Source organism: Coturnix japonica, chromosome 6, assembly GCF_001577835.2.
Source record: "Coturnix japonica isolate 7356 chromosome 6, Coturnix japonica 2.1, whole genome shotgun sequence".
Classification (NCBI taxonomy): domain Eukaryota; kingdom Metazoa; phylum Chordata; class Aves; order Galliformes; family Phasianidae; genus Coturnix; species Coturnix japonica.
In genome coordinates this window covers 6485662-6629840 of record NC_029521.1, presented here as the reverse complement: position 1 = coordinate 6629840, position 144179 = coordinate 6485662, and the positions used below count along the sequence as shown (strand labels likewise).

The 144179-nt window shown below is 39.5% G+C and overlaps 2 protein-coding genes and 2 long non-coding RNA genes across 6 annotated transcripts in view; 2 read left to right on the top strand and 2 right to left on the bottom strand.

Annotated features, from left to right (window-relative positions):
* Nucleotides 1–32394, bottom strand: part of LOC107315659 — a 46377-nt gene extending 13983 nt beyond the window's left edge. The window contains exon 1 of the long non-coding RNA XR_001556006.2: nt 32341–32394. This is a non-coding gene — a long non-coding RNA (uncharacterized LOC107315659). The remainder of the gene's footprint in view (nt 1–32340) is intronic.
* A 30702-nt stretch (nt 32395–63096) lies between these two features.
* On the top strand, nt 63097–85263 carry RHOBTB1 (Rho related BTB domain containing 1). Its single transcript, XM_015866266.2, is given in 10 exon segments — nt 63097–63440; nt 63821–63924; nt 73651–73796; nt 73799–73835; nt 75508–76475; nt 76886–77004; nt 79441–79591; nt 81275–81363; nt 82409–82514; nt 82967–85263. Coding segments are annotated over 10 exon segments (2082 nt in total). The 5' UTR covers nt 63097–63248; the 3' UTR covers nt 83137–85263.
* A 2337-nt stretch (nt 85264–87600) lies between these two features.
* On the top strand, nt 87601–109040 carry LOC107315683. 2 transcript variants are annotated; one of them, XR_001556016.2, is made up of 8 exons: nt 87601–88057; nt 89142–89222; nt 92388–92495; nt 93140–95364; nt 97866–97990; nt 101799–101988; nt 102372–102619; nt 108954–109040. It is a non-coding gene; the product is annotated as an uncharacterized LOC107315683 (long non-coding RNA). The 2 variants fall into 2 exon arrangements; XR_004307739.1 differs by having other exon boundaries at nt 87601–89222.
* Nucleotides 105399–112328, bottom strand: CDK1 (cyclin dependent kinase 1). Of its 2 annotated transcripts, none has more exons than XM_015866267.2 (8): nt 112155–112328; nt 111654–111704; nt 110720–110876; nt 109585–109708; nt 109026–109196; nt 108338–108501; nt 108087–108228; nt 105399–105695 (listed from the first exon to the last, which is right to left on the bottom strand). In XM_015866267.2, exons 2-8 carry the CDS (start codon nt 111688–111690, stop codon nt 105579–105581), a joined length of 912 nt encoding a protein of 303 aa, XP_015721753.1. In that variant the 5' UTR covers nt 111691–111704; nt 112155–112328; the 3' UTR covers nt 105399–105578. The 2 variants fall into 2 exon arrangements, with proteins under 2 accessions (XP_015721753.1, XP_015721754.1); XM_015866268.2 differs by lacking the exon at nt 112155–112328 and adding an exon at nt 111860–111915.
* Between the last annotated feature and the right edge of the window lie 31851 nt (nt 112329–144179).

Below are 144179 nucleotides of genomic sequence, written 5' to 3'. Positions count from 1 at the left end.
GCTTCCTCTTACCTCACACAGATAATTCTTTTCTACACAATTTTCCCAGCTGGCTTAGTATTATTGAAATGAGAAGCACGTTCAAGTTTCCTAAGAAATTTTTATGAGTTGTTTACTGCTTTTTAAAATTCTAATTCAAAAAGTTAACACTGATGTTATGTAAAATGCCACATTTGCATTTAATAACAACATTCTGAATAAATATTTGGGAAGAAAAAGCAGTTTTAAATTAAACCTATTATAAATGAAACACCAGATAAATAACACATACATTAATAAACTTCCCTTAATCAATCCGCCTTTCTGGCAGTATATTTAGTTTGTAGTTTTATAAATATTTTAAAATGGGTAAGAGCTGAATGCGATCTTTCCTGCTTTTACAATTATTTGTTGACTCTGTATATGTACACACTGAGTTCATCAGATCAGCTGATTCCCCCATCTGTTCATTTCTGCTCAGAGAGGAAGACTTAATATTTTATTAATCACAAGTAAACCATAGCACAAATCCAGACTCAGAGACCTAGACTAGGAACTGTGTAAGCATTCTAATTTCAGAAGACCTAGAAAAAAGACTCCAATATTCCAAGACTTGGTAATCAAAATGCAATGCTCCAGATGGGTGACATCACTGAACTGACTATATCAAAAAACATACCTGACCACTTCTCTATAACAACACCATTATAAGCCATTTCTCTAAATCACTGGCTATATTAGCTAACAAATATATAAGCCATTTTTCAAACATAAGAGTTAGTCTGGTCTGCTATTAGGCACCCATTTTTTTTTCTTCACTTGCTGGTTAGAAGCTATAATCCCATATCATCTGATCCAGACTTGAATATACAAAATGAGTTTTCCCCAAGAAGTGAGCCATCTGTCCTGGGGCTGAAGTGTGAGCTATTGCAGAATTGCTCCCCTCCAGATCCACAGCCATTACTACTTTGCCATTAACATGTTTTCCAGAATAGTGCCTCGTGGATTAGAAAGCCATATAATCCAACTTTTATCTCTGTATTTCTGATCCCTCTTTGGAATAACCTTCTATCCTTCAGCATCTTGTCAGCGTCTTGCCTGAAGAACTAAATTGACAAGAGAAGGAGGCAGAAGACCAACAAAATGGAGTTCCTTGACATTTCCCTTAAGTACACCAAATAGTGACAGATGTACCAAGATCCCACTGGCTGTGGCTGTTACTGGCCAGTAGGGCAGACTGAGCTGCAGAAATAGCAACTGTAAGGAGCTCAAAGACAAAAAATACTCAGGTTATTGAATCATAGAATGGCATACATTGGAAGAGAGAATCTAGTTCCAATCCCCTGCCATGGGCAGGGTTGCCACTCACTACATCAGGCCATCCAGGGCTCCATCCAACCACACCTTGAACTTATCCAGGTGTTTGTGTAGGTGGAACAACAGCTTCTTTGGGCAGCCAGTGCCAGCGTCTCACCACCCCAAGTAAAAAATTTCCTCCTAACATCCAATCTGCATCTCTCCTCTTTTAGTTTAAAGCCATTCCTCTCTTGCCTTATCACTATCTGCCCATGGAAAAGGTCACCCACCATCTTTTTTTAAATAAGCTTCTGGTACGAACAAGAAGGCCGCAATAAGATCTACCCTAAGCCTTCTCTAAGCTAAACAAGCCCAGTTCCCTCAACCTTTCTTCCTAAGAGAGGTGCTCTAGCTCTTTAAACATCATCATGGCTCTCCTCTGGACCTTCTCCAACATTTGCCATGCACTGAGGGCCTCAGGCCTGGATGCAGTACTCCAGAAGGGACCTTGCAAGGTCAAAGTCCTGCTGGCCACACATCTTCTGTGGCAGCCCAGAATACTATTGGCTGTCAGGGCTGCAAGAGCTCACTGCTGGCTTGTGCCCAGCTTTTTGTCCACCAGGAACCCCAAGCCTTTCTCTGCAGTGCTGCTCTCAATGAGTTCTCCTCATACTCTGTACACATATCTAGGATTACCCCATCCAACTGCAACATCTTGCACTTGGTCTTGTTCAACCTCATTAGGTTCACGTGCGCCCACTTTCCAAGCCTGTCCAGGTCCCTCTGAATGGTGTCCCTTTGTTCTGATGTACATGCTGCATCAGTCAGCTTGGTGTTACTGCAGTGCCTCTTTAGCTCAGAGAGCAGTAACCGAACACAAAACACAGAATGCTCACTGCTGAATCAGAGATACAAACAAGCAGTACTCCCACCACACTCACAGCACAAAGCCAACTTCTCTGATTCAACTTTTCCTGCTTAATTTTCAACAGATTGCATAAGCAAGAAATGACAGAGAAGCTTCAGTCTGGGTAAAAACTGTGCAAGGCCACAGCAATTATATTGAAATACCTTACACGATGACTAAGTATATTCCCTGCAAACTAGAGGTCAGTTTATAGACACATACAGACAAAACATCCTCTGCACAGGAATAAACAAAATTCAACAGAATATGCTAACATTCATTCAACAAAACAAACATCAAGAAGAAACGATCCAGTTCTAAGGTAAGGATAGTCTACTTCCTCAACAGTGTTCTTTTTTTCCAGTATACTTTTCAATTTGCTTTATCAACTCTCGATAAGAAAGTGCAGAATATGCACTTTTTGTAGAATTTATACACTAACAGTTTTTCCTATCACTTAAAGCTGACTCTGTACTCAAACTGGTAATTTACAATGATACTCCAGAAATTTTCCTTCTAGGTGGCCAGGTAGAAGCCTCCACTCTGCCTGGCGTGTGCCATCATGCACTGAACTACACTAACACCAGCTTCATAGCCACACAAATGAGGCTTGTTATTATAGATAAATCTCTATGTGCTAAAGATGTTTAAAACTGTTTTTCCACAGTTCATATTTCTGTGGAAGCATTATTTCTCCTTTGCAATTTTCACATCTTCCTATAATTTCAATAGAACAATTTAAGTTTGCTGTCACATGGGGTGGGTTGTTAGAAATTAAAAATTAAGTCTTTACACTGCAGATGTAATCCTCTAAAATTAAAGTCTTCAGTAATGTGCTTTCAGTGATGGATACAAAAACAACTTCCAAAGCTTCGCTCAGATATATGTAAATCATGGTACAGCTGAAATCAGCTGCAAAACTTATATTTCAGTAAGACCTAAAGTTCCCTCTGATTATATAATCATTTCTCTTTGTAATGTAATTTTTCCCTTTCCTATTACAAATACTACAGCAATTTCTCTGCGCATCATTCCCTGTAGTTTTTCAGCTTGAATTTTCTGATTCAATTTAGCTCATAAACAGCTGCAATTTTGTTGTTCTTCATACATACCTTAAAAATGGAAGCATTTTCACAAATGTACCTTATTCTACTTTAATTCATTCTACCATTAGTAAAAGCATACAGATTTTCCTCAGGATACAATATATGTTTGCTTCCAAATTTGATTACAGCTAGTGTTTTCCTGCATACCATTATAAAGATCAAAGTAGCATCTTCAACAAAACTCAGAAAATTCATTCAGATTCTGAATCCACTCTTTTCTCTCCTAAAAACATTAATGCTCTTAGAAACGTGGGGCTTTTTCACTCCCAATTAATGTTCAAATTAACCCATTAATTCTGCTAAGAAAGCATTATTAATAAAGTGGAATTAGAGGAAATTCTCAGCCACTGCTGAATACTATAAGCTACAATGGTTTAGAAGATAGTATTTAGTCATTATGCTGCAGAACACTACATATAACTTCATCTAAAGAACTGAACTTGCTATTAGTGTTAAATTGTTTTGTAACATCTAGAAAGATAGCACACCATGGACTTGTTTGCTCATCAAGTCACTGGAGGGAGCTAAGTAAACACATCATTTATGGTGAAATAAATTCAGCAGCAAGAGCTTGCTATAACAGATTTCAAACTACTAGTTCCAAATAAGAGTGTAGTAAGACTATAATGCCTTGAAAGGTTTGACAAGAATGAAATAATATGCAGTTAGTTTAAATACTGAGAAAGAATACAGATGATACTGCTCCCTAGTGGGACATTCCTTAGGTGAACCTGCAGTCTGGAGCAAATTCAGCCTGGTACACATTCAAATGATGAAAAAAATCACTCATGCTCATGCAGCAACATTCTATTAAAAAAAAAAAAAATCAGCTGGTGTTTATAGTATGTACATCTAAAGGGTGCCTGCAAAAAAAGCCACCAAAATAAAAAACACTCCTGAAATTGTTGTCTGTTTATTTAACTTCTTTATATACTTTCTATAGTAATAATACCTGGATTTTTTATTTTTTATTTTTTTAAACTTGCATAATACCACAAAAATACATTAGCAACCAGAGTAAAGCTTCAATAACATGTGAGAAGTTACAACCCAGAGATCAGATCACCACAGAAAGGAGGAAGCTAATGATGCCCACTACAGCATCATGAACAGGGAGTTCATGTTGACAAACAGTCAAATTATCATACTGCCCAATACAGGTTAACGTAACAGAGGGAAGTGACAGAAAGTTGAAGTTAAAGGTGGTAAAAAAAAAAGACAAAGAAATCCAAGGTGGAAAATACATTGTTAGGGGAGAAGTATTTAACAGTTGGAATTAAAGCTGGATGTGAAGAAATTTCTTTATATCCTTAACTCATATAATACCACAGTAACTTGGATCCTGCAACAGTCTGAGATCACCCTGCTTGGTTTCTTTGCATCTTAGAAGACAGCATTAACTGCAAGTATCTATATCTTATTATATCTTATGTCCTGTGAGAAATAATTCCATAAAAATCAACATTTTCAGAAAAAGTTTAAGTGCCACAATTTCGTTTTTGTGCCCCCATGCCACGTTATTGAAGATGCACTGAGCCAAATGGACATAGAGGATGCTAGTATCACTGATTTATAGCAGTGACAAATCTGACCCATTGCTACACTAGATAAAACTGCTATTAAGAAAAACAGAGAGTAAAACATACTAGCAGAAGATTGAATGTACTATACAAATTCAAAGCATCCACAGCATGCAATAATCTAAAACAGCCATCCAATGGCAAAAACATCCTGTCACTGCTGATTTGACCTAAGCAAAACCCTCTCCTAATCACTACTAATTTCCTGAGTCAGCGAGTTCACATTAATGCCTGTCACTAATCACACAGATTTGCAACTTGGAACAATATTTGTGAACCAAGGAAAAACCCTCTGAGATTTAAAGATTAGTTAAGATTATCATCTCGAAACAGAATAAATAAACAGATAAATAGAAAGGTAGATGCAAACCTCAAGAAGACTGTAAACAATAGCAGGAATTTGAATTATTACATTAGTTCAATATAAAAAGCATCTAACCTGTAGGGAAAAGCAATTACTGAGGGATAGCTACGTGTATGGCAACATGTCCATTACCACTCTCCTAAATATCAAAGCTCTAGTAGTCCTTTCCTTACTATCCTTGTAAGTTCAAAATCAGCTTTGCCATTTATAACACATGGCATTTCACTGAGGCACCCAATTGGGAGATATTCTTAGACTGCAGAGGAGAGATTTGTTGGTTAATAACCCTGCAGCTCTCCTGCATTATATTGGTGGAAGAGTCATTGACAAATTGATGGTTCTAACATGGGCTTTCCATCAGACCCTTCTTCATTGGATTCATCACCTTCAACCAATAACTTCTAAACAGCTGAAAGTTCAGAAGACTAAACATAAAAAGCATGTTTGCAGTGTCTTGAATAAAATCCAGTCAAAGATCATAAATCTTAGGAACAAAAATTTCTACTGTGGAAAAAGACAACACCAAATTAAGCCAACAGATATGATTTGTTACATGTGTATATACTTAATCTTTGTTGTCTGCTGGTGCATACTTTTGTCTCGTATTATTGACATGCTTGTAGAAATATGTTACTACTCACTACAGTCAAGGGAGATTTTGCTTTAATAACATACGAGGCATTGGCTCCCATTATGCTGCCACATATGAACTGATCATATAACTGAACCTTTGTGGATAGGTTGGCAATAGGGGGCTCCCAGCTTCAGGAACATAAATTTACTTTGTTTTGTTCACTAATTGTGCTGACCTGGAGAACAGGAGATAATTAATAGGTACTTTCAACACCATTTCCCAGTAAAAATAGCTTGTCAAATCAGTAGCAGAAAGCAAGCACTGCAAAGCAGGTACAGTCTCCATATCTTCCCACTGAAGGAGAGTGAACACTACAGATTCAGCGTATTTCTAAAACTGGTTGTATTGTTCATGCAATTTAGCTTTTGCATTGTGCAGATTATCTCACACCTCTTTCATTAGCCAAAGCAATTAAAGTACAGTCAGACAAGATTTATATTTTCATATTCACTCTTTGTGTGATTCATTTTGAGATAATTAAAATAATTTTTCAGTGAAGCTGTCACGACATAATGAAAAATGTTATGGGAATATAAACAAGGCCTGCAAACATCTAATGAGACTTCTTTCACATGGAGGGGGGGGATCCACAATAGCTTAAAAAGATCAAAAGTATTGCCAAGGTAAAAAAAAAAAAAACAACCTATAACAGAGTCCTTAAAACTCAGCTTACAATTTCTTGAAAATAACTTCAACATAAAACTGGCAGATGAGGAAAATATCAGCAAATTAAAATAACCTTTTTCCCTCTCATTTTCATATATTACTTTACCTGTCTACATAGATGCAAAATAAACAATATGAAACAGCACACATTTCCTGTACTAGCTTCTTTAATCTGCTGTGATTATGAATGTATATCTGGACACAGTCCAGACAGGTTTCTGGCAATCAGAAGAGTCAAGAGACCTGATGTACCTTGTTAATTCTCTTAAGGCTAAATCCCACAGCCCTTGCTCAGGGAAGACTCTCACTGACAGTTTTATTCAGGTAAGATTTTGACCCATTAACCTTAACTTCTTGATTTCATCATTATTTCATTTATACCTCACCCTGTCTAAACAAAGTAGGTTGTTTACTTCATGTATAGATGTAAAAAGATAATACTTTGTACATCTAACATTACATGCCATTATGTCAGTGGGGAACAACACTGGAGAAAAACTACCTGCAAATTATTGCACAGTTAAACTGAGTAAACATACTCAAATATAAGATGGGCATTAGATGATTCACATCATTCATATTTGCAAGCTGATATATACAGTAAAACTACTGAATCCACATACAGCACCAATTACATGACTAACTGCAGGAAGAGTTAACCCCAGCACAAAATCCTTGAGTTCAGTTTAATTTCATCTACTACATTTTTCTCCAGAGACTGATCTAAATTTTACTAGTTTTCTCTACATCATCCTGAAATTCTTCAGCAGTCTGAAATTTAACTCTTTGTGAGTAAACCAAATTCAATGCAAGTACTTTGGGGGCAACAACCATTTAAAGAATGTACCTCAATAAAGATGTCTCCTGTTTCTTCACAATATTGTCTTTGTTACTGTTCCCCAAGCAACAAGCAAACAAGCAAAGATCTTGCTATGTCAGTCTGTTTTCCCAACATTCCTCATACTTCTAATTAAAAAGATAAATTAAAGAGAGTTCAAAAAACAAAAAAAACCAACAAAAAAAAACCCATGAAAACCAATTCTACAGGATAAGCAAAATGATTCTGCTCTCTCAGCTCACTAAAGTCAAATTCAAGGCTTGATTTCTCTTCTGTATATTCTACCCCTTGATGTTTCTGAAGTTCCTTCCTATATCTGCCTTCAAGTTCTTAAACTATCTGAAATACTACAATCTCTGTATTCCTTATCCTTTACAGCTAGCATTATCCTCTACTGTTTGGTGGAGTTTTTACCACAGGACCTGCTTCTGTTTTCACTGCACACTCTGCTAAACTGCAGTCCTTAAAAACATACTATATAATATAACAGAAGAGCTAAATGCTAATAGCTGTCTGCAACAGACACTGGATTTATTTCAAGGTTTGTCATGTGTCCCCTTCCTTGCTTTTATGTTTCCACTTACATATGTTCTGTTGCTGTAGGGAAACAAACTTTCAGTTTGGAAATGTATGCCACCAAAAACACAGCACAGATAAAACTACCTGCACAAGCTTTCAGCTGAATAGTTCAAAGAACATTATTAGGGACCCAGCAGCAGGAATTCCTACACACCAAGAACAAATGCATCACACTTCACTGTCATACCCTAAATGGTCACTTTTAATGACAGACATTGTTAAATCCAAGGCCCATTCCTTACAGAGCATACTAGGAAAGCCTGAGAGATTACAAGTAAGCTAAGACCAGAAGACTCTCTATCATTTATTCTTGTATGAAATTTGTTAGTTCCCTAATCATCTGTAACCAATAGAAATTCCCCTCTTCAGTATTGCCTACATGGAACTGTCTACTAAAAGTTTGACTTCTAAAAAGTGTTTCGTGTTCTGTAATTTTCTCTGAAAAAATGTCCATTACTTTTTCTTTTTTTAATTCTACACCAAAGCTACCTGTGGCTGTAAGGCTGTAAGACTGAAAGACTGAAACAACAGCAACGACACCAACAAAAAACCCACCACCACTAGCAAAAACCAAGTGTCTTTCTACATCAAAATACTCTGCAGTATGTACATGTTTGAAAGGAACCAGACCACACAGTTCACAGCACTGTTCTATTTGAAGTCTTTCTGACTTCATTTGGGCCAGTATCAGAGCTAGACAAACTGCTTGAAAAATATAAACCGATTTTTAAACAAAACACTAAACAAAATGAGAGACTGTATTACTAAAAATTTCTGCTGATACAACCACGCAACCATACTCAGGGAGCATGAAAAACATTTCATTAAACATTGGTCACTGAAGGGTTAAAGAAGCTCTGTTCCCTCTCAGAAAAGAGAGATAAGAACAGAAAAGTGAGACAAGCCTCCTGTTTTCACTATTCCAGCATGAGCATTTACATTCTCACCTTACCTGTAGATTCTTTCACACAGAGCCTAGCTTTCAACCTCACCTTTTCAGGTAAACATCCTTGTTGCTCACATAATAATTACAGATTTTTGCTTTCCAGTGAAGTACAAGAATGTGCAGAGTATCTACAGCTTCCTAGTACCCACAGGGAAAACACTTTTCTCAACACATTTCCTTAGAAACCCAGCTACTACTTGAAAGACATGCAATATGAGTTTGAGTGTCATCCACATTACCCCCTACTCTTTTATTCATCATCTACCACTGCACAAACAAGTGCGTTCTAACAACTTCACTTCTGTCACTTCCCCCCTCCTCAGAACCTCATTTCTCACTGGCCACCTGCAAGGGCCAGCTAACCAAATGCCTTCAGCAAATGCACTTTAGCAACAGAACTGGGGAACTAATAATGCTAGCAAGGAGGACATTGTTCTACACACATGACATCAGCATACCACAGCAGAATTAGAACTGCAGAAGCAAGAGTAATAAGAACAATTAAGAAATCAAAGTGACTTTGCAGGCTAGTTCAAATTTGTAGCATATTATGCTGTAAAAGGAAGTTAAAGCTGCCCCTTGTAACTTCCCTACAAGAAGGAAAGAGTTAAGTACAGAAAAACTGACTTTTCAGGACATAATTTAGACGCATGGTTATTTTTTTTATATTTCTTTTCCTCCTGAGTCTAATCTGACATTTTCTTGCAGCACACATAATTTAAGTCCTAAAAAAAGCCAGAAGCAAAATTTCTGGCTGGTAGAACCACACTCAAGTCAAGGGGAATTTATCCCACACGTCTAAAGATCTAAGGGCATAGAAGCTGTAGCTTAAAGAAAAGCAGAAAAGCTGAAGCACAGCACACAAAAGTGAAGTGAAAAAGTTTGCTTATATGGACAAATTAATTAGCTCTTAAAAAATAATCCAGATTTATTGCTCTGGATCCAACATTTGCCATATAGAATATCTGTACAGCCTTTCTCCTCTTATAGTTATCAATGTCATATAGTTATATATAGTTATCAACTTACCATCAACTCTTTTGAAAAAGAGAAATGAATCTACAAGAAGCAAATACATTTATTTGACAAATAAAAAACAAAGCGTACTGAAAGATAAAAGTGTAAGAGTCCAACATGAAAGATCTGCATGAATCCGACTACTGAGACATTTACTCAGTTTAAAATTAGTTGTTACATGAGTAGTATAACTAATGAACTGGTTTTCTTTTTGTCCCCTGCTGTTATGACCCAATTCCTGCAGCAAGTATTTTTGCAGCAAGATCCTGCAAAAGACAGCTAGAAAGCAGTTGGAGTTAATCTAACAATGCACAAGTGCTAATTGGATGGTCAAGCACAATTCAGCTGATTAGATACAACCGAATATTTCATATAATGCTGGAGTTATCTGAGGGAGATGGGGGGGGGAAGAAAGGGGGGAGAAAGATCATGGCTTGTTTGGTTGTCCTCCAATCACATGCCAGTTCTTCCAAACTTTGTAGCCATTTAAACATTTCTGTGAGCTCTATGTCCCTTCCACATATCACTGAAATTAACCCCTAGGTACAAAAGTAAATGGAGGTAGGGGCAGAACTGACAGGAAACCACTACAATTGCGCAAATGTTTTCTCTGGGTATCAGACTTACAAATAAAAATAATAACATCTGGAAATACCTCAGAGTCTCTATCAGTATAACAAAACACTTCAAAAGCAAACAATCTATTTCCTTAATCATAATTATACATGAGACAACAAACCTGGAATTTAGAAGAGGTTTCTGCTGTTATTGTCACCATATGTCCTCTGCCTATGGGTAAGCAGAAGTAACAGTATAACCTTGTGACGTCAGGAGTCAACCAGCTCTAACGTTTGAAGGTCTTCAATGAGGAATTGCATCCTTTGAAATGAGGATTGCAGTGGGATCAATTACATTTCAGAGTAGAGTTGGTGGAAAATACGGCAATTTTTTATTTATTTTATTTTTTTAAAGGGAAAAGCATAAAAGAGATGAAAGGCTGGGGAATAAATGACAACTGAGGGACCTTTGATGCAGCCAGGTGGTCTTATCCTTTTGCAGAATTTTATAATACTGAAGCCCAAAACCAGTTTCTCATCAGCAGCAAGGGAACTACACAGAGTTCTAACTGATGTTTATCTAAATAAACAGGATTTGGAGGTCCAGAATTCTTGCTTGTCGCTAAAAAGTATTCAGTAGAAGACTGTGCAGATCCTTCTTAAATGACCCTGGGAGAGGTGGGGATCTCAGAAATTTTTTAAAAATACTTGTCATCACGCAGTTTATATAGAGGAAATAGTCACTGCTTCCTTCAGGAAACAGAAGTGCTTTGCTTGCTGAAAACTTCCATTGCTCTGAAGTCCTCAGCTACATACTTTCCTAACACATAATACATATATCTTTTTCAATCCAGATAACCACAGTTTGAAGGAGGTATGATGTGCTTCTGGGGCAGAGGCTGCAGGGAAAGCATGTTAGTTTTTGTCTTGGATTAGAGAGGAAAAAGACATTTGTCTCCCATTTAAGTTAAGTCTCTATTTCATCCAGCTAGGAAACACAGTCCAAACTCAAGGCTGCAGCTGTCACCATAGACACAGAATAATGGTATAAATAATTTAATATATCCAAATATTGAGTGAGAGTTTTGAAGAGGCAGTGAAGAAGTTGTGCCACCCAGTGGAACTATTAAGAAGAAAATGCTACAAAGTTCTACAAGGCTCAAGCTACAGAATACCTTTTACAAAATCATTCCGACCGTGATTGTTAATTCAATCCTATTTTTTTTACTGTTCTTGTGTAGTTCAGAAAGACATGCTGTTACCTTTTAGCCAAAGCAGAGAAAATAGGCTTTTAAGCAGTGAGCAGAAAGCTCGTTAATGGGAGGTTGCTCCTTTGCCTTATTCTGTACCTGCCACAAGTACATGTAGACTTGCTTTCTGAGAAGTTCCCTTGTAATGAGTAAAAACGTTCTGCCTCAACCATGTAACTTCTCTCTTATTGCTTGGCAGTATAATTCATTTTTACAGAGTATTTCTACAAGAGATTAATTGGGTCTGCCACTGAGAGGTTAATGAATAAAGACTATAGGTGAGCTCTGGCCTCAGCAAATAGCTGTAATTTTATTATGCAAAGTGCAAAGCAACCATAGACCCAACAATCAAACTAGAATGGGAAGATTGCCTGAAGAGTAAATATTCATTAAGGATGCCCAGTGAGAGCAACTTACGGAGATGCATTCCAAACTGAAGTGTCTAACCTTGGGGCAAGAGCTGACATGAATAAGGTGTTCTTAATCTGTACTTTGTGGTGAAAAGTCTTTTCCTGTCTTACTACTTACTAACACACCATATATTCCACATATTTGAAAAAATAGTTTAACAGATTAAAAAAAATATATATCCTGAGAAGGGCACTCTAAGTCTCTTAAAATTTATTACAGGATTTTTTTATGTAAAAGCAAACTGTTTCTCCTTAGGACCCCCTTCTGTAATATTAAGGACAGGGATAAACTAAGCAAGACTTCAACACAGGAAAAATTTCTTTGTAGTTGCCTAGGGTATCTAAGTGGGAGACACCCAATACCTTGGCAAGAACCAAAAGGTAACATTTAGAATCCTCCAGTTGTGGAGAAGATAAAAAGCTCCAACTCCCTTATTTAGCATCAATTTCTGACATTATTTTTCAGGTTACCACCTGAGTCATCTTACTGATTAGCAACAGGACCAATCAGTCTTGCTTAATAGATACCAGGTTCTCATGTATTTTAAAAGACCTCCAAATACAGTGCCAGGTTACAAGGCATTCCCATATACAGAGGGACAACAGGCCTTTGTTCAGAAGCCTTGAGAAGCAAATTAAATTATCTTACTCTCAATACATAAAACAAGTTGCCATACTGCCACGTACCTTTCAGCTGCAACCCCTTTTTCAATAATACCTTTTCTTGCATCAGTTTTTCAGCAAGGTCTCAGAAAGCAGACATTTGCCTCTATCTCGTTCTAATTTGACAGTCTTCGCACATGTAGGACAAAGAGACTACATTCAGATCAAAAGTGGTGTGAATGCCTTGTATGTACCTAAAAATGTAGTGTAGGTAGAGACTACTACCTACCTTCATGAACTGTGTAAGCAAAGCCTCCAGCACAAAGCTTAAGTGCATGTAAGCCTCACATGTATTTGCATGTATGCATTCACCAACACAGATGGCAAAAAAAAAACCAAAACTAAACACATGCAAACTTTTTTTTTTTAATGAAAGAATCAACTAGATTTAAAGAGCACATTTAAAGAACGACAGCCTCCCCTCCTGTGTAGTGAGGATTCTGTCACAACAACAGACCCAGGCTTAGAAATGAAATCACCACCTGCCCTTCTCTGCCTCTTCATTGCCTATGCAAGACAACAAATAGCAGTAGGACCTACAGTGATACCCTGTCAGTGATCGTTGCCTTATTGTCAAAGTTTTATCCAGATGATGACTTCAAGGCTTCTGAGACCTTGTGTGACTTCTCAAACAGAGTACATGATGAAAGAAATATAAAGATTATTACAATTATGCAATTATAGGGCAGTATCATTTATTTTTACTTTACAGTTATGAGCTTGAACACAGGAAGTATATCCTTTCAGGGCAGAGGTCTACTTAGACTCACTGGAACTAATGAGGATTGCAAATGCAAGTGAATGACCATTTTAAAAAATGGTTTTAGCCATCTATATGCAGTTTACATAGGCAGCTACTGCACTTAAGGACCAGTTAGAAGTTTGTGTTTGTAAATAGTTATACTTCATACTTCTGAGAGAACAAACAAAAAATTGGCAAAAAAGATTTTCTGCTGATCCATCTTTGAAATATGCTAATTTAATTTCCAATGTTACCTCTATAGGTTTCAACTTAAGCCATGCATACTTTCATCTTCACATACAGTTTTACATTTGTTTCAGAAAAACCACAATTCAAAGCTGCATGTTACTAGCACATTTGTGGGTCTGTGTACTAACTGATTAACACTGACAACTCAGAAACCAACAGAAATGGATCTTTCTGTCATCATGATGCGGGCCAAACCAAGCTATTGGTCTAAATCAGACATTTTTAGCTGCTCCTTTATAAAAGAGCAACAAGCCCCAGTTCCAGGATCTGATATTCCAGACAGCAACTCTAAGCCAAGGTTTCAAATACGTGAGATGGGCTTTTGGAGGACAGGCTGACAAGAAACACAGGTAGCAATGACTATGCAAAAGAAAGAATATGTTACTAAATAGCAGGCCCACAGAACTTTCTCAGGCAACATCATCTTCATCTGCTTCATTAAGAGTTACTTGGAGTTACGCAATCCAATTTTACTCTAATGCTTTGTATCTGTGACGGGGATATTGGGGTCACTATTCAGTAACCTTCAATTTCTGTTCATCCAGCTCATAAAGTTCATGGTCTTAGTGAATTATTACAGCAGTACTAAGTGGTTCAAAGGAAGTCAGAGACTAGACTGGCTTTCTGAGATCAGCTGGTCTCCTCCTCCTGTATCTGCCACTCACTCTCCTCTTTAACTCAGCCTGAGGATCAAAGAGATGGCTGGATGAGCTTAACAACTTAAAGTGCGTTTACGCACTGGAGCATGCTTATGTCAATCTGACATAGCGAGCTGGTGGAAGAGTGCAGCTGGTTTAGCAATCACAACAAAACAATCTTTCAAGCCAATCATGCTGTTCCTCCAGGCTCATATTTCCAGTGGACCCTAAATACACAGCCTACAAGAAAAAAACGAAAGCAAGTGTGCACTACCAGAAAGCAAAGCGGAACACCGTTATGTGGGTACACCTACTACCTCAGGACAGAACTAGGGTTCTCACTGCTTGAAGACATGTAACCTACTACCTACCAAACAGCTACTGTGATTAGTTATTCTACCTTGTTGTGTTATTTTGATTTTCCTCCCATATCCAGTGACATTTCCACATTTTCAATTGAGCGGGTAAGAGAATGAAAGGGAAGAATAACCACTGTTAAAAGTAAAACTTAAAGTGAAACATGAAGAACTATTTTTCAGATCTTTCAGGTCAGATGAGTGGCAGGACAGCCACAGTTACTCCTGTGTAGCATCCTATTGCCAATCATTGGACTGGATAATTAAGGCAGCATTCCTGCACATACCTAAGTTGAGTTGTAATCCTAAACTGCACTTATTTGACTGTAAGTTTACAGTGAAATAAACATCTTTTGGACTTTATAGGCTGGGACAGAAACTTCAACTTTTTTTCCCCCCCATTTGTTAACAGTGCATTAGCCAGAAAGAATTCAGACTTTCAGATCTGAAGTTCCTTTGGTAATACTGGAAGCTTAAGACTAAACATGATTCTGCTTGAAAGCTGACTAGTTTTGTACTTCTTTGCTTTTACTTGTGTAAGGTACAAAGACATCTGTCCCAAGGCTCCATATACACTAAGAACAAAAATAGCCCCACACAGCAGCTGCGCTTTATCAGGGAAGGAAAAAATTACTCCTTTATTCCTGCAAATTATTTACACAATCATGGATTCCTTTGAGCCTTAACTTACACTGGACTTTCAAGCACTTTGAATATTCTCTTGAAAAGGCTGCTGGCATTTGCTGTGAAATACTGAGGTACAGAAAACACTAGGCAAGTACGTGGAAGTGTTGATGATAACTTAAAAGAAGCTTCCATTTTACTGTGTATAGAGAAGGTTCCTGAACTGGAGGAGAGCATGTTACTCTTTTAGACCAGGTATACTCACTACTTACATATTTTTCCCAGTGCTCTCAGCCCTCCACAGTATGTAGTGCTGCTTTGAGCAAGCAGCTGGGCCAAATCACTCTCAGAATTCCTTCCAACCACAATGTCTGTGACTTTGTCTCATCTCTATCATACTATTATTCTTTGCTCTCTCCATTTCACCAAACATTTATGGCAGATAATTAATTTTTAAGTTGCCCTAGAGCAATTTCCTATGTCTGTTTATAACTATTGTCAGCTATCTGACACATCCAGCTGTGCCAGTGTGCCATAAACTGACAGACGCAGGAGCAGAAATCTGTACTTGGGCTCAGTTTTTAAAAGAGAACCAGGAACACCAATAGGAAAAAAAAATCTTCTCTATCACAAAGTAAAAATAAATTAAGCTCAGCTCTAATTCAGGAAGAACCTTGTGTAGCCCTCCTGCCCCTCCTAGCAAGAGCCCAAGAAATAATAAGACAATAGCCAAAAAACATTAAGACACAAGGAAGTAACTAAGGTCAAGAAACATCTATGGTCACATCTGTTACCATGATAATCTAACCAACTGGAATAATCTTGCTTAGCTAAATGTGTCTGTGCCATAAAAACTGATGTGACATCAATCCCAGATACCGTCAAGAACCTCAACATTACCTGTGCAATAAAAACGATACCAGTCACTGTCCTCCCTGCAGCAGAGGTGGACAGTGTAAATCAAGAGCTTGCTATCTCACAGAGCTGAGTGACTTTAATGAGAAATATCATCTGTAAGGATTACTGTTCTGCCACATCTTGTCAGCAACTCTTCAGAAAACTATTCTATCATTCTTCATTGCAAAGAAACAGATGGCTAATGAATGAAATCTCTCTGACATGCAGACTCTTTGTAAAAAAAAGACAAATAAAAGGCCAATATTAATATTGTCTCCTATGGAAAAACCACTTTACTAAGCCACATTTGTTTTCAATTTAATAGTTATATAGGACAGTCATTGTCTGATCTGCATATTTGATTCTTGCAATAGCTATGTAAGCAGGGAACACTGCTTTCACAATGTTGAAGCCCAACAATAAAATTATCTACTATAAAGCATGGGAACAGCTTAAGTAATTTACTTGAATTTTTTTCTCTCTTTTTTTAAACTCTGAAAAGTAAGTTTGTAAATTCTGGGATGAAATATTTCATCACAGGTGATCTAGTATTCTAGGTTCTCCAGAACCTACAAAAACATATTGCACATTTATGCTGTATATGGGGGATGAGTTCCAATTTGTATCCAGATCTCAGCTTAAGCTTCCCTCTAATCTCTATAATTTCAGTGAGCTCCAAGTACCCTGTGTCCTGTTCTACCCTGAAGGACAGCCTGCAGAGTGAATGAAAAGGCAGACTGTGCCCAGTCTCACATCTACACTTGCTGCACTGCCCAGTGATCACTAGTAAGCATCTGAGACTACTAAGAACTCTCAAATGAAGAGCTGGTATGGTTCTGAATGCTTTCAGTGCTCTGGTGACTTTGATAATTTTATGGCCTTGAAACGCTAAGTCACAAGCACTTCACGTGTAGCAATATGGATAAAAATAGCCATGATGAGCTTTATCTTTCTCCTTGACCTGATGCATAGAGTGTTCGTAAATCATGACTGCAGGGGTCAAAGATCTCTTAACATGGTCTCTGAAATAAACATCATATTGTTTCCCATACTACCTCTACATCAGTGACAGCACTGCTTTTTGTCCAGATATTTTCCAAAAGGCATCCAGGCTTAAGAATTCAAAGAAGTAAACAAGTCATCATTAATTAGGTCTTTTTCTATAACTGGCTCACTTTCACTCTTACTGTTTGGCTTACCAAGTCATTAACTCTACCACCTTTACTCATTAGTATTCAACAAACATGATGGATAACAACAGCATTAGTGTCACTTATATTCTACTGTTAGTAAATCAGAGAAATACATTTTTTTTCCTCATCTTTCAGGAATAGGACCTTGTTGAAGACTTCCACGTTTTAACGGAAATATTTGTTACCAAGTAATTGCAATAAGAATTAATATGTTATTTTTGTCAACAGATATTTATGACATAAAAAGTATTAGTGGCCACTACATTTACATAACCCATAGCACATTTCAAGAATTTCAATAAGAACTTGTACATGTATATATGACTTAAAACATACATACATAAAAAGTTAGTTGCATGAAAAAAGTCAGATTCCAGTGAAACTTAAACTCACTGCTCAACATTACCATTTTTAAACAGGACCATGGATTAGAAGTGTGCAGTACATTAAGTACTTGTGCAGCTCATTCAGGGGCTACAAGCAAATTAGGATAATCTGGCCACTAGTCGAATTTATAACCTCCTCCCAAAGAAAGCAATCATTACTTAAATAATACATTACTCATGTCATTATTTCTGCAGATTTCACTGTTTTTCACCTAACTAAAGTCACTGGATAAGCAAAGGTTTATGCATATGCTTGTTCACTCATTCTGAGCAGATTTTCCAGGGTTATGCAATATATAAGCATACATGCACAAGCTTAGCTATATAGACATAATGCAACTGCAACTAGTCACACCAGCCTTCTGTCAGAACTTACAGGCTTTAAGATAAACTGTATGAGTGCAATCACTACTCAGTGGGAAATCTCTTGCTGTCACAGCAAGTCTGCACTACACTCTGCCCCGATGCATGCTACACAGAATTTTTTCTAAAGAGGCCTCTTAGAGTATGTAAATTCCCATGACTAGACCTAGTGTTTCTTGACGTCTTGAAGCACTCAAACTACATGCTGAAGGAGCAATTTAACTAGCAAGAGAAGATTCTTTGAAAATTCAATGAGAACATATGCCCTGGTCTCAGGAAGAATGGAAGTAATAACAAAACCAAGAAATATGCATCATGATTTTATCATTGAAAATATGTAATATTACTGCACCTGAAATGTTTCCATATAGTACTGTTTTTAATGGATTTCTAACACATTTCAGATGTAGAGCACTGATCTCACCTGAAAACATTGCATCCTCAAGATATATTGCTTTTCTTAACATTTTTCCACAGCAGAGTTTAGTCCTTAAGGGTTATATTTCAGCTGTGGCAACAAGCTCAATTCTATGGAAACAGCAATATAAATAAACAGAAACAGCAATACACATAAATCACAAATAACATTTTGTTTTAGGGTAAATTTTAGAGAAGTAACATTTTCCTTGCCATGCTATTTAACGTCTTCTCAACTGCATTATTCTACTGCCCTCAAAGTCCATTAGGCAATTTCATACTCTCCTTCTTTATAATGGAAATTATTACGGCTTTTAATACGTTTCAAAAAAATCTCTGAATTTCTCATTCACAGAACTGAAGCAATTTTATATTTGATCTCTTTTCTAAACATTAGCTAACTTTTCCAGAAGAAATGTTAACCTGAACCTCAGCCTTAACAGAATCAATCAGGCTTCTGCAACCTCCGTAAGTTCGCTTTTATGTGTAAAGCAGGTTTCCAGCTGCAGCAGTTGAATGTAGGAAGTGACAGGGAAAAAAAAAACTTCAAGTGAACTGAAGAAAAAAAAAAGTCAAGTGAAACTGAAAGAACTACAATACAAAACTAGAGCACAAAACAGAGCTCTAATTCAAGATTCCTGAAGCATAAGAACATTCTGAACCCCCAGAATATCACATTCCTCAGATAATTTGTACACACTTTTTTGTAATGTTACAATTTCCTGAAATATTAAAAGACTAGCTGAATAAGGCTAAGGTCATTTCATTCACTAACATTAAATACAATAGTCAGGTATCTCACAGAGTCACAGGGGTTGGAAGTGACCTTTGAGATCATTGAGTCCAATCCTCATGCTAAAGCACATTCCCTACAATAGGACACACAGGTAGGTGTCCACTCAGGTCTTAAATATCTTCATAGAAGGAGACTCCAACAGTATTTTCTGGCAGCCCGTTCCATCTGTATTACTAAGACATTTTGCTAAATAACAATGCAGAACAGCCTGCTGAAAGAGTGATTCTGTGCAGTCAACCAGTGTCTTTCACATATTTTTCTTGCCATGGCCCAGAAATGAAGTGAGTTTCAAGGGGTTCTAATGATCTTTTATTCCATTTTTTTCCAAGCCTTACAGTCTTTACAATAGATGATCCCTTCCCTAGTCTCATCACTATTACCCCCTAAAAACACTCAAAGTCTTCACATGAGACACTTGCAGCAGACTGTGCATCTCATCTGTTAATTACTTTTCACACCTTGACACCTTACTAATAAATCCTAGCAAATGTTGTCATAAGTCCATTTTAACAAAACAAATTCCATTTCCAGCCTTTCTGGAACAGATGTGTTTCGCCCTGTGGGCCGGAGATCACCAACAAATGAAATGCCTTCATAAAGTAGCAAATGAAAAGAACACAAAAGAAATCCAAAAAAAGATACTATACATATATACTCCTACACATGCAAGGAAGTGAGTAAAGAAACCCAAAGAAGAAACAAATAAGGTAAACATTCGTAATTCAGCACCTAGTGGTCATTCCACACAAGATTTTCCGGTACCAAGGGGACAATATTAAAATCTGCATATATTTAAAATACAAGCGTGTAAAAATACCAAGAATCTGCAAATCATTTTCAAGACCAAGCCCAATAGACAATTAATAAGCCACTTATAACCTAATTAAACCCCATTTTAAGGTCTAATACCCTGAAGATTACTTTGCATAGGCTATTCCACTGTTGTAGGATGATCACCAGGTAATGCCTTCAGTCTTTTCAGTCACAAAGCTGTCACTGGCAGTTCTAACCCAAAAAGCTGGTAATTTACTTTCTACTAAAAACAATAATGGGGTTCTAGGTTTTTAAATTCAAAGCTATGTAATTTTTTTTGTTGCAAAATTACAGAACTCCTGAAACTACTGTGAGGGACTCTTATTAATAATGATAACTAAATGATCAAAGGAGCTAAAGGTCACATAAAATTAAGCAAGGAGTTACATTTGTATAAATAGACAAGTTTCAATTTGAGATTTTATTATGCTATGCACTCCACCAGCCTCCACTTGAACTACAAGGCAAGTTCTCTGGCACAAGAGAGAGTTGTGTGCTCATCCTACATCCTGCATCAATCTGTAGGAATACACGGTAGGGACATCCCCTCTCCTTTCCTCCCAAGAGCTTTGTGCTGAATAACTCTGCCAGGCCTCAATAGCATGCCATACAGATTCAAATGGCACTGAAAATTGTGTGACACTGAGCTTCACTGTCATCTTTTTCACACTACATTAGAATGTCAAACTAATTTTACCATTTTAAGTCTAATTGAAGTGAGACGGGGACAACTCCACAGGTTATACTCTGTGTTCTGTTCGTAGTTATGACCTCCTTATCTCACTCCCACTATTAATAGATTTGCATTCCTTAAGTAATAAATGAGACTAGGCTTGTATGGGGAGTAATATCTTTAAATAGCTGCACTGAAATTATTGGAAGAACACAGAGAAGCTTGTCAAACCTAAAAGAGTGGATTGTGAGATGAATACTCATCTGCTTTCTCCTGCTAGCTCTAAGAAAACAGAGTATGCTATCTGAAAAATCATACTCAATTTGTAACCACCCTCCATCACATCTGCAACAAACCTACTTCAGATATGTGAGTTAACAAGATAGTTTGAAACTGAGAAAAATATCTTATTTCTAAAAGATACATGCATTTTTAGTAACATTCTAACATTCTTCTGGTTGATTTAACATTTTTAATAGATGGAATATAACCAAATAAAACCCTTTCTGTATTTACTTCATTACCAATTCATTCAAGTTTTCAGTTTTGACTTTAATTCAAATGAGTTCATGAGTTCACACGAATTCACATGATCAAATAGTTTCCAAACACATGGTCTGAGTTTTGGGTGGTCCCATGTTGAGCAAGGAGTTGGAGTTGATGATCCTTATGGGTCCCTTCCAACTCAGTTTATTCTGATTATATGATTTCCAGGCAGATTCATCCTCAGGACTTCCTACGATTCATCTATAAGTGATGATTTCAGCAACACTATTGAACTCTTTATACTAGAATTCCATAATTTCTCTATCACTTTTTCTTTTTTACAAGGGACAAGATTTATCCTAACTCCCACAATTCAAAAATAGGGGTCATAAACTTAACTTATCACTTAGACTATCTAGTAGAGCAAGAGATAGATTATTTGAGGAGATAATTGGCTTATTCAGGTATCTAAGGTGGGTATGCAGAGTCATCATCTGAAAGTCAGCCTCTCTTCTCTGACCACACAAGGTGCCAAGATAATTTGTTTAGGCTATAAACTAAATGCAAAGGTTTAATCTCATGCGAGATACCACAGGAGGACCATCGCTGCTCCAGAAAAACAAAGATTTCCTTTAAGTCCTGTATTACACTGTCATGCATCTCAAATGACATTGTAGAGTATCTGGAGCAGCACTGTGTGCTGCGTATTCCTGCTGTAGATGTCTAGGAGCAGGTAAAATTAAAAGGAGAAATCTCAGCCACAAGAAAAATAGCAAAGTTTGAAAAATTCAAAGATTTTCAGTATCACAGTAAAGATGAGATAGAGGAAAGGACAGAAAGCAACGTAGGTAACTCAACTCCTTTCCTGCTAAGGAAAAGGAAGATCTTTTCATTCTATCACTTCTATGCCACCCTTCTCCCCAGCATTCTATACTACAGGGGCTGAGGAAAGAGCTCACCTTTTTTTCAGACTGCATCAACCAGTGTCAAACATCCCTTGAAGCTGAAGAACTTGTTTGCTTCCACATGGTTATAAAATACTTCCAAACCATATTAAAAATTACTGATAATTTGTTGACTCAGTGTGAATGGATAGCACATGAGTTGTCATTCTTGCCTTTATATTTTTGATTGCACTCAGTATTTACTTTCAAAGCAAGGTTTTGCAAAACACTTCATTTGTCTATTGTTAGCATCTTAAATACCTCACCTCCCCTTTTTTCCACTAAGAAAAAGAAACCTATATTCTACAACCCTTATAGATTCTTAATATCTTCATGGATTTGTAGCTCTTGAATGCAGGAAGTTGTGTTCATAGCAGATTTAATTTCATACTTTGGAAATACATTCTTCATTAGGTTATCCTGCATCTAACTTGTTTTAAAAGAGGTTAATTGTCACTATCAGATTTTCAGATGTAGTTCACACTGTTCAGTGTGCTAAGAATTTATATTACCTCACACTCTACACCTTACTGCAAAACGCATGAATTTTGCGTTCACAACCTAAGTTCATTATTAAATACGTAATTCCATAATCAAAAGAGAGAATATCACTTGCTCTATTATCACTTTATATTGTAAGAGCCATGAGATAACAATTTCTTCCCTGCAAAATGAATCAGGAATATTTGCTTTAGTTCATTGAAATGCGAGTTTGAATGCCCTGGAATTATAATTGCATTTTAAAACCACATATTCTAAAGATATACTTTATTAGAAAAAGATAAAGTAAGAATATAGCAGTATATTAACCAGGTGTAAATTATGACCACTTGCTTAGAAAATATGGAGACTACCTGGAAAAGACACTATCCTCCAAGATTCATGATACTTGTTCTATTTCAAGAACAGCCATCTTAAAAACAAAATATTTACTCTAAACTAGCTGCTCCTCCCTGACTCTTTGAGACATTCAACTCCAATACAAGCCTCTTATAGGCCTCCATATGCTCATTTCAAGTCAGCTTTGTATGTGGTAAATGGTACAAAACTGTTCTATTCACATATCCAAAATTCCTTAAATGTGTAGACCCAAATTCAGAAGTAACAGGAAATGCAAACTACCTGTAAAGGAACATGATTGTCCTTTTTTGCCAAGAACAAAGGAAGTCTTATTTGAAAGAATGCAATGTGTTTAATGACATGGTCACAGGAAGGTACGCCACACAAGTTTAGCCAGGAAATGTTTTCTTCCCTCATTGAAATTGGAGCAGCTTTGTCCAAGCCATAACTGCACTCTAGAAGTAATAAAGAGCACAGACCAAATGGACACTGGGATTACAATGTGGGCTGTTCTTCTGGTGGCAAATATGTTCAAAGTCAGCACCAGCCTGTGAAATACCCCCAGGCTCCACTGCCCTTTCACCCAGCTGCTTTTTAGAGACAACAGAATTCATTCTACCTTGCTGACCATATTCAAATGTAGAAGGCTATATATGGCCTGCAGAGGAGAAAAACAGTGGCGTGCCATATTACTGTACTGACGTAAACTAATCACAGGCATCAACAGTGACACTTTGACTTTTGCACTTAGTGCCACATTTTAAGCATATTTCCAGAACATTATCAAGTACAGAGTTCAGCAACCAGCAGCTCATCAAAATATGCCACTGCCAGACAAAGGAGGCTGGAGCTCAAACAACAACCCCAAACATGCACTTACCAGTTCACCTCTGACTCAGCACTATCTAAGCTATCCGGGCAAACAACTGGTAGGTAAGTGTGTGCCAGCAAAGCAGATTTTTGTTCTGAATCTAGCTAGTTTGGTACCCCCAGCACAGAAAGGAACTGTGCTCAACTCTGCCAAATCAAGTGAGAACTGAGGTGGCATAGCCCACTCCCTTTACTTTTATCTGAACTAGAAACCAGAACTGCAAGCTCTCTAAAAGGCATTGCAAAGCAATGGAGGGCACATGTGGTCTAGTAAAAATTTACTGCTCAAATAGCAATTGCCAGCCTTATATAGAGAAACACATAATGAGGAATTTTTTCCACAGACTATTTGCACAAATTCCTACAGTCCTTATAGAGATAGAAAGAGAAGACTGGGAAGAGCTGATGTGCAAAGTAAAGGGTCATTCTCAAAAATTCACAGAAGAAATTCCCACCTGTAATCTTTACATCAAAGTATCATGAAGTACACAGACTAGAGAACTTGTTCCTTGCAAATATGAACTCCATAGCAGTAGGTTCACATTTTTGCCTATTTAGTGACTGAAAGATTGTACATCAGATACAACAAAAAGTATCATTACATTATAAACCCATTTCTTCTCTTAAAGGGTTATGCCAACTAAAGAAACACAGCATTTTCTTCAGCATAATTCTGTGCTAATTATGAATACAGCTTTATCATAGTCATGAGTATCATAGAAAATAGCGTATTGTCAATACATAGGATCTGTAGGCTTAAAAAAAAAAAAAGTTGCTTTGTTAATCCACTTTTTTTTTCCCCCCCCTCATTTCTTTCCCCACATCCAGCATGTCTTCTTGCTGTAAGAGACTGAAACAAAACGTCATAACACAAGGCCTGTTAAAATCCTGTCACTCTGGCCCTCTACCAAGCCTAGCATGGTGCCAAGCCTATCAGCATATCATGGTACACATGACAAACCTTGTTCCTCATCTGGCAAGAGCAGAGAACATGCACAGCCACTGTGCTTAAAGAGAGTATACACCAAACAACTCTTATGCAAGTACACCTGATCCTTCCCCAACCAGCATAACAAAAAGTACTTATATAGCCTTGGTGAAGCACAAATACACAAGCTTCACATTGGTACATGATGACCATTTCTACTCATTCCCCCAAATTCCTAATATAGTAATAAAACAAAAACTGAAGCCTTATTCATTTCCTATGAAAATGGCATCTCTAGTAGGACAACAAAGTTAAAAGAGCTGAAAAAATTATTTAATAAAGCGAAAGAAATGATAAACATTCCTTGGAATGAAATAGACTTTCCTTTAAGATTTATGCCACTAAACAACCTAAGCTAGGCTAAAAAGTAAAATTGCATGCTAGTTAGCATACCACGTGCAGAGAAGCCTAGTATTGCTTTATAGACTGGCTTATGGTCAATAACTATGGGAATAGGTACATTTCAGCTGACATGCACAACTTCAGCTTAAAATATTACTGTTTTCTTTCAGTCATCTATATAGAAAGTTCATGGAAGTAAAGCAAACAAAAAAAATGGAGGCTATATTTAAAGGCAAAAAAGCATCTCTTGTAATGAATGTTTAAGAACCTCTTAGCTCTTCTGGTTTTGATCAACATGAACGGTTTATAAACCACTCTTAAAACCGACATAGCAAACAAATCACATCAGACAATAATACAACACACCACTGAGCTGTAGCAAATGATTTCCCTTAGGGTTAGGATTTGTCATGTGTCCTGAAAAGAACAAATACATGTCTCTGCTAAAATAAACTAACTTTTCAAAATTCAGTTTCCTACGTGTACACAAAGCTTTCATTTTTGAAGCAAGGTTTTACTTTCTTCTTGGTTTACATGTAGATATGACTTTCAACAAGTATTAGTAAGAACTGAGCAATTTCAGACTCCACAGACGATGATCTGGCTGTGTAACAACCGTATAAGCTATTAGAAGCTGAGAAGTCCTAGATTTATGATTAACAATTAAATGTAAGTTACGTCACAGGAGAGGCACCTTATGCAATCTTCTTACATAATTTACCATACATGGTATCCATTCTAATGTGAGTTATAAGTCATCCATGAGTAAGTCCTGAAGAATTAGAGGAAGCTGTAAACAACACGCAGGGCAGTGTGACAGTGTGTGTTTGTGGTGTGAGTGAGTGACTTGGTATTAATCTTTGTTTCCAGCTGTTAAGTATAATAAACCTTCAGACTTTCAGATTGATATAAACTCTTACATTGCTGAAATGATCAACAGGTCTTCCAGCCAAATTCCTTGTAAACCACTGACCTTGTTAGTGCTTGCTGCAGAAAGCTACTATGAATACACTCATAGCTTATGATAGTAGAATGATGGATTTCTGACAAAGCTGGGGTCCAGCACAATCACAACCAGGTTTAATCATGTAAGTCACTTCCTACGTGTATGACCTCACTAGATGATTATCTTCCATGACTTCTCATTTTTTCCTCAAGTACAACTACTTTTATCTTACATACATAAGGTTTCTCACACATTCAAATGAGGACTGCATTCAAAGCAGTAGTTTTCATGATATTGTTACTGGTATTCTTAGGAAGTTACAATCTACACTTCCTGGAACTGAGCATTATGACAGAGTGCAATCAGAGGTAGACAAAAGAAAAAGTCTGCTAAACGCAACAGTTATGTCAGTGGTTTTCCAAGTGTCTTTTAAATAGAAGATTTGATGAAGAACAAATCATGCTTTGGGGACTAGGATAAGACAACAAATATTTGCCATCAGAAACAAACCCAGTAAATGCATGTTTCAGTAAATATGGGCATCACAAATAAAAGGGCAAAGCTTTGTTATTTGCTTCTCTTGAAACAGTTGAACAACTCCCAAATCCTATCCATTGGAGAGCACATTCCTACAGCCACCTTCCACTCACAAGTCTGTGCTCTTCAGTTTTGGGCACTTTTTGAATTACAAACACAATGGCAGTGAGAACATTTTATTTAACTCTGCATACAAAAGGTGATCTACATGTTACATTGTTATGTCTAGTATATAATACATATTAAACACCATACAGACAAACTAGATCTTACCAGTTAAAACTAGCAGGCAGGCTACCATAGCTCTACAATAGCTTTTTAATGGAAAGAAAAGCCAAAGCTGGTTCAAGTCACCTTGCTCTCTTCATCAATAACAGTATTAGTTCAGACATCTCTTTTCACATCAGACATATCAGAAACCAGGGTCTCCCTTGATACCAGGAGTTCTGGTTCAATAAAGCCATCAGATTAAATTGGTCACTGACCAATTTGCTCTCTGGGATGCTTCAAGCATCCTTAAGTTTTCTGAATCTGGCTATTAGTGATCCTTGTTGTACAGAGGAAATTTTCAAAAGGTGTGGATCTGCCACAGTAGCCTCTTTTGCCATCTCCTTCAATGGCCCTCTTCAATTGCAAATGGCAGCATGAACTCTTGGCTAGTACAGATCACAAGGACTAAAGCTGCTACCATGTGTGCTGGTGACCAGCCTGGTATGGGACAGCCACAGGTCAGCTGTCACAAAGTGGAACTTCCTACCAGCCTCAACCTGACCATCTTGTTACTCTACTGTAGCATTTGTGTTAAGATGACAATGACCAGATCTGCTTTATACTCAGCTAAATTTAATCAAGGTAGGTGGAATTAGCAGAATACAGTGATAGAAATCTGCACACAAAGTGTGCCATTGCTAGTGTTTTTTCCAGGAAGCAAATGAGCCTCTTTGCGTGGATCTAATTTTGCTTTACATAATTACTTCAAATGCAGTGTTGTGGCTGAAGTTGTCTGCTACAGCTACACACTGTATTTCACAAAACAAATTCTGATCTGATAGTACAGCTCAGTGTAACTCACTGACATGATTTTCTATATTGTTTCCCTTAAAGACTTATTGCAGTTGTGATCTTCTGGTGTGTCCACTTGCACAAGAGTATGTAGTCAAACTACAAATTAATACAGCAGGATATTCCAGGTTAACAGATATAGAACTGTGCTATTAAATACATACACACATGCATGTAAAGAATAACAGAGCCAGACAAATAGGATAAAACCTCAGAATCACAGCCAGAAGCTAACAACTCTATTAGTATAAGGAACACACTACCAGGTCCTGGGATGAAAGAAAGTAATGTGACCACATCCAACATTCTTGGATGAACTGCCTGTTCACTAGGGCAGAGAAAAATATTGTCATCTTAAGTCCTAAAAGGAATTAGACACAACATGTGAATCTCAGGAAAAGTATATGTTTTCTTCCTCTCAGTCTTACACTTCTGTTCCTCCTTGCATTCTAAAGGCAGCAGTTTATCTGAGTAAGACAGTATTCCACTCACTCTGTCAAAGTAATCACATTTTTCATATATAAATGGTCTTTGTGAATCTAACTGAAGGATTATGCTTTAGCATTAATAATTACACAAGTGAGTGTCTGGGTAAGGCTACTAAAGGTACAGGGCATAAGCGTGTTGCTATGCAAGTCCTGAACGTCTAAGATATTTACTTAGCTTTATCTAGACCAATAACACTGGGAAAAAAAATAAGGTTGATAAGAGATCCCAACAGCCACAAATGATTCCTGACCTATTACCGCAACACTTCTTTCTTCATCACTCTCAGGCAGGTTCTTTCTAGGTAAGATTTTTTTGCCCACGATCACAAAGTACAAGATGTGTAAGTAAGGCATAATCAAATTAGATGGTGTTTTATAGAGTAACATTTGCAGGAGAAAAAAAATAGAATTTCAAATATAACTTCAACCCTATGAAGTCAAATTGCCATGTTCAGTCTGGATTCTTCAGCACTGCCTTATGTATGTATTTTCATATGGGGTAGAGCAATAATAGCTCCACCAGAGAGATTTAAGGCTTAATGAGAAATTCATTATAAGAAAATTTCCCAACATAAAAAATGGGGTCACCTGAGCTGAGTGAAAGCAATAGCAGAATTTGAAAGAATGGTTATGAACTTACAGTGCCTTAATTTTGAGATACTAAATTTGAAACCTCTTGAAAGGACCGGATTTTAAAAGGACAGGTGTTCCACGCTCTTCAGAAAGACGGCTCCATGACTACCAGTAAAGGCAGTGAGTCTGTAAATCTTGGAAAAGGTGCATTACTCCCAGAATGAATATTATTTGCATTAAGGAAAAATGTCCAAAAAAGGACATTTTGCATGAGGCTTTTGAAACCCCTGCCAGCACATGCTGAACACGTTTGCTTTTAATGGTAGTACAGGAAGAGGCAGCTGATGACTATAAAATCCTAAATTAAATTTTATGTAAGATACCTTTATCAGATGCCAGAAGATTCTGTATATAGAGGAAACACTTTCATCAGATCTACCTTAGAATACAGCACAGCTATAGCAGACTAGACTTATACATAGGCAGATTATGTTATTTTCCTAGTCAGTTTATAGCTGATTTCCGCTATGCTGCACCCAATTATTATGTGCAATTAAATTTTAAAATGTGCAATTAGGGGCCTCTCTCTGTGATGTCAAAGTTGCTAAAAAGGCAGGCAGTTTATTGGAGGGTGGGGAGGGGCAGGGCAGGTTGAGAGGTGCAAACCACATTAATGTGTTTCTAAGATAAATTGCATTTACATTTACACAGTGTCTGGTGCACAGTGACCTTGGAGCCTCGCTATTCTCTCAGTGACTGTCTGTCATGAAAGCAGAAGTACTCAGGTAGCAGTGCTCTCTGCTGCAGCACACTAGAAAGCAATAATAGTCATCTTTTTATCATATGCAATGGCCTAGACATTCAGTGAATGTAAGAATGTAAAAAAGCTTCCCTGCCTCTCAGCTTATGGCTTCAACTCATTTCTTTTAGCTACTGTACAGTGATACCTGTACAGAAAGCAGTGGTGGGACTGACTATAAAGGGCCAATGAAAATACTTTCTGATCAGCTAAGCCCTAAGCACCATGTAGAAAAGAATTTTAAAAATCAGTTAATTATCATCTTTGAATTATCAAAACATTGGCTATATTACTTATAGGCACCTCAGTTCTGGACACATTTCAGCATTTTTCTGCAGGGAAAACAATGTTTTCCTTCCTGTTAAAGTCACTTGCTTTATTACCTCCATCATTCCAACTTAATGAAAAAGTCTTTACACCCCTCCTCTTGGGAGCACTGAAAGTTTAGCACTGAAAATTGTANNNATAGAATACAGCCAAGCTCCAGGCTTTCTCTATCCACCTGCTATCTTATGAAAAGTGTGGACAGAAGGGTTTTGGGTCCCAGCTCCCACCCCTTACCTTCCCAAACACTTGGGCAAACACTCAGCAGATCTGCAGGTCTGCCAGGGAACCAGCTGCAAACAAGAATCAGATCCAAGTTGTTTTGGTTTTGATTTTGGTGGCTATTTTTTTGGTTTCCCCCCCCCCCTCCACTGTAACAAAGACACTTAACAACTTCTCCTGCACCTTCCCCCTTTCTTTTTGGGTCCCCACAACTGACAGCTCTTTTGTCTGATTAGGATAACACTGGGACTGATTGCACAAGATTCACCTGTGTACCAGACAAAATGTTTAACCTTTCCTTCACCCACACACCCTGAGACACATGATCTTCTTCAGTCACTCTGTGATTCACAAATAGGGAAAAAGTAACTGGTAAGGCAGCAGAGTAGTGGATTTAAAATGTACTGAAGTGTTCCATTTGCAGGCATTGGTAAACAGTAAACACCTTATTTATAATACACTGTATTTTACCTTTAACCCACAGAGACTTTATCTCTTTTCTAAATTCTTAAAAAACTAATGTCTTCATTTATTTACACTAGCAAACGCTTTGTTAGGGATGCTGTCCTGCAAAGTCAGGTAGGGCTGAGAAAACACCTTAATTGTGTATCAGCATAAAGAAAGATACTTACAATAGGCCAGCTATTCCCACAGAACATGGTGAAGAAGTCTGTACCACACACACAAGCAGGAAACCCCCACACTGCCCCAGAACTGAAAGCAGGGTAACCACATCAGCCTAAGAAAACATTTAAGCCAATAAGTCCATGGAAATATTCTTGATGATAATCTAAACAGTCTAGGAGACAGACAAAAAACAGGCTTTAGTTTGGAAGACCCAATCTGTTACGCAGGGGAGATGAAAAAACATATTTTAACAGAAACCAGGCTAGTGAGAAAAGAATCCCTTGAAAACCAATTGGTCTTACAGCATGACCATTTCTTCATATGCACACAGCCAGTCTCATTCTAATGCCTAGCAAATCTCAGTCACTGAAGATCCCAACTGTAGGGAAAATGTTGGTCACATTGCAGATGCTGCTAGATCCCCAAGAAATGCTATTGCAAACTTGGATCTTTCTCAGTTCTACTACTCACAGAATACAACAGAAATGCAAACAGACAAGGTACCCCAACAGAGTCACAAAAGTGCTCTTACTCTCTTTCCTCATAGCCTTCTAATCACAAAAAAGCAGCCTTATTATCCAAAACTGTGATACAACAGTCTACCATAGTTCAGCCCTACTGAAAACAAAAAGTTCTCAAGAATACTCATCTCATACTAAACAAAAACAATGTACATCACAATTTCTCAGATTTATACTGATTCAAGTCACAGGCTTTTTTTGCATTGACTCATTCTGCTATTTAAAAGCAGATACGAATCTATACTATTTTCACTACACAGTCAGCAGTGCTCTTTGCTTTTACTTCTCAGCAGAATCAATTATCAATGAATAATTAAAGAGTGCTTAAAAGCCCAAAAATACAGACTAAAAACTGCAATACTTCCAGATGAATGTATGTGCTTTATTAATCATTTTTACCGTGGGCAAACACAAATTATTTCTTAGTTTTTTTCCTAATGACCCAGATTAATACCATACTTGGCCCTTACAAAATAATGCAGAAAGCTAATCACATCAATAAGGCTACAGAATTTTTTAGAGATTTTTCTATCCTCAAAGACCAACAGAGTAAAAAAGAAAGACATAACTCCTGCAAATTAAGTCTGAAATTTCAAGAGAACCTTGCTTCTAACTCTGGTTTTTGATACTTTTTTTAACCCACTATACTTTTTCTCCTTGCGTCTAGGAAACACAACATGTAACAGTACAAGTGTTACTTAACAGAACAGATGACAGGATGTATTGCTATATTATTTTCCAAAGAGCCAAAACAGATGCAGAAATGGAATGGGAGAAGAAGCTTCATACAACCAAAAGTACTGATACTGATTTCATACTTCTATTTACTCACCAGATTAATTCCTTGTAAATGCTTAGATCCCAGTAACGTAGTGCTTGACCTGCTGATGAGAAGAAAACTCTCAAAGGCCACACTCACAAAACAGCTTCTTCACCATAACTAGCAAGCACAGCTATAAACTTAAAAACATTTTCACAGCACAAAGTCTCTATACCCTACAGGCTCTACTTTAGTAACAGGGTTGCCAGATACAGTGTTGTGGCATGATGAAAAGCATTAAATCAACAGCAGGGTAGTAAGGGCTGCAGCAAGCACAGATAAGCTCAAGTGTACCAACTAACCATAGACAGAAAAAACAAGGAGAGAACCTACTTACCCTCAAAAGACCCCAGATAAGCAGGGATCACCAGTAAATTTCTCTTGCTTCCACTGCCAACCCTTAAATGAGGTCTGGGAAGGGGCAGATCCTGGTTCCACCCCTTCCAGTCACTCAGCTTCACTGCTTGCACCTGAGCTCCCCTGGGTTGGCCCTGTCTCCCCACCAGGTGCTCCATCACTGGTTTGAGCCATGACTTAGTATTTCTACTACACCAGACCTTCATCTCTGAGGTCTCGCTGCTTACTTTAAGACTCACTGACACCCTTATCTCACATCTCAGTATTTCTACTTAGAGAAAATTGGGAACAGGTGAGCTTTATGAAGATAATTTGAAACAGTTACTCTTAGCAGATCTAGACACTGCCATGCTCTCCTATGTTACTTTGCTCTTTAAAAATTCGTAGTCAGATTTAGTTTTACAATTTCCCTTCCCATTAAAAATACTTGTAAACTGTGTGTATTAATCAAAAGGAAACATTTGTGCTTGGAGGCTGAATGGGAAACTGGTAATCACAGCCTGAACCCGTGATTAATCAGCTGAGGCAACTGTCATTCAGCTGTGGGAGCACAGGTGAGGGTAATTCAGTTATGCTCCCAGAAGGGGTGGAGCTTGACTCCACCTCTTCTAGACTTCATTTAAGGGCTGACCACCACTAAGGCAGCATCTCTTGGAGTTTGCACTTCTGTGTTTTCTAGTGAGACTGAAAGCTTCTGTTCTGGTGAGTTTTTCCTATAGATAACCTTTTGTATGTTTATTGCTATTCTTCTTGCATTATTACTCCTTTTGTAGCACTTCTACCTTACAGAGGCCTACTAGACAAGGAACTAAGAAACAGAACGTTCACAACATGCTACAATGTAATGAGCAAAAATTTTTTAGAAATATGTCACTAAGTGTATTGAATACTTAAAAAAAACCATAACAAACTAGCTTATGCTTTCTGAACTGCACAAAAGTATAAAAATGATATTCAAAAGTTCAGTGAATAATGAGTGTACATTTTAAGCTTTGTATAGATAAAAAACAAAAGTACTGTCACTGATACTTATAATCATACAGGTTGAACCACATACTTCAGAGTAAACACAAACTCTTCATAAAGTGCCATAAATGTGCTTCAGTGCATGAAAAGAGCTAGCTGTCAAATTACAAGAGCACTGCTTATGCTAACTCTTCTGTGCTTTTTTTTTTGTTTCAGAAAGCCTGAATTTTCCATAAAAAACAAACAAACAAAAAAAAAAAAGCAGAAAACTTTCTTGAGTTCAGCATCAAAAGCCCTCAGTAATTATTTGCTAACAAAAAACAGGGTATTACAAAAACAAAGAATAATTATCAATATTGTCCTTTTAGGTATCTGTATCCATTTTCATGTGCTTATCATACTCTGAGATATTGGATGGTATTGCTTTTCCAGCACTCTAGTACAGAAAAAACTTGGCTTATTTTGGCCAAAGATCTTTGGAGCTGTGAGACATATTTGTCAGGACAGAAACCAAATCACATTTCACATCCATAGTTGCTTGTTTTAACTAGCAAACAGGATAAATGGGGGCACAAGGGAGCAAGCATGGCAGCTCCAATGTGTGCTCCAGAGCTCTTTTACAGCAAGCAGTACTTGAACTGACATGTGTAGTCACTAGAAAAATGATGCTTTTATTAGAGTGATACCTTTATGAGAGACTCCCATGCTTTCTACTGAACAGAGGTCTGGCCTTTGGCGATAGGGAATGGGGAAAATTCTCATCTTCCTCACTTCTTTCAGGTTAGGAGTGAAGGCATACAAAGCAATCGGACATTTGTATAGCAATAAACCTAGAAAGAAAGAGACAAAACTATATTTTTCTTTGAAACTGACTGGTCCCTGGAAGAATGTGCAGAGGCGAACAAGTAATTTGATTAATCTCAGTTTTCAGCTACCCAGCATTTAATTCACAAAGGGTCTACTTCCCACTAGTTGCAACTGATTGCTTATTCTTTGTTAAGCAGAATAAAACCATGCTGTTCTGGTTTGGTAGCATTTCACACTTCCTGCATGGTAAAAGGTTATGGTGAATTGTTGCTGAGAACCAAACCCAGATAGTCTTTCAGGCCTTGGTTAGTTGTATTGGGGATTTGCTAGGAACACAGCTACACTGGTACAAATCCTCTGTATTGGCAGTCAGCAGTCCACAGTGGTTTCAAGCAGAGGTTAAATTGTGCAACTCAGGCTAAGCAGGCTCTGTGAACATGGTGCTTTTACCAGATGTTGCAGGAGCACACCAACCCATACAAATGGGGAGACTTCTTTTCTATACTAAATCCATCCCTGAACTCTGTGTTTATAGTGTAGGAAAAAGGATGGGATAGGATACGATAGGATAGAAATTTTTTTTTTTATCAGTTATAGCTCTTGGTTTTACATCTGAACTCAAGGATGGATAATCTTCAGTTAATTTAACACCTTACATTATTTTATTATCTTTTCTTCCTGAATCAATTGGGTTTTCTAATGGGGTCATATTAGTTTTACTTGCTGAATTTTGTACTTTCCAGAAGACTAGTTAGGTGTGCCTAAATGTATTAATTGATCATGTTTTATTAAACCACAGAAATTAATGAAGGAAAGGGTTTCTCTCTGTTCTTCTTCTATAACACTATTGTTCCTTCTGGTGTTTTTTTGAGTGTATTCTTCATAGGTTTGTCCAATCAGGTTATAAGATTTTGTTACTGAACAAGAAAGAGCTGTAAGAAAACACCACTTTGAATGATGCTGGATAAACAGAAACCATCTGTCAAAGTACAGCTAGTAGGATTTTATTTCTAAGAACTACTAGACTTCAGGAATTCTGTTGTCACTTCAATCCTTCTACTTCTGCGACCTAAAGCAATGAGAGATTTAGGAAAACTTGCCAAAATTGTGGATGGATCCCTTCTGCTTGACTTTGTGTATTATAGATTTGGTACTTCTCCAACCTAACTATTTCTGCTTGGGCTAAAATATTTCACTGTTACTACAATTTGCCAGTGAATTTTTTCCTTCTCATGTGTTTTGCAAGTCAGTGTCTTTATCCAGCCAAATCTCTTCAAGGCTTACACATTTTTCTGGTGCAATCACTGAATGATTCACTGTGGTCATTGCTTCAGTGTTAGAATATTAGCTTATAAAGATGATCTAAACCTTCAGCAAAATTTTATAACGTGCCTTCTGAGGTTTCATTCAGCTGTTGGTCTGCTCACAATGCTGTGACACATGGACTTGCTGAAACCTTGTGAGGAAAAAATCACCTCTCACTTCTTTGGAATGATTTGTTAAATTACAGCTGCAAGATATCACAAGGCTTTCTAAGAAAGGCTTGAGTAGATGAATCACTGTGATTCTGATGTCTTTTGGGAGTTATGGCCAGTACAATCTTTGCCACACAGAGATGTGGAGAGCAGGAATTCTACTTACCCTAACATCAAATAACAGGGGATGGAAATAGAAGCCAGGTATGGGTGCAGCCTGTGGGATGTTATGGGCACAGTCAGAATACTTGACAATGAGATACCACTGTCTGATGCCTGTTACTGATTTGGTAGTAAAAGACTATGTTGACCACAGCCATCATTCTGAGAGTAACTTTGTGGCAATAGAGAGTAAAATATTAACAGTTTCTCAATGAATTGTAGCACAATGAGCCATTGTTTTCTAAGCCTAGCCAGAAAACACAGGGGCTTCACTTCCCTAACCAGCTCAACATTACCTCCTACATGACCTCCCCAGTTACCACAGCCCAGTTTTCAGAACTGAGTAGCTGAACACTCCCATTCCTCCTATTCCAGCACAGCACAAAGGCTTGTGCTTTGTTATCTGTGTGAAACATGCTTCTGGGCACTGTTTGAACACAGGTAGCTTAGGCAGTGTAGCTCCATCCTGTTTGCTTAGTGGGTGCTGAAGAGGAGGAAAAATGCACCAATCACACAGAACAGACTTTACATCCCTTTTCTACAGAACAAAAACCTCTTTCAAATCTATTATCTCAGATTCATAATGGAAAACATGACTCATCTGAAGCTACTATAGTCAGAATAACGTAAATGCAGTTCATCTGCCATGAAGCAGCAATGAAAAGACTCACAACCATAAATACTTTTGTCACCACGGTATCTGCTGTGAGCAGGGAGTGATGTAATCACAGTCCTGACATCATGACTGGTATCAGTTTGTCTTGTGTCTGAGTTCAAGATACTATCATAAAAGTTACACAACTGTTGACCAACTATTCTTGACAGCAAATTTAATAAAATACTTAGTAATTCATTCCTTGAAATGTAGGAATTTACATGGCTTCTGCTCATCTATTCCATGACTATTCTGAAGCAAAGGTGGGGAATTGAGTTCTTCCATGTGGGGAAAAAAGATGGCACCTACTGATGTTTGCTTTCTGAAGAGTGATGGAAATTAACTAGTGGATGTGAGCACAGCAAGGTGGTGCATGCTGCATGCAGGCACTGGAGGCACTGAGAGTGGGTCACCTTCTCTGATGAAGGTTTTTACAAGTGTTGCATGCCGCCTCTTGTTCCTTCCTGACAAAAAGCATAGCTAATGGCTGTGACTAGTTCTGTAGTTCTGAACTTGCTCTGTCAAATAGTGTTATTGTGTTCTTTGTATTTATTGTAGTTCTCATGGAAATATTTAGAAGGCATTACTTTTGGAGCAAGCTACATATTTACTTTATCATTATATCCTGTTGTATCACGCAATCCATGATTATTTACTTTATCATTATATCCTGTTGTATCACACAATCCACGATTAAGAAATCTTTTTTTTTTTAATCTTACAGTGTAGTTTTTAAGCCTTTTCTATGATTACTTAAATTATACTGTCATTTACTGGTGTAAATGAATGAACTACCCTCAACCTAGCAAAGTTTTCTTCCTGGTAGCACTGAGAAGCCTCCTTGCTTGTGCTGGACCTAATTTGGAGTTCAGTTTTGAGGACTGTCAGTGAAGCACCACTCATACAACCTAAACTCATTTTGAAGTGCTAAGGAAAGGCATGAGAGACAAGCTCTCAGCACTCACTAAAAGCAGCTGACTTAAAGCAAACTATGTCACCTGTTGCATGGGTTGACTTTTATCTTGCATGGGTTTTCTTAGCAGAGGTAGAAATATTAGCCAATACAAGGTTTGTGGCCATCTTCTGAACAGACAGAGATGATAACCTCGTGATCTCAGCTGTCTGCTCCTATTGCCTTACAAATGATACTATGTCTCCAGCAGGAGTTACAGGAATTTAGATAGAGTTTGTACTAATTGGAATTGCACAACTATGCACTTCTGCACTCAGATGACTGTGGAAGCACAGTGAGAGCTTCCTTAGTGGGTTTTTGAATATGGGGTACCAGAACTCTGAATAAACTCTTACCAAGCAAAAGAAGCTTCCCATCCTAGACAGAAACTCTGGCTCAACCAACAGACTTTTCTGTTGATACCACACATCCAACAAGGGCCGTTTGCTTTCAGGATTTATTCAAAACCTTAAACCATCGCCGACTTACTAACACCTTTTCTTTCTGTTCCTGTAGTGAGGGGCTCACAGAAGTGAGCGTCACTTATTTTCAAGATCCAGTTCCTAGAATCCTATGATTATCCTCCTACGTTTTTCTCACAGTTAAAGCACTGTGTATGCTGGTACTTGCCAGTACCCTAAGGCAATGATATGTGTGTTGCAAGCAGAGTAGCCAAGGCTGCCTGCAGTTCCATACAGGCCAACCTACCCTGCTGTACGGTGTAGCATATTGACACAGCATGCATGACACTTCTACAGCAGGTACAGCCCTCTGGGCCTTCATGACTCCACAGGAAAGCACATGAAACAGAAAGCATCAAAAGCAGAGTAAATTCAGCAACTCCACTTCAGCTCTCATTTACGTGGTTTGGGGGCTAGATTCCTTAGTTCTAAATGGAATCATGGCTAACTTCTGCCGTTCAAACGGAAGAGCAAGTTGACAGCAAATTTGGCATGCGTCTCCATCACACTGCTGGCTAGAGTTGTTTCTGGGCCTTGCATCAGGTTTTTCTCAGCCTGGCTGAGCTGTGCTGTCAGTTCCCCTCCACAACCAGCACTGGGATCACTGCAGCAGGTGAAGCTCCCTCAGGTGCATCAGGGCTCAGCGCTCTGCTCCTGCAAACTGCCCCTGATCCACACACAGATCCAGGGCTGACAAGGTAGACATCAAGCGAAGGGAGAGAAAGTTCCTTTTGTACCAGAACTCACCTAAGCTTTAAGCATGTCACCAATGTGAACTACAACCCTTTTAAATACTGTATGATGCTGCATTACCTATGGCTTGCCTGCACTGCGCTCCTTAACGAGTTTGGTCTGTCATAGATGAGGAATCAGAGGTAGGAAAGGAAGCACCGCGTGCTCGGCTCGGTGCATCCCGCCCCAGGCGCTGGTTGGTCGGGCCGCCCGCGTTGCCGGGCAGGGCGGCGCGCTGTGCCGGGCTGAGGGCGGGCCGTGCTGCACCGTACGGAGGTTGGCGGCTGTCACTGCCACTCGCGCTTCCCGTTCAGGTGAGACGTGCGGGCCCGGTTGCCGTCCTGCGGGGCTGGTGGGGAGGGATGTGCTGCTCTCAAAGCCGTGCGGTTCCTGCGGTGGGCACGGTGGGTTACGATGAGGTCGGGCGGTAGCGGCGCTGAGGCGTTTCGTGGTACGTCTGCTGTGACTTTCATTTGCTCGTGAGGAGGGCTCTGCTCTGGCTGCCTCGTTTTGAAAACTCGCTGGGCAAAGTTAAAGTCTGTTCGTGTTTTTCTTTGCGAAGATCGTTTATCTGGCACGTTTACCGCACAAACTGAAGTTTCTTCTCGCGTAGATCCTGTGGGTGCTTTGTGAATGGACATTGTTTGAAAAGCCATTTTCTGAATTAACGTAGCGTGCACGGAGATAAGTGGAGTTGACGTACCAGGGAAGGAGCATCTATCGCCTGAGCAAAACTGGAATGTTCCTGCCCACGGGTTCTTTTTGAATCTTAAATTATTAATGGATCTGTCCATTGCACAAACACAAATTGGGAATGGGTACAGAGTGCAAACGCGGGTGGGGAAGCAGACCTGCAATAAGAGGAGCTGGTTGTGCAGGTCGGCCCCAGGAGGGGGCTGCTGGGGGAGCAGCATGGGCTGCACCTTGCCCTGCAATTCTGAAGCTCTCAAAAGAGGAATGAGAAAAGGGCAATGCTTTCTCCAGGTGGGGAGTGTAGGAAATTAGAGCTTCAACACTTATGCTTATTGAGCGCTTGTTTGACCAAGTCACTGTGTTTGTGTTAGTGGTATTGCTGGTACCCCATTTTATTTTAGAACCTGACTGCCAAACTGAGTAAAAGTACTTCAGTCACATGAGGTCGGTTACTTCATCTCAAAGGAGACCTTGAGTAAAGGCATATTTGTGAAGGCTGATGTAGGAAAGGTGAAACGCTCACATTGTACCAGGGTCCTGGAGCGTTAAAGGCTTGAAGATGTGTTCAGAGGAGATGTTGACTTAAGTATCAATGGGAAGTAAGATTTCTAGTGTCTGCTCAACCATGTAATGTACAGTAAGTGAGGTGTGTCATAGCAAAGATTGTAACAGCAAACTGAGCTTCTGCTCTTTGTTGTATGTGAACTTCTTCTGTACTGGCAATCTTAAAGGCAAAAGTTTGAAGTGTATTAAAGCAGAAATATACATATACATTAGCATTTATTTCTGCAGCAGAAGAGGCACTGGCCCTGAGGATCCACCCAGGCAGCTCAGCATTCCACATGGCCTCATCTGTGTTCCTGCTGGGCCTGGCTTGTGCTGCATCTATATTGCCTGCCAGCCCCTCTGCAGCAGCCTCCTGCTCCTCTGCTTTGTGACAGTTTAACAAAAATTCAGCACCTTAGAGAATTGTAATATAAAAGTACATCCGTCACTGAATTACTGTTTGTTCCAGCTGGCTTTTTTTTTCCTCAATTTATGTTTGTACTGCATGTCCTGCAGACAGCAACATAGTGCTCCCGCAACACATTGTGTGCGAGCATCAGTCCAGGTGACAGCTTGTTTCCTGCCTGAGTGAGGAGCGCATCAGGGAGGGAAGGAGCTGTGCTGCCAGGGTTAGAATGGATGCTCTGTAGCACAGAAGTGCAGGGTAAGAAATGCTTCAAGCCAGGCCTCTTCAGCTGTGAGCTTCTAAAGACTCAGATAAGGGAAGTTACATGTGTGATTTAGCTGCTCTGTTTCTGTGATAGTGATCTGCCTCCACTACCTTTGCTAAGTTAGAGTTGTAATTTGGAAGCATAGTGCTAATTGAGAGAAGCTTTCTTTTATAACCTCAACTATCTTCAAAACCAGAAAGTAGAAGTAAGACTGAGGGGTGAGAAGAGGGAGGCCAGAATCTTTTTTTCCTTTTTTTAAGTGAACTGGAACTTTTAGCCTCTTCCTTAGTAATGATGAAAATCAGGTTTAACTACATGCTGCCTGATCATACACAATTAAAAAACCAACTCCCTGCCAGCTGGAGAGTCTCCCTGTGGCCTTTGACAGTGGTGTAAATAATTAATGACATCTGAAGAAGAATTATGAATGAGCTGGTGGAAAGGCTTTGCACGGCTGCCTGGAAGTGTGGAAGATCTTAATCTGTCAATGGAGTCAGTATCTCTGGATTTTAATGAGGGCAAAGCAGAGACGCGCTGGTTGAAACGTATGAGGTTTCAGTGAAATGAAAAGAGAGGGAGCTGTGAGTTTACCATCAGATGCATCAAATTCTTCATTTTTTATAGAGATGTTGTGTAAAAAGATGGAAATAACTTTGAATCTGACATCAGTACTGAGGAAACAGAACAGTTATGAATGTCTCAGTATCACATGAATAGGTGTTTAAACATGTTTGGTACTCCCATGTGTGCTAATGTCTCAACTTTGTTATTTGGGGTTTGTTCTGTTGTGAGATAAGGCTGTGATTGGTAGGGTTGATATGTGGAGGCTGTTTGGGCCTGCCTTCATGGAAGTCAGGGTGAAGACAGTAGATAACATGCTGAGAAGATTCTTAACAGTCATAGCTGCGTGAAACAGCAACTAATAAAGACTAATGTAGTCTTGGTAACTGAAATACTTAGGGCTGACTAGCAAAGATGCTCCTTCTATGGCAGTAGTACTTTTGGAAGGGTATGATATAAACATTGTGCCCTTGACTCTAGTGTAAGTGTGTTGCTTGTTCTACAGGGTGGAATCAGGTGATACCTCATTTTCTGCGCTCACTCACACTGTTGTCTTGTGCCTACTTGTCTGGGAAATCACAGCTTGAACCACTGATTAATTAGCTGAGGCAAGTGTTGGGTCAGCTGTGGGAGCACAGGTGAGAGTAATTTAGCTGTGCTCCCGGAAGGGGTGGACTTTGACTCCACCTCCTCTGAGAGCTCATTTAAGGGCTGACCACCACTGAGGCAGCATCTCTTGGAGATCACTCCCCAGTGGAGACTGCCTCAGCTATTGGGTCAAGGCATTGATATTGGTGAGTTTTCTTTACTAATAACCTTTGACTATTTATCACCATCTTGGTCAACATCTTTATATTAGCCATCTTTACACTACTGAAGGGAGGAATTTCTGTGGGTAGCCGATTTCATTTCTAAATTCAACTCTGATTATTTGCATAAGGAGGGAAATGCTTAGGAAAACTATGCAGGCCTCTTCAGCTGAAGAATCTCTGTTTTAGTTGTGCATTTCACGCTAGTGTGGAACCTCTAAATCTGCTTAGCCTGTTGAGCTTTGCTTTCAGAGCAGCATCAGTGCTTGGTTTTAATGCATAGAGTGCTTCTTATATCCACATCTGGGAAAAGCTACTCAAAAGAAGCTTTTGTTAAGCAGTTCCCAGGTATGCACAAAATCATATCTATGCCTATGATTTTTCCAATGCATTGGAGTGAAGTTTGTGCTCTAGTGCAGATACTCAGTTTACCTACATTTGAAACTTTGATAGACTGTTTTGTTGACTAAGCAGTGTTGCATTACAAAATAAAATATGATGTCTTTAATATTGGGTTTTTTTGTTTGAGAATTGTAATGTTTATGATGTTTTTTTTTCCTCTGTACTTTTCTCTTCAGGAGAGCCATGGTAAAAGACATGAAATATCTTTAATGGAATTTTGACCTTAATCAAGCAGCTAAAAATGGATTTGAAGATTACTTTCTCCAGTGAGGTAAGTAATCTTAAAGAGAAATTAAAGAAAAACTGATTTCCTTTACTTAGTATTACTCTTGCCACTGTTGTTCTGTCCAGATGCTTTTTTCATGTGTTTTCAAGTTATAGCACGTATATGTATATATATTTCTCACTGAAAGTAGTAGCTGGGAATCCTAGGGTTAATCCTTTCACTTACAGGATTACTCAACTTCATTGGCTATTCCACAAGATCAAAAAATAGTCTAAGGGATCTGTGCTGTTCCAGAATTGGTGTTATAGGCAGCTTCTACGCATAGTAGCCTACGTGGCCTAACATCCAGCTTTTGGACAAAGCATCAGAAGCTGCTAAGTCAAATTTTGAAGAATGAGTACTTAAGCAGGGCAGCTGTAGAAAGAGGAAATGAATGAAATCCTAGGCTGAAGGAAGTTTCTCACTTCTATTTTTTTTTTTTTAATTTTAATTTTTATTTTTTTTTAATCGATGCAATCAGGCATCCCTCCTTTCCAGCCTGTGCGGTCTGGATATAGGTTGGGCTGTTGGTAGGCTGAATTACAGGCACATATTAGTAATGCTTTTGCCAAATCACATACTCAGCTTCTCCTGTATTGAGAAAGATCTCTGCTGTTTCTTAAGGAAGAATATATAAGAAAAAAAAACTAACACATCCCCTTACTTTAGGATCACAGGAAAACTGAGGTGGTAAGGACCCTCAGGAAGTCATGTAGTCTGACTTCCTGCTCAAGTTTGCCAGTAGTCAATGAAATTCAGACTAAAAGGGCCAGTGCATTAATATGACTATTATATGTTTAAAACCAAGAAGAAAAAAATAACTTATATTTTGCTGTATGTATTAAATGTACATTATAATAATGCAGATAAGACCATAACATGCTTCTAAAATTTGTTGAAAGGAGAATATTTTAATTAAGATTGCAAAATGCAAATGTAATTTTTTTTCCTGAACAAAGGAAACAATAAATCTCTGATGTATTCATTTCCTGTAACCACATATGAAATGCTGTAGCTACTTTTGAGAATGGATTCCCTGCAAGAATGACCCATTCCCCCTCCCCCCCAGACATCTCTAGGGAATCTATTTTCTTTCTCATGTAACCAAATTGCTTTCTCATAGTAAAGAGAAAGGAAGTGAACGCTTTTCTTATCCTGATATGTTTCTGAAACATTTCCTCTCAAGTATAAATATTTGTTCATGGGAAAACATTAGTGACAATGTGAATAAAAATAAGCATATTATCAGGAAGCCTAGGAAGTAATCTATCCCCCGGTCTCTCAAAATAAACACAAACCCAGTGCTCTTCCTCATCTTCCCCTCCCGCACCCTCTCCATCCACCCCTGCAATTCCAAACTGCAAAACAGAACATTTAGTGAACCCCTGGAATAGCTGCTTAAGTGTATTGGCCAGTGAGGGTCATCCAAACAAGGGGTTAATACTGTCAGGAAGAACAGAGTTCAGCATTCAAAACCTGTTAGGAGAGTTACTGGAGGGAAGAAATGTCCTTGTTTACTTTGGATTTCTGCTTATCTTAATGTGCTTTGAATTGATCCCTCAAAATTGGTAATTTGATAGCTTTAATAGCTGCATTAGTAATTTGATGAGCCCCTTCCAGCGAACCATCGATAGCAAACATTTTCTGAACAAAAATAGAGCAATAGGCAGTTCCTGAAAGCCAGTGTATAATACTATGTGAACGCAGGTTGTGATGCTATTGATTATTTAATACACAGTAAGAGAGATTTCAGCATCATGGATATATGTATTAGTGCAAAATGGCACATCCAATATTGATACTGGGAATGAGGGTGGAGCAAGTTGCACTTCCCAGTTCTTGAAGATAACTTAATCTGCAAACATGTACAGGAATTAGCCTATCTATTACATATGTGATTCGGGAAATGCTATGTCTATAGAAAACATGTATGTGTAGGGTTACTTGCTCCTTAATATCCCAGTCATAACTTACGTGTTTGTGGGCTTCTGTGCTGCTTGAGGACTCAGGAGACCACTAGTAGTAAATTTAGCTCTCTGGTTAAAGAAGCTACCGCTGTCCCAAAGATGACTTTTCCTGGAGTCAGTAAAATATAAAGGGTATGTGTGCATTACTGCATACAGTACCAACTCTAGCATTTAGGTGCCAATTCAGGTTGATAAAAACCATGCTCTGGATTGTGCAAGACCAACAGAGAGGCATATGTGCGTGTGGAACAGTAACCTGCAGTATAACTTAATGTAGATTAGGTAGTTTTAAGTCCTAAAATTACTTGAACTAGTTCTTCCCAAACTAGTGATTGCTTGTGATTAGAGAATGTGAACAAGAGGGAACTGCTGTGTTGTTTTGGCTGGTGTGTAGAGGGAAGGGCCTCATAAACGGGCAAGCATTGCAATAATCATTCTGAGCAATAGTGTCATTTAGACCTGAGACAGATGTGTGTTATGGCTCTCTTGACTGTCTGTGTGTTTTAGTTCATTATTTGCACCTATTGCTTAATGCTTCCTAAGTGTGGCTTTCTTTCGGATGCATGTTTTTCACTATTCATGCATGCTTAAACTTAGATGTGGATTCTTGGTTGCTAAATAAGGAGGGATATTTCTACAGACTGTTTCCACTCAGAGGGAAATTGTGGCACAGGCTTGAGACCATGCAACCAGTTCTGTTAGAAATTCTTCAGGTTTTAATCTGATTCTTTTAATCTTCCTTTCCTTGTGAAGCACTTTGGACTTCGTTAGAGCTACCCATGCGTTGGATCAAGTTTAAAACAAAAACTGATCAGGATAGCCAGCGTTAATTTGTATACTATTAAATTCTGATACTGGCATATTTAAATACAGCAGTTATCTGTTCGCACACACATAACTGGAAAATGATGGCCTTCCCTTCGTATTTTGCAAATCACGCAGTTTATGTTGTAACTCCTCCAAGTTCTTCTTAACCCATTTTTCAGATGTGTGAGGATGACAGTTTGACAGCTCCCGGAGGTCGTGTATTCCACACACTCTGTAAAAATTGCAACTATGTATAACAAGGATGTGTTTCCTCTGGTGGTGGCTTTTATTCAGTAGAGAAGAGAGATTCTGATAAGCATTCCTGATAAAAACAGTTTGGGAAAGGCCCCTTAGACAGCCCACAGTGAAGCGTGCAAACCATCATTTACTGCTTTTGATGCTTTTTCCTCAGGATATGGAAGCAGATCTCTTCTGTACATTTCTCTGCACATTCTGGAGTTACTGCTATCCTTCAGCTACACAATTTCCTTAAAACTTATATAAAATGTTTCAAAGGGAGAAGAATGTCAGCCCAGAGCAACCCTGGTAAACTTTCTGTTCCTGATGTAAGGCCTTGATTACTGGGGAATCAAAAACTACAACAGTTACTTTTGTTTAGGTATAGTGGCGTAAACAACTAAAACAGTTGAGCGCTGTTTAGACAGCGTAAACCTTGTGTTGATATAATCCAGGTTTATCCATTGAGTTTAAGTTTGTTTTGCAGAAATAGTCTTTACATTGGACTCTGTGTCTAGTGTAATTAAATCATGTAATTAAAATTAATTAATAAACTGATGCAAACAGCTGTTAGAGACAAAAGGTTTTACATTCTTGGCAAGGTTTTCTCTTGAAAAATAACCTGTGTTTCAGAAGCAGAAGATGTAGGGAAAGTAACAATGAATTTGGATCTTGGATTATTAAAGTCATGTGCAGAATCACACTAGTTAAAATAAAGAATTTTGCTGTAATCTTTGGAAAAAGAAAAAAATGTGACCCAAAGCAATACGGTCCTTGAGCAGCCTAGTGACAAAACAGAGTGATAGGCATTTCATTCAGCACTGTTTTGTTTTGGCTATTTGATGTCTTCCCACTTTATTCTAGGACCCACATGTTGCAACTAATTCTACAGATACCATCCCAAACTGAGCCCTACAAGGGTCAAGTGGAAAGTTTTACTCATTGCTTTCAATAGGATAAATATAGCTACCTATAGAACAGGGATGCAAGGGTAAATCATGTTTAACAAAACTGTTTCGAAGATTTATGGTGGTGAAATTAAGCTGCCCTTGATTCCACTACTTAATCCAACTCTTGTTTTCCGGCCTGGAAAGAACAGACTATGGCTGTTGGATGATGCTGTTATACATAAGCAGTGATTCAGAGACCTATACTAGTCTTTGACTACTGCAAAGAGAAAATGCACTTCCATTCTCTTCCTCTCTACCTCTAACCTACACTTTCCCATTCTTGTAACTAGATATCATTGTTCAAGATTTGTCTGCGTGATCTCTTTATACTATAAACAACTTGGAGCAGCAATTGCATGTAGGTGCAGAGTTTTCTATTGTTCCTGTAGAAGTGGCAGTCTTCGAGCAATGTTTCAGCTTTTCAAATTTGATCTGTGTTTTGTATCCTTCTGCTTATAAAGCTACTAGGCTTTTAATACATTAGATGACTTTTACATGCCTCAAAAGACAGGCAGAACATTTATAATACTTTAGAGAGTGAGAGATCTATTTATGTCTGGCTTTTAAAGCTCAATAGCTCAGATCAAGAGGGAGAAGCAAAGGCAGTGTTTGCCATTGAGAGCCTCTTATTTTAGTTCCCAGATATCACTCACTGTTTAAAACTCAGTACTCAGAACTGCATTTTGACTGATGTTTATAGAGAAGGGACTGAAACCAACAGCCAGCCAGGTCAGACAGAAAATTTCCCCCAGCTGTCTGTTTGGTGTAACTCTCATTTTGTTTCCCAAAGAAGTTCTTGCTGTTCCGTTAACATCTGACCAGACAGCAGAAAAGTTACTAGAAATTTTTAACAGTTATGCAGATATTAGCTCTACAGATGAGATAAATGGATAATGTAGCACAGATGTGAAATAATTTCTTCAAGGTAAGGATTTTCTCCTTTCATATACATGTGAATGTTTTCCTATGAAGTGTCAGTAAGAAGTTTTCCTGGGCTGAAGATGTGTTTCTGGCATATTCCTGCTTTGTGAACAAAGGTGGCAGTTACAGACAAAGTTATCAAGATTTAAGATTTCTTGTATTAGCATTTGTTTTGCTAGTAAGGATTCAATTTTATAATGTTCCTGTAACATGGTGGAAAGCACAGCAATGACGGCAGAACAGCAATGTCTTATGATGTAGCAAGTGAGGACAGGTTCAAAGGCAATAGCCATAGTCACAGGGGAACAAAACCAAGACAACAAAAAACCCAGAAAGAATCTGCTTACCTTTAGAAGGCCTTGGGTATGTAGGGATCTCTAGCAAGACAGACTTGCTTCTACTGCCAACCCCTAAATGAGGTCTGGGAAGGGGTGGAGCCAGGATTCTGCCTGGCTGCTCAGGAATATTGCAAGCACCTTAGCTCCCCTGAGTTCCCCTGCCATCCCACAAGGTGCTCCATCACTAGTTCAGGCTGTGACTTAGCATTTCTGCCATGTGCTCCAGTACTGCCACAGAGAGCAAACCATTGATTTCAAAGATGAGCCTCCTCTACTTCAGAAAACCCCTTTAATACTGAAAATAGTTGATAAAGCTGGGTAGTTGGAAAAGTCTTATTATACCTATGTGTAACCATATTTCTAGTTTTTCTTCCCTTGTGGAGTAAATCTTCCTAATAGTCAGTTTTTCCTATCAAACCATAGTTTTGGTTTGGAACCATACATGAGCTGATTAAGTCTTTCTTTTTAATACTGTAATTCTGAGGATCTAAAAGCAGGGAATGTAACCAAAGCAAGCTGTTGCAAACATTTTACCTTTAAAATAATAAATCCCTATTTCATACAAAACTGAGCCATGCAACAAATTCTTAATGTTGCCTTGTCCTCTCTGGGTTGTGAATTCAGCGAGCCGTAACTCTTCCACTTCTTCCCTTGGGAGACTATTACATAAGCATTCAGCTGTTCCTCTTGTTGTCCTTCTTATTGAGATGAAATTTTATTTTGCTTAATTCTATCTTGGTAGGCTTAACTTTGCAAACTGAGGCAACTCACATGAATCCGCCCCTTTTAAAGACCAGACATTGCAGCCTGTGCAGAAGAAAAGGGCAGTATTAGAGGTAATAAATGAGTTTTGCAAGGTTTTATGGGGCTCTGACAGCAGAACTGACACCTACCTGAGTCAGCAGAGCACTCTTCCAGAAATTAAGACTTAGACACATTCTCGGCTGTGCTGGGAAGAGCATAGCAAAGAGGTCAATGAAGGAAGTGATTATTCACTTGATCTCAAGCACTTGTGAAACTGAAGATGAAGTTGCTAGGGGGTTTGAAAAGCAAGATGTACAGGGAGAGACTGAAGAAGCTATGTTTACATGGAGAAGACTAAGAAGTAATGTACTTAGTGCTTTCAGGTATCTAACAAAGGGCTATTGGGAAGCAAGCGGACTCTTCTCAAAGCTGCAACAGCAAAAGGACTATGTAAAATATATGCATGTATTAAGCATTTTATCTCTTTCCATTAGGGAAAAAGAGTGTAGAAACACTATTCATGCAGCAAACAATTGTTGCTATATCTCATTTGTAGAATGTCTCAGTAAATTCTCATGCATGACAGGCTTCTAAAGGAATAACATTCTTGCACTGTGTTTAGCATTCAGCGAATAACTGGGGGGAAAAAAAACAGTAAATGCATGATAGTCTAAATTAGGGTGTCTGTGCATGCAGTGAATATACCATTGTCCACATTTCCATCTCTGAGAACTGCGGCACAATTGGGTGAGTACTATGAAAAGGGATGCAGCCGACCTATTTGATTTGCTTTATATCACAATTGGCTGAGAACAGATATTGAGATCAGTTTGTAGAAACACCTTGTCTCAAACTCTTAAATTCTGTCCTCATTATACAAAAAAATTCTCACTGCTAAAGCAATATGTAGTAGTTTTGAAAAGAAGGACAGTTGTGAATGCATATGCATTTGGCATGGGAATAATATAGTTCTGAATGCAAACCCATTAATACAAAAAATAATAATAATGACAGGAAATGATTTGAATTTTAATTCAATTTTAATTTTATTTTAATACACAGTTATGTAGTTTTTCCAGTGTATTTTTTCTCTTTATGAATTTTTTATGGGTAAAATCTAATGGAGTATATACCAATCCATTACAAAAGCAGTTAGAAGTGATTTTGATATAGCCACATAATTAAAACCTCTAAGCCTAATTGTAGTGGAAGGAAAAGACTTCAGTGATGGTAGCTGGGTAATTCTGGTATTTTAATTCATATGCTGCCAGTTGGCTGAGACTACGTATCCCACATGCAGACTTTGCCATCTTCCCATTGTAACTCATGCACCATGTCTCCTTATTTTGGTTGTACGTTGTTCATTCATGTTCTTTTTTATTATTGAAGGCAGGTTTCTAAGATTGTACTTTTTGTCCTTGTGAGACTACCAGATGCAATGTACAGTCCGTATCGATACAGGGTAATTTAACCTACTTCATTTTACTGACTTCATTGTAAGATAAATATTTATTTTGGCTAACAGCTTTTTAATCTCAACATGCTCTTAAGAGCTTTTCTAATACTAAGAGCCCCTGCACTCAGGGGTAAATGATGGAGAATTCCAGTTTATCCTATGCTACTGATTTTGATTCTTGCATTGCCTCAGGCTGCCTGTTCAGTGTCAGATCTGCTTTAGAATTGTAGAATCATTCAGGTTGGAAAAGACCTTTAAGATCATCCAGTCCAACTGTCCGCCTACCAACAGTGTTGCCACTAAGCTGTGTCTCTTATGTGCCACATCTACCCTTTCCTTAAGTATTTCCAGAGACGATGACTTCACCACCTCTCTTGAGCAACCTATGCCAATGCTTGGTCACTCTTTCATATAAGAAATTTTTCCTAGTATCCATCTTGAACCTCCCCTGGCACAGTTTGAGGCCATTCTGTCTTATCTCATCGTGGTTACCTCAGAGCAGAGTCAAGTCCTGTAGCTGTCTATGCTGACTATTTGTAAGCATGCTTAACTTGTTTTAGGAAACTCTTGTTGTACTTGGATGCTACTGCCAAAAATAGGAGAAGTAATTTCAGTTGTTCTGGATGAAAAGCTTGACGAGCAGTTGTGAGTTGGTAGAAAGTTCTCTAAGGAGTTCTGCAAACACTACATGTAGGAGGAGCCTCTGAAGATAAAGTAAATTTCCAGAGTCAGGAGCAGAGAAGTTATTTCTAATTTCAGTTACAGTTTATGCACAGCTAATGTTCTCTCATGATGCTTTTAATCATCTGGGAAATACATTCTCAACAAACAAAAGGTCAATTTAGCCCCAGAGTAATGTATAAGATGTTGGAACATGCAGGAATGTGCCCTTACGCTTTCATTTCCAAATGTATTTTGTGATTTAGTAAAGCTAAAATAGTTCTAAGTAGAATTCTCTGTGGGTGTGGATGCAGTTCTTAATTTTTTCATTCTTTGTGCAGTTATTTTCTAAGTTTTGTGATGCTGTTAACAGCACATAATGGAGATGCAGTGATGGGACACACTTGGCAGCACATAATCACGTTTTGGAAAGCTGCATGGACTTGGCAGTCCGGACTCTAGTTAAATGCTAATCACAGTCCAGTGCCACGTCCTTTGGGATTGCATGTAGAAATGGAGTTTATTTCCTTCTCCCTCTTGCTATTATCCATCCTCTGAAAACAGTCAAAAAAGAAAAATCCAAGCTGGCTACTTGGAATGCTTACACATCTAATTGAGTAAAGCTTTAATGCTCGTGCATTTTTAATGCTTATGCTAACTCAGAGGGAACACTTACAGTTTATTACTATCCTTTCTTGTATCAAAGCCTAAAAACTGCCAGTTGCTGTACACCCTACTAGAGATGAATGCCAGCCACTTGTGAAGGTATATCGCTCAAGTTTATGGTCAGTACTCCAGTGTTCATTAAAATGTTTCAAAAAATGTAAATGCTGATGGTTATGTGATGTTAGGATCCTAAGACATGTCCTGGGTTTTTATTTTATGCTTTATTGGAGAAGATGCTGTCTGAATTCTGTAAGAAGTCATACACTTGTGGATGGGAAAGTACTGAATGGTAAATGTTGCTTTAGATGGTCGTTAAAGTGGAAAGTCCTTAGTAGCTTGCAGCTATTTCCACAGCTGCACAAACCTTCAGGCTTTGGATACCCTTTGATGAGAGTAAAATAATAGGGGAAAACTTCAGACCTTTCTTTGAGCCCATCAGAAGGAAAGCCCTATTTCTTCTCACCCCTTTAGAACTACTTAACTAATCATCATCATTGCTGGGTTCTGTTATTTTTACTGTTGTGCACTGAAACTAATACTTTCTCCCTCCTGCTGCCCTCTTCCTTTAAGCCTGTAGGACAGCTTTGTATGACGTCTGCAAGTGGAGATAATGTTATTTTTATTGCAGTCTGGATGCTTCTTGAGTCATTATCAGAACAAGTCTGGTTGCTCTGCAGCAATTTTCTCCCAGGTTTTGCTAATGTACCTTTTAGAACCACAATGAGATTCTCTCTGCAGTAGTAGTACAGCAGGTGTCTTTAATAGGGATGTAGAATCATGGAATTGCTCAGGTTGAAAAAGTCCTTGAAGAATTACTGAGTCCAACCACAACCTAACCATACTACCCTAACAACCCTCTGCTAAATCATGTCCCTGAGCACCACATCCAAAAGCATCCAGGGATGCTGACTCAACCGTCTCCCTGGGGAGCCTATTCCAGTGCTTAACAGCCCATTCCGTAAAGAAATTTTTCCTGATTTCCAACCTAAACTTCCCCTGGCGAAACTTGAGGCCATTTTCCCTAGTCCTGTCACCAGTGAGGAGAGACCAACCCAGCTCTTGCTGTAAGCACCTTTCAGAGATTGGAAGAGAGCAATAAGGTCTCCCTTCAGCCTTCTTTTCCCCAGACTAAACAGCCCCGGTTCCTTCAGTCTCCTCATAGGGCACATTCTCCAAGCCCTTCACCAGCCTTGTTGCCCTTTGGACCTACTCCAGCACCTCAGTATCCTTTCTGAATGCAGAGCATGAAACTTACAGGAAAAAAAAGAATTCATGCTTAATATTTGCAATGACAAGAATTGTTCTCCTGTACCTAATTGCCTCTGGTGAAGTGCAGAGTGTAATTTTTCTTGACATAGCTGTGCTCAACTGAAAAGTGTTGCGGTCTGACCTGGCTAATGTGAGTTTGGCTTCTGGGCGTTTAAAAGGTGGTTGACTGTAAGCAATGCAGTTGGATATTGTTAGTGTGTTCTTGGTACCAGTCACTGCTGTTTGAAGGAGATGCTCTTTAAACAACATTATAACATGTTTTCCAAAACATGACTGTGTTATTGCTGGAAGGCTGTGTGCTGTGAGCACAGCCTGCTGGAAGAGAACAATGTCTTTTCAAGCCATGGCTGTGTCAGAAGAGTTCCCTGTCCTGTGCTGAAGGGTTTTTTGTGTTATTGACATCAGGAGTCTGTGCGCAGTGTTTGTAGCAGGCAGCCTGCTCAGGAATTGAGCTCTTTTCTCAGGTGCAGGGCTTGGGCCGTTTCTATCAGATAGAAAACTCCCAGGGCAGAAGTGCCAGCTCAGGGCACTGGTTTAATTTTCCATCTGTCTCAAATACTAATGAAGAAGGACAGAAGTCATTTAAAAACGTAACACCTAGACAAGGCATGTACTCCCCATTTAGAGGATCGTTCAGTGAGGCCTTCAAGACCTTTGCACCGCCCTGTGCTGTTTGCAGCGTGCATGTACGTAGGTGTATGTGCGCATCCTTCCTCTCGCTGGTGCTGTAGGTGCTCTCGGAGGAGCTCGGCAGTGCAGGGCTCTGTGCACAGCTGGCTGCGGGCACGCCGGGCAATGGTGCAGGAGCGGCTCACGCCATCGCCGCCCCTTTACGAGCGGCCCCGGTTTCATGAATGAAATCCAATCTCCGCGCTATAAATAGACGGCGGGGCCGCAGACGTCACAGCGCGCGTGGCTCCCGCCGGCCCCATCGCCGCCTCCCGAGCGTCCGTGTCAGCGCCCCGGGCCGGGCGGGCGCAGCACCGCGGGCGGCATGCCGCATCCGTGCACAGTCGGGCCGGTTCCCGGCCTCGCCTTCTCGCTCTAAAGAGCGGCGGGAAGGGGCGCGGCGACTGCTGCTACCCCCCGTCCCATGTCCCGCCGGGGAGCCGGTCCCTCCGTGCGCACCCCGGCTGCTGGCTGCCGGGCATCCCGCTCTCCCGGGTAGGTCCCGCGTCGCCCGGGCGCGATCGTGCTGCGGGGTCGGGCTGGTCCGCGCGTCCCTGTCCCCGTCCCCGCAGGTGCGCTCTCCCCTCCCCCGAGGTGAGAGAGAGCCGAGTCCTTGATGGAGCTGATCTCTCTCGCTTCCTCTTCCAGCGAGGCCACAAGGTGCAAGACAAAAATAGATGATGCATATGAGAAGCAGAAACCTCCTGGTGCTTGGCGCTTCTGAGTGTCATTTCCAAACCTTCAGGTTTTTAGTAAAGATTTCTTTCTTCTCTCTTTATTTCTCCCTTCTTTTCTCCTGCTTTGTCTGTGGAGTCTGTTGTGGGTTGCTGTGACGACAGCAGCAGACTGCTGTGGGGGGCTTGCAGCACACAGGTTATCAGGTGTCTGTCAGCTGGGACCCATCTGAGGACCACGGAAAGGGGCTGCAAAGGAAAACGGAAGTAGGCACTGATTTGTTAAGTCAACCTTATGTGGATATTGTGGCATCCGATACCCAGGGGGAAAGGAAGTCAGTCGCTGACCGACTGAGCTGGACTAGTGAGAGAGCTCGGGGTTGCCTTCTGCTGGTCAAAGCACTATGCAGGCTACTAAAGGCATCAATATACTTGTTTAACAGTGGTAACAACAATTTTCAAAAGTCCTTGAAGCTCTACATATGGTCACAGTGAGAGCAAGGAAGTGATGCCAGAATATTCTCAATGACTTTGTTCATCCTCAGTTTATGTACTATTTCAGGACACACAGCTGACTCAAAGCCAAATGTTCAGTCTGAGCTGTAAGGGAAGCTGGGGTGGAAATTACTTTGTTCAGTGTGTTCAGTGGGAGTTCTTAAGCCAGCACTATTTCTAGGCAAAAATTAAGTGTGTAGGGGGGAAAACATGACCTACAGACATAGACTTGTGGTATGACTGTTTAGTGTAAGTAGCATTTGAATGGGATGTATCTGTACACAGCCTATACTTCAGGACTGGGCATTACGGTATATGGAAACAGAGCACCTTCATTTCTCTTTAATTTATTTAATTCATTTAATTTTCCAAGGCCCTCTCTCATTAAGTTATGTTTTTCTTTTATGCGCTTTGGATTTGTGTGCCTGATGCTATGTATCAGGTCCATGATGTATCCATTCACAGGAAAAATAACTAAATGAGCTGAATATTTATACAGGATTCTTTATCTTAGACACACTGTACTTACAGATCGTAAGATCTAGGACATGCTCAGATGCGTAGAAGTATTTTTATCCAAGAAGAAATAAACATCAGTTTTAACTCTGGACAGCTTTCTAAATCTCCTGCCCTTTTAAAACTCCCAAGCTTCACAAATACTGTGGAGTATTATACTGACAGGAAGAGCTGATTGTTTGACCAGTAAATCCCAATGTTTGATTCTTTGCTAATAGATTTTGTTCACTGGAAAAATCCTTAAGTCCTGCATCCAGATGTTGCTCTGTGCTGATGGAGCTGAATGGACAGAGAAGCCTTGAATTAGGAAAGCAAAGGAACAACAGGTGTTTGCCATGTCCTTCCCTTGCTCCCACCTGTGCTGCCAGAAGAGTACACAAATGCTGTAGAGAGTGTGTACTTTGGACTCGCTCCCAAGCAGAGCACTTTAGAGAAGGAAAAGTAGTGCTGAACAGTCCTTGCTGCATACAGCAGTTGCAGCACTCACAGCAAGACATCACTGAGACTAAAGCTAGTCAGATCAGTGTGAAAGCACCCTTGGGCTTACCTGACAATGCTCAAAACCTCATGCTAGGAGTGGATGGTGGTACAGCATGTGAGCTGGAATTGGTGCATCCTGGGGTACATGTGGTGATAACTGCACCCTTTTTTTTACAGGTCTGTAATATTTGTGTCTTTTGGAAGGAAAAAGTTACAGGAAGTGAGTTCTAGGACAGCTTCCTGTGCTAGAGAGTTACCAGCATCTCTAGAGTATTTTTCTTTATAGTTCCAGCAAAACATGATAAATGCTTCCCCTCAGAAACATACGGATGTTGGGAGCATGTCTTTCTTTTGGGTTGCTTGTTCTGTTGTTGTTTTTTCCCTGTTTTTCCCAGTTGGAAGTACTGCTCAGAGTAATGTACCAAAGAGAGCATGCGATATCAGCACCTGTCTTTTTAGTGGGTAAAATCAGTAATAACCTTACTACAGTATCTGTAGTTTAATGCTCTTAACTACATGAGAGTAAAATTAGGGATTTCATGGTGTTTACTACCATGAAAACCAGTAGTGCTGAATCAGGCTTGTTCAGTGCCGCTTCCCCCTTTAATCCCAAGTTTTATATTTTATCCCAGGTATTCTTGAGCATTGTAACCACTGTGTATTCAGCTGCAGCTTTGCCCCAAATACTGATCCAAACACCAAACAAGGAGCCGTGGCATCTGATGCTCTATCTGTTTTAATGGTGTGGTAGCAGGGGATCTGGAAATGAAAATGTTGGTGCTGAGGAGCTGGTGTCCATGCAGCACATGATTCAGGAACAACGGGGGTTGCTTCCGATTGCCTTTCACCTGGTGGGAACTGAATGCTTACTGGGTGGGTAACATACCTTCCACTTCAGTTTAATCTGAAATGAATTCAGTTTGTTTGCTCTGTGGATGGGCCTGATGTAAATCAAGGCACAGCAAGTAACAGTGCTGGGGATATTTGCTTCAAATATGTTTTCATGTCTGAACTAAAGTGCTGGTGGAATTGCACCCTTAATCTGCTACTGAAACAAAATCTTTTGCTGCACAAGGAAGAACAGTGTAGGGATTTAGTGCACAGCAATATTTTACATGTGGCTGCTCTATGGGGCAGCAGCTTTCTGGTGGTGATTACCTCCTGGCCCAGATGGGTATTATCTGCTCTTCAGTTATTCAGTTCTCATACACTTTTAATCACATCATCAGCTGACTTCAGTTTGTGTCAATATGCCATATTACACAGGATGCACAGCAATGCTTGCAGTTGCACACTGCCTAGTCCCCTACATCTGCTGTTGTAATCTCTGGTAAGGGGAAAGAGCAGACAGTTGGAGCCAGGTAGATCATGAATCCTTACAAAATGCATTTGCAAAACTGTATGAGAGCCATAAATCAATAATCTACCACCTCTTCACCTCTTTACAGGCTTGGGTCCAGTGTAGTTTCCCTTCCTCACATCTCTGCATGATAAAAAGGAAGAAAAAAAGGAGCAGTAAGGCAGTGTTCTGTGTCATGGGCTGTTCTTGAGGTAGACTGGGAAGAATTGGTGGAGGTAGCAGTATTGCACTCTCATCCACAGCACAGTATCATCCCAGATATCTGCCTTCTGAAATGGCTAAACGTCCTTCACCTGCTGTATGGATTAATTTCTAGAGAGATGATCTCTTCACAGAGGATATTGCAATGTATGTAACAGGTCAAAGTAAAACGTAATCTGCTCAGAGTAATCAGCTTGTTGACTTTGCACTTCAGGTCTTCCAGAACCTGTTAGAAGACTGACATAGTTCAGATCTGATGCTGAGCTTTGCATTTGGTTCCATGTTGTTTCTAAATGTCTGTGAGTGTAACAGAAAGATGGGTCCTTTGTGAACTGCACATTCTGGGGGTATCAAGAACGTGTTTTTCAGTGTTTTTAGGTTATCCAAGGAAGTGCTTTAAAGGTGTTGTGTTATCATAAAAGTAGGTTGGGTTTGATAAAGGGCCCTAATCTGCATTTGGGCCTGAATTTCTTACTCCAACATCAGTTTGTTCTTTTTCAGTCTTTTTTTAGTGCACATTCAGGGTAAGTTGACAGAACTTCATATAATGGAACAGGGCAATGCCTCATCATCCTGGATGAGAATTATGTCCCCTGGTGACCTAATTATCTGATCTCACCTGGAATCTTGTTACCCTTTGCCACCATTTGCTTCCCTGATGCTGAAGCGGTACAGGGTTTTCTTGTGTTTGGTTTAGCAGTTGTCCCTTTGGTCCACCTGCAATTTAGTCGTAATATTTATATCTTGTTAAGAATGTTTTGCGATAACCTTTCTATAGCTGGCATAGAGTATCTTGTACTTTGTACTACGTTGTGATTTCTTTTACTAATATACTTGACAAGACCCTAACCTCATTATTAAATTGAACCAAACCACAAACTATCTTTTTTTTTCCTGCTACTCTTTCCCCAAATCAGTGCTGTTAGTGAATAATATGCCCTTGCAGAAATGAACAGTAATTATCCCTGACTTTTCTCCTGACATAGGTGCGTTAATCCATTTGAATTCTGAAACAACACATGGCAGGTTGTATACTCAGAACAAACATTCCACTTGCCTGTTCAGGCTCAAGCACTCTTTGGTCCTTGCCTGCTTGCTGGTGTCTTGAGTTGTGAGCTGTCAGGTAGTGACTTTGCTGCCTGGAGAATTTGCCTTTTTGCTTCTTCTTTGCTTGAGTTGACTTGAACCAGGTTGGAATTACTGGTTTTTATTTTTCCCATGGAATAACTTAAAAACTTTACTGAGTGCTCAAGGTCCTGACATGCTGTCACTCTGAGCCTTCAGCTTAAGGGTTTGCTCTTAATGTGAGAGCTAAGTAACATGCTTGCTTGTTTTCAGATGCTGTCTCAGTCTTATTGGACGTGCTTAAGCACTGAACTAAGAAGTAAACATCTGCAGAGTCACTCTATAATCACCAATTACTGTAGATACTTTTGGTGATTTATCTGTGATGTTTTGCTGAAAACAGCTGACAATCAGCTGCTGTCCTTCTGATCTTTTTTGTATGAATTAAGTGATGATGTAAAACATCTAGATATTTCAAAGCAGGCAGTTAGCTGCATAGGTAGCGAGATTCCTGATCCCACATAGGATTTTATAGGGATGGAAGGGAACACAGGAACCTTGCAATTGGATTTGAATTGTCATCTGCTTTCTTTCCAGCAGAGAAAAATGTAAATATAGTTTTAAATATATTAAACTATATTTGTAAATCAAGACAGGTTCACAATTAAGGCCTGGTTATATTTTGTACATAAATATACTTTAAATTCATGCTTAGAGAGAGAGAGAGAAGGTGACGTGTCTGTTGTGTCCTGGTATGACAGCTGATCAACTGATAGGCTCCATCTACACATCTTTTGGAAAATATCCCTAGAAAACAGTATTTCTTTACTGAGTCTAACTAGCCAGAAGGACCTGCTTGCCATAATAACCACAACTGCTGTTTAGTGATAAAAACAACTGGCTCAACAGTGAGAAAAATTAAACAAAAAAAGCAAACACCCTTCAGCGATTTGAGTGAAGCAACAGAGGAAGCAATTAGTGTCTGTAACAGTTTGCAGTACATGGTTCAGCACAGTAACTTTACACTTCTTGTGAAATAAATCAGCTTTATTTAGAATAGTTCTTTCCTGCTTGTGAAGTTAACTAATTAAGTGGTTTTGTCTCAGATCCCGAGTCTGCTCACATCTGCTGATTTTTGGCTGCCTTTGTCTCCCATGATACGCAAATAATTACAGGTGGCAATGTAAAAACAGAAACATCCTGAAAGGTTTTAGTGAACCTATATTATTCTTGTGGGTATCCTTTTTCATTTCCACTTCTCATCTTTCTTTAGAACTAGATTAAGGAGTGAAATCTTTCACTGCTTTCCATGTTAGAACATCTGTATTTCATCTGATGGTTCCCCTTGTAGGTTTCTCAGTGCTCCTCATTTGCTGATCTTTCAGTTTTTCTGTGTCTTTTTTGCTCCTCTCTGAGGCCGGTCACACTTCCAGTAACTTTCCTCTTTATCCTGTTTTCTTTTGTTGGTAAACTGAACAATTGCAGGTTGTAGGTCGGTTTTGACTAGTGTTTCATTGGTCCTGGAATGTTATGTTGTTTTTTCTTAAGCTGAATGTAAGCTGGATTGCTCTTGCCTAACCAGTTTTGTATTAGCCCTGGTTGGTTTTCTCAGATGTTACCAGCCTTTCGGAGCTCACTTTAGATTTATTTATTTATAAGTTTTGCAAATACATGTTCAGCATTTTTAATCAGGATGGTTGTATAATAGGTTTAACATAAGCCTAAATTAGAGGATATCTTAAAAACACAACAAACCAAACTGACCATGGCTGTATCTTTAAGGTCTTGTACATAAATCTGTCTATGACCAGTCCTGTACCCCAAAAGATTCTGGCCATATTTACAAGCATTTAATTCACAAATTTTGGATACTGTTTACACTGTTACTGTCAGTTTTTATTTGCAGTGTCTAAATATCTGGCCAGGTTTATTTCTGTTAGGATCTTCAGGAATTCTGTCCTTTTGTTTTCTATTCTCCTTTTGAAAACTACTGAACAATATTAAAGTGTCTGCATTTTCAATATAAAGATACTCCATATCCACTGGAGTGGTTTTAAGAGCTTTTCTTAGCAGAGCCACAAAGCTTTAGTATTGTTTTTATTCCCAGTTTATTTTAATCTCTGTCCTGTGCATTATTGAGTCATGCTAAAAATATCTTCATTAGACTGCCATTGATCTACAACAGGGCATTCAGGCACACTGTGCCTGAGTTCTAGGATAGCTTTTATTGAATAAGTGTATCAGAAATAATAATAATAAAAAAAATATATACTCATTTTTAAATTTCATTTTTGTGTTTCTTTTCTCATATAAGTGCATTGATTTCTCTTGTTATCTTTATTAAGATATTCCAATTTTAAACTTGCTTTCACAGCTCTGTGCTTAATACTTATTTTGTGCCCAATTATAGTGTAGTTTTGCAGAACTACAGTTTCAGAATTCCTGAAAAATTTTAAAAATCAGATTCTTACAAAAAGTTCATTGGAATAACAGCATTTTAGTGGAATTTTGGGTTAGAGGGAAAATAGTTTGGGCATCACTCTGCTTGGTAGTTTAAAACCAGGCAGACACACTGGCTAGCTGTGTGCCTTCATTTTGTTTTCCAGCCTTGTAAACACATTCCATCTGTGATGTCTAGTCCATGCATGAATAAAATATGAAGCAATTTAATACCACATAATATGTTGGGGGTTATTCTCTATTCTCAGACATGAAATGAAACTATTTTAGATTGCATATTGAAATCTCTTGGGTTTTTTGGTTTTTTTTGGGTTTTTTTTTGCTACTCGTTCAGGGCCCTGGCTTTCAGGCAGCAGTGTACAAATAACGTCATTTTCTGTAATGTGAGAAACACCACATGGTTTGTGATTTTTTTTATATGGTTTTATTTTTTTATATTGTAGCTGTATACTTGGAAGGGGCGGGTGGAGTTATCTCTCATTCTGGCTTTCTAATACTTGAAAACGTTGTGATCTAACAAAGTCCATGATCCATCCCAGGCAGCAGCCTCGATGAGAGCTTGCACGCAGCGAGCAGCTGTGGTTGGATGGCAAAAGTAATTGGAAAATCTCTGTAGTCCTTTAGCACATGGCTCTTCACCTTTCAGGGCACAGGTCACAACTCAAATGAAGGGATAAAGGTGGTATCTTAATAGCTTTCCTTTCTTATCAGCTAAAACCTCTGTGCCAGCATAGCATACTGTCACAAGGCCATTAAGTTTTACATGAAGTAAATACAGCACATTTATGCTTGAAACCACATGATTTGCTCTAGAGTTTCTGGGCCTGTATTGCAGACTGGTATAGAACTCTCTAAAATATATTCTTATGTGCTGGTCAGTGCTATGGCTTTTCCTGACACATTCAGTGTCTGTGAAAACATATTGGAGTGACACAGCAGTGGCATAAATAACTGTTGTACAGTTGTCAGTGCAATGTCTGATTCCTCACAGCCACATAAATACAGATTGAAATAACTGTGTCATGGCCATTATATGGTTTCTTTTGTAGTCCATGCTTAAAATTCAAAATCCTTGGATAACATTTAGTTCTAATGCTGACTTTTGTTTGTCTGTTTACTTCGGTTAAAGTAATGAAAGAATACATATAAAATTAGTGTTTGATTCCTAATTACTAACTATGATTTTTCTTAAATCAGAACGTAGTGCCTGACACGATGAAAAATGACCACCAGAACAGCTTGTATCTCATCTTTTAAGTACCCTAACGGTAAAAGTATGTTCTATATTTAGGAGCAAATGAGATACAAGTATAAAAAAGCTGTTTAAACGAAGACAGACACTAATTTATCTGTTGTACTTTTTCTTCTCAGGAAAAAAAAAAGACATCATTGCTCCAGATGGCAGCCTGTGTTTTGTCAGTTATACTGTTGTAGGTTTCGTTGCTGAAGTAGCTGTTAGGCAGGTCTTTCTGAACATGTTTGTGCCTTGTACTTTCTCTTCTCCTGTGCCTTCACTACATTCCCCAGCAGAGACCAGATTGTTGAAGAGACGCAGTTAGACACTGGAAAATGAAAAACTATGATCCTGCATCCCTTTATTAGAAAATGACAGACTTCTGTAGAAAACGGGCACGGTTAATTTTAGTCTTTCAAATATCCTTGTATTCCACCTTACATTCATGCTCAGTTGTTTAATCAATAAATTGCCAAAGAATATGTAAGTAAATATCTTCAGCAATACCTTTCAAAGTCAGGATCGTATCTTCTAAAATCTCATTCTCTTTACTTTCCAGCACCATGTAAAGAAGTTTATTGGTACATGTACAAGTTTCTGCAGGACTGTTTGGTTTCGTTAAACTCCCTGATCTTTACAAATGTCCTTGAAAAATTAAGAGTATGTAATACGTGCAGGAATTAATAGGAGTTATAGTTTGTAGAGAACAAAGTATCTGGAACAATCTTACAAAGTCTGTTTTATTGTGTGCACAAAACTAAAACCATCTGTGTAACTTGGTCTTAGCAATATTGTTTGGAGAGCCCTAAATCAAATCCCAAATGGGCAAGATTACAGAAGGCAGGTTTATACTAGAATCTTTCAGGCTGAACCCACTGATGTCCAGTCCTTTCTCCTTCTTAACATAAAAAGTATTAGCAAGAGGTAAGTTTGTGCTAGCTGTCCTTGTTTCACCAAGATCTGGCTTCTGCAAACAGGCTTTGTTTACAGAAACTGAAGTGAAAATAGCATGTGAACAGCATAAACTGACTGCGGTCAAAATAGTCCTGTATTTGCATAACTGTGCAGTATTTAAAGGATCCTCTAGCTTGCTTTGGTACAGCTTGCTACAGACTTCCTTGAGACTTAAGTCTTCCTCAGACATCTCTGAAGAAGTAGAAGGGTCTGCTTCTAAATTACATCATATTTGTACAGTGGTAGAGAAGAATTTTTACTGTCTCGTTACAGTTTTTGGTAAATGGACATTGACATGGACTACGAAAGACCCAACGTTGAAACTATCAAGTGTGTGGTGGTTGGAGATAATGCAGTGGGGAAGACTCGTCTGATTTGTGCAAGAGCGTGCAATACAACCTTGACTCAGTATCAGCTGCTGGCAACTCATGTACCAACAGTCTGGGCCATTGATCAGTACCGTGTCTGCCAAGAGGTAAGGCATGCAGGTTTACAGAACAGGGAGTGCGTGCTTTGAGGTTGTGCTAATATTTACTGGTTAGTCTTTCCCTGTCAAAAGGTAACAGTGAACTCAGAAATATTCATGTGTGGTCTCTGCTGCAACCATGGTCTGGAAGGCAAGGAGAGCTGCCATTTCCCCTGAGTCTGTTGTTCCAAAGTGTGTTGGTTTGTTTGTTTTTTAATGAAAACCATTTTTAGAAGATAGATATATTGCTTGTGTTTTATGGAATATAGCATTCACTGAAAACCACACAATAGACTCTTGATGTAGTAAGTTTTGAATCTCCTTACAAGGCAAATTAGAAATGTACTTGTTTGATGCAGGAAAAGAACATAAGATGTGTTCTGTTGTAGGTCCTTGAACGCTCACGAGATGTTGTGGATGAAGTGAGTGTTTCTCTCAGGCTGTGGGATACGTTTGGGGACCATCACAAAGACAGGCGCTTTGCTTATGGAAGGTAAGTTGACCAAAGCTAAACTTTAAATAGTTCTCGTAGTAAAATTTAAAGCATAAAATTTGCAAATCTTGACTTTTGAAAAAAAGAACTTAAAAACAATCAAGGGTATTCCTATTCCTGCCTACTGCAAAGAAGATAATATACCACAAGGATTAAAAAGAGAAATATTTTAAAAGCAGAGTAGTTTTACTACACAACACTTTACTTACTAAGTTCTGTCAACAAACGTCCCATTTCAGTTTTTAAAGAACATTCCCAAAAATAAGATTGTAGTTTTACAGAATTGAACATCAGTGTTCCCTGCCTGATTAAACAGCATACGATGTCATTGCCTGCTTACTATTGAAAGAGCAAGCAGAGATATTGGGAAGCATTATTAGCATTCATTGGAATATTTCTTGTAATGAAACCTGCTGTGTTGATTGGAGAGCTCACCTGAAATGGACAGCTCACACCAAATGAGCAGAGCCCATTCCATGAAAGGTGAGGTACTTCTGTGTGCAGATAGATACAATGACATCAGACTACCTCTACAGGGCAAATATTTAGCTGAGGAAGATGGGGTCTGTATGATTTTGGTTTTTTCCATGACTAACATTCAAACAAGGTCTCAATCCTCACATGTTGTTTTTCCTTCTCTAACTTCTTTTTTTCTTTCTTTCTTTCTTTTTCTTTTGAATGACTGGGAATGCCCACTGCATAGTTCCTGTCCTATCTTTGGATTACATTTTGACAAAACATTCTTACTTTTCCTTCACTACATGATGAAATGAGCACCTCTGGGAGATAATGGTCTTATCTTCATCCCTCAGAATCACTGCAGAAGGGTTCTGTAGTTGAATTCAGTGCTTAAATTTTCACAGCAAGATATGGCTATAGAACCCGTACCATTTGTCAGCAGCATCTGTGTGTGACTTTAAGGTTAGCACTGATTTTATACTCAGTGCTGCTCCAGTATGTGAGTAGATACTATTCTAACATTTGGCAGCGTATGGAGCCTACTTTGATAAATATGGGTGTAACTTAATGATTCCTCTGACTGTGACTCTTTGGTGTGGCCCCCTGATATTCTGCAACAGATACTGTGCCACTGAGAAGATTACCAGAGATTAAGAGAACAAAATCAGGCATGTTCTGAACTCTGATCCACTGTTTGCTGACAGGACGGGAGAGGGGAAAAACAGCATACTTAGTGTCTAATCCTGCAAACACCAAGGAAGACATGCATAACTGGAGATCTTGTAGGATTAATCATAAGAACACAGGGATTCATTTGTGGTGGTAGCAGAACTGAGTGTATGTAGAGTCAGGTTTGTTATGCCTGGTCAACTTCAAAAGGCTGTTCTGAAAACTTACTGTGCCATTAGTAGTTTTTCTTTTGCAAGTCTCGTAATATAGTAAATCACTGGAAACTCTAAACAAGCTATCTTCTAAATATAATTTCAGTTCTAATGTTTCCCAGTTGTAAACACTGATCAAGGACTTGAAAAATATGTATACATACCAATGTTTTATTTTAAATCATCTGTTTAACATTTTAGCTATTTTAGCATTTCTAAACATTTAACATTTTGATTAAAAAAAGAATATATATATTCCTTATATAGTAATTCATCTTAAATAACATACGTTGAGCCACAGTCTACTCATAGCTGAGTCAAATGTTGCAGCGAACAGTTAATGCTAAACTGCTCAGGGTACACCCAGAGGTACTCAGTGTCAGACTGGGAGGTTATTTAATGAGATATTCCCTCATTTCCCTACAAAACCATTTTATTCATGTGCTCCTTGTGCAAGGGAAGGTTTATTTCAGCAGTGCACTCAACCAAGACCTCTAATTGTTCTAAACGTGGTGTAACAAGAACCAGCAGGTCATTAATTCACTTGCTGCACATTGGAAAAGATTGTTCCATACAGTTTTGCAAAAAGTTACATAAATAGATATGCTATAAATGACAGGGCAAATGGTTAAGAGGACTTGCGGCAAAGATAAATCCTTCTTAATTCTTCATTTTTCAGATAGAAACATTAAAGAAGATTGGCAAAAGGAGTGTTTTTTGTGTGTGTGAGAGAGGAAGAAATAAACATATTTCAATACCATCAAGGGTGGAATGGTTAATATTTGTAGTGTCATCCTTTAAAATGAAAGTGTGGGGAGTGAGATCAGTCTGTGCTGTACTGCTCAGTGTTTAGTATAGTAATCACAGTTCTACAGGAGCTTTGGGAAACAGATCCTGGCAGATTACGGGAGGGAAAGAGAGGTTGCTGTGATTTACCAGTGTCCCTAGGAGGCACAAAACTGCATGTTTAAAGACAAGAAAACATCTTTATTTACACATCTTTCAGTTTGTCAGGATTCGCTATCTATCCTTGAGTCCAATCTCATTTTGAATACATGTCAACTGTGTCACTGTGTTCAAATTAGTTCTAAAAGCAAAACAGGAAAAAGATTGGCTTGCACTTTTTCTTCCCCTCACATAAACATGCTGAAACACAGTTTGATTAATAACCTACAGAGTTTTTTGATACATGCGGCCATAGTATGTACAAACACAAGCACAGATCTCATTTGTGAAATCAAGAGTTAATTCAGTCTTGATCAAATATTTATTCTCAACACTGCGAGTGTGGTTTGTCAGCTAATGCAGCCAGGATGATTTATTTACTTGCAACTTAAGTATGAGCTGTAGACCAAACAAAATCTGTTCATACAGATTGGGCAGCAAACGCCTTTTTCGTCGTGACTTACAAATGTGAATGAGCCTTTCTGTGAAACTACTGACAGAGCTTCTTAAAATATGTTCGTAGTATTACCTCTGTTCTGAATGGATTTCGTAAGCTTTCTGGATATTGTATATACACAGAAGTACACGTGCATTTGTCTTTTCATCTGTGGTTACTGGTTCCTTAACAGGTTACTTCCATGTAATTGAATCCATAGAAATACGTATTTTGATCACTGCTGAAATGAGTCCCTGAGAGAAGGTGTTTATCACTGATAGCTAAAGATTTCTGCCAGTCTGTGTAAGGGTTCTTTTGTTTTCTGGGTTTTGTTGCTGCTGCTTTTTGGTTTCCTTAAAAAACAGCAATGATAGCACTTCAGTAACAACAAAGCCCAGATAGCTTTGACGTCAAATGTTATTTGCATTCAGGAAATTTGGCAAGATTAGAGTGAACTGGGTGTCTTCACTGTGTGTAACTGTGCCTTCAGTCAGATCAGTTAGATCATCTGTTACTTGCTGTCTGTGCCGAAGTTGGGAATGAGCCAGCAGGTCCTCTACTTTGAACAAAGGAGGAAGTTTTCAGAAATGCTCTGAAAAAGCCCACACTTTTCTCAAGGAATTCTTCTATCTCTATTTTTATATTAGAATAATGATCCTATTTCCACGTGTCTTACTGGCAAGGGCTGGAGAGAGCTGTGGAGATGCATCTTTGCAGCAGTAGCTCTAAGAAGAGTTTTTGCTCTGCTGACCAGGAAAATCCATTTGTTTCCAGAAATTGTTTTGTTTAGTTTTGTTTTTTACCTTAACTGCAAACTTCTGGAGTGTTTGCTGCCACAAAAAAAATGACATGCTGTGTCTTCAAATCTTCTTCAGTTACCAACGCTTTGATCCTGTCCTGTACTTTACAGTGGTTTATAGGCTGTTCAGGTTCTTTATCAAGTAGTTCTGAAGTACTGCAAAGAAAATTTTTGATATTTGATGCAAAATATTTTTTCTTAACCCCCAGGAAACGCTATAATAAGTAGTTTCATAGATCACATTCTCAAGTGATTTTATTTTGATATGGAGTATATATGCACTATTTTTTTTCCATTATGTACACTAGCATTTCAGGCTTTTCCACTCAACTTGTAAGTATTTGCTTTATGTACTTAAAGCAGTACAATCAGTGCAAATCTGCTACTTGTCTTCTCTGCGTGCCACCATGGCTCCATACTGTGAGTAGAGAGTTTGGAACTGCAGTTAGGAGTCCTTCTTTCCTTGAAAGGATGTGTACCTAATGAACTTTTAGTGGGACCTGAGGCTCAGTTTGACATTTGGTTCTAGGGTAGAGAAAAAACTCTAATATTTCAAAGTTTTCAAGTCACTCCTTGACTGGAGAGAAAAAGTATCTAATATTATTTGCTGTATTACATAGCTTTCTTTTTTTATCTTGTTCTTATAAATCACTGTCTGGGGGAGGGAATGGGAAAAGGGTATTTGGGTTCAATCCTAAGGACTGCAATGCAAAAGCAAAATCTTTGAGAAGTGCTGAACCTGATAACTGTCTCTGCAGAAATGTAGATCTCTGTGAATTATTTCTTTGTGAATATCTACTAGGTAGAGTTCTACTCTAAAGCTCTTGGTCTGAACTTCCTTATATGTGTATCAGAATACAAAAACCACTTGCGCAACCAGGTATTAATATTTTAAATGAATTTCATTTACCAATAACTTCTTGACATCTACTTGCATGTTTGAACTTCCTGACAACTGTTACTGCTTTTTATGTTGGTATTTTTTTTTGTCGTGTGCTTTTTTTTTTTCTTTTTAAAGTAATAAATGATATGCTGATTTTGGTGACAGTCCAAAGAAAGCACACAAAGAAAACCACAAAGAGTATTTTTTCTCTCTAGAGAAATAAAGGTCTGTCTTCCATTCTGTTAATGTTCACTTTTCATGTCTTCCGTTCTGTTAATGTTCAATTTTCATGTCTTCCATGACTTCAGAAATTACTCTTGTACTGGATGCAAACCAGACCCTGTAGTTCACTCCTCTCCTCTAGACTTTTTGATTCTCTTTGTCCCAGGCTTTCCGTTGTTGCCTTTCATTCGTGCTTACAAAAAAACATCATTTTAATGAATATCAGGATCTAGCTTTGAATCTTCATTTTTCTATTTACTTCCTATACTCACATCCATTCCCTACCTTTAGGGTTTGTTTGGTTTTTTTTTCTTCTAAACTTCATTGATTCAAATAATATTTCAGCAAAATCTCTTCTTAACCTCCTTCAGGTATTTTTTTCTAACAGAGCAGTAGTTCCTGGTATTTTTTTAAGAAGATAGTGTGGGAGTAAAGAAGGGGTTCCTTTGTTCTTGCCTTTTTTTTTTTGCTGCAGTTTCCTTGTTGGTTCTTGTTGGAAGCTGTTGGTTCTCCATAGACAAATAGCATGTAGTTGTCATCAGCAAGCTGCCTACTTACAGAAAATATAACAGCAAATAACAAAATAAGCATGCAAATCTCATCATTCCATCTGTGTCTGTTTTGTTCATTTTTTTGTGAGTTTACCTTATTTAATCTTCCATCCAAAGGCAGCATTCAGTTGACAAAAGAATTATTAGCTAAATCCTCATTAATCCTTTTTTTTATGGTGTTGCTGGTTGTTTGGTTTGCTTGGTCTTTACCCAGCCTTCTCCCTTGATTTGATGTTCAGGTTTTGTGTCTTACTTTTATAAACACTGATTTTGCAAATTAAGAATTTCAGACTCCAATTAACTATAATTCTACTTATCATGGAATTTTTATTCCTCTGTTAGAAATGAAGTAATATCTCCGCTCCTGTGGATGTGCTCAGTATATATTTTGGATGTCCAAAGTACAAACATACCATATTCCAGAGAGAACTTTACTGAGTTGAAACTGGCAAAATTTGGCCCAGAGTACTATTAAGGTAGTTTGCAGACAGCCTGTTTCATTTCCAGATTTCTATTTGGCACTAAGATGGTATTTTTCTTATGCAAATGATGAACCAGACTTATGGGTAATTTTCCTTCTTATAGCCAACAGTACAGTGAACCAAATCCCCAGGCTTTCTAAGAAGTACTTAAAAATAAAATTGCTTTTCCCATTACATTGTTCCAAACAACTTCACCATTCTTTTTGGCACTATTGCTGCTGAGACATCTGAGTACTAAGAATAGTACGAAGAATTAGCTTTCCTATTGTCTCATCTGGTTTGAGTATGTGCTGTTTTTCAGATCATTTTGTTATGCTCATCAGTCACTTAGTGAATTTCTCATTTCATGTGATAGCTGCAACTGATTTACTAAAAACTGAGTTCTACTGAAATATTTATTTATTTGCAGCTCTCTGAGATGCATGTATGACAAAATGTTGTATAATTGAGTGAATCTCTCTCTTCAAAGTATATCTGGATTGGCGTGGAGATATAGCAGGATTTTGTTGTGCCATAAATGAGATTCTGGATTTAGTTCTTAGTCTTCTACAGCCTGAATCAACTGTGTTTGCAGAAGCTGACATGTGCACTCAGACTGTCCCACTATCTTTTCATTCATGTGGCTGAAAGTCTATGCAATGTCCAATTCTGTCTCAAATCAGACATGTTTAGCTGTGGCATGGGAAAATTATGGGACATGTAGGGGAAAAAAATGAGGGCAGAAAGAGCAAAAGCAAAATAACATTTTCTTGATAAATCACCCTGTAAAGATTAGCTGTTAAGGTTAAGTGAAAAGAGGCCAGCAGTTTGAATGAACCTCTGCAAATATAGATTGCTCTTTAAAATTCTAAGAATAGACTCCCTTATCTTGAACTTGTTTCTTCTCAAAGAATGCTGATATCTAGATATAGGGATAAAATCTAGTCTGTTCTTGGAGTTTCATTTGAATGAATAGGTGTAACAGCCTTCTTGTCAAACAAAATATAATTTGTGTATCCTTAAAGTGATTCTGTCAGATTTGGCTCTTGAGTCTCAATTAAGATCTCTAAGATAAATGTGTACTTCTAACTTGTCTTCTAGAAAGACAAAAAGATAACATAGCAATACAGTTCAGCCTTTTTCCTGCCTTCTTTCCTACTCCTTGCATTTATTTCCAGATCAGCTGCGTCTCCTCTTCACATACTATATCCCTCTGCTTTTTCTTCCCCTTTCCAAACCAGACAGTATTATTCCATGACTGTATGACAAATGATACCCCATAAATGTAACCAGCAGGTCTTGCATGCAGCAGTTCTTCCCAGGATCTTGTAAATTATAAACTAGAGGGAACTTCTTCATAGGTAATGTGGCATGTACATTTCAGACAGCACCCTGTTTCTTTAATGAGCCATAAATCTACATTGAGTATCTGCAGCCATCACCCTAGTTTATAACTCTAGTTTCAGTCTACAAAATGATAAACTTTTAAGCACCCTTCTCACAGAATTTATGAGATGCCATTTAATAAAGCTCTTTCCATGAAATTTTATCTAAAATAAAAGTATCAGTTAAGATGAAACTATGTAGTGCAATGTGCAGGTATATCTGCAGTGCACCTCCTTACATAGGTCAGGAACGTAAATAGCATGTAAGCAGATGAGTCTTCAGAAATTGCAGTTCTAAACCAGTTGAATACTCTGTTACAGAGATTAGCCTTATGTAGAAAACAGTATTTTGTCTTCTGCTCCTAGCAGCTCTTTCAGAAAGTCTTGTTTCATGGCTGGTATACTGCCTTTTCTCCCCCACCTTGGGAGTTTCTGATAGTAGCAATTGCTGAGAAACTTCAGATGGATGCGGTAGTTACCTGTGGCTTAACTGCTACTGAACCATGAGGATGCTAATTTAAAACTGTCTTGTCTTCTTATTCACGTTCCATTGTGTACCACTGAGTGCACTGAACTAATACTTACGTTTGTAGATGTGTGCATCCCAGAATGATTATGACCTGCTTTCTTTTTCCACAGAAGTCCCCTATAAGTTGTCCATAGCTATGTTTAGAGCAAGCTGGGCACGCACCAGATGTGAATGTTTTGCTGTAAGAATTATTTTCCCAGCCACAGGTCTGCACTAGGTCTGATCTGCTGAGTGGTCTGAGGCTGTCCTGGCCAAGGAAACAGATCAGCCCTGGCTTGTCTCAGGAGCCCAGCTCTGTGGCCACCCCAGCACTGGACAGTCCAAGCACTGGGGGCAGCTGTTGTCATCTCCTGCCTAGGAGCTCCTGCAGAGTTTTCTTCTGTTTTGCAGAGATGTGTATCCTGTGATTTGTAGAGTCAGGAGGGTTGAGTACTCATGGCTGCAATTACTTGGCTTAGGTATCAGTTTCTGAAAATCACGAGACAGACTGTTCAGTTATAGTTAGAGCTGGCCTGACAGCCAATGCTTCTGGCTCTGGCAATTCTGATCATCTTAAATTAAGCAATTGAGTAGATCAGAATATGTCTAACAAATTTTTCACTGTAGCTATACACTATATATTCCTTCTTCCTGGAATCTAAGCAAATTTCTCCTGGAGTCTAGATTTTAGTCTTATGTGACCTTGAATAGAGCAAGTTTAAATTTGTCTGATATTTGCTTCAGTTCAGTCTTCAGTCATGCTTTTGCTACGTACCTCTCACCATTTAGCAGATGATATTCCAGTTTGAAAAGCCTTGTCTCTAAATATGACAGATGTGTTGTTGTTTATGTAAGGTACAAATCTGGAGCTGGTGCATTTCTCCTGCATGAAAGTTATGCTCGCAGCAGTACCTGTATTATTGCAGCTATCTTTAGAAGCAGTCCTGCTGGGTATGTCTGTGCCCTCAGTGTAATGTAGAAAGCAGCAGTACTGAAGAGGTATTTCATTATTTAGAAGGCAAATGCTAAGATTCATGGTTCCTTCTGTATCTGTTATGCTAACTACAGACACAACATATTGTGCTAAATTAAAGAGTAACAGAAGTGAGGTAGACATACTATTGCTGAGGTTATTCTGCTGTCAGCTCTGTATTAATAAGTTCCTTCTACAACCCCAGATGTCCCTTTTCTCTCAATCTTTTCTTAGAGCTTCAATTCAACATTACTTTTTTTATTTTAGATTTGTTGCTCTTTTTTTTCTTTCATGAGAGACCCAGGAGTGTGAAAACTGCCTTGTAAATCCCATCCTAGTTTATAAATAAAGGAATTGCCCCAGGATAGGAATGCTCTGAGACAAGTACTCAGGCATTTCTCACCATTAGGGTGTTAGGTCTGGAAGTGGTTTGGTGGCTGAACTCCCAACTTTAATCCTCATATTTGTGCTTTAGAAAGTGGTTTTACTTACTAAAATATTTTGTCTTAAAACTTGTAAAAACTCTCGAACATTTTTGTGCTTGCACTATTTTATGGTACTGTCTTGTTCTGTGCTGTATTGCCCTTATTTTTATATTACCAATTTCTGCTTGTATTGTAGAAGTAAACATAGCTGTAAATCCTGTCATAATTAATTCATATTCACAGATAGTTTATTAAAGATGTTGGAAGAACTACTGTACAAATTGCATTACAGAGGATACAGCCTCATTATCTAAAAGAATGCAGTAAAGGTGTTCCTCTGTGACAGGTTCACAAGTGGTCTGTCTGTTGGTGTGGCTTTTCTGAAGTTCTGTGTAACCCCTTTCTAATTGCTGAGCTCTGGTGATCTTTGAATTGCATTCAGGTATCCAGTCAGCAGTTGCAAACAATGACAGTCTATGGACAACTGCAGTGTAAATGTAGAAAATGGCAAGTTCTACCTCTCTTCTTAGTGTTCTGTTTATACGTGCAGAGATCATCTCTTGCATAGAGGGGCAGTGCTTCCTAAGTATGTGGCTTTGTGCTCCCATGCTTTTGTGATTAAATGCGTAGCATCTATAAAACCTTTGCATGAACAGCGTGTTTTCTCTTATTGGGTGCCCATGTGTTTTTCAAAGCATAGAGTGGAATAGCTTCAAGCAAGAGTGAAAATAGGTGTGAAGTTGAAATGGGAAGTGTGCTTGTTGGGTTTTAATTGGTATCTTCATGTTCCCTTTCTAGGTCTGATGTAGTTGTTCTGTGCTTTTCAATTGCTAATCCTAATTCCCTGAATCATGTGAAAACGATGTGGTATCAAGAAATCAAGCACTTCTGTCCTCGCACACCTGTCATTCTGGTGGGCTGCCAGCTGGACCTGCGCTACGCAGACTTGAGGCCGTCAACCGGGCCAGGCGTCCCTTGGCAAGGTAATGTTTAATCAAGAATAGGAATTCAAAATGTAAATCAAATATATTAACTTCCAAAGAGAAAAACAAACATGACATTCTTCTTCCCCACCCCACCCTTTTTTTTTTTTTGTAAAATTATAATATATGTGCTTGCTTCTTCATAATTCTGTTGTTTCAGCTCATACAGTTATTGTATTTTTCCAACAATATTTTTGCTCATTGGACATCCAAACTTACATGAGTGCCTGGACACTACTATAAACGTAGATAATAATGATTACTGGGGGTTTTCATATATCTTTCTCCACCCAAATATGTGTCATGTCCTACCTTGTCTTTCCTGTCAGGTATTGTTTTAAGCAGATACATTTATTAATGTACCTTAATTTTCAATAGGTTTTTTTTCTAAATGTAATCCTGGATCATTCCAGAAAATGAGTGGTCTGAATTAAAGTGGAGATGGTGAGAGTTAGGAGTTCCTGTAGAGCAGCTTTGTTTTTTCCCACATTCAAAAGAAAAACAACAACATTCACATCTTGCTTCTATTTTCCCCACTTTATAAGAATTTGAATGATACCAGATCCGTGAATACTAACTGTGAAAATAAAGCATTTATTGTAATCTGTTGCCATAAATGGGCTGAAGTAATATTACATGGGCTCTTATACAACTTCATCTTACGTTCAAATTCTTGTCCTGCAATAAGGTTTTTTTTGTTTGCTTTTTTAATAAGATTTCCTTTTTGTGCAGGTGAGTTGGGTTTTCTTGTGGACTCTTCAAAAGGAGATATTTGTCAAATTATTCAAAGTTATTCTAATCTTCCTTTATGATTTCACTGTTAATGAAGTTTGAATTAGGACTTTGCATGTCTAGCACAGACTGTGCCACCTGAACTGATTATTAGCTGGCAACAACAATGAACGGTTGTCTGGAACACGTTACGTCTGTGCCAGGCTGTGTCTGTCCAATATGGGATGCAGCACTGAGGTCATATCTTCTGGATTTTTTTTGCTGGGAAACTGGATTTTTTTCTAATTTGCTTACCTGTATCATGTACTAGAGCTGCTCTGGAAATTCATGAGATCCTACAGAATGCTTCTGCAGCCAAAACAGGGCCTATCTCTTGGTGTGTTTATTCTGTTACAATTTTGTCATAGGCCACTATTATTTTCTTAAAAAAGCATAAACCTAAGAAATATTTCTCTTTTTGTATTTAGCTGTATTTGAGACATTTCTCTGTCATATTCTCTGTCTGAGAGTTTCCCATTGGGCCTGGAGGATGAATACAAAGAAAGATTTTGGTTGAATAGCTGAGTAGAAGAGGATTTGGGGGGGCGTTTATTTAAACAGTGAGAATTCTCAAGCATCCTTTCAGCTCTTCCTGCTATAAATTCCTCATTAATAGAGGTCTTGCTCCATTTTTGTGAAAATGATTTTGTATATATTTTTAGTAGTGTAGTTACTTGTAAAGACATCACCAAACTTGAGCAGAATTACATGTGTTATTCTAAAACTCTCTGGTATAGTGATTGCAATTTCCAAAGGGTTTTGTGCATTTATTTGTATACTGTGTGTTTATTTGGATTATATTTGTCACACAGTTGGTGTGACATCTTGCACAAATCTGCGCTTTCTGGAGTAACTTTGTACTGATCATAGTGTGAGGAGGTCTGTTTTTGTTTAACCCTAGGCCGATCAAAAGAGGAGACATTTTGCCACCAGAAAAAGGCAGAGAGGTTGCCAAGGAGCTTGGGATACCGTATTATGAAACCAGTGTATTTGACCAATTTGGAATTAAAGACGTGTTTGACAATGCAATTAGAGCTGCCCTGATCTCCAGAAGACATCTGCAGTTCTGGAAATCTCATTTGAAGAAGGTCCAAAAACCTTTGCTTCAGGCTCCATTCCTACCTCCAAAAGCCCCCCCTCCAGTTATCAAAATTCCTGAATGTCCTGTACCAAGTGTGAACGAAGCTGGCTATTTACTGGACAGCCCTTTGTGTGCAGATGTGATGTTTGTTCTCCAGGAGCAGGACTGTATCTTTGCTCACAAAATTTACCTAGCTACCTCCTCATCAAAGTTTTATGACCTTTTCTTAATGGAATGTGAGGAAAGTTCAGACTTGGATGAAACACTGTGCAATAAAGAAAATACATGTAAAGATGTTCTGACAAGTCACCTTGAGACAAATGACGACAGTGATGAGATATCCTTGAAATCTGCTGATGTTAAAATTTCTGCACCAGAAAGTACTGATTCTTTGAACATGCTCAAACCCGAACCCGGTGAAGCAATTTCTGCAGCAAGATCTCTGTCATCCTGGGGTAAGGGGTTTGTAAGCATGCATAAGGAAATGCAAGTGAATCCTGTCTCAAATAGGATGTGCCCTGTAACTGTGGTAAAAATGGATTCCTCTGTGCAGGCTGGACCTTTTAAAACTGTTCTGCAGTTTTTATACACGGGGCAACTGGATGAAAATGAAAAAGATCTCACAAGACTGGCTCAGATTGCTGAGATCTTGGAAGTATTTGATTTGCGGATGATGGTGGAGAATATTATGAATAAAGAAGCCTTCATGAATCAAGAGATTACTAAAGCATTTCATGTCAGAAAAGCTAATCGGATAAAAGAGTGCCTTTGCAAAGGGACATTCTCTGGTGAGTAAATACACACTTTAACAGGCAAAGTATTAATTCTCTTACTCATGTTACCATCTCTTCACAGACTTCAAAAGCTTACATTGTTCTGAGAGGAGAGATGAGAACAAAGTTAGTGTTACTCATGGCCAGCTTTGTCAGCTTGGGATTCTACAGTTTAACTTCTTGAGATCTATACAGAAGCTTTTAATTCTGTGGCTGAATTTTCCCAAGTGTTGAACACCCGGTATCTCCCTTTTAAGAGAGACTTTAAGGTTTTATTTTTACTTAACTGTGTAAAACCCTAGGGTTGTCTTGGAGAAGGGAGAGAAGTCCTTGGTTAACAATGTGTAATAGATACATGTGTTCTTGAGGCACTTTCACTTTAAACACAGACTTGCAGCACTCCTGTTTCTTTGTTCCTGTGGCAGATGTGACATTTAAATTGGATGATGGAACCATAAATGCCCACAAGCCACTGCTGATCTGTAGCTGTGAATGGATGTCTGCAATGTTTGGAGGATCGTTTATTGAAAGCTTGAACAGTGAGGTATTTGCTTTTTAACAGTGCTTGATGGATATTGGGACATGGAAGAATCATTCTGTAGCTACTTGAGTGGTCACAGTAATCCCTGGAATGATTATTTTTCCCATGAAGATAAGGGATGCTTTTCTTTTTAAGGCATTACATTACAATGTAATGACATGTTTTCTACAAGGCACGAGACTTCGTCGAAATGCTGGAGCATGTGCTTAAAACCTAAAATCCTATTTAAAATACTTAATGTTGCAAACATTAAATATGAGTGTCTAATTTCTTTGAAATAAATGTTAAAGATGTGTGAATATGTATTTATTCAACTAGAAACATTTCAAAGAATTCTTGGGGCAGGAGACATTGATATTAAAGGAAAAAGTGTTTAAAAATACATAGTATTAAACTAGAAAGGAGAGCTGGCTTCACAGTACTTCGGAAGAAAGCTGAAGTCTGATTCTCTTCCATGTTGTCTTATTCTCTTGAGTAAAACAGCTATAAAGATCTCAAAGCTTTGAATTGAGATTTTTTAACTAGAAATTGTATATTTTCAGATGTATTTATGGTTTTTTTTTTTTTGAGTTCTTAACACTCTGTAGCATTTTTATTTTTTTTTTTGCCATGTGTTTTACTGTAGCTAGAAGTTGATTTGGGGTTTTGTTGGTTCTTGTTTTAGTTTTCTTGGTCCATTCTGTCATGAAAGTTATGAAGAGTTCAGGTATTTTTTAGTTTATATTCTGGAAGGTTTTGTTCTACTGAGATTTTTCTTGCTTTTTCTAATAGAGCTGTAAACAATTCCTTGCCTGGAGGCATGCTAAACAAGTAGTTCATTTAAAAAGAAAACAAAGCAACGTAGTTTGATTGTAGGAAGCAACATTTGGCAAAGAAGAATACACATTTATTTTCTACCACATATTTTTAATGATAAACTTAATTCTTAGCTCATCTTTCCAATTAAAAATATTTAGCTTCCACTTGGTAGAGTTTAAAGCACTCAGTAATGAAGATTTTAAGTATATGTAGGTATGAATTTAATCTTCTTCTTCAACTGGTTTACAAAAACAAAATATTCTGCTTTTTACTTATTACTTCTTCTGCACTTGAGGCACAACATTCTATAAATTCACTCACTGAATTTACTGCTCTCTGCATTAACAAAGTGTGTTAATAATGAATGAGTCTTACAATTAGCTCTTGGAGAACTGAATGTTTCCCAGAGCATCTGATATGCATAAGAGTATGCTTTAGCTCTAACAAATCTGAGCATGAATCCCACCCATCCAGCTGACTGAAAAATTTCCAAGCCCCCAAAGTTAACCACTTGTTATGTGAGAATGATTAATTCAGTTCTAGCAGGACTGTACTGACTGCTTTCAAGCAGTCAGATTAAGTTATGTTTAATGCCTTGTCATATTTTTATTATTATATTCCACTCTGCCATTCTATTTTTTTACTAAAAGCTTTTCAGAATACCACGCTGCATTCTTCAGTGCCAGCATCCATTGAGTTGTGAAGATGTAAATTACAAACTGCTAATTGAAAAGATCAGCTAGTTTGGGTGTTGACTGCCTCAACCCCGAGACCATCAAGAATCAGTTTTACTGCAGGAGGAAGACTATGTATGGAAACTGCAGTTGAGAAGCTGCAATGATTGGTTACAGTGAAATCTGCTAATTCTCCTTCCCCTTCTTTTAAGGCAGTCCCATGGGGACAAGGATTTAGGGTTGTGCTGGTGAAAAATTAAATAGCTTTTGTCTCAGTTTAGGGAGTTTCATTGCACAGTAGTTATGCTGATTTATATGCGTAGCAGAAAAGAGTTGCATTTTCTTCACCTCGTTTCTTCAGTTCTCAGCCTTATCATTTACTTGGATAATTTTGTTATTATTTTTAAGCAAACTGGGGAGGTTTGGAGGTTTTTTTGTTGCTGGTGTGTGTATGTGTGGCTTGTTTGTATTTTTCTTGTTTGGGGTTTGTGCCTTTTTTTGTTGGTTGGTTGATTGCTGTTTTCTTATCCTTTGGTTTCTGTTATTCTCAGACTCCCCAGAATATCCTTTGCCAGTAGCAGATAGATTGTATTCCTTAAGAAATCTACTGAGGAAGGTTTGGCATGGGAAGCGCTCAGTAGATGTTATGTTTCTAACAAAGCTGTCCATTTGCAGGCTAGAAAGCATTGCACAGATTTACTGTTTGATGTGGAGCCAATTCCAGTAAATTGGTAGAATTGTCTGTATTTAAACTGACAAAAGGTCTGACTCCAGAGGTAAACTTGCCCATTGGCAGCTTATTGAACTTCAATGGCAAATTCCATTTTTGAAAAATATTTTCCTTATATTTCTAAGATGATTGGAGAAAAAGGGATAGTCCAGCAAAGTGACAAAAGTGATATATGAGCCTTATATGAAAAATCCTCAATTACTGCAATTTGTGTTTTTTTCTTAATGTCTTTTCCAGGTAGTTCTACCCAACATAAACAAGGCTTCCATGCAAGCTGTTTTAGATTACTTGTACACCAAGCAATTATCCTCCACTCAAGAACTGGACATACTTGAGTTAATCGCATTGGCAAACAGGTTTTGCCTTCCTCACCTGGTTGCTCTAGCAGGTAAGAACTTGTGACCATGTCCAGTGCAGTGTCTTCTGCAACAGCTTAAGTATGTCTTAACGATTTTGGAAGTCACAGGATTTTTTCACATTGCAGAAAATATTCTTTTTCCATGAAAGGAAAATTATAGTACAACTTCATGTTTTCTGTTAAGAAAACGTATTTGTCTTCCTCTTGCTTTTTTAGTTTTGTGCAAAAGCAGCTTGTTGAAGCATTTTGTGCTTTAAAAATGGGAAGATTTAGCCTTCTCTTCAGCCTTGATGCAATGTCTGTGGTTTATACTGTCCGTTCTATAGTTAATAATTTACCTGGTGGCACGATGGACCCTGAACTTTTTGTTGTGTAATGAAGTGCTCCATTATACATTTCTGTTCAAAGAGGGTAACTGAACCAATTCAAAAATCATTAAGATATTCCAGAGCTTTTTAGAAATACTGTATGTCTTTTCACTGCGCAGGTGGTAGTTGATATTTTGGTATATACATGGGTATTCAGCCTTCATTTCGTCAAGAAACTCATCTACCATATATTTAGAGAAAAATGACAGAGTAGATTACTATTCTGGTTTTTAAATTAAGTCCATTCATATATACCCGGCCTCCAGGATCTATTTTTCTTTGTGTGTAACTTGACATTATTATGAAGACACGACCAAGACCAGAACTGTCAGACATGCTTGAAGCAAAGGTTACATGTTTTAATAGGGTAGAAAAAATTCTGCTAATTCTAACCACGTACCAAATCCTAACTCTCCTGCAGTTGTTCATCAGGAATGAATATCTTATTTTCATTGGTTGTGACAGACCAAGTCTTTATTGCCTGATAATACTTATAAGTAGTTGAAGCACAAGCATACATTTACTATTAAGAATATTTAGTGAATATTTAGTTCTATTTCATTCTTGTTGATATAATTTTGAGCCCAAAGGCTTTTTCTAGCAGCTTAACCCAGAAGGGCCAAATCAATTCACATGTGCCAGCAAACACTGCAGCCTCTAAAACATTTATGCTTTTAGGAAAGGGTTAAGGAGAATCTCCTGAAGGAACTTTTGAAGGTGAGCCCACCTTTAGATCTGCAGAACAACTAATCTGAGATGGTCTGAAATGAATTTTTCTTTATTAGTGCTGTCAGGAGACTTGTTAATATATCTGTGCCAGTGTGCTGTTACCAAAATCTTGGCTATTGTTTTTGTGCTACCCAAAAAAGACAGCTGATGTATTTTTCCAATTAATATTAAAGTTTGTACCTACCCATTCTGCCAGAAGGAGACAGGTGGCTGCTGAATTTTGTACTTCTATGAGTGATTAATAGTTGCAGGCTCATTTTCTGTTAGAAAGAGATAACAATTGTATGTGAAAACAGAAATGATTTATTTCAGTTGAGGCAGAGAGGCAAATACTGGAATGGACTGTCCTTCACTATAGCAAGAGAGTTTGTACCAGTGATGCAGAATCTCCAGCCATAACCGTGAAGGCCAGAATTTGACTTTGCCCAGATTTGAAGTTGCTCAGGCTACTTAAGTGAATATGCTTACATTATATTACACAATACACTTACACAGTGGTAGAGTTAACGCTGGAAGGAGGAAGAACATGGCTTCTTGGATTTTTGTTACTGGTGGATCATCTAACCTTGAGATGTGACTGTTTCCCATGTAAGTAATGAGTTTTCTCCTGTAACAGAACAGCATGCAGTACAAGAGTTGACCAAAGCCTCCATGAGTGGCATTGCTATAGATGGAGATGTACTGTCCTGTTTGGAATTGGCTCAGGTTAGTGCACACTGTTCTTTAAATATATTCTTGACAACCATAGCACTTGTTTTAGCTCTTTTTTTGTTCTGACCATTGCACTTAAGAAATTCAAAGTTCTTAGTTCTGAGAGCAACTGACAATAAAATTGAGTTTTCTCTATTTTGTATTGTAAACTCACAGTTAAATCGCACACCTCTGTTTTCCAGATATGGTAGCATAAGCTAAAAAGAAAAATTTAATTGTTCTTAATTTCACACTAATGATGAGTTTGTCTCCAGCTTGTCTTGAAGTCTGGAACTTAAGATGCACTGAAATACAGCAGAAGCTGGCCACCATGCAGGATTTCTACAACTGCTTTCAAAAGCCTCTCTGGCAATGCCTTTTAATACTGATACAAAACCAAGACTGAATCCTTTTCAAGAAAAGGCAGCATATTTCACTTAATTTTATGAAGGGTGTGGGTTTTTTTTTCCTTGCTTGAAGACAGAAATATGAAGTTTCATTACTGTTGGGATATCCTCACTGCCGTGTATATGCAACTGCAGTGTGTTATAACCTGAAATCATAGTAGACAATGCCAAAACTGAAACACATGCAATGAAGCTTGATTTACATTGTAGCTGTTTCTTCCTAATGACTGTAGGAAGCTTTTACTAGGTGTTGTATTGAGCTTTCATTAATTCTTGAATTCTGTCAATGAAGCTATGTTTACAGAAAATTACTTCAGAGCAGGCTTTATAATAACTCATTGGTACAGACATAATGGAAAAGTCAGGTCCAGCAAGCCTCAGGTTCAGGGGAACCAAATCCAGTTTGTGAGATGCTGTGCATGCTGAACACCTATTTATAAGCCTTTTAGGCCACCATTTGCTCCAGCAGAAAAGTATGACAAGGACTAGAACATTCAGAGAGGAATTCAGCCTCAAAAGCTTCTCTGTATGCTTGTGAGAATGCAGCAAGATACAGCTCGCTGGGGAATCATGCTAGGTTTGGTTCTTAGTTGGAAATGCAGAATGAATGATAACCTCAGGAAACTGAATAAGCTTCTTGTTTTTCTTTACAGTTTCACAACGCTAACCAGCTGGCAGCTTGGTGTTTGCACTACATCTGCACCAATTACAACAGTGTTTGCTCCAAATTCCGCAAGGAGATCAAAGCTAAATCTTCAGGTATGGGAAACACTTCAGTTTTCATGAGGCCTGTCCTTTCTCCCCTTCTAGTCCATTCAACACAAAGATAGCTCAGCTGTGAGACTGAACCTCTGCACAATTACACATAGCATTTATATATTCTTCTAATCTATAAGGTAGGGTCATAGTCATTAGCCTCATTCCTAGGCAAACATGATGTTCTTTACCTATCTCAGAGATGCTAAAAGGACTAGAGTTATTTACAGGCTTCACAATTAAAGATAAGCTCTGTAAAGGTCTTGCATTTTTACACTTCTTTGGTGGTCTGAGAGTAAGTAATGCATATGAGGAAACTAGGGGAATTTCTGATTAGTGAGCTAACACAGAGACTGGATAAATGATTAGCTGCATAGCTTCCTGCAAACAATCAAGGCATTTCTGGGATTTGTGAAACTTATTGGCTTGTTTGGGCTTTGTTTCTTTTTAATCAGATAATCAAGAATATTTTGAGAGGCATCGCTGGCCACCCGTGTGGTATTTAAAAGAAGAAGATCACTATCAACGAGTTAAGAAAGAAAGAGAAAAGGAAGATTTTGCACTGAATAAACACCATTCAAGGCGGAAGTGGTGCTTCTGGAATTCCTCTGCTGTAGTTGCCTGAACAAAACACATAACTGGAAATTCATAGCCAGGTTCAGAAGTTAGTCTTATTGTTAGAAATAAGATGCAATGCGGGTTTTCAGGAAACTTTGTTCCACATCTGTGCATTTATTACTGCTCGGGTCAAAAGCACAAGCCCACTGAAAGTGAGCCTGGAACAGCTCCTCAATGTCGTATGTATATTTTTGGCTAGTGAGAAGATAAACGTCTACCATTATTACATTTCTTTTTATATAAAAAATAATAATAATAGAGCATTAATGTTTAAATCTCCAATTGGGAAATATTTTTATACTGTCTAGTGTGTTTTGTTCAGATAAAATTCTGGATTATCGTTTATTTTACGGACCACAAAACCATGTAGCAGCTTTGTATTAGATTTTAACTATTTTTACTATGCGAGTACAGTGATATAGACAATCCTCAGTCATAAGAAACAGCTTTTAAAGTATCTCATAAAAAGTTATCTTAGGAAAAAAAAAAAAAAGAAGTCGAGCTGCCTAGTATAAATGTTGGTTTTGTTATTTTTTTAAACTAAGTACTGTGCATTTGGTAATATAATTAGATGGGTATTTCTCCTTTCTAAAGTAAAAAGTTAGAGTAAGATCCAATAACTGCAAGATATGGAGTGCTTGATCTTTGCTCAGCTGAATAATAGGCAATATAATTACCTGTTCAACTGCAGGCAAATGTATTTCTAATATTTGCCCTGTAAGTGCAAATAATTATGACTGTGTGAGCCATGTGAAATCTAGTGATTTTAAGCATTCAGAGGTTTTAAGTGTCTAGATCAAAGAGGATATTTCTAAAACCATTTAGAAGGGCTTATTAATTTATATCTTTATAAGTATGGATCTGAGTACAGAAAGCAGTTATACTGCTTGCATTTGAAGTACTGCACAGCAGTTACCTTGTTCGATGTGATCTTAACCATGCAGCCATTACTCATGCTGAATTTCATTTTACATCGGTGCAAGCAAATGAAAGGGCTGCAAAAACAACTAAGTTACCTAGTATTATAGCCTTTTGTAAGTGAAGAATGATCTTCACACACTATCACTTCCATTTAATCCAAATTGTCTTTTCCCAGGTAGAACTCCAAATGTTAGGGCTTTTTTTTTTTTTTTAAAGTAGGTCATGTATTTCCTCTGGAAATAGATATTCTCACAAAGCTGGGGGCACAATGAAGGCAGAAAGGAAAGAATTCCTCAAAAGCTACGTAAGGGGAGGAAAAAAGCCTCCAGTGTTTTCAGATCTGCTGTGTGTTTATGACTTTTATTAACCATTGCTTTAAAGCTGCGTTGTTATACTAGATTATATAAGAATGAAACATTTTCAAAAGACCAAAAGTAAAATATATAGATTGTAGAACACAAATGTGCAACCCTGCACAGTGTCTCAGGCACAATTCTGTAACTAAGTTAGGTATTGTATATTAGGTTTGTTAATATTTCCTGTGCTGACATCTCAGCATACCAATGTGAAAAGCTGTTTATGTTTTTATTTTCTGTATTTGCAGGTAAGGCAGTGCAGTCACGCCCCCATGCTGTAGGTCAGGAAAGGCTTTGGACTGAAAGCCATATACACCTCTACCTATTTAGGTTCCAATTGGGATAATTCTAGGCAGATGCTACCGCAGGGTGGTAGAAACTGCCCAGCAGGGGAAGAGATGCTGCTTTACAGACTTTTATAAGGCAAGCAAGTGATGGATTCCAATCCCTATAAAAGATTCATCACCATACGGTGATAAAGAAGGGCTATAAATGATAGTTGCAAACACAGTCTCCTTAATTCTTGGTCAGTGGTGATGGAAATTACAGAGAAGAAAGAATGAGAAAAGATGTGTCAAGGCAAAGATAAGTATCTGTTGTCATGAAGCATTAGCCATTTTAAGTATTACTACTAGGTTTTACACAACCAAAGCTACTGTATGATTGTAATCTTGCCAAACTAATGGATATATAAGTGAACCTGAGGTATATGCAATAAAATCCAGCTGTGCTAGTTATCAGCTACTGTAACCAAGTGGCTGGTTCATTTGGTTAATGCTGCCTATGGCCTTTAATCTTGGTGGTTACTTTGTGTTTTTTATTTTGCAAAAAAGTCAATAAAACTGTTTAGTTACAAATGGTCTCTCAGCTTTTTTAAGAAGCTTTCTAGATTCCTGGAAAGTTTGCCTTGCTTTTTGGAGCTGCTTGTAAGCATTTGGCTGTGGTATCATTCAGTGAGATTTGCTGAGCTGGTATTTGCATGGCATATTCAGATTTATGGTATTCCTAACCAGGAAAGTCCTCTAGTGTTTCTGTGTGTTAGGGATGTGGGAAGGTTGCTGCTTGTCACTTACTGTTCAACAGAATAACAAAAAACCTGCCACTTTTCCATGTGGTTTCTACTATTTAATTACCACGTTATTACCTAAGGGACATGAGTCAAGACACATGTGGGGAAAGAAGTTGCAGTTAAGCAGCAGTAAATCCATAAGGTTTTCAGTATGCTTTAAGTTTTCTACAGACATTGTTTTTCCTGCTTTCTCACTGCTGAGGTTGTCAGCCATTGTACAGAATCCCTTACCTGTTAGCGGCCTCTCAGCAGCCGTGTCCCCAAATACAGATATTAAGATTAATACTAGTTAGAAAGATGGTGCTTTTCTAGAAGGCTGTGGTAAGACACAATGAGAAGTACAGCATTTATGATTTTTCTTAAAGCCTTTAGGCAATACAAAGGACATTGAAAAGTCAATGCACTCAGCACACAGTGTACGCTTTCTTTAAAGTGCTGATTTAGAAGATTGCTAATGTCAGCAGTTTGATGCTTTTGGAAGCAATTTTTTACTCTTTAGAATTTACCGTAAGAGAAGGGAATGATCTCAACACAAAATGCAGTGACAAAAAATATGAAAATGCCTCTGATTAAATCCATAGCATGGGAGGATCAAAACAGAATTGTTGATTTTCGGGCCTGTTTTGTATGCATATGTGTGTATTTACACACACATGCAAATACGTTTTAAAAGTATAGGAAAAAATACATATTTAGACATTTAGAGAAAGTTGCATAGCTTTTGTTTCTGGGGAAACTCAGCTTATTTTTTAGAAACAGCATTCTTCTGTTTGTTTTTCTAAGACAGTGAGAACTTCGGCAAGCAAGTAAGGTCTAGAGTACTTGTATCACAACAAGAGCCAGTGTTTGCAGCTTCCTACCTGCATAGAGCACACCGGGAGCCAGGAATAAGGCATTCTGTGAGTAATAAAAGATTGACCATACTTCAGCTGCAACTCACTAATTTCATTTTCTGAAGATGTAGCTGTCCTTCTCTTTTAATCAGATAAGGTCTCAAGACGTGCAAAGGAAAGTGCTAAATACATGAGTACATTAAAAAGGATTACATTATAGAAGAGATGAATCTGGACATAACTTCTGAGCACTGAAAGCATGATGGTGGCACCAGAGGAATTAAGAGAGGAGCAGCTCTGTAGTTTATTGGCCTAATTCTACATCAACTTATCTAAAGGTATCCATCAGGCACAGAGCAATTTATACCTTCAAGTGTTTGATCTGTAAAATGTAGGGCTTTCCCCATGTTTTCATAACAAGCAAGTCTGTCTGAAGGGATCTTGGTAATCCTGCTCTGAGGGCCAAGTCTTCCATCTCCTGTACTAAACAAAACTAATTTTGGTACCTGAACTCCAGGAAACGGTGAAATATTTCAGTTCATCTGCACTGAGAAGGATTGCAGTTTGGTAGAGAAATTTTCTTGTCAGATTAAGTTGCAGTTTTTGTCTATATTGTCCTATTTTTATTTTTTTTTAAACCCAGATCAGTCTTCTGTCATCAGGTAAGCCAGCATTTATTTGATCTTATTGGGAGTCCAAGGCACATACTATGCAGAGATACCATAAGGTGGCTGCTTTCCACTCCTGAATCCCCTTAGATTTCTGGTCTATTAAAATGACATAACAGTATTTGCATGAGTCTACTTCTCCTGCAGGCAAAATTCCTATTGAAATCAATGAGCTGTCCTACAAGCACGCTTTGGGTTCTGAATTGCCACTTAATTAATTTACATGTTATCACCTGTCTTTGTTTGAAATCTGCTAGCTGAAATTTGCTCTGTGTACTGCATGCAGAATGAAAGTGTTAGCAGCAATAATCCCCATCCTGCAGGCACTGCAACAGGGTAACTCATTGTCAGCTAGCATATGCCTTTGCCTTCAGGTAAAAGAATATAACCTGTGTCAAGATTTGCTTTGCATTAGCAGCCAGAGTAGTGAGACTATTGTATATCTATCCATACAAGGAAACTAAATCCCTCCCTGCTGCTTACATGAAAATCTTGGGTTTTTTTGGTAGAAAAATGAGAAGATTTTATCGAGGCTGCAGAAGCCTATGAAAAAAACTTGAACATGAGACACACAAGTAAGGCTAATGTATCTGTACACTGAAGAATGTCCAATGAGAAAATTAACATAAAACAAAGTTGTTATGTCTCATTTATAATTGTTCAGCCTCGCTATTTGATTTGCAAGTAGACACAGTCACTATAATATCCTGCTGGGTTGTTTTACAGTTCTAGATGTACCCAGTTATAGCGTCTGCGTGTTCCATACACACCTTACAGTGAAAACATTACTTATATTGCTGATTCATCTCAAATCTTTTCTCAAGCTGCACTGAAACCTCACAGTCTGTCCTTTGGCCTTAGAAGGAGCCCAGTACCACCTGGGATATCTATTTTTGTCTTCTGAAAGAGTATTCTAGAACAGCAAGTTCTTACCCCAATATACAAAGGATCTCCAGTTGGTTTCCATTACCAGGACTGCACACAGCAGAAGAACAAAGTTCTGTGACCTCCAGGGATTGGCCTGTTCAGGGATTTCAAGGCAGAAAGGTTCATCACCTTCTGAAAAACATAAAGTCAGAGGGTGAGTTATGGACATACAGTACCAGCAGTGCCACAGCATTTAACATACCATATAAAGATTCTAGACTGGAAAAGGGGAGATTCCCTATATATACCAACACTGATTTTCAGCCTTAGGAAAGCAGCCTTCACCATTAGATAATTAGTGATCTGAGTGCCATCCTTCTGTATTCTACAGGCCTGAGTAGCTGCACTAGCGGACTGTCCCTTCCCAGCTCCCATTCTGGCTTCACTGAAGTTTAGATAAGCAGCCAGTTGATGACAGCTCACAAGGAGGATTTTTAATTCTTGGCCTTAACATTAAAATAGAAAAAGAAAAAAGGTGATTCTTTATTTCCCATGGGAATTATTTTAGCTTTAAGTTAAGGCTGTAGAATAAGGACTACATGGCATTCCTGATATTAGTGCTTAGCAGTCAAAATACCCTCAAGGGTTAAAAAGCAAAACATAATTAGCAGCATCTTAGGAGTACATCATTAAATTTGCATCTTTGTCATTAGTATAAGATGGGTATTCTGAGCATACAATCAGATTCCATTCCCTACCACATTATAAACATTAGCTCATGCTCTTCACATTTCAAAGGTCTTTCACAAGGCTTCTGTCTGAGGTCCTCAGTTGGACTTGCAGCCTGCTTGCAGGGTTTTATGGATCCCCATTCAGATTCACAGGTGTATTTTCAATTGTGGGGTGTCTGGGTTTATTTTTTAGATGATTGACAAATCTCATGCAACAAAAAAAAAAGTCCATTAGATGATGATGCATTTTCCACTGGCATCACAAAGAAGAGTCTGAAGGGAATCTCTGGAGCTGAGACTGAACCCTCCTTATTTTTGCGTAGCAAATTCTGCAGGAAGAGCTCCACTGACTTGCTAGGGATGTGATGTAGGGTCACTAGTCCTGCGGTCAGTAAGATACACAACTCTCTGTAAAACATCAGTCAAATGTAAATTCTTGCACACTCACTGATCATTTGTGGAGAGTAAGATGCTTTTCAGTAGGGCTGGGAACAGAATATTTTCTGCTCCCCTCAGACTCACCTTCTAAGGCAGGTCCTCTCTAGCTCTGTTCCTGTTTGATTTCAGCTGGCCAAGGGAGAAAAGTTGGAAGACGTTGAAGTGGTGTCTGACCCACCAGATGAGAGTGCATCTCTAGAAGTCACTGTGGTAAGTGAAGACCTGTAGGACTCACAGCTGAATATACTTTTCAGTTTCAGATTACTAATGGGAGAAAATGAATAGCAGTGGTAACAAGCCATAGGGACCAGTGTCTGTGCTTCTCAAAGCTTTTATGTCCTGTGGGGAGTCTGCTGTAGTCACAGCAAGATTTGTTTTGTTGAAACTAACTTTAGATAGGAAGAACTAAAATAATAATAATAATAAAATTAAATGATAATTGAGTAATTATCAGAAGGTAATTGGGTGATTAAGGACTTCTTTCCTTACTTAGGCATCTCCCATGTGTTAGACCATGAGGAAAGTTTTGAAGGTACTGGGCAGACTTGTCCTAACTCTTAATGGAACAACCTGCCTCTCCGTAGTTGAGAAGAGGGACAAAAGATCATGAAGTAATTCACCATCTACCACATCTTTGCAGTATGCTGCATTAGGTGGTGTTGGTATGAGCTTGCTGTAGGACCCTGGGAAAGCACACTGCAGCACTACAGGGAGTAAATGTGTCGTATAACTGTAAAAGATAGTCACAACGTTTGCAGCAAGTGCCTATAGGTGCTCAGCCTGTGGAGGGCAAAGAGGGAAAGCAGAGGGATTGTGTGTCTGTTCACAGAAGATGGTTATGTTCTCACAGTGTTCTGTGCAAAGAATAAGTTTATTAGATGAGACTAAATCCATAAAGCTACAGATATAAAGGCTGCAAAGTGGAAGCCCCTTTGAGCACCATAGTCAGAACCAGGCGCCATCCCCTAGGATGAAGATAGACTGGTCCTGCTTGGTACATGTAAAGAATGATGAAAACTGTCCCCACAGTCTGCAGCAAATGCCAGTTGTCGTTTTGGGTGATGCCATATAATGGTAAAGCACAGAATGAATAAGAAGCCTGTCAGAGATTTTAAAGCATTTTGAATCAAATAACTGTAATCAAGCACCTAATCAATACATTAGATTCAGTGTTGTGGCCCTCAGAATCATCTGTGCTGCACTGCTCTTTGGGTGGCTCTTTAACCCTTTGGAAACGAACCTGTTTCTAATTCCATATCTGTACAGTAGCATGTTACAAGGCATCAGTGAACAGTAGTAGCAGGGAGATGTGTGTTTAGGTGTAGTGCTTACTCTGGTGAACAGGCTGTTGGCTGCATCCTGCTACCACTTCTGCCCACCCTCTTTGTTTTACTTTGCTCATTCTTTTCACACACGAGGCTGACACAGCTATGACACTTACTGCAATATACATTCCTCCTATTAAACAGGGAATAATCTTTCATTATTATAAGCTTTTTCAATTTTCTTAAGGCCTTTTACCACTCTGCCAGCGTAGCATAATTTATTTTGTTGAATGGGTTACACACATTAAAGTGTGCGAAGCTGTATTTATATGTCTCTGATGAGTTTTTTGCTGGCCTAGTGGATCAGCATTTTCATAGCTTTCGCAGTGCAATTTTTCACCTCAAAATGAGGCTTCAAACCTGCTGACTTCTGCCACCTCATTGCATTTCTCAGTTCCAGATAGATGGCAGAGGGCCTGGCATCCTCCCTGGAGTGGAAGCTTCTCAATTCTGTCCAGAACAGCTGAAAGCTTTTAAAACATCAAGCTACAACTATCCCTCAGAGCTTCAGTTATTTAGTTTTCTGGCTTCACATCCTTTGTTTAAGTTGCATCTCTTTACTTATGTATAAGAACTATATTTAAAGACGTTTTTTTTTTTTAAAAAAAGACAGTCCAGGCTGTGTATACACTTGCCTTTAAGAATTGCAGTCATTCTTCCTTCCCACCTTTTCCCACCCATAAATCCTCCTCCCTCTTTTAGTTTAAGCTTTTCTTAAGCTATGTAGCAAAGCTTAAAGGTTATGTGTGATTAAAAATGACAGAGTACACTCACATTGGAGTAAAGTGGAAACTTAGTTTGGAACAAGTACTACTATCACTGCTAAGAGCTCACACAGATTCATTTAGGACACAGTGAGGTACAGTCAGTGCTGCCAGACTAGGCCAGCCTTGCTTTCCAGTGACTAAGAAGGAACAACTCTTCCTAGATGGTCTGACAGCAGACTGCAGTCACACACAGAACATTGCTTCATCTACTATAAATGCCCTTTGGGAATACACAGGTTCAGCTGAGAATGATATTCATACAGAGGTGTAGTGCCAGTTTTTAATTGAAGACACGAGCCTTAGGGAGAACACTTGTGTAAACATTGTCTCTGACAGTACTAAACTGGTTATCAAGAAAACCACTGTTTTTCCTAAAAATAGACTGAGGATATAAAGTTCAGGGAGAGCAGAGTCTTTCATCCTTGCCCTGTGTTAGTGGTTTGCTGTCAGTGCAAACTGAGCCCTTGAAAACATGATGTGTGCTTCAATGTCTTTTGGACTAGGGGGGAGGAAAAAGGAAAATGCTAATACTTAAGCAAGGCTGAACAGAAGGTGGTAGGTGACTCCTGGAAAAACTGATGCTTGGTTTTAGATGCACAACTGCCACTTCTAGTCTATTCACCCATGTTTGCTTTAGCTGAGGAGGATGCTTACAAGTCTCACTTATGCACACAGCTCTTCTTGCACAGCCACTCTCTGACCTCCAGCTGCAAGAAAGCACTGGAGCAGCTCATTAAGCACTATTGCAGGTGAGCTGCTAGGACAACCTTCATACTCACTGCATTTGGATGCAATCCAGTCACACAAATGACTTATTTTTAGCCTTGCTTTCTCCTGAGCAGTATGTATTAAAACCTACCTCTCATCAATGCCGCCCTTACTTAGCTAGCTTTGCGAGTAGTTACAAGAACATCCACATTTCTTGATAAATTAGATTCATTTCTATGTTTTGGGGTTCTTCACCTGCCTGCTGAGGGTTCTAAAGGCTGTCAGAAACAGAAGGCAGGAAAAGTATCAAATAAGATAAAATTACAACATCAAAAGAAGCAAAATAAAAGGTGAACATGTTGTTGAATGTCTGATTCAAGCAAGGCATTTTTTCCAGCTATTAATGCCAAGCCTTGATTTGTCCCCCATAGCAGTCCATTCCTATAGTTATTAGATGTTTTACTACTCATTCCTTACTTAAACGCCTCTTTCTTTTGCACAGTGATGTAGCATAGCATCAGGGAGCAGAGACTGGAATCTAGAAATGACAGAAGCTCACAATTATTTCCTTACAGGAGGCATCCTGCAGTGTCATAAACTTGCATGAGGCCAACCCCAACAAACCCAGGAGAAGATTTCTAGCAGACTACAACCTTGGATACCAAAACAGAGCAAATGAAACTGTAAGGAATCCTTAGCTCAATCTGTGAGCAAACATACAAGTTAAGCAAACACCAACCTAAATTGCTACTAGTATATAAACATTACCTCCTTGTCCAGCAGTGGAAATTCCCCTGCAAAGTAAGAAGGGGATTTTCCACGAAGCCTTCATAAGATCTCTCTCTCTCTTTTTTTTTTTTTTTTAAACTTTTTAACTTAATACTTCTTACACAACAGAACAAAAATACCAATTTAAACCAGGCAAGCATGAAGCACGTTACCTTTGCTTCCTTTAACTCTGAGCACTGTTCTATCCCCCTCCAACTTTGGTGCAATCAACGCAGCTGTTGCTACTTCACCTTTTATTGCCCTGCTATCCCCCAGAAACCTTTGCAGCATTCCCTATTTCTCCTCTAGCCTTTATTTCAGTGGGTTTTGACCTACTAGGAAAGTGAATTTATTTCAGGTGTAGCATTGCTTTTTAATTACATCTTTATCTAATGAAATTGTGCTGTGCTAAATGTATTAATGTTTTCTTCCTTTCATTCTGTCACGTAAAACAGATAATTCTTTAAAAAGTTTAAATTCAAAATATCTTAAGCTTATTTCTTAGTGGAGACCAATTCACAAACTTTGACATCCTTCTGTAATCCATTATCTGCTGCAGCTCTATATAAAATATGAGGATTGGATCGCTAAGAGGATAATGAACAGGTTCTTAAGGAAAAAAAAGGTAAAATCGTTTTGCTGACCAGAAAAAAATAGTTCTTTTTAATCCCCTTTGTGTGCCGCTGCCTCTCCTGCAATATCTAACTGAAGTTTTCCTGGATTTAGTCAAGCATAACCTTTCTTTTTCTTGGTTCTATTAGCTGGCAAGGTATGCGGAAAAAGTGTTTCATTTTATTGGGTTTTGTGCAACACAAAAATGAAAACATCCCTTCATGATTGTACTGTGACCTATCCTACAGGTAACAGGTTCATGGCTTCCTTGGGGAAGTAGTCTTTTAATTATCTGTCACAAACACCATGCTCATGTAAAGTATGAGGAATATACATCTCCATAAGGGATGTATGCTTGTGATTAAATATATGGAGGAAACATTAGGGACCTCCACATGGTCTGGTCATCTGAGGTGCTTTGGAGCACTGTTTTCCTCAGCATTATGAAGGCCTTACAGATGTACAGACAATGTGGACAAATGCCCTTCACGCCATAGCTCGTCTCCAGCTGTGAGTTGGTAATGCACATAAGAGATTCACATGGATTTGTCTGGAGCCAAACACAAGTCACAGGTAGCAATGAGGAGAGGATGGCTCAGGAACCTCAGAGGATGAGCTCTGGGAAGGCACATGGATATTGGCAGCCAAGACAAACCTCCCCCTCCTCTCCCGACCCCTACTAGGGCTGGCGTGGGGCTGCAGGTTCTTGGGTATGTGCGCTTTGTGGGTATGTGTCTGGGGCGCTTTGCACAAGGTGAGCCCTCTCTGTGAGCCCTAGAGACTTTAAAATGCTATAAGAAGCTTTTTAAATGAAAACTGAGACACTGATAATCCCACGTGGCTGTTGGACACTAAACCAACAGTATCTGAGTCTTAGTTTAGCTCTTGTAACTGGTCAGAAAATCTTATAGGCCCAATAGTGATCACAAAGCCCATAACTTTATAGCCAGAAATTATGAAAAAATTGTAATAAAGCAACAACAAATCCTTAATTATTTTAATGTCAGATAATTCTGACATTACCGATTCCTCCTGCTTACGTGTAGCATCCAGAGCTTGAAATTCCTCTAAATGGGTGCCTGTCACTCTTGTTCCACAATTGTGTGGGTAAAACCCAACAAGATGAGTTTAACTTCTGAAAAGGTGAAAAGCCCTTTAGGTCTCTGCAGGATACTTTACTGAACAGAAAAGCTGTGCTTTAGAATCCAGCTTATTAAAATGGCAAAGTCAAGGACTGTCAAAACCATGGCAAATGCTGTGAGCCTGTCATACTGAAATTGTAGGGCCAGATGGTGAGAAACTTTCCCGCTGGTCAGGGAACTTTCTGAAGGCTCAATTACTTATGTCAGATTTTTATTGTTATTATTTAGATTTTTTATTTTATTTTTTCATTTTGGAGGATAAGGACTAAACTGGGATTACCTCTCATTTGTCATAGGCTTAAGGCATTTATCACCTAGTATACACCAGCTGCTTTGTAGTAATGTGAAGTCCTGGAATAACCTTTTCATTTGAAAATGCCTTTGGTAAAGGAAGGTCTGTTTACTTGATGTGCGTTCTATGTACCTCCACAATCTTAGCAAAGCAGAACTGAAATGCAGTGGCACGGATTTTGTTATTTTCTTAAGAGATGTGAAGTAACAGAATGTTTGCAGGACAGTCCTAATCAAACACAAAGGATGCCTGAAAGAATAACCAGTGCTGAATACAGACTAATCACTGACCTGGCAGCTGGTTTACTATGCTGATAGCGCTCTTCAACCAACCATACCAGGCCCCAGGAATCTTTATCCAGCTGCTTTGCTTTCCCCTGTATTTTGAAGGCATGTCTTGTGACCTGTCACTTGCTAGATGTGTTTGATGTGAAATTTGAGTCTGTCCGTAGTAAATCTTACTGCAGGAATGTGCTTATTTTGCTCTCTGCTGGAGGTAATGCTGAATAGTTTAGTTTCCAGTTTTGTTGACGTTTCAGGTCCGGTTTGTGTTGTAAAGGTGATAATCACATTTTAGGAGGAAAATTGGCATGCGTGGTCTACAAATAGGAGACCCACAGCCTGCAGCTTTGCTTTAGCTTCCCCCTGCCTGTGGCTGCCTACAGGGAAACAGGACATTTGTGTGAAGCTCACGGGAGGAGCGGTGCTAAAAATACTGATGGGCAAGTTCACAGCTAAGGTAAATCTCCTAGAGGTAAAGAGGCTTCTCCACATTGCATTTTTTATAAATATTGATTTCATCATCTGGGAAGTACTTCCCAGATTCCAAAATATTTAATAAATGTGCAACCCCTTTGCTCTTAGAAATTAAAGAGATCAAATCAAAGAAACAGCAGATCCAAAACAAAAGCACTTTTCAATGCTGCTTGGTTGCACAGAGATTACAAAACTGCATGTTTTGTACTGAAAACACCTTCATCTTTTAAAATAACCAGCAGGCATATAAAGTACAGGGAATAATGACAATTACTTTAGGTTCAAATAACAAAACAAATGTGTTGAGAGCTAATTAGAGCAGCTGATAATTGATCAAAGCTAGAAAAGGAAAATCTTGTGCAAGCATTGCTTTATGTTATCTATAAACTTTTTTCTAAGTCAAGGCAATTCTTAACTAAGAAGGTATTTTCATACCACATGACAAGCATTACATGAGAATCTCATATAGAAACTTATTCTTCTATAGAAAGTGATTTTGTTTATTTTATTGTAGCAGATCATACGATCAGAGATGGTACTTTACTCTTCTTACTGACACCAGGGCAAAGGAAGCTGTACCTTGTTCCTCTAGTTCGTGTGCTCAGCTTTGAAGAGACTAGCCTAGTTTTTGCTGAGCATTGCAAGAATACACACAATATGCATTGCGTCATTTCCCCATAAGGAGAGGAAAAGCAAACCAACCAACCAACCCATCTTCCATAGAGTTCTTACTCAGCACCTTCTAGTTAGAAGCTGAGTAATGTCTTGAGCTCCTCAAACACAGCATTGTTTATTTCTGTCTGCAGTCCCTCTATCCTAGATCTGAGTTTGTGTTCCTCAGTGCATGGCACTGCACTCTGAGGATACTTGTCACTCTGAACACACAGAGCTGTGCAGTGCAGTGTTCTTACTGGCAAGTATCCTGGCTTATAAGCTGGGCTGTTAAAGGTGAACAGTAAGAGTTAAATTGCACAGCCCATCTTTGGCACGATTTCTAAGAATTGAAGAATGATCTACGGTGACTTCAATTTAAGCCAATGGCACATATTACTAGAGACCGTTTTTCTCTGCACTCAGTGTCTGTCCTTAGAACAGGACAGGAGATGTCACACACATTGTGTGTGATTCTTGTGACTCTCACTAAAAAATTCCTCATTATGAAGAGGCATCATTAACATTTTCCCACATAAATAACACATGCCTAGACAGGACAACATCTCATATGACTGAACATCTGTATATTTACTTTTATTTCTGCTCTTTGCCCATGTGTAAAATACGTGCTTACCAAGAACTGGGAAGTGAACGGTGTATTTCTCCATTCCCAGAGATAACTGTCAAAGTACACCCAACAAACTGGTGCTCGCATTCCTGTCTCCAGCAGCAAAGTGATTAGAACTGTTAGTGTAGACCTGTGCTAGCTGCATACCTATGCATCACTATGTACACTGGGAAAGGGAAAGGATGTAGTGTCTCATACACCGATACTAGGGTCAGTTTTACCAGGCATGTGACTGAATAATTCCATGCCTCAGCAATCAAGTCATCTGGGAAACCTTTCCCATAGCTCTACTTTGAGACAAAAGCTTTTGCATTTAGGAGAGCACCACAAAAACAAATAAAATAAGACCTTAACGCCAGTGTTATAAGCTACATATGTTTTTCCCCCCAGCAAAGAATTAATCAAGCTGTTGAAAAAGCTCAGGAAATGACAGACTACTGAACAAAAAGCAGGCAATTCTGCACACTCAAAGTACAGAGTGGGAAATCTAGATACTGAACTTGCCAATTTCAAAAAATCCACTGCAAAATTGCTCACTATGGACAAGTTTTGGGGACTTGTGAGATTGATTATTGGCTTGGTGCAGCCTAACAATATTGCCTGGCACTTCTGTAATACTCATTTTATTAAGAAAAGTAATTCTGATCATTAGTTTCAGCATGAAATAGTTTTCACAGAGGCTTTTTTGTGTTAGCCTATGAGATTCCTCACTACAGAAAGAAATCAGTATGTCAGTGCAGTGCCGCACATCTTTGAAGTTAGCAAAATTTAACTGCCCAGATGTTTCATGAAAGGTTTTCAATTCAGATAGTATTTTCAGCCTGGCTGACTACCAGAAAATAAATACCCTTCAATTTTTCATGCAGCCACCAGAGTGATAGCTTTTCTGCTCTACCCTCCCCCACCGCAGTGTGTTTTTGTATTCAGGTCCCATAGTGCCACCTCGTGGCCAAGGAGACAAACAAGCGAATATTAAAAACAAAAATACCATTTTATACTGAATACAGATAAAGACTTTACTATGTTTTGTCATTGTCATACCTGAAGTCTTTAAGTGACTGTTAAGAAAGGCTTCCCCATAACACTCCTATCCTTATGAAGAATGCAAAATAAAACCTCAGCTGCCTGACAGTTCTACACTTCTGCTTTTTAGAAACACTTCTGCTTTTTTTTCCTGTAAAAACTTCTGTTTGTTCCTGAAGGTTGCTGAGGATCTGTTAACTTCCCAACCAGTCAGTACTCCCAGCACATCTCAAGAAGAGATTTAGAGATGGACGAGGTAATTTGCAGAGGCAGTAATCCCCATAAGATCAAGGAAATCTAATAGGTAAGCACCCTTTTTTTTCCAGCCAGTGAGCCTACATTAGGGGGGGAAAGTAGGCCGGTGTCAGGCATAGTTCTGACACAGAACTTGGTATGTTCAGAGCCCAGGGCGCACAATGTTCAGCAAACTACTGTGAAATATTTACGCTACTCTCCACAGTTTAAACATCAAGGTCTTGAAATGGAGCATAGAAGCTCTCTGAGTGATGAGCTGCTGAACAGAGATGAGACAAAAACATGCAGGTCACGTGGGAAGCAACCAAAGGTGAACCATGAAGAGAGACACTGACAGATCCTTAAGATTTCCCCTTCCTTCCTTCAATGAGTCCAATCCTTTCTGATCCTCACAGGTGGCTGAAGACCTGCTAGGTCACAGCAATAAGCTGTTTGCAGCATGATCCATTAAGAGTAAGGCGATGGGGTGAACAGAACTGACCTTTCCTTTTATCCCTCCACACTATCAACTGAGAACATTTTAAAGCCCGAGCTCCCTGATATCACCAAGTCAAAATGCTCACAAAATAAAACCACCTCAGGTAGATAACCCTCATCCTCATCTTGAGTCTCTGCAGAAAGCAAGGCAGAAAGAGCCCTCAGCTTGCTTACGGTGTTCTACCTCTCATCACTGTCAAGGAGAAAGACCTTCTAGAAGTTCCATCTCTGCTGCCTCTTAAGTCAATAGACTCAGATAATGGGGCAAAAAATATCACTGAAAGGCAGTTGGAGAGGACAGGAACAGGAATAACAGTTTTCAATGATACAGGAACAAAATGCCTCATTTTTTAAAGGCAAATAATGTTTCTGAAAGACAGAATTACCTGTTGATATCTTACACAAAGAAAAACAGTAAGTGCAGAGTTAACTAAATGGAGAGGAGATGCATTAGCCCGCTTGGATTCCAGGTCCATGGGGAACAGCAAGCTAAGCGAGTCTGAGCTGCTCTGGGAAAAGGATGTCTCTTCAGGATTAAGGATCCATGCTGGAAAGTACCAAGATCACAAGTTTTGAGTGGGTCAGGAACACACTACCCTATACAGACAGGATGTTTTGTCAATTGTAGGCAACGCTTTGTCAAAACTAAATTGAATATGGTGCAACTTAAAAGTTAGCAAAAATATTTTCTTAACTAATTTCCTCCAGCAGTCAGTCTAAACTCTACAGAGGTCAGCAGAAGTAATAGTACTAATTTAAACAACTGGAGAAATTTAACCATTTTAAGCTACTAATTACCTTCAAATATATAATTAACTCATCATTTTATTAAGTAGGAGAGACCAGCTGCCACTTCCACTTCTTCCATTCCAAATCAGCCACCAATAATAGATACATATGTTTGAGGTCAGTCAATTAATCAATTAGCAGAAGCATCAATACAGATTGCAGCTATTGATTTGAATACAAGGAGACAGTGGAGTAGCCAACAGACCACTCCAAAGAGAAATATGCCCTGGCAACAAAGGTGAACACTTAGTTTCCCACTGACGAGGGCTGGAGCACCTCCCCTATGAAGACAGGCTGAGGGAATTGGGCTTGTTCAGCCTGGAGAAGAAGGTTGCGGGGTGACCTCATTGCAGCCTTTCAATACCTGAAGGGAACCTACACCCAGGAGGGGAGTAAACTCTTTGAAAGGGCTGATAATAGCAGGACTAGGGGAAATGGATCCAAGTTGAAGGAGGGAAGATTTAGGTTGGATGTTAGAGGGAAGTTCTTTACTAGGAGTGGTTAGGCCCTGGAACAGGCTGCCCAGGGAGGTTGTGGATGCCTCGTCCTTGGAGGTGTTCAAGACCAGGTTGGACGGGGCCCTGGGCAACCTGATCTAGTAAAGGTGTATGTTTGGTGGCCCTGCCGGGCAGGGGGGTTGGAACTACATGATCCTTGAGGTCNATGTTTGGTGGCCCTGCCAGGCAGGGGGGTTGGAACTACATGATCCTTGAGGTCCCTTCCAACCCGGGTCATTCTGTGACATTTACACATGAAGAAAACAGCACACTATACAGGAATACGCAGTGCAAACAAAACCAAAAGTCATTACCCCAGAAGTAAATCAGAGCAACTGATAGCCAAAGCAATACAGAATGTTTACATTGCCTCCAATAATTGATACAGCCTGTCAGAAATTAAGGTGTGGGAGTTTAGATGGAAACAGAGTCAGATTTGACAAAGTATGGCCTTTATAACAAGGTTTCTTTATTCTCACTTGGTCTTCATAAAGCTGATACCAAGTATGATCAGACAGAGCCAGTAGCAGTGCAACATCTTTTTTGTGATTGCCTGTAGATACCTAGCAGGAAATACTGCCATTCAAAGCTGAATTTTCAGAAGGTACTGAATTTTCCAGGTATTGAAAAGCCACAGGGCCCCATTTGCTATACAAGAAAGTTTTATTTGCTGTCTAATTTTAATTACAGCAAAGGCAACTGCAATCTTGCTGAATAGACATCTTCTCATAGGTGGTTTATGACTCCAGCACATACAGGTCCTGTCCTCTTTGGACCAACATAAATCTTATACCTATTCCCTGCTTCAACAACTGAAAGAGCAAAGGAATCTTTCTTTGTGCACGTCCCAGTACAGACAGGTTTCCAAAGGTAATGAGAAGGAGGGGAGGTACTTGGCATTATTCTTGAGTAGTTTCCCAAATAACTTGATGTCCTCTCCCTCCTGGAAAAAAGTGCTTATACCAACTTGGACAACAGATCTACACACAGCAGTGAAGTGCCAAACTGTGTGTGTTTGTTTTTAAAACTGCAGGAATTACACAGAACGTGGATTTACCAGCAGTACTGCAGGGCTAGTCCAAGGCACTGCCTATTCTGCCCCTATAAGTTTGGTACCTCCCTGAGCTGCTCTCATGATGTACTTAACAGCAGCTTTAGTCTTCATTCAGAAACTGACTTATGCATAAGGGACATTCTAACTTTAATTGTTCAGAAGTATGCAGTGTTTTCATTTAATAAAAATCTTTTTAATCATTACCCTACCTTTTCCCTCTGGAACCAGCTCTGTGTTCAGCATAAAGCAGTAGGTAGTGTTCTGTTTGCCATCAAACTGAGCAGGTCTCAGTGAATTCAGCTTTGCAGTACATGCGCTTTTCCTGTTCCAATTACTGTAGTTACATAAAACTTTAAAGCTGTTTCTTTAACAGCTCAATTTGAGAACAGCTTTTTCCTTTTACTGACGAATTACCACAAGTGACAAATGCGTGTGTGCTAATACAAGTTAACATCTGTAGTATCCAAGGCTGAGATTATCAAACACTACTCCAGGTACAACCGCAGTCCACACTGAGGAACACAGATGGGGATGAGACAGCACGCTTAGCCTTTCTGTTTCTGAGTCAGGTACAGTAGGATAGCTAGGGGGTTCTTCAAATCACACATTACCAGACAGCCTGGCACAGCCAGAGGAGGTTACAAATACATCAGCTGCAACTTGCAGACTATGCTTACAACAGTTACGTTACATCCAAGCCTTAAACTGGCATTGCTTTGAAAACAAGCTAGTTGGTTAAAGCAGAGGTCAATCATCTCTTTTATGGCTGAGTAAATATGGCACACGGACACATTTGGACAGGCAAACATAAGACTGGTGAATAAGAGCTGGCATAGCAGTTCCAGACTCAACTCTGAGGAGCTTCTGCTTTCTAGAGCAACAAAAAGCTGTTTTTTCCTTCTGTGAGAAGTTTCCTGGTTCTCACCAAGGTTTAAACCCTCTTTCTGGGGTTCACTCTGCTTCTTACATCTCTCTTGTTTCATGCTCTAAGCAGGATCCTGCTTTCTTACAAACACCTTTTTTTTTTTTGCCTATTACAGTTTTTCCTTCACATCCCTCCAACTCTTCATTTCTCCCTTCACAAATGAGGAAGAAGCCACTACTATTCAACCACGGGGCTTAAACTGAAGATATAGCTCTCCAGACAAATCGCTAAACCTCAGTCTACCTCAGCCCCGACCACTACTCTGAGATCTGATAAGCTCCCATTCTACAAGCAGGCAGTACCAGGTATTTCACCTCCTTGGACTTGCTTTTATCTTTCCTTACAAAATTACTCGTACCTCCTACCACAGTAAACTACTGAGCAGAGAGTAAGATGTATAACACGACACACAGCCAACAGGTTTTAATAAGAGTCTGCGTGAGGAAAATAGATTTGTATTTTCAGAAAGAAACATGACTCTAAAAGTAGCTGATATATGATAGCAGGAAATATTTAGACAAGAAAATCAGCAAGGAAAAAGGATATCAGATTTGTGACAAAATTGCCATGCATCATAAAGTGACCAAAAAAATCTGGATAAAGGGAAAGCACAGGAAGAGATGAGTTCTGGATGTTTGGTGGCAGTAATTTCAGGAGCAGACAGCTAATGACACTGATCCATTTCCAGGTGCTGTAAAGGTACACAAGCTGCGATAGGAGAATGACCACAGGAAGATAAATCACTGAAAAAGAACAGCGTATAAACGAAGCATTGTTTGAAACAGGTTAAGCACGCTTTGCTATGGACTTATCAGCTAACTTCCCTCTACCTGCTCATATTAAAGATGATGGATTCACTGAACACCACAGCACAAAAGCAGTACGGGAACTGGCCTGAGAAAGACCCTTCTGACCCTGACACCTGCATGTGGAAAGGTACAATGGAAAGCAGGTTTGATGATAGTTGTCCTATCCAAGTGGTTTAGAAAGTAAAGTGTTGCTGTTTTCTTAGTCCCCTGTAAGACCTCTGTTTTAAAGAATCAATTGTTTTCAAAGAAGCAGATGGTAATTAATTTTAGTGGGGATATATGTTATTACATCAAAGTAAAATAAAAGCAGCTGAACTCAGTCTGCAAGCATTCAGTAGCATAGGTCAGATATTTTGGAGTGCAACAATTGAAAGCACTTAGAAGCTTGCTTTAGAAATAATAATAAAGTTAATTTGATCCCAGTCTTACATACCCCAACATTTTGATCCATGTTACTTTTTAAGAGGATAGAATACAAGCAATTGAAACAGAAAGTAACGTTCCCTGTCGGGTTTTGCCTGTACTGTAAGAGAAAACACTGACCAGCAGCCATAACAGAGGTGACATAGATGCAGTGTTATAAAACTTGATTGCAACCAAGAGTGGGCTGCTTTTTGTTGCCTCCCTCCCACCTTGCTTCTTCCAACATTAAGAAATGCATTGCAAACCTGTGGGTCTTCAGCAGATGCTCACTATCACTATAAAAACCTTTAAAGATATCCAAAAATTCAACTTGGTTAATCTATAACCTAGATTAGTTAGTAATAATAGCAAGTTTGCACTTAGTAACTTAACTATTTAACTTAGTACTGAGCCTACTGCACACACAGGGGGAAAGAAAACAATACATGGACTCCTAGTTACTTCAGGCAAAGCAGAGTGCTTTCTATTCTCAAGTAATCATTTTATCTGTGGCAATGAAAAAATATACTGGTTATTGCGTGTTGGGCCCACATCCAACAAATGTTAGCTTAGTACCTTTCAATTGTCTAAATGCCCTAATAAAAGAGCACGAACCAGTGAAACCCTGCCAAGCGCTACAATGGCCTCAGCTGAAGGACGAAAGTAACATATTGCAGCAGTTCAGTTCTACTACAGTCAGAGCACTATCAATAGAGCTGCCAGCTGTTATCCACAGTGGAGTAAAACCCAGAAGTGCAAGGCAGCTCTGGTTTTACCAATGTAGTTTCATGTAGCAGAAGCTATCTGCTGATAGCTAAATAAATATTAAATAATACTCCTTAAATTAAATACTTATCTGCCAATTTTTCAGAGCAGTTGCTGGCTTGTGCTTACCTTCTGTAGGTTCTCCTTTTCCTATTCTAGTGTAACCAGTTAGCACCAGCAATATTGTCCCCTGACCTGTGTGCTAGTATTAAATTACTGCACTCAAAAGACAGCAATTGAGACCTCTACCCTAATCTGCCTTGAAAATGCATTTTATCAGTGATGTTAATACCAGTCAGCTATAGCAATCTTCCTCCCCTCTACCTTCAATTAAAAGAGAACTTTCTAGAAAAGCAAATTTAGAAGTCTCCCCATCTTGCTTCACTGTATACTCCTAAATGACTCAATTACTGTGACAGTACCCAGATACTTCTGGAGATTAAGAATCATCCTGCAGAAAATAATGCTCACCACCCCACCCCTCAAACTGGTATTTACATCTGTAAAAGCAGCCGGTTAACTAAAATCAGGTCCAGCACTTCATTCAGCTACTCATAAACAAACATGAAAGTCATGAATAAACATGAAAGTAAACATCAGATGGATAGAATGTTATCTCTGCTGCTTTTGTTTCAGACTCACCCCTCAGCATCTATAGGACAGGACTTATAAACTCCACTATTTTCGAGTGGTTTGCATGATTCCTTTCACATGTGTGGCTTAAAACTTACAGACTTTTGTTACCATACCACACTTGGCTGCAAGTCAGCAAGTTTAAGAGCCCCAAGGTGCTGAGATCTAATAAAACCTGACAGATGTACAGTCCTACAACTAGAGACTACAGCAGCTATAACACTGGAAGGAGAACTGCAGTTAAGTCTATCAAACTATGTGATTATAATGTATCCACAAGAGCCTTCTGTTGCTTTTCTTCTCCTAATCTAGCATTGTGTCCCATTTGATGTATGGGAAACCAAGAGCAAAGGTAGCAATTAGAAATCTAGTGATGGTCAATCATTTCTTAGTACGTAATCTGATGAATTCTGTCAAGATTTTATAATAGTCTCACCTGTAAATGTGAAACACTGGAGTTTTACAAAGCTCATGCTTTAATTGTGGAGGAGTCTATATGCATGTAACATCTCAGACTATTACATTTCTGAGAGCAGTCTTGTTAAATTAACATTTACTTGAATAAACCTATGTGAAAAGCTTAGCTTTTCCAGTATAATCCAGGTGGCTCAGCCTTTAACGAGAATCAGATGAGAACTGCATTACTGCTAGCAGTTGAAAAGAGCCACATCAGCCAACTACACATCAGTATATAGACAATTCCCTTGTACAACTCCACATCACACACCTTAATTATTCCAGGAGATGGAAGTATGCTGACTCACAAGTTGCACACCAATGCAAAATACGTTCTTGGGCCTTCAAGACAACAGAAAAGCATACAGATGTTCCAGATACCTTCAGAAAAAGGGACACATTTGGCCACCTTCTTTGTTTTGAATTGCATATTACCGAAGCATCCCATTTTAGATGTCATTTGTAACATTCAGTACAGTGTAAGCCTTAGATTTCATTTGTGCATGGCAATGAAACAGCTGAACTTCAGAGAAGTTGTTTCAAAACCAGTTTCAGTAGTTTCAGTTACCTGCTTTGGTGGACGAGCCATAACTTCGCAGCCCATTCTAAAAGGCTGCCCTTCTGTAGGGGCGTGGAAAGAAGCTCAGTCCCTCACTAAATGTAAAGTTTTATTTATAAGAGGTTCACCGCGTTCACCGGTTAATATTTACATTTATGCAACACAAATCAAAACAAAAAGCCATAATTATAAGGTTGGCTGACAGACAAAGCTACAGACAAACAATAGTAGAATTAATTGTGATCATTTCACTCTGATTTAGTCCAAAGTTTTAGAAATTCTTAATCAGATTAGCGGGAAGAGCAGATTTGTCCAAGTCATCGAAGTATGGGTGGTTCAAGGCCACTTTGCCAGAAATTCTTTTCGCAGGATCATAAATTAACATTTTCTGGAAGAAAAACAAAAGAAAACACTGAATATCTATCTCATGAGGGAGTAAATGTGAAGCAGATACAAATTTAACCACAGTAATAATCAGATAACTTGAGATACGTTCTTCCCTATGTTCCATGATACCTCACAGAAGTAGTTATTCCTACCTAGAAGTAAGAATGGTATTAGTGTCTAACATCCCAAAGTGAAAAGCCATTTATCCACAGTCCATGCTTGTATCATGGTACCATGTGCATCAACAAACCCAGAATCAATTATCAAGTTGCAATAATTATTAGTCTCGACTTCTCAGTTAAGGGAAGCTGGTCAAACTTAAGCTGCTAAAGCCTATAATACTTTCATAAACAAGTGATCACGCACTTATTTTACTACACTGATATTGAAAGAACTGTTGTGAAGCAGCTTGTTTTCAGTTTGGTGCAGCTGTTCACAGTTGAAATATAGCAACTGTTCAGCAACAAGATCCTGGTTAGGAGAGAAGTATACTTGCATATGTAAAGCAGATGGATCTGATAAAAACAGTTCTAAAACATGGATTTCATTTTGAAAAGTGACTTGATTCAGCTGAAGAACTCAATAATGAAGACAATGGTAGAAAATACAATGGAGATGCCATCCCCTCTAAAATAGTTCTCGTAACTTACTAGAAGAGAGGCAAGAGACCTGCTTTGCTATCCATTAAAAAAAATAAAAGCACCCACAGCTTATATCGTGCAATCTGGCTCAAAAGAATTATGGAGTGACCGCATGCAATTGTATGCTTGCATGTAGACATAATTAATTCAGATAGATATCCTACAGTCCTACCAAGCCTTATGAAGGTTACATGGCTTTGGACAACTGAGTTTTTATATCTAGCATAACTTTAAATTATCTTAAAAGCTTCCTTAAAACTAGCCAAATCCCTGCCAACAGTCTGTTCCATTTTACTCATCCTTACTAGAGGAAAATACACTTCTAAATCAGTAAGTATACTACCCCATTTTAAAGCTAGCTGTTATACATATTGCCTCCATCTTCAACAGCCTACAAAACTACAAACACTTTCACTGCCACATCCGTGCTATTGCTCTAGGAACAAGCTGTTCATTTCTGTTGCCTTTAAAATTGTATCACTTCAGCCTGAAGCAGGACTGCAGGAAATTTAAATGGATTCCAGATGCCTCAAAAAGGAGCCATGCCACCGTCAGTAAGCAGCTATAGAAAGCTCAAATTTTAGTCTTAATCAAAGACAAAACTTGATGTAATTCAATATGAAGATTAGTATACTGTTAGGATCACTTGATTAATGATTTTTTGGGTACATTAGTAGCAGCCAAAAACATGCTTTTTTCATGATGAAGCCACCACTAAGCTCAGTCCAGTACTTAGCAGGCCAGTTAAACGTATCCAAAACACTCACTTGCCTGTTCAATTGCTTTCGGCTTTTAAATAAGAACAGTAACAATTCAATTTCAAACTCATTTTATAGTGATGCTCTCAGTGCACGGGTTGAGGATAATTACTCTGCAAGTCAGCTCTTTCTGTAAAATACTGCTACAAGCCATCCAAAGAAACTTTAACAAACATTGTTTAGTACGCCAACCTGAACTATGGCTCTGTTCTCAGGAAGAACAAGTGAGACATTGTAGTTACTTGAGCTCCTTGAGTAACAACACTCCATTATACATAATAAACGACTTCTCTTGTTTATGTCTGCATAAAACAGGAGCCAGCTACAAGGGTAATTGCTTTACAGGGCCCTCCTTGTAGCAAGGTGGTTCTGAAGTTCCAGCTTATCTCAAGATGCATAGAACAAACCCCGACTATAGCAAATCTGTGCCATGTAAATGGATCTTTAGCAAAGCCAAATGATCGAGTCATCCAGGGTCATTCTTGATGTGCACATAAGCACGTCTAAGAAATAACGCAGATTCATCTGCAGTGACAGTATGTGAACTAAGTGAAGTCTGAGCAGGACCTTGTTAAGTAAACTTGGCCACACTATTTTAACTGCTTGGCCATGGAATTGAAGTAAACTCACCCTAGCCACAAAATACAGAAGCCATTCAACAACAGCCAAACCTCCAAATTAATATTAAGATACAATTGACACAGACCCTGCATGCTGACCTAAACAGCCTCCTGATTCGCAACTAATCAATAAATCCAGCTTTTTCCATCACTTCATTCATTTACGACCACCACAAAAGCTTAACAAAAATGAGCCAGACACTATTAGTCCACATGCTACCACATGAAAATATTTCCAACTACATGAACAGTCATACAGACACATAATTAATGCTGGTGCCAAGAATGTATCCACTACAGGCTTGTAGAAATTAGAGAGTACTTGAAACTACCTGCTCATTTCTTAACAGGCAGTTTAGGAGAGAATACTTACAGACAACAGATCAAGTCCGTCCTCATCTAAGTTTTGGACATGTGTTTCCAGGCTGCCAGGTTTCCATTTTGGAAAAGTGTTTTTATAGTCTTGCAAGGATTCCACATCAGGCCACACATCATTGTTGGGTGTCCCTAAAGCTCTGTGCAAGCATAAGCACAACATTTGATCAGTTTAGTATGAAGACTGTAGGCACTGCTGTGATTTTAGTATGTTCACAGCAAGGGATAGTTTGTTTCAGCATGACATACCTGAAGATTCTGAAGAGCTGGTCAATCTCTGAGTCCCCATGGAAAAGTGGCTTTTTAGTTGCTAACTCTGCAAATATGGTACCTATGCTCCATATATCTACAGGAGTGGAATAACGAGCAGATCCTAGCAGTACCTCTGGAGACCTGTACCACAGTGTCACTACCTATTAAACAAAGAATTCTTTATTAGATAAGTTTATAGAATCAAGTCTTCTAATTGACTGTGACCACAATGGCTCATTATTTACTAAGGAGCATTCAGCTTTTTTGATAAAAATAATATCCTGTTTGGACTAGAAGCTACAAGCATCAGTGAAAATACTTGCATCAAACTTCACTTAAAAGTGCACAAAATTCTATTGCAGTAGTTTCTACTGCAAGCAAAGCAGTTGCCTGCACTCCTTCACAAAGAGCAGGAAGCACATCTTTAGCATCTGACTGGTCTGGCCTATCTAACATACTGTCAAGGTAACAGCAGCATCCATAAGATGCATTAGCACTTCAGAGTAAAACAGGGTCTGGGGGTTGGAAAGCCACCAAGTAAAACTAAGCTGAAATATAACCTTAACGCTACTAGCTTATGACACCTTTAAAAGCTCCATGATACTATTTGCAGCTCTTTCATAAACAACCAGTACAAGGAAGCTGATCAGCCTTGTCCAAATGACCAAAAGTATGTTCAACTCACTTCATGAGTGTACACCCGCACCGGAATTCCAAAGGCTCGAGCCAATCCAAAATCTGCCAGTTTAATCACCCCCTTGTCATCTATTAGAAGATTCTGAGGTTTTAAGTCTCTGTGCAGAACTCGTCTTGAATGGCAGAAGACGATACCTTGCAAGATCTGATACAGGTAACTCTGCAGACAGAGTGAGGTCAGAGGGAGGGGGGAAAAAAAACAACATAGCCTTCAGTGAAGTCAGTGGTTCTACAACATAAAGCTGTTTCATTATATTAATTCCATAGAATTAGATCCAAAGCATTGCAAATATTGAGTTCAACCAGAAATTCATACAAAACTGAGTTTAGTTCAAGGCAGTTAGTTTCATTAGTTAGGCATAGTTTCATTTGAGAGCAGAACTTTCTTTTAAAGAAAAATTCATCTTATTATTCACAGCTGCCTCTTCAGTCCTTTTTCCCCTCAAGGAAATACAGACAGTTAAGATACAAGCAAGAGTTAAGACTTGCTTATAGCTTTGTAGGGCACCTTTAATTTTTAAGTTATACTAAGAAATTCTCCTCATTACCTTAACACGTGAACGTTCCAAATACTGGCCTGACGGAATAGTATCCAAGTATTTCTTGAGGTCCATGGAAAGGAATTCAAAAATGAGGTACAGCCTTGCATCCTGCATAAGGACATCCTGAAGACTGAAAATTAAGGGTACAGTCAACTCCACTGCAAAGTACGCAGACCCGCTGGCTTGTTTCCCTTCTCAACAGGGACACAAGCTGATGTTTCTAGGTTCCTAATAAGAAAGGCTTACAAAGCTTTCTCTCAGTCTTCAAAGATTAACTGCACTGTTGTTTGGAAAACTGAACATATATGAGACAAACACCTTGTATGGTTCCTCTGAATCTTGTGTTTCCTTGTGCCTAGCATGAGGCAGGGGAAGGCTGAAGAAGGTATCAGTACCTAACTTCCATCTGAATCTGGTTTACTATAGCAGAATCATTGGAAGACTTTAAGGGCTCTGCATTAGAATAGGTACCTCCTAGATGCAGCAGGAGTTGTATGGGTTTTTAAGCATCTCCTTCATCCTTAATAGATTATAAAGGCTTTTAAATACATGCATTCATCCACTGGGACACCACCTGGATGAACCTTGGCCAATTTCAGGCCACATTAAATCCAAAGTATTTTACTACATTAAAGCGCAAGTATTTTGTACAGAAGACATTGACTACAACCAGTTCTTCACATCAGGCAGCCACTGATGGAAGTTTCAGGTGCAGATCAGAAGTGCCAGCTGTAAGCATTATAGTGCAGCGCCGACAGCTCTGCCATGGGACAGTAAGGAAGTGCATGGTGACAAAGGCCCACACCAAGAACACTGAAGTCAGACGAATAAGCCCACGATAACAAAAAGTTCTGAGGCTGACTTAAACAGTTTCCCAGAAGCACACTGTCTCCATTCCTCCAATAACCACTCTGAATAATTAACAGAAATACTTTTCTTTAATTCTTAGAATAGGTGCAGCAGAAGACAGTCTTAATTAAAAACCAGTTTGCTCTCCAGATTTGGGACTAAAGTGTAATACGTCTGCTTTGCAGCAACTACACAGAATAACTGCCTCCTTCCCAGAACAGTGGAAAAATAATTTATCTGAAGAGACCTGGTGCCTTTCAGAGAGTACGGCTAAATACCAGCGTATGCCTACCAGACTATATTGGGATGACGCAGCTCTTTTAATAAAGATATTTCTCGGATAGCAGTACTTGGAACACCTTCCTCCTCACTTTCTAGACGTATTTTCTTCATTGCAACCACTTGGCCTGTAGTTTTGTGGCGCCCTTTATACACAACACCATAGGTACCTGAACAAACAAACAGGGAAACGCATATAGGAAATACTGGTTTCAGGTGCAGATAAGTCATTGCAAATAAGAACTGCTACATAGGCAAGAATCCTTATGACAAAGTAGTGCTAAAAGTACTATGGGCCTCAGCGGAAAATATAATCGGAACTAGTGGTAAATCTCAAAGAAAAAAATAACTATTTGAACCAACTTCTACTTTTGATAAAGGAAGGGCTCCCAGTGAAAGGGAGGTTGTGACAAACATCTGCACGGGCCTTCTTTTACATTAAGGTGCCTTACAGTAAACCAACATAATAGTTTTAAATGCGCTTCTGCACACGGGTTCATGGTATCACCCTGTGACGGGAGCAGCAACAGCACAGAACCCCAGTAAAAACACCTGTGTAGCACTTTTTCCCTACCAGGGGCTCCAAACAAAAGCACAGCCACCCAAAGTGCAATTTCAGGAGCAACTTGTAAGGAAGGGCAGTTGCAAAAGAATAGATGTGTTCCAGCTTCCCAAACAGGAAAGCCGACTTCCTGACTCAGAACGCTTTTGCCCTGCAGTGGCACGGTGCACCACTGGCCATCAGTGTGAAGGGAGATGGCTCCCAGCACAGAGCAGCTGTTTCAGACACTGTCACCTTCAGAAGAAAGGCAGCCTGAGTGCATTTACATCTATATAAGACTCCATAGAATGCCAGTAGTTCTCCGGATAGCAGGAGGTCACAATGCTTACAACAGCTGGCAGCCCAAGCTGCAGAACCTCGCAAAGCTCCAGGCAAGCTTACTTACCCTCCCCAATCTTCTCTATCTTGGTGTAATCCTCCATGGCTGTGGGCACACCTGCAACAAAAAAGCCGTGAGATTCAACAGGCGCTCCTTGAATGCAAACAAAGCCCCAAAAGCTTGATGATTCAAAAGGGGGGGGAAGGAGGGAAGAAGCGTTTATTAGGGGACACAGCTAAAAAAGCCCGCCATCCCTACATACAAATACACACCGAATCAAGAGGGAAACGTGGCCCCAGCTGGGAGCTTTCCCAGTCGTACGTTAACGGCAACCTGCCTCGGCCTGGAAACCGCCCGCAGGCAGCGCACGAGGCCGGCAGCCCCGCACCGCCCGCAGCCCCCAACGCCCCCCCATAGCCCAGGGCCCGGCGCTCCGTCCCTCCCCGTGAAGGCCCGAGCGGACGGACCCCGCTACCAGCACCCAGCCCCCATCCCGACCGTGCGGGCGGCCATAAGGGCCCAAGCGCCTGCACCCTCCCCCCTATGCGCCGATACGGCCGCACTCACAACTAGGCCGCTCAAAGCCGGCGCCCCTCGCTCCCGTAGCGGTACCACGGCCAACCGGGCCCGGCGCCGCCACCAGCTCCGCGCTGCGGGCGCTCAGTGCTCAGCCGGGGGCGGGCGACGAGGATTCGAACCCGCCGCTCAGCGCTGCCGCCACCACCCACCAATGGAGCAGCGCCGGGATGATTCAAAGCGACCAATCGGAGCGCTACGATCCGGCGGCGCCAAAGCGACACGGAAAGGCGCCAGGAAGAAGAGAGAGAGCGGCACGTCCCGCACCACAGCGCCACCTGCTGGTGTGGAGGTGTCCCCCTCCAGCATACAGAATCACAGATCACAGAATGACCCGGGTTGGAAGGGACCTCAAGGATCATGTAGTTCCAACCCCCTGCCTGGCAGGGCCACCAAACACACATTTACTAGATCAGGTTGCCCAGGGCCCTGTCCAACCTGGTCTTGAACACCTCCAAGGACGGGGCATCCACAACCTCCCTGGGCATACATCAGTTTCAGCAACATAAACCCTCCGCTTTGCCCTCCCTCAAGGGGAATTATTGCTCCTGAGAAACAGGCACCACACGTGCCCTTCGGTTTTTGTTTGCACTCCCAGCACTTGCTGAGATTCCCTGCATAGAACAAAGCTGTTGCATCGCTTTGGGAAGCCCTGGGCAGGAGCACAGCCTCAAATCCAGCACAGTTTGTAGGTAGTGAATCCGACGTGCTTTGTACACACACAGAGAAGCTCTCTCCTGTGTAATGAATCCAGCACAGCCCAGGCTCAGCAGCGCACAGACTGGCTGCACAGCTGAAGCAAAGTGTTAGTGACACATCCCTCAGGCCTGACCGCATGGCCAGCACAGCCAGCCCGTGTGTGCTCAATAGCTTTGGGGGCTGCACTGTGCAACCAGCACAGGTCAGAACCACTGCCACTGACTGGCTCTTGTCCACAAACTATAGGAAGGTGGCCAAAATTGAGCTTTCACTTCAAATTTAAGTGTAGGAAATTCCAGACTTAACCCAAATTAATTTTTTAACTAGCAGCATCAGCATTATTATTGTTGCAGACCCAGCAATAGCTAACAGTGCTGCTTGACACAGGTGCGCGTGCAGCTGATACATTTGTATTTGCTTTTGTGTTTGAAGAGACGTAGTTCTCTGTGTGAAGCAATAGCAGCGGGTGGTCTGCTCACCACTGAGCCCTCAATGGACAGAGCAGTACAGATTCCATTGGATTCCTGCTCCCATTTAAAGCAAAACGTGAAATCAGATGCAAAACTGAGGACAAACATGAAGGCAAACAGTAAAGAAATCTAGTTCTACTTTGACAAAACATCAAGGACCATTTTATTTATATAAACAGGCAAAGGGCAAGTATTTTAAACCCCTTCTGCATTCAGTTCTTCTCCACCCACTTGCTTGAACTGAAATGCTGTTTGTGCAAGGAATATAGGATCAGACCTACAATGCCAATCTCAGATTATGGCATTACTGTTGTATTCATGGCTAAGAATCCAACGTAATACTCTGAACAACTTCTATTCTGAGTAGAGGACAGCTGCAAGAGTCAATATAGTCTTGTCTTTCCTATAATAATCACATTATTTCCAACAACAGCTTTATTGTAAAGAAGAGAAACAGTGTATTCTGTCTCGTACATAATGATGGGATTGAAAAAATTGACTTGTTTGTAAATAGTAATTACAGAACCTGTGGCCACCGCATTCAAAAGCAGATAAACACAAATACCAACTGGCATCTTTTAATACCTATTAATAAGAAGACATTATTTGGTCAGTGTAACAAAGCAAAAGGACAGTAGGAGTTATTTAGCAGCATTTAGGTAATTTTAAAGGGCGATACCTCTTGAATACAACACTTGTGTGACTATTAACAAATTCCAGCATGCCCTGATAGCACCTGCAAATCCCAAACCTCAGGCAGGGCAGCACAACTGGAAACATGTCCTGCAGCGAGGGAAGCTGACTTCCTTCCTCCCAGGTATCTCTCTAGCTGCCAAGAAAGATTCTCTTCCACGTGGGAACGTAGATGAGACTCAAGATTTACACATAAGCTTGGACGCTTAAAAATTCCTCCTGCCATCAGCTGTGCGAGCTGAGGAAACGAGTCCCGTCCGGAACAAGCGGTATAAAGTCATTCAAAGGATGACAACGAGCTCAACTGCTGCCGCCCGCTTCTGTCTCGGTGCTGCCCGCCGGCAGCGCCACCTGCTCTCCGCGCTGCGCCACCGCGGGGCAGAACGGCCGCAGCCCCCGGGAGTGACGGCGGTGCCCCAGGGCCGCCCCGCCCGCCGTGCCCGGCTCCACCTGAGGGGGCGGCGGCGACCAGGGGCAGCCCCTCCCGTCGGTGGGGGCGAGTCCGGGACGGCTCTGCCCCTACGCTTAACGAGGTGAGACGAGGTGCCGAGCGCGCTGCAACATGGCCTCCTCCTCCTCCTCCTCCTGCCCCGCGGGACGGGGCGGCCGGGACCAGGTGAGTGCAAAGAAGAAACTTTCTGTTCTCTTCTTTCTCCATCGACGGCGCTCCTGCTCGTCGCTGTGCATCCTCCAGGTGCGAAGGCACGTGAGAAAACCCCGGCCCTGCTGCTCAACTCACGGATAACCTAAAAATGAACTCTTAAATAACCGAGCCGATGTTTGTAGCGAGCAGCTGGGAGGGGGCTTTCCTGCTGCCGTGCGCCCGTCGTGTCCTAGGTGACTTCCTTCTATTGGGAGTTCGCCAATGCTGGTTGCTGGGTTTCTGTTGCAGAATGCTCGTGTTCTATATGTGCCGTTGCTGCGTCGCTTGTCTCTGGTACTCACGTGCTGGTACTGATGGGCTCGGGGGCTTGTGATATTGAAAGCGTTATCGCCCCGCCTTTCTTTCCCAGGTGTTACTTTGTTGGTCTCACGCTTTGGGTAACGTGATAAAATGTATCTGTCGTAATGCTGAGATTTGCTGCGTTATTGTATTTACTGGTGGATAAATACCTTCCTTCTGTTGTTTGTTTGTTTGCTTTCTTAAATGATTCTAATCTCTGAGCTTTGCAGTGGGTCTGAAAGGCTGTAACAGCATAGGGAAGAGATCAGCTTGCCTTTAAAGCTGCTGTTGTAGCGCTGGGCTACTTTGCTGTTAAGAATTTGGGACGTAGAGGAATCAAATGTTTCTCTGGTTCTTGTTCTCCTGCTGTGGCTGTTCTGAGGGTCAGTGAGCAGTGCCTGAAGGTGGCTGGCAGAACTGTCTTTTGCCCAATGGTGCTTCTATCTGATCAGTTTACTGGGTTCAACAAGTCTGGGCATTGCCTAAAGCTTGTAGGACGTTACCCCTAATTCTAAAAATTGTAAGTTCATGTACTTAATTCATCGCTTAGCTTAATGTAAACTCAAGGCCTTTGTGGGAGAAGAGAGGAGACAGTCGCCTTACTGTTGTGCAGGAGAAGAAAAACCCAAACTGTTGAAATATGAAAGTTTTGGAGAATATGATGGTTTAGAAGTTAAGAATGTAGCATACAGGTGAGATTACCTGCGTCTCAGTTTGAGACAGCTGTTGGGTGCAGGCAGCTTCCTGTTCATCTTGCTTTTACCCCCACATTTCCACCAGCTTAACTTTTTTCTTCCTCTACTCCAAAGTTCTCGGAGCTTTCTTCTTTCATAACTCCATTTCTCGCTATTTTCCTTGGAAACTGTATGTTTAGCTCTTGACACCATGTAAAAACTGCCGTGCTGGTGGTGTAGCAGTCAAATACCCACCAGAGGTTATTTGTGCTACTCTGTGTTGCCCAGAGTGTGAACATTTCCCACTTACATTCGGGTCTGCATGAACCTGTTGACAATGGTATTTCCAGCCCCTTTGGCACAGCTTTCCGGGTGACAAAATAGGAGCTGGCACGTTGCTTTAATTCGGAGGGTAGGCGTGCTTTTGCAATCTTTAATCAGGCAAAATTTTTGTAGCTCTTTGAGCAAGTTTGACAATGACTTGGCCCAAGGAAGACTAGTTTTTCTTTTAAACAGTTCTTGGCACTTAATGATTTCTCTGTAAAAAGCTGAGTGCTAAAGAACCTGGGCCATGAGGGTGTTATAAAACACGTGTTCTGTGTGGGCTCTGTGCAGGAATTGGAAACCATGTAACGTTTGTTGAGTGGTGTTTATCATGCTGGCATTTCTAGGAAGGAAAATAATGAAGTTTTGACTGTTGCAAAACAAATCCCTCAAAGTAGTTTTTTAAGGTACTTCTTCCTCAATGTGATAAAGCTGGTTTGGATTCCCATTCCTTTCTAACCTGAATATGTGGATAAATACAGCAAAAAATGAGAAATAGAACTTGCTGCCCTTCTGATAACTTGTATGCACCTCTGGACGTTTGGTGCTCTTGCTCTCAACTTTTAAACCACACAAGTGTTTGTATGAATGCATTGGAAATGGCAGTTGCTTGTGCTGTTTTTTCTCTCATTGTTATTGGGACTTTTATGGCTGCACAGAGGATGCGTTACAGGCTGAGAGTAGCGGGTGAGGGAGATGAAGGGGAAAACCAAGGAAATCACTGTTAGAATATTAACAAAAATAGTGTGACAGTGAAGTTCTGAGGACCTTGCTCTGCTTGTGTCAGTCATTGTCCCATTCATGTGAAGATTTTGTGCTGTTGCAGCCTGTCCCAGTTTTATTGGCATCTTGAACAAAACCATGCAGTGCAGACTTGGAGCAGTGGCTGCTGCTCCTTCTGTACCACCCCTACACCCCCCCCCCCCATGACATCCTATAGAAATGAGCTAGCATTCGCTTCTCATATTGTTATTTCTTCTACTTAATCAATTTAAAACTTCAGTTCCTGCTCACTTGTTGAAGAGAAAGGAGTGTAACTTTTGTAACTGAGGAAGCTGCTCTCCAAGGGCATATCTGGGTTGGTGCCCTTCACAGGAGGAACTGTTCCAAGTTTCCATATAGTATCTGATGCTCACATCAGGAGTTTATCAGTATGTGATGCCCTTTCTATCTGATTATGACTTCATACTCCTTCCATTAGCTTGTAATATTTTCTACATAGCCATAGCAGAGAGTGTTCATGCACTGAAGCTTTCCCAACCACATTATTATACTAAAGGAAGAGCTGGCTGAGCTTCTGCACTCATCTTCTGGGTTATTATGTTAAACAGGTCACGATGACAGCTTCTTTTAGTGGTAGAAAGGAAAATAACATTCCTCAATGACAGAGTTGTTAATAGCGTATGTTTGCCATACAGGAGCTTGTTTCTTGCACAGTCTTTGTGGGGACTTCGTTTTTGGTTTTAAAACCTCTGGTATAACGTCTACGTTTGGAAAGACATCCTAATAGAGATCACCTCCAGTTAACTCTTTAACATCTTTAGGACATTCCAAGACAGTCTATCCTGAAGTTGCTGGGCTTACTGTACAGAGAACTCCCAAACACAGTGGAGAACAGATATGACAATGCTGAAAAGTTAAGTAGTTCTAGTCTATATTTTTAACTTTCTGAGATGACTCTGGCCTATATCTGAACCTACAGTAGCTCCAAAGTCAGGCTCTTGCAATGGGAAAGCAAAGTTGACAGGGTAAGAAGGAAAGCTGCAGGTGTTGCTGATGGGCTGTTAATTTGGGTGAGGTTCTTACTGTTATATTCACTTCCCCTTTACTTTGGAGCTTTCTGGTTGTGCTGTGGAGGAATCTTGAGATGCAGACAGCTTTGCTTCTGTGCTGCAACACTCACCATTTGAGGTAGGTGTTCTGGGAACTGATGTGTAAAGTCTGTTTTGTGGTCATGTGAGTGGGGAGGTGAAACCATACAAGGCCAACTGACCCAAGCATGCTTTTTGACTTATGGCTCTGGGGCATAATAAAATGGTAAATACTTAACACAAAAAGTGTGTCAGCTGGCCTTCAGTTCTAACTGCATTCAGGGGGAGAAAACAAACAAACAAAAACCTCTTAAAAGTAAAAGCCATCAAAGTATAGGTAGGAGTAGTCTATAATATTGAAAAGTAATGGTAATAATCATATGATGGATATTTGGCAGGGAGGGTACTTACCCTGATAACCAGGGTTAGAAGTGATCACAATAATCGTGGTTGAAGGAAAAGCTCAAAGGATTGATAAGTTTTATAACATCTTCAAAACTTAAAACTATTTGTTGCTTATTTTCCAGTGGCCTCGGTGCTCCTCTGTAGATGAGGGAGGACTTACGTGGTGTTTTTCGCTCTGGTGGTTATTTTTTGGTGGGCTGTTTCTTTTAGGGGCTATCTGTCATCAAAGAGTGGATTTAAGGCACTGTGAAACAATATCTCTGTCTATCTCTGTACCTGTATGGCTCCCTTGTGTAATATGCGAGGAACATAAACTGGTACCTATGTCATCCAGAGCTGTGGAGCAAGCTGCCTTTAAGGTGAGAAAAGTGGGGAGAGAAAATGAGTCAAAGATGGAAGGCATTCTTAACTGTTTGTTAGGACACCTCACTTGTTAATGTTACATGCACATGTAGTTGCTTTTTGTGGTGGAGGTCTAATATAATGTCTACTAAGTTGTTGTGTTGGTAGGTTTTGTTGATCTTTATGTTAGGAAAAGACAAATATTCACAGGGTTTCTGAATCTTCTACTGCCTGTTTGTTTTTTTTTTTGAGTCTGGATTAACGTTTCCAAAGTTATGTGGAGCAGCTTCTTGGTGCTTTGACTGAGGTAGTAGAGATGGTTTCTATTTAACCTTGTCCTTTCTAGTACCATGCTATGTTTCATCACTCATTGCGTTCACACCACTGAATAAGTTTATTTATTTATTATCTTTTTTTTTATTTTGTTGGGGAGATCCATGAGCCTTCGTTACCTTATTGGTGGAATTCAGCTCAGATTCTAAGGGTGCTGTGCTTGCAGCCTGAGAAGTGGAAGGGAACGAGTGTGTCAGGATGTGGACTTGCTCCCTCTGTGACGTTTGTTTTGAGCAGCGATGACTTGTGCCACAGACATGACCCCATTTTGTAGGTGAATGATCAGTGTGTGTGATTGAATGTTTTGAGTCAATGATGACAAAGCCAATTTCCTCTCTTCTTCTTCTGACACCTTAGTTCTGCTTATTCCTGTTCAAAGGATGCTGCAGAGAGCGCGAGTGTCTGTGTGGGAAGCCAAATCATTTCACAGCTCATGACTTTGCTAATGCACGAGTTGGCCTTGCTGTGGGATAGTAGGCCCTGGTGGGAAGGTAGGAACAAGTCACAGTCTGTAAGGAAAAGGCAGGAATCTCCTAAACGGCATCTCCCACTTACAAATTTGCTGTATGGAACAACTGGTGCAGGTTTAGTTTAGTGGCTGGGGAAGTCTGTGCCTTAGCAGTGTGGTTTTCACTAAGTGCTAAATGAAGTGGTTTTTATCCAGTCTTACAATTAAAAAGTAGTGGTATCATTATAAAGATCAAATATATGGTACGCTCTAATAACTGAGGTGTTGATTGATTTGTTTGTTTGTTGTTTTTGTATTTTAAAGCAGGAGAGGACGAGGGGGAGGGTTCACATGAACCAGCCTGTTAGTTCAGCACGGCTCCTGTGTGTGGCCTGGATTTCTTTCCAGGCTCTGCCCCTGCAAAGCCTCTTTGTGATCTCAGCCTTGATGTGGGTCAAAAGGGGAGGATTGTTAACATTCCTCCTGCCCTTCTCCATCACCATCAGCAGCTCTCAGTGGATATCAGCCCTGTGTGCTCGTGTGGGAGAGGACAGTGGAATTTTGGGCTGCTTGTAATTGCCCTTCCAAATATTTCTGTCTCCCATCTGACCAGTAGTCCAGATCCCAGCATTTTTTTTATCATGAACGATAATATTTCTGGCAAGCTAGTATTTTCATATTTTATTACCATCCATATGCCCATCAGGAAGTCTATGATAGCAAAGAAAACAACTTCTATGAGAATTATGACTCTAGGCAATGCGCTCTGTAGTTGCCCTTTGGAAGTCACGGTTCTTGTCCCTCTCTGCTTATTTAATACTGTTGCTTATTTATGCAGCTCTTTCTCCCTGCTCTGATTGTGCCCTGTTTGTTTTCAGATGCTAATATAAGTTTACTGTGAAAGCTTTGGTCTTACAGGATATAAGCAACGAGGTGGTGTGTTGTTTTTTGGTTTGTTATTTTTTTACTAAATTAAAACTGCTTTCAAACTGATGTGTTCTTCGTTCTGCTAACTGCATTACTCCAGATAGTTATAAGCGGTTTGAATTGCTTGCTGCAGTGATTTGGGTAGGTAACAACATGCTTCTGAACTGATGAAGCACTTCTTATTCATTCTGTGTTGCATTTACTGCAATCATGGTAATGCATATTTTCTGTAGTGTCTTTCCCTTGCCTTTAATGTGCCTGTCTTCCTAAAGAGCATGTTAACAAACAAGCTCTTCTAGAAGAGGATTCCCTTGATCAAAGTGGAACAAAAAGGAAATATAATATTCAGCAACAATCCAAATGTGCAAAGAATAACCTCGTACTGAGCTCAGATGTATGGGGAGGAGGGGAAAAAAAGCATATCAGGTCAAGTTATTGCCAAGTTGAGACACTTGAGAAAAACTTAAAAGCGGGACCCATGTTTTATGTCTACTATAGATTGAATGGTTCATGTGGTAAAATTTACTTTGGTGGTATGTGTGTAAGAAGACTTCCGTAAATAATGCAGCAATGCTATTAAGCTTGGTTCAATGGAAGGAGCAGTAGTTCTATCAGACACCTGTAATTTTGTCACTGAGTTATTTTTGCACAGGTTCCAAATGGTGCAGACGATTTTAGCAATTGAGCATAATAAGCACATTAGGTTTTCTGCATGAAAAACACTAGAACTGGGGGAGAACTGTCAATACCCATGGAAATAAACCACTTGCTTTGTTTTAATGTAAAACTCCTTTTTCTTGTTTCCATGACAGCTGTTTGTTGGTGTGAGTGCAGCAAATCCAGATGTATTTGTCACTTGAATTCCTCACAGGTTTTGCTGGTCAGTGAAAGTTACATGTGGTGCTCTTCCATAATGAGAAAGTAGAACAGCCAGGCTTTAAGAACTTTAGGAAGTGCAGTATCCAACAGATCGAACCTGTTTGATAATGTGTAAATCTGTACTTAATGGTGTATGGGAACTGTTGAGTCATGGCCTGAATTGCTGATTGAGCACCTGGGGAAAGGACCTGGTCAGCCCTGGGAGCACAGGTGAAGGCAATTCAGGTGTGTGAGTAGAAGGGGTGGAGCCTGGCTGCACCTCTCTTAGACCCCATTTAAGGGCTGACTGCCACTGGGGAAGGATGTCTGGTTGGAGATCCCTCACTTGTGCAGTCTTTCCTGCAAGCTTTGATCTTCAGAGAGGAGTGAGTACCTTTACTGTTTTGTAAAATATTGCCCTATCTGCTCTGGTCCCTTTGTTGTTATATTTCGTGTTCTGCTTTCACCGCGTGAATCTTCCCAATTGTAACAAATGGGATCACAGCCTTTGGCTGGGGAAGTGGAACTGGCTTTGTCCCTTTCATGTGTAGAGCCTGGGAATGGCTCAACTTCTGGTAGGCTATGAACAGCATAGAATATCATCTGAGTTGGAAGGAATGCAGCTCCTCAAGATAAAACACAACTAAACTATATATTTCTATTGTAGATTTCTAATTTAGGTCACATAAGGATCATGCAAAAAAGTGATGATGCTATCCAGGACTATCAGATTATCTTATTAAATCCACAATTCTGAAATTCATGTGTGTATTTTATAGGAACAACAGATTGATCTATGTGTTCTTTGAGGGCTGCTCTGAAGTATTGCCTTCTACTTATTCTGTTGGTCCATGATGTCAGAGGTGGATGTTGTTATGGTAGTAGAGGTTGAACCTTCCCACTGATATTCTGTGTTGCTGTGTGATAGATGGTGTCAGAGGGGCAGTCTGACATGATGACATTTGACTTGGAAGTGAGGAAGCTGCAGAGATGTGTCATTGAATCCCTCCATGTGGAAATATTGGCACCTATTGACATTTATTGATGTTTGCTGTACTATTATGGAGATCAACCAGTGGATGTGAGCACGGAGGGCAGTGAGTGCTGCATTGCAGCAGCAGTGGGTCACCTCTATTGGTGCAAAGTTGTATGAGTGTGACGTGCCTGCTCTTGTTCATCAGTGGCCAAAATGCAGAATTACTGGCAGTGACTGTTGAAATAGCGTGTTTTGTAGCTCAGAATTTACTCTATCCAATAGTGTTACTGTGCTTCTTGTATTTACTGCAGTGTTTATGGTAATAAATGGGAAGCATTACTTTCAGAGCAACGTATTGTTTTATTCAATTTAGAAGCTTATAAGTTTTGTTTAATAAACTTGGGAAAGAAAAACCATCATGGAGACATGAAACAAAGGGAGCAGATATGTGACTGGATTACCAGAGTAGTAATATGGGCAAGGAGCCTCCACACACAAATTACACCTAATGTGATACTCTTGGTGCCTGAAATGCCAGCTGTGGCTGCTCACCTCTGTCTTTCATTGGCTTGCATTTTTCTCAGTCACCTCCAAGGAATCTCAACCTGGAATTTTGGGGTCAGTGAATGATGGCAAGGGGTGCGTCCAGCGTGGCCTGTGGGATTGGTTCAGCAGAGGGCAAGATGGAAGATAGCTGGGGTCTTTCCTGTCTGTAAGCTGTACCTGCTGCAGCTGTGGGTATGTCCTCCATAGGAGCTCTGTTAGCTCCTGTGTTCAGCTGCCAGCTTGGGCATGGTCCATCTTCTGCCCAGCTACTGTCTGGCCATGCTGGCATGGCAGAGGAGTGTTGATTTTCACTTTGTTTGCAGGTGTTACTGTTTCTGCTGTGTTCCTGACTGTGATTACAGTTAATCTGGAACCAGAAGCTGGTCATACAGATTCAAGAAATATCTTTGTATTTAATGAACCATGCCAAGTAAAGCTCAGACTCAAAGACTGCTGAAAAGGGTAGAATTCTTGAAGTTGATTACGGGTGTTAGGGTGGGTCTCTCTGTGACTGATGCGGCATTAACCTTCTCCACTTCAGCGTTTGTTTGTTTTTCTTTCATAGTGATTAGGTAGACATTAAGTAGATAACGATTAAAATTTGCATTACTTGATGTTGTTCTCCTCTCTTTCCTTGAGTAAACACCCGTAAGAATGTATTTGTTGAGTTGAAATGCCTGTGTAAAAGAAAAGCTATCTGTGAAGCTATCTTAGTAGGAATGCCCCCATCTTTAGTGCAATGTAAGACTTGTCTCTGTGGAATAACCTGCACTGTTATGTTCCCATGCCCACCGAATCCCTTTCAAAAGAATACAGGTAGTGGAAGCCAATGCTTTTGTTCTTTTCTCTGAGATTTTCAATATTTATTATTTGTTTATTTTTATTCCCTCACCCCATCAGTGTTCTGTGGAACCTCTGGATACTCACATGAATGAGCTCCACTTTCTGGGACTGCTGTGTGCTGAAGTTTTGTTGTGGGTGCCAAACCCTTTTCAGCACTAGTGTAGGATAGGAAGAAATACTTTATTTTCCCCAGTATTATTGGTGAAAAAGCATTTCTGACTCTGAGATTTGCAATGATGCTATCAAGTACTGAAGCTTTTTTATTCCTTTTTTTTTTTTTTTAAATGATTATTTAACTTTGGGCACTCATCAACAAAATATCCATATTGGTACTTAGCATTATGCCTAGCATAACCAGACAATCCAGCATGAAACGAGGATGCAAGTCTTAAGAATGCTTTCTTTCCTATTTTAATTAACTTTTTCAGTTAATGATTATTTGCTTGATAATAAGCATCAATGCGCTTATTGTTTCAGTCATCTGATAAATGGGTGTTAGTATGTTGATACATGTTAGTTTGGAAGGACAGTAAGCTCAAGGGAATACCCACTAATGAGTATGTGCTTTTATTAAGGATGGAAAGGCCATGAAACTGCATAACTGCTAATTAAAAAGAAATAGTTTTGCTTGAAAATAGATACAGAGATTTGAAGAGAAGGAATCAGGTGGCACTGTATTACTTAACCTTTTTAAAACTTGCATCTTACTGAGTCATAAGGACTTTTAAAGCTATGTTCAAACTCATTGGCTGTTCCTCATGAATGACTGCAGTTGGTAATTTAACTAAATGTTACCAGAGGAAAAAAACGTTGGGCTGATTTTTTTCCCCTTTCCTGATACTCTGCCTTAACCTGGGGGCAAAAATGTATTAACAAAAACCAACCACCTATTGTTTGGTTACTTGTAAGCAGTAAAACTCCACTTATCTGCTTTTATTTCTTTGACATGGCTAACTTCTAATTAATGAGCTCAGTGTTCCTCAATTGAGATTCACTGGTGTGTAGTCTTGTTTCATAATCATATTTAAATGTTCGGCCAAGTATAAAATTGTATGTTCAGTAGAAAAACAAATGGAAGAGGGCAACATAGTAATAGTAATCTTCATCAGACTGTGGATGCTTTGAAACGGAAGAAATATATATTACATGACCTGTTTTATTACCAGCAGAAAGTTCTCTAATTTGTGTTTGTATGTAAATAGTTTTTCCTTGTACTTCTCCAGATGAACAAGTGAAATCAGGTTTTGAAATTCAGATAGTGTATACTATTGGGAGACTTGCAGTCAGTTTCTGGTTTGTGGATCCTAAATGTATAAGGTTTAGACATCCTGGGTGTTCTCTGCCTTCTTGCAGATCATGCCCTCCCACCCCAATGCTTATGAAGAAGTATCAGGTTTAAACAATTGCTTTTGGCATGTGTTTTTCCAGTCTTTTCAGGAATCTTGGGCATCTCTGTGGTGTTGGTAGGAGTATCCTTCAAAATCCTTCTGAGGAATAAGACAAAAAATGTGGCTTAAATACCCATGTTCTGAGAGATGAGAAGTACAGACTGCCTGATGACAGAGTGAAAGTTAGAGAATTCACTGGAGCTGTTTGTGACCGTAAGCATCGTGCCTTTAGGCTGGTGTAATTTGTGCCCCTTTGCACCCTGAAGATACCCATTTAGGACATTACTGATATTCAGCATGTCCTAAGAAGAGCAGTGCAGAACTTGCAGGATAAGTACAGTCCTGTTGCAGTTGGTCTTGGGTCTAGGAAGAATCACAGGCACTTTTACCTCTGTTCAGAGCTTGGCCTTCTCCTGGATAATGTGAGGCCACTTGTGAAAGTGTTCTTCCTTTACACTCTTCTTATAGCATATCCTAGTGCTTCATTTATTCTTTCTTGATGGAGGATTAAATGGCTCTTCTGTCACATCGATCTTTGTGCAATAATGGGAATGTATATAGTCTGTGTGTTTCAGTGTCTAGTAATTGTGTATTATTTCTCTCAAGGTTGTTTCCAAAATGTTTTTCTTTGCTTAAATTTAGTAACCTTGTCCTTTGCCATCAAATTAGTAAAAACAAAGTGAAAAGTACTTGGCTTTCCTTGTATCTTAATATTCTAGGATGTGCTCATCACTTACCAGTGAGGGAAGGTGGCTTAAATCTGAAAGTGAAGTATTTTGTGTGCAGAAGCTGCAAAGGTGACAACAGCTTTATCTTAAATTTAGAACTTTGGCCTTAAACTGCTTGACTGTGCTTGGATCTTGAGTTAATCTGGGTTGTTTTTGAGTTAAATCTCTGTTTCCAAATAGGGCTGAGAATTCCTTCCAACAGCTGCATGAAAAGCCATTTTGGGAGCCAGGAACAACACAAAGGAATACTATACTTGTCAAGTTGGTCTTCCAAGAGTTGGCTGTTGTGGAAGAAAAACAAACTGGTGTGCATTTCTGTACCCTATGCCAAGTATTCTCATGTCCCTGTTAATTCCTTTAGGCTAATTGAGTCCTTTTAGTCATAGAATTTGGGGACTTGTTCATGCTCAAAAGTGAGCAAGCAGAAGCAGTGTGTGGAAAGCAAATACTTCACAAATCTGTGGATAACGTTATCTGTATCTTTCTGTAAATTTAATGGTTGTGACCACTTGTCTATAGGAATTTGAGTGTGGATTATCAACTGCAGAGCTGTAAGCATTCTTACAGGGCTGTCTTTAGGGAATATGTAAAACAAAACAAACAAACAAACAAAAAAACCCTCAAAATTTACAGGGTAAATATTCCCTCAAAATTTATTGTTTTGAGCAACACCAAATCTGAAAGCTGTGATCCAACCTTTTCTCTGTTGCTTCCTTAATAGCTACTCAGAGCCTGGAGTGTTTGCTTGGTTTTCCACTTGTGTAATAAATGGGCTCCGGGTCACTTCAGCACTGCAACAGCAGCATCCTGAATACAAACATTTCTCTGCTCCCTGGCAAAAATGATGGAATAAAATAATGGCCAACCAATTAATATCATGTAGATATTTTTGCTTGTAGCTCATTTTCAGGTAGACAACTGACAATATCTGAACTTCTTGTTGGACTTTAGGACCGGAGGAGTTGTTCCCCAGAACAGCATCCCTGTATGTTCCTGAATCAGAGCCAGCAGCATCATGGCTATGAATTGACTTTTTCCTGGAAGACTCAGTGTAAGATTCAGACAACTGAAGTTTCAGAGCTGTAACTAAAACGTAAATCTACTGCCAGGTTCACATAGTAATAGGGCCATTGCTCTGCTACTGGAAAATTTGTTTCAGCTATGTAATGTAGACATTAAAATTCTCCCTTTGCTATTGCTATAAAATCTTTCCAGCAGAGAATGGAAGGAAAAAACTTCCATTTTTTATTTTCTTTTCCCAAAGCGTAAATGACTTGAGAGGCAGCAGGTTGAACAACTACAGGACTAGGAAATTACAAGTTCCGTTTATTGTTGTTTATTGTTATCAGGTTTATTTTGGTGATTAAGAATGCATAAGGACTGTTTCACATGTGTTCTTAATTGGTTGTTGAACTGGAGTGCCAAAAGGCAGCCATCCAGCTAAATCACTGTTCTGCTTTGCAATTGTTCCTTTTGGGGAGGAATTGCAGGTGGGAGGTAGGAAGTTTATAGTAATTATTTTTCTACTGTAGCTACAACAAGATCTCTATGCCTATTGTATGCACTTGCCTCTGAAGTATAAACAGTTCATGCTGCTGAAATGTTGTTGGGAAAGCAGTGAAGCTGTTGGAGGAAGAGTGAGATTTGTAGCTATTTGGACTTGAGTGTTTAGCTGAAGAACAGATTACTATTTCCTTTTTATTTAATTGGATCTGCACTGATATCAATGCTTGACCAACATACGGGTTCATACAGCAGATGGAATTTGATGTGCTATGTCTGTATCTTCATTTGTGGCAGTGCTACTCTTCCATGAGATTACTGGTGGGGGAAAGCTGTGAATGTGGCTGCTAGCTACTTCTGTACCAGTCGTTTGTGTGTCCAGCTGACTGACTGTTCCACACAGCCTGCCCTGGCTGCTGGTAGCAGTGTGGTGGGAAGGCAGCAGCTGCAGGCAATGCAGGCCATGGCAGCTGGGGCAGGGTGTACAGTGCACAGCTGCTACTGCTACTCTGCAGTTTCACATTTGCACTGCCCCTGCTGGCTTGTCAGCACATGGGAAGGAGCTGCCAGCATCAGGAGAGATGAGATGGAAGTTGTGGGCATGTACAGGAAGAAGCTCGGATCCTATAACCATGCAGCATCTCTGCTAACAGGATGGTATGGGGATAGCTTGTTGAGACAGTCAAATCACTTACTTATTTTCATCTGCTGAGAGGGTTACTGCTTGACCTATTAAATACGTAACTCTGCAATAAGTTGACAGTATTTTTGGTGAGAGAACGTACATTCCAGTTGGGTTTTCCCACAGTAATCCTTTCTGTCAACCTCTCCATACCAACACTCAGACATCTTGAATTTCTTGTCTGCTTTCTATTAAATTTCACAGAGCAGAAACAGCTCAAGTTAATTTTTCATAAGCTTTGTGAAAACACATGAGCACAGAAAGGAGCTTTAATGAATTCACATTTCCAGTTCACCCACAGTAGTGTGTGCTTAGCTGTGTTACTGTGCAACAGAGACCATGTGGGACTGAGACACAAATGAGGTAAGTTCCAGAGTTCACAAAATGACTTAATTAATTGTGTCACATGCTCATAAAATGTTTCAGCACCAACCCTTGTTAAAGTTTACAAAAAAAAGTTGAGAGCTGGCTCAAAAGCCCTTTGCTTAAAGATGCAAAGCACGTTAAAGAACCAAAGAGGTTTTTCCCTTTTGGATGTCACATGGTTACAAGCGCAGTGTGCTCAGTAGAAACATAGCACCTTCCCTAAAGAAATGTTATGGTATAAGCAGGATTAAAAATACAACTTAGGATCTTTGTGGTCTTCTTTTTTGAACATTTTAAAGCATTACCATTTCATAATTGGAGTATATGCTGTTCTGAAATATGAATTAAATATATGCAATATAAAAATAATGTTTATGTGGAGCTTATGACAAACAGTAGTAAATATTAAAGTGTCTTAGGCCAAATTGGAGGCTTGGGAACATCGGCTGTGCTCACACACAATTTCTTTGTGATGTGAAATACTCTTGCTGAGTGCCTGGGGAAGCCTGTTCAGCCCAGAAAAGCTAAAGAGGGACTCTTCATCAGGAGTGAAGGGATAGGACAGAGGGTAATAGTCTAAATGCAAAAGGGTGGATTCAGTTTGGGTACTTGGAAGAAATTCTTTCCTACAGGAGCGATGGAGCACTGGAGCAGCCTTCCCAGGGGAACTGTGGTTGCCTCATCCCTGGAAGTGTTGTCAGCCAGGTTGGGTAGGGCAGTGAGCCTTGTGTAAGATGTCCCTGCCCATGACAGGGAGGTTGGAACTGTATGATGTTTAAGGCCCTGTCCAACCCAAAACACTCTATGAATCTACTGCTTACAAGAGAGAGACCATGTTAAAATATGCTTCAGCACTTCATAAGAGCTGAAAGGAAAATGAGCTTGTTGTTGCTGTTGTTCAGTTAACTTTTAAGACAAATGGCCATTAACTGAGTAGTGCAGTTGCAATCAACTATGTGACTTTGCCGTAGTATTAAGTGTGACACTTTAAATTCTGAAGGTGTTGGGCTTGGGTTTATTATTGACAGTTAATACACTGAGGTGCTGTTTTGGTCAGTGTGTTTTAGAGGTGCCTGTTTGCAAAGGAGGTTAAAAGTTAAATACAAAAATGTTTGGTAAACAAAGGTATTTTCGTAAAACAGGAGAGTTCATTGTTTTTGTGTATACAGCTCCTAAAAACACAAGAGCTTCATCTTGTCTTGTAGGCTTACAGTTCTGTTATCATTCAAGAGGAATTTGTCGTAAGAGTGTGTGCCTCAGGCAATTTCTATTCAACTCATTTAGTCGTTTCCCAGCTGTGAGCCTTTTAGAACTGAAATGACAAATTTGCATAAGGCAAGTCCGTACTAGGTCTATCTGGTAGATCAAAGAGATGCCAAAGCTTTCTTGGTTAAATGATTGTTTAAAGTGTATTTGTAGTGAATGGATACTTACTAAGATGCTGCCTAGATCTATTTTCATTGTATTTATATTCCGAAGTCTAATTTAAATTCTGTATTGTAAATGGTCAGTGAAGTACTATGTTACTTATTGAACACTTCAACTTCAGCGCTGCTGAATGTATTTATAAGTGACTTTGTCTTATTTTATGTGGCAGATACTGCCCAGGAAGCCCCTTAGAAGCCCAATGTTGAATATTTTTCTAGTTCATTAGTTTTATCTGTGATTTGGGTTTCATTGCTATGCAGCTTTAAGTACTTGTTAGGCACCATTGTCATTAGAATTTTCTTTTCCATCTGTGCAGCCACTGGAGGAGGAAAGAAAAAAACAACTATGCGTCATTAACAAAAGTATCCCATTGATTTGAACTTATAGCTTCTCTCTACTATTCTGGTGTCGAAAGAAAACTGAAATGACATGTTGGTGTTGCAGTAGCGTACATGGTAGAATGCTTCCTTTCACTTGGGGTGAAAACCTGAGTTCCTGGAATAAGAAGGTGGGAGTAGGGTGGCTTTGCATTATTCTTCAGGTGAGTTCTTAAAGCAAACAGTCTTTTGAAGTTGGTGCACAGAGGTCACGTAACCTTTTCAGAATAGAATGACAAAGAAAAACACTTCCCTCTTGAAATATGGCACTGTTAAAATTAGTATGGTTTTGAACTATGTTACTGTGTAGGTAAGGGCATGGATGATGGTTGCAAACAATGAGGTTAATTCCACGACCTATTCTATAATGTGTTTACATAAAAGCAGCATTTTAATAGTATTTAGCCATTGACTCTTTAATACATGTAATATGAAAATAAGGCGCAGTGATTCTTCAGTGCCATTTTTTCCTGTAGTTGGTTCTGAGCTGGTAATAGACTTTATTAGCTGTGATTTTTTTTCCATGTAGAAGTAGAAAATGAATAAATGAATGATTCTAGGTACTTATTTGTATCAAATGTGAAATGCAATCTATATGCTTAGGGAAGCATTTAGAGCTAAATTATAATGTAGCTCCCAAACAAGTGTTTAATGGAAATGCCTTCTGTTACTCAAGCGTGCTGTTGAACTTGATTACTGAACTGACTGTGTATGGATATTCTGTATGACTTCCCCCCCCCCCGCCCCCCCCACAGTTCTATGATCAGATTCATGCATCTCCAGGTGTTTTTTGCTTAAACCATTTAGGACTGGATTCTGCTAAGCACATACATATCTGTATCCCAATGGCATAAACTTGTGTCCTTGGTGCTTTACTGGGTCAGAACTTGAGCTCTTTGTAACAGCATCTACTGTTGTTAGTTGTCTTAGTGAGGCTGAGCTCTGAGTGCTTGCAGAGCAATGCGCCCATGTGTTTATAATGGGCTTGTATCCAAATAGAATGTAAATTGCTTCCAGAGCAAAACAATTGGAGTTAATGTTAGGTTTTCACTGGTGTCTGAGTAGTTATCTAGGAGCTACACACTCTGATGTAGCTTACTAGTAAGTCAGTGAACTTCACAAAAAAGTAGTATGTAGTGAAAAGATCCTCAAAAGGCAGTTGACCATATTGGGGTCAGTGCTAAAGAGAGAAATTTGTGCTTCTGGCTTTATTTCCTTCTGCCGTCCTCAGCACTTGGTTACTGGTGTAGCCTTCAGAAAATGAAAGAAAACAAATAGAGTAGAAAGGTTGTTTGTTTTCTCTTGCCTCAGTGAGTTAAGGCTTGCATGGTATCTGCTCAGTGTTGGGGAAGTGAAGAAGTAACACAAGCAGGGTAGACTGGAGAAAGGCTGAGGTGAACCTCTCCTTTCTAATGGCAGTTTTGGGCAGACTGCATCTCACTTCCATTTGCTCAGGAACCCAAAAGCCAATGATCCTTCATTTAGTGTGTTGAAGAGTAAGCCTTTCAAAAATATCGTCTTGATTGTTGGCATAGAGGTTAAGAGTTGTTGTTTTGCAATAAGACTGCAGCTTGCTATTTTAGTATAAGGCAGCTCTTAGTATTGTGAAATAAATAACCGAAGATCCATTTTTGCAATGGCTGTAGTTGAGTTTAACCCTGCTATGTAAAGTATATGTCAACGAATATACCCAAAGTCTTGTTCACATCTCCTAAGGGCTATGTGATGCCACTATTCAGAAGACTTGTTTTGCTAGAAGTAGTGTTTAACTTGCTAATACTTGTAAGCAAGAAAGGTCTTTGAGAATAGCAGTCAGCATAGACAGCTTTACTGTAATAGAAATTTGGAATTGATTTTAAGGCATTAACATTAAGCACATGCTTTTGGACGTTCAGCTCTATTCCACTGTCTGGTATGTGCTTACACAATCACAGCAACAAAACTTGCTGCATAATGACCCGAGTGTTATATTTTTAACCTTCACTGAAATCAGTCACTTTGTCCTTCTTGGCTGACCTCAACTTTATTAATTACTAATTCATTCCTCTTGCTGATGGCGAGTTACCTTTGCCTTTACTGTCATTGAAGAATCTCAAATTAATGCTTGGATGCTTACAGGGGTAACTTCACCTCATTCAACAGAAACTGAGCTCATTCCTTGTTTTTTTCTCCTTAAAGTTTTCTCTTTTGTGAATCTTTCTTCCTTCTGACTTCCTTCAGTACTGATTCCCTCCTCTTAGCATCTCTGCTGCTGAACTGCTTCCTTTAAGTTATGTACCATGAGCATACCTGAGCCATTCTGGGGAACAGAAGAAGGAAACAACTTTAATTTCCTGCATGTTTGCTAGAAGCGGTCACCCATTCCATCACTCTCTTCCATCCATTGCTGCATGGTATTATTTTGCCACGTTTCACTTGCTCAGGTCAAACAAAGGTACATTCATTTCCAGGAAAGTACTGGAATATGCCCTGAGCAGCACGTCACAGTCATTTGTACTTAGAGTATTATTTTAAGCATTCTAGTATATTTTACCCCTGTTTCTTACAAATTGTTCATCATGCAGATAGAATGTGTTAAAAATTGAAGGAATTTGTAGCTACGTTTAGGAAAGTCTACCAGTATACTTCTCTCTAGGCTATAAATCATATTTGCCAGTGCTTGCATCAGGAGTGTTATAGGTCATGTGGTGTGCTTTTATATTGCCACAAGGCAGTTTTAAGTTTGCTAAATATTACCTTTATTATGTGATGGTGCACAGCAAACATTTCCATGTATGATGGCAATACCAGGCATCCATGTCAACGCTGCTATCCAGGAGTTGAGAACAAACAAGTCTTGGAGCTGCCGAGGGGTGGGTGCTGGTAGTAATTGGAGTTGTTTTGTTGGAGCAGCAACAGTAGTTTCGAAGTATTTATATTTTATATATTATTAAAAAAAAAAAGCCTTAAACTCCCTAACTTCTGACTTTCAATGTATGTGAGAAGTGGGAAGCTGTAAGGTTCTCGTTGAGTGAAACATGTCTGTCTACTTCTCTTTTCCCATCAGTTAGCTTAATAAAAGGATAATACCTACTTGGCTTATTGTTGGAGCTCATAACTACATAATGGCACTGCAATTGGTGTCTTTAGGAAACGAATGGAAAGTGTCGGGGAAGGAATAATTCCTTCATTGAATAATAAGTGAAAACAATAGGAGCGGAACAGAACAATAACCCATTGTCATTTCCACGGTTAACTAGAATTCTTGTACTACCAAAATGTTAAGCAAGCATATAGAGACTTGGTTTAATATATACCTACCTGTGACAAGGCATACAATGAACGCTACCCAGTGTTTTTAGTCACAGTATAATTAATTAGAAGGCGTTTTGCCCACGTGCAGAAATCTTCCCACGCCAGCCGAGTAATGAAATAGTAAGAGAAAGTCCCAAATCGGCCAGTAGATGGCCTCCGGGCCCCGCATTGCAGAATACACAACATGTGGAAGTCCTTTCCCTGGCTTGTGGCTGTACGTTGATTTGATCTGACTGAACCTTCCCACTTAGGACATCTGAAGGTGTTTAGGTATATATCTTGGTCATATACTTGTTTAAAGAAGTGGTGTAAAGAGGAACAAAATTAAGTGCTGTTGGGTAACTTAAGGCCATTACGTGGCTTCTAGAGCATCCCTTTGATCGGATAGCTGGATAATCACAGGTTTTGAGGATTTTTTTTGTTACTTTTAAAACTGGCATGCTTTTTGTACCACGTTTTACAGAACATCTTGTCTGAAGGTAATGAAATTGCTGCTCTACTCTAAAGTACGTGCCTCAGAGAGCTATTCCCATGCATATACACTTAAGTGCTTTGTTCAAAAGGGTTATAGCTTTGTGTTGTTTCATATGCTTTTAGTTGCATTAATTTAAATAATAGCATTTAGAAGTGAATGCCTTTTATCTGAAAGGCATAGTCAATAGGTTTTAGACTCCTAATGGATCGTTATTGAATGAAACACTGGGAAAAATAAAAGCTCATCTACTACACCTGCCCAAACCTGATGTCTTTTCACTCCTCTCTTCCTTCTGAGAAATTTAGTTTGTGACTGTATAGCTCTTGCATTACTGTCTTCATCCAAGATGGTTAAACCATATCTCTGATGAAGGAAGCATTTCTAAATGCTATCTATAAGATTCTATGAAATACCACCTCTTCCTGTCTTCTAGTGGTATTGCCTCTGAGTAAAGACAGTTGTTAGTTCTTCATTCTTTCTGCAGTGTGTTAGGTATGTCTCCCTTAGCCTGCCGTTCTCTGGTAATTGATCTTTCAGCATTTAATCAGTTTAACAGGTCCCAAGTACTATATTTCATGTTTATGATGGGTCCCTGAAGTAGGACATCTATTCAATAGCTATGGTGTAAGAGGAGAAATGTAGGAGGGTGTCACAAATTTAGTGTATATACTAAGCAGAGGGATTAAAAAATAAAGTAAAATTCAGTGATAAGTTCTTCCCAAACAAGCAAATGAAGAACCAGTAATGAAGTGGGAAGGATTAAGAAGATTTAAGGTTCTAATAGCTTAAACTGACTAGGGCAGATGTCTGTCTTACACGGGACATCCCACGGCTTCCTGGACATGAGGCATTTTAAATTATGTTATTTAAAATCGCCTCTGTTACATAGAAGCAAATTACTCACCTTTCAGGAAATGGCATCAGGTTAATTTGCCCTGCTTTCTTAACTGTCATCTTCAACAGGGACCACCGAAGAGTAGCGGCTGTTCCTTTTGTGTGCGATGCATCCCTCCTTGCATTTGCCAGAGCAAAGTAGTAAATCCTACAGAGACCGTCCCACTCCAGTTGTGTTGTGGGTGCTCATGTAAGACCAATTTGCAATGTGTGTATGCTCTGCTGAGCAAGGGAAGTGATAAGCAGGTACAATCGTATTTTGAATGTGTGAACTTGATCCCTTGGCACTGACAGAAGAAAGGTGGATTTGTATATTGGGTTTTGTAGTATTTAGTGCTTCAAATACTTAGTATTTGAAATGCACTTAAAGTAGTTTTTTTTTAAAAAACCCTTAATTTAGTGCTGTGCAACCAGGTTAGATGCAAGTAGACAGATTTTGCATTGAGTAATGCTGTGTGTTGTTACAGCAGCAATGCAAGCTCTGCTCTTCCTCAGAATACTCTGTTGATTGTAGGTCTGCCATAGAATATGTTTATTGCTTGGTGAAGCAATTTGCTAATCTGCAGTTTGTTAAGCTGCTTAAAAAGCAGTTTGCCTTTTCTCTCTCCCTCTCTTTTTTTGTTGTTGTTGCTACCCACTCTATAGTAATTGAAGCTTCTGAAACAAAAAATGTTCATTTAATTCGATGAGCTCTTTTGTCTTGCGGTACTATTTCAAGGAAACCGATCCTAAATTCAATACCAGGTCTATAGTCTGCATTTTGTATTGTCATTTCATCCTCAGCCTTTTTTTTTCAGATATCTCTGAGCATGCCAATTAACATGGTTCTGCAACTCACAGAAAACTTGTAATGTAATCATAGCCAGTGCTTACACTAATCTGATAATGCTGGATGTGATTATGTTGATGTAATATTGTTTGTATGCATGTATTCAATGCATTGTGTCTGCAGCAGCAGTATTTGGAAGCAGAGCGACTTCCTTCATATTGGTCCAGGTTGGCTCCATGTTGTAAAATATGCTGTTACTAAGAGCTCTTAACATTTGGTCCCAGATGAAGCAAGTCTTTCCAGTCTAACTGATGCTGTGGCATTCCTGCAGCAAACTATAGAATGACTTGCTTATGAGAATTCTGTTTAAGTGAGTGCAGACCTTTCCTGTTATCCTATTGGGGGGAATTTATGAACAGATGTGCTTGTAGGTCCTTCTGGCCTCCTCAGGAAAACAGATGAATGCAACTGATGTGTCTGATCTAGTAAGAAAGGTAACTTCTGTCATGTGGAGCTGCCTCATCATGCTTGGAGCATTTTTCTGAAGGGACAGTGGTGTGCGTGTTTTACCACTGTAGGGTAGCACCAGCTGTTTCAGCCATTCCATGACAGTGAGAAACTGAACCTGAGAAGCTCTGCAACCACGAGGCTGTTGTGAAATACCTTGCACAGGGCAAATTTCTTTATCCTGCATTGGTGGCATCATTGCTCTGTCATTTAGGAAATGCAGCAACTAGTCCATTTGCACCTGGAACGTGGCTAATGAATGCATGTCACAGATAGTATTTTGGATGCTCTTGCATGGCTGTCGAGGGAGAGAAGAGACTAAATCTTATATCTGATTTGATAATTGAGAGCAGGGGTTCATGCAAGGAGTCTGAACTTATCATAACAGAAATATAAGGAAAAACCTTTAAACAGCTGCCTTTTAGTATTCTGCTGCTGATGCAAGCTGGAATCCCTGGCACTTCTGTTCCCTGGGACTAAGAATTTTGTTGCCTCTTGGTGGGATTTACCACATCTCAGGGCACTCCTGGGACATAACAGCACAGCCTTTCCATGGTGCCACTTCTCTTTTGAAGGAAAGGAGGTTGCTGACAGGCTACCTGAAAGTGTATTTGATTTTGGATTATGTGTGCAAAATGGTCTAGGAATTGTCTCAAAGTTCAGCTTTATAGAGAGTATTTAAAAATACAATTGCACTGAATGTCACTTAAGTGGTAATTTTTTATCACTTGAATACAAACATTTTGTGATATGTAACTTTCAACTGTGAATCCATCTCTATGAATAAATAACCCAAAGGCACTGCTGACGCACTGAGGTGCTGGAGCATTCTTAAGGAGTGACAGGAATCCTTGCCATGAGTCTTCTCTGAATGCCAAAGCAATGCTTCCTGACCTTGGAACACGAATTGCAGCCATTGCCATATGGAAAACAGAGCTGTGCTCACTGCAGTGCTCTGTGCTGGGGAGGAGCAGTGCCTTTCTGATGGTCATAGAGCACACAGAGCGTTGTGTGCAGATAACTGTGACGTGTTATGGGTTGGCAGCAGTGCTGGCGTGCAAAGTGATGCTCCCTTCAGATGTACTGGCTCCATATTCTTTGTCTGTGAAACTGAATACCATCCTTAGCATTGCCTTGAAACAGGATTTTCCATATAAGCTGCGACTGTACAGTTTTGACTCTTTGCATGATTGCCGCAGATGTATCATTTTGCAGTGCTCCAAACCCATCGAATCTCACACAGGAAACATACAAATATATTTATAGCCTTTGTTCTAAATGATACATGAAATATTTGGTCTCCAGACATCTTGTCGTTAGCTTTGTGTTGCCATGGGCACTCTTTAGTATTCCGGGGAGGCCTAGTTGCCATGGCGAGGTGTGTAGTTGTAATGTGTTCCTATGGCAACCTCCACCATTCTGTTCCTTCTGCAGATGAGCTCGCAAATCTGCCTGGCTGCACCTGAACTGATTTGCTGGTGGCACGAATGTGTTAAAGAACACTGCCAGAATACCCCTGGGTCATTAGCACTGCAAAAACCTTCATTATGTTGACATTGGACCATTGGGTTAGTGTAACACAATGCAGTTCTAGATGCAAGGGAAATGGATTTGAAAAAGCAACAAGGGGATAGCTCGACCTCTGAGGATGTTAAAATAGAACTGCATTGAAGCAGTTTATATTTTTCACATGTTCTTGTGTGTCATGGTTTGAAACCAAAACATCTGAGCTTGCAGCTTCTGCCTTGAATGACCTTCCTCAGTAGCAACCTTTCCATGTATATCTAAGTGCATGTGAGTGAGTTCTGGTCTTAAAGCCTCTTTTTAGGAAGATGGAACCAGTTACCTGCTGGTGTAATGCTAGCTTTGGTTTGTTTTGCTGGGGATCAGTGCTTTGGGTGGGGAACTTTGGGTCAGTAATGCTTTCTGTCCATTGCAGGAGGATTCGTTTTCACATTGGAGATGTTTAGAAATGTGAAAAGCAAACTAAAATCTATCAGCTATTTGCTAATTGGATGCTGTTCATTTCTCTTAACTTTTGTTTTCTTTTGTACGGTTTTCAGTTTGTAAAGTACTTCATCAAGGAGCTGTAGAAAAAAGCTCTGTGCTTCTAGTAATGTTCTAGTAATGCTTGAGCAGATGCAGAGTGCTCCCATGTAGCCTGTTGAGATGGGACTGTTTGGCACATAGATGGCTCCCACCCAGTGTGTTCTGTTCTGTCCTAGGAATGGATCAGTGAAACATTCAACTTCATGGAATGGACAGACTTGTCCAGTGCTTTATTTTTATTTTTAATGGGGAGGAAAAAAAGCAAAACAAAACCTCAAGTGCTGATAGTGTAATATTCCTGAACAGTGGGATTTGGTATGCATGGAAGAACAGCATTCTTAACCTTAAATTATAAAGGTTTATGCATAGGACACGTGTTTTTTCCTAGCTCTTATTATTTCCTTGCTGTGGCTAGCCTATAAAACTGCCTTAAAATAAACAAAACTTGCTTTCATCATGTTATTTAAAAGGTTGAACTTCAGAGATCACTTTATCTGCTCATAGCTTTATTCTTTTCTCTTCAAATTGATAGAGCAGGTTTGCTTGGATCCTTGGCTTCTTTCCCAGCTGCATGTAGAATTTCAGCTATTTCTTGGAGTCCTTTTCTTATAAGCTGTTTCCCAGTTCAAGCGTCTGTGCTGAAAGACTTCTTTTTTTCTTAACCTTACCCAGAGAACATGGCAAATCTATATATGATAATCAAACAACTGACTTACATTTTCAAGCCGTGCTGTCTTTCAGCATCCTGAAAGCTGATAGCCAGGAAAGCTAATGCTTTTTCTTTTCCCTATGCTTCTTCAAATTGGGTTTGCTTTTAAACAGAGTCAGACTGTGTGGTCTGAATCACATTGCTGCTTCTAAAAATGCCATCTCACAGTGCTCTAAAACTTCATTAGGAGAAATATGCTTTTAAGAACTTGGTTTAAAGAAGAAAAAAAAACAAAGGCCATGCAAGGGGAAACAATGTGTTGTTTTTTTTTTTTCCATAACTTTGTTAATTCACACACAAAATATATTTCAGCGTTGTTAGTTTTGTTTTGCAGTGGATTAAGAAGGTTTTGCAATAAGCAGTTACTAGCTTTGCTTAATGATAGTAATTTATGTGCAGGTGTAGCAGTAGTTAAACACGTGGCTCCTTTGAATCCATGCCTGTAAAGATGGGTATCTGCCATGGAAAGATGGGTATCTGCAGTGGCCAGAGAGGGCTTTCTTTTCATCCTGATTGCTGTTATTTCTTCGTGCAGTCCTTATTTGACATAGAATTTTTGAAGGAAAAGTGTGTGTGTGTATATAATGTTTTGGGTTTTTTTTACAGCTTTTTTAAAATGCAGAAAGTGTAGTATGATGAATTGGCATAGTGGAGAACTGTGCGAATATGAGCAGACACTTAAGCAGCTTTTGATGTAAATCTAGAGCTTTCTTTGAAGAGAACTTCAGTGAATGTTCTCGTCAACATACCATGACACTATCAGAAATACTGCATATATATGCTTTGATTTTGTCCATGTGGTACCTTTCTCCAAGGCACTGGAATTAATGTATGAATGAGAAGGAGATTCCAAAGTATTCAGCACGATGCAAGAAAGTGCTGCTCTTCAATGCTCGTTCTTGTGCCCTTAGCCTTAACCTTGTTGGAATCCTTACACATGGCTACTGGAAAAATTTGTCAGTAATCTTTTACATAAAAACAGTTGCATAACAGAACAACTCAGACTATTGCCTAATAACTCTATATTGTGAGTTTTGTTTTTCTTCTTGTCAGCTGGGAGCATATACAGAAAGCAAGAATTAGTCTTGAAATAATTTTGGTCTGTGGGTGTTTGTAAGCAATTGATTTGAAACACTTTCTCAGCTTATGAGCAGCGCTTGTAGAAGGATCATGTTCCCACTTAGAATAATGTAACCCTTTGGCATTCACATTGAAAGTGAAGTTAGGTAATTCAAACTCACTGAATACTCCATCATTATCACCTTGATTTTCATTGCAGATGACTATTGTTTGTAGCAATCAGCTGTGGAGGTTACCAGTGTATGCCAAGTAAACCTATTAAGAATATATGGACATTTTCGTGAGATCTCTATTTCCAGTACTGACAAATGTACCACTGCTAAATGCAGTAATGATGAAATTTCTTCATCTATGAAATATTAACGTAACCATAAGAACAGTAGCTGTTGGTCACTCTCTCATGGCTTCAGCAACTCTGTGAAGAGAGCCTGTGTGACAGAGTACACAATGTGTCTGTACAAGGTACTGTTATTAAAGAGAGGGAGGTGATATAGTTGCCATTTCCATAATTTGAACTTGGGGAGGCTTCTTCAGGTAATGCATGGGTACTGCTGAACATTGTCTGTGAGTTGCCTGATGGAAGTGCCCAGCATTTACTTTTGGCTGGTTTGTCAGATCCCCCGCCAAGACCCCCAGCAGTGACTGAGTCTTGAGCTTAGTTTGTCACATCTAAAAGCAGATTTCTGTAAACAAGATTACGGGGCTTATTCCATGAAATTAGACAGTCTGCCTGTCATGCTATATGAACTCTTTTAATGTAAATGCTAGGATTTTCAGGGAGGGGGTTGTAATTGAGTGAAAGAATTATATGAACTGATACTGATAGAATATGTTTGCCACTTTTTAATGCCATAATATTGATGGTAGTCTCATACGAGTGAATGCCGAATAGAAGTTAATTATTGCTATCTGAAAAGTATTTGAAATTTTGTGGCATGAGATTACTTTGATGTATTTTCATTATTGTACATACACTCCAAATGGTCAGCTCTCAAAAACAGTTCTTTACTTATTAGGGGCTTTCTGATTATCTTTCAATTTGCATATCAGTAGATTGCAAGGAGATGTTGAACTGGATGCTGAGGTTAGTTATGGGTCTTTTACTAAGCAAACATGTAGATTCGCTGATACATGCAGCACTTCTGTACAGATTCTTATTGCATAGCAAGGCAGCATCTTGGAAGAGGCTCTTTTGTTTTAGATGAGTAATTAAATCCAAGCGAATAGTGTGTTCTGCTGTTGTTGATATGCTGGAGATGTCCTGAATTAAAATGAACATAGAGGAGAAAGGCCCAAATCTTCAAACAAATCAGCGTAGACAATTTAAATCTTATATTGTGCTAGAAACTAAATCTTGTAATACACTAAATAAATATCACAGAATGGCCGCCAACCTCCACCTGTAATAACAGACCAGGCTGCCCAGGGTCCCCATCCAACCTGGCCTTGAACACCTCCAGGGATGTGGCATCGGCAGCCTCTCTGGGCAGTATAAGGAATAAGATATGCATGTGTTCTTCTTTGCTACTGAGGGAAAGTTATGGCTTTGTCTTCAGTTATTTTATTTCATTGGTATATTAGGATAATGCCAATTAGGATGATAATACAATTTCAGCAGTATTAGTCATGTTAGGAAAGTCTCACTATAAAGCAAGTTAAAAGCGGCAGCTCTAAGTATTGGCTCGTATGTGGGCGTCTCTTGGCCCTTCTGGTGGCTTTGATGGTCTCCCAGAGGACTACTGCTGAGACAGAATTATTTTTCATAAATGTGTGACCTTAACAAACCAGGTTTTCTGGGATGAAATGAGAAAGTGTGGCTTGCTTTTGAGATAGGGAAAAAAAAAATATGGAAGTAATTGCCAAGATTCAGAGTTCAGGCTCTGAATTCTTGCAGAAGTGCCCTACTCACTGTGTATGGAGGGGGATAAAAAAGATCTAGTCCTGGGTGTAAAGGAAAGGATGGAGGGAATCTGCCACTGATTAGCATACAGTTATTTGGAGGGCTCACAGAAAGAATGAGATCTTCATAACTTTGCCATGCAACCCCAGTGAGAGTGATGTGCTCAACAGAGGTGAGTGAAAACACTCTGCGTTTTGCAGTTGTGGCTGTAGGTAACGTTTACACAGACCCGTGTAAATGTGGCAGAGGAGTAACGCTTTGAAGGTTGTCGTTGGAATGCTGTGCGTGACAGAGGCTGCGTTAATAGGATTGTCATATCTTGTGTCAGCCAGTAGTGGCTGCTGTGTGCTCTTCCAGCACTGGGGTTTTAACCATTTCTTAATCACAGAATCACAGAATTGTAGGGGTTGGAAGGGACCTCTAGAGATCATCGAGTCCAACCCCCCTGCCAAAGCAGGTTCTCTACACCACATTGCACAGGTAGGCGTCCAGGCGGGTCTTGAATAACTCCAGAGAAGGAGACTCCACAACCCTCCTGTGCAGCCTGTTCCAGTGCTCTGTCACCCTCACTGTAAAGAAGTTCTTCCACACATTCGTGCGGAACTTAAGGTGAAGCACTGGGGAGAACAGAGAAACCTACTGAGAGTGATAATAAATTTGCAGGGGTCATACTTAAGGCAGATCTAAGCTGCATTCTGGAGGCATCCTTATGCCTCTGAGAAAGCACAGTCATGAGAGTTTGCTTCACTGCTGCTGAGATGACCCTGAAGAGAATAAGGATGTGACTTCTGTCAGCTGACTGCAGCATATGCTGCCTTGGTTCTGGAATTAATGTTGCTCCTTTGAACTGTGTAGGCAGTGTCTGTGGGGTCTTTGGTACTTTCAGCAAATAGATAAGTCAGAACTGGCGTTGATCTGCTTACGTGTGCTGCAGCTCTAAAAAGTGGTATACAGGCAGTGGGGTGTGGGTTAGATAACAGAGGTTGAAATTAACTGCACCACCACATTAGCACATCTGGAAAGCAGTTACACCTACCGAGCTAGGCAACTCAAAACTTCGAGAGCATTTTCTGTTGTTTCTGTGTAGTCTTCAAATTGTTTTTGTTGTTTTCAAAAGAATACTTTTGAATAAAAGACCATTTTAAAATGGGAATAGGAAAAAGCTGTGTGAGGAAGGATGTCTAGCTGTCGGACTCCATGTATTGCATATGATCTGCATGAATTGTTATGCAATGCCTTTATCTTCTGATAAGTGCGAACCTAGAAATAGAAGTATGAATGCTGTCCCTGCTAACCACTTGCGAGAATTCTCCTTTAGTCTGAGTGTTGGATGGTGATGAAAAAAGGAGGTTGTTCCCATTGGGAGTTGAGCACTGTATTCAAAATGTAGTTCAGCGACTGAGTCCAAGGAGAGTCCATTAGCTAGCAGTGGTAGCACTTGTATCCTCTTTGCAGGATTCTAGTTACTGAATGGGGAGACATTAAAATGTTACAAAAGCCTGTGTTGCAATGGGACTATGTGATTCACTTCGAAATGTGCCAGTTCTGCATGATAAAGAACTCCATAGAATTTATGCATCATCTTGACAGAGACGCTAACAGTTTATAGGGGAAATAGCTGTCTCATAGAATATGAAAATTTATCAGAAAGAAAAATAATAATGCATCAATACCTCTTTTCTGTATTTTGTTTAACTGAATTAAAGTATGTGGCAGGACTCGCCTGAGCCTCTCGTGGTTTCAACAGAAGGAATGTGGTGTGTGATTGGTGTATATGTGACTGGAAGATGTGTCCCTAAACACGGGTGTTCAGTGGAACAGCGAGACAGAACTTCTCTATGTGACTGTACATAGTATCATTAAAGCTGCAAAGCCCCTACCAATATGTCACACTTCTGTTGTCTCATTAGAACCAGTGGGTGGAGTCTGTATAATTCAGTTTAGCGTCTTGGACAATGCGGAAATAAAATTTCTGCTTCAGTATGAGAGACTGAAATGACGCTCGTTGCTACTGAAAGCATTTATATTTGTTTGCATATAGTCATCATATTGCTGACCATACTTAATAACGCACCTTCTGCTGCTATTGGCATCCTCTGAATCTCTTTGGCAACTTGTTAAACTAAGTAATTCGGTCTTGTAAGAGGTCTTTTGTATTGACTGCCTGATGTATTGCCTGGACATGTTTTGTTGGAGAATGCGTGGAAGATTGGTAGGTTGCCAGATCTTTGTCCCTGCGAAGTTCTGTTAATTTTCTCATTGATATTCCGGCTTGACTGGTGCTCACCGGCATGCAAAGGAGTGGTAGCAGCTACTAAAGGTATTGGGAAATGTCATATTTCTAATCCCTCCTCATCACAGAGCAAACAGAGCAGACCTTATTTGTGGTGCCCAGTCAGAAGCCAAATGTTCTAAAACTGGCAAACGGTTAAATTTTTGTATTAATTCAAAAATGCTATTTACACTGCCTAAAAATGAACCCTGATGTCTTCATTTCTGTTTTTCCAGACCTATTGGTGCCTTTTCATAAAGACAATGTAAAATCAGTATTACAGTGGTATACATCACCATGTGT

What these genes read in the sequence shown, in the direction of transcription:
- CDK1 (XM_015866267.2), bottom strand. Translation starts at nt 111,690, where the DNA reads ATGGAGGATTACACCAAGATAGAGAAGATTGGGGAGG. An exon ending in CAGCTCTTCAGAATCTTCAG is followed by an intron (nt 108,229 to 108,337) that starts GTATGTCATGCT and finishes ATGCTTGCACAG; the next exon opens with AGCTTTAGGGACACCCAACA. An exon ending in ACGGACTTGATCTGTTGTCT is followed by an intron (nt 105,696 to 108,086) that starts GTAAGTATTCTC and finishes TTTTTCTTCCAG; the next exon opens with AAAATGTTAATTTATGATCC.